At 50.3% G+C, this 142,993-nt stretch overlaps 1 protein-coding gene and 4 long non-coding RNA genes across 10 annotated transcripts; 3 read left to right on the top strand and 2 right to left on the bottom strand.

Annotated features, from left to right (window-relative positions):
- Positions 1-15,807: 15,807 nt before the first annotated feature.
- On the top strand, positions 15,808-35,619 carry LOC148138470 (uncharacterized). The gene is made up of 4 exons (XR_015753936.1): positions 15,808-16,092; positions 16,745-16,810; positions 18,682-18,803; positions 35,504-35,619. It is a non-coding gene; the product is annotated as an uncharacterized LOC148138470 (long non-coding RNA).
- A 2,133-nt stretch (positions 35,620-37,752) lies between these two features.
- Positions 37,753-39,994, bottom strand: LOC148138469 (uncharacterized). The gene is made up of 2 exons (XR_015753935.1): positions 39,916-39,994; positions 37,753-39,031 (listed from the first exon to the last, which is right to left on the bottom strand). It is a non-coding gene; the product is annotated as an uncharacterized LOC148138469 (long non-coding RNA).
- A 409-nt stretch (positions 39,995-40,403) lies between these two features.
- LOC122542924 (uncharacterized) lies at positions 40,404-79,817 on the top strand. Its single transcript, XR_015753963.1, has 5 exons — positions 40,404-40,509; positions 51,372-51,595; positions 71,027-71,180; positions 75,275-75,340; positions 79,751-79,817. It is a non-coding gene; the product is annotated as an uncharacterized LOC122542924 (long non-coding RNA).
- Positions 79,818-87,035: 7,218 nt separating this feature from the next.
- On the bottom strand, positions 87,036-100,539 carry LOC148138468 (junctional adhesion molecule A-like). 6 transcript variants are annotated; one of them, XR_015753962.1, is made up of 8 exons: positions 100,296-100,539; positions 98,760-98,825; positions 97,423-97,539; positions 94,744-94,890; positions 93,210-93,272; positions 91,939-92,055; positions 89,116-89,262; positions 87,036-87,455 (listed from the first exon to the last, which is right to left on the bottom strand). XR_015753962.1 is itself a non-coding variant. In XM_087981665.1 (7 exons), the coding sequence occupies exons 1-7, from the start codon at positions 100,405-100,407 to the stop codon at positions 87,442-87,444; spliced, it is 636 nt and encodes a 211-aa protein (XP_087837791.1). In that variant the 5' UTR covers positions 100,408-100,539; the 3' UTR covers positions 87,036-87,441. The 6 variants fall into 6 exon arrangements, 5 of the variants coding, with proteins under 5 accessions (XP_087837791.1, XP_087837790.1, XP_087837794.1 ...); XM_087981665.1 differs by lacking the exon at positions 89,116-89,262; XM_087981664.1 differs by lacking the exon at positions 87,036-87,455 and having other exon boundaries at positions 89,227-89,356.
- Positions 100,540-136,198: 35,659 nt separating this feature from the next.
- On the top strand, positions 136,199-138,944 carry LOC148138467 (uncharacterized). Its single transcript, XR_015753980.1, has 3 exons — positions 136,199-136,281; positions 137,410-137,475; positions 138,829-138,944. It is a non-coding gene; the product is annotated as an uncharacterized LOC148138467 (long non-coding RNA).
- Positions 138,945-142,993: the final 4,049 nt, after the last annotated feature.

Below are 142,993 nucleotides of genomic sequence, written 5' to 3'. Positions count from 1 at the left end.
TCTCTCTCCCCTGTCCTGTCTCTCTCTCTCTCTCCCATGTCCTGTCTCTCTCTCTCCCCCCTCCTGTCTCTCTCCCTCTCCCCCCTCCTCTCTCTCTCTTTCCCCCATCCTCTCTCTCTCTTTGCCCCCTACTCTCTCTCTTTCCCCCCTCCTGTCTCTCTCTCTCCCCCCTCCTCTCTCTCTCCCTCTCCCCCCTCCTCTCTCTCTCCCTCTCCCCCCTCCTCTCTCTCTCCCTCTCCCCCCTCCTCTCTCTCTCCCTCTCCCCCCTCCTCTCTCTCTCCCTCTCCCCCCTCCTCTCTCTCTCTTTCCCCCCTCCTCTCTCTCTCTTTCCCCCCTCCTCTCTCTCTTTCCCCCCTCCTCTCTCTCTCTTTCCCCCCTCCTCTCTCTCTCTTTCCCCCCTCCTCTCTCTCTCTTTCCCCCCTCCTCTCTCTCTCTTTCCCCCCTCCTCTCTCTCTCTCCCCTCCTCTCTCTCTCTCACCCCCTCTCCTGTCTCTATCTCTCACCCCCCCTCCTGTCTCTCTCTCTCCACCGTCCTGTCTCTCTCTCTCCACCGTCCTGTCTCTATCTCCGCCCTCCTGTCTCTCTCTCTCTCTCCCCCCTCCTGTCTCTCTCTCTCTCTCCCCCCTCCTGTCTCTCTCTCTCACCCCCCCTCCTGTCTCTCTCTCCACCGTCCTGTCTCTCTCTCCCCCACCGTCCTGTCTCTCTCTCCCCACCTTCCTGTCTCTCTCTCTCCACCGTCCTGTCTCTCTCTCTCCACCGTCCTGTCTCTCTCTCTCCACCGTCCTGTCTCTCTCTCTCTCCCCCCTCCTGTCTCTCTCTCTCTCCCACCTCTTGTCTCTCTCTCTTCCCTCCTGTCTCTCTCTCTCCCCCGTCCTGTCTCTCTCTCCCCCGTCCTGTCTCTCTCTCCCCCGTCCTGTCTCTCTCTCCCCCGTCCTGTCTCTCTCTCTCCCCCGTCCTGACTCTCTCTCTCCACCGTCCTGTCTCTCTCTCTCCACCGTCCTGTCTCTCTCTCTCCACCGTCCTGTCTCTCTCTCTCCACCGTCCTGTCTCTCTCTCCACCGGCCTGTCTCTCTCTCTCTCCCCCCTCCTGTCTCTCTCTCTCTCCCACCTCCTGTCTCTCTCTCTTCCCTCCTGTCTCTCTAGCTCCCCCGTCCTGTCTCTCTCTCCCCCGTCCTGTCTCTCTCTCCCCCGTCCTGTCTCTCTCTCCCCCGTCCTGTCTCTCTCTCTCTCCCCCCTGTCCTGTCTCTCTCTCTCCCCCCTCCTGTCTCTCTCTCTCCCCCCTGTCCTGTCTCTCTCCCTCCCCCCTGTCCTGTCTCTCTCTCTCCCCCCTGTCCTGTCTCTCTCCCTCCCCCCTGTCCTGTCTCTCTCTCTCCCCCCTGTCCTGTCTCTCTCCCTCCCCCCTGTCCTGTCTCTCTCCCTCTCCCCCCTCCTCTCTCTCTCCCTCTCCCCCCTCCTCTCTCTCTCTTTCCCCCCTCCTCTCTCTTTCCCCCCTCCTCTCTTTCCCCCCACCTCTCTCTCTTTCCCCCCTCCTCTCTCTCTCTTTCCCCTCCTCTCTCTCTCTCTCCCCTCATCTCTCTCTCTCACCCCCCCTCCTGTCTCTCTCTCTCCCCCCCCCTCCTGTCTCTCTCTCTCCCCCCCCCCCCGTCCTGTCTCTCTCTCCACCTTCCTGTCTCTCTCTCTCCACCGTCCTGTCTCTCTCTCTCTCCCCTGTCCTGTCTCTCTCTCTCTCTCCCCCTGTCCTGTCTCTCTCTCTCCCCCCTCCTGTCTCTCTCTCTCTCCACCGTCCTGTCTCTCTCTCTCTCCCCCCTCCTGTCTCTCTCTCTCTCCCACCTCCTGTCTCTCTCTCTTCCCTCCTGTCTCTCTCTCTCCCCCCGTCCTGTCTCTCTCTCCCCCGTCCTGTCTCTCTCTCCCCCGTCCTGTCTCTCTCTCCCCCGTCCTGTCTCTCTCTCTCTCCCCCGTCCTGTCTCTCTCTCCCCCGTCCTGTCTCTCTCTCCCGTCCTGACTCTCTCTCCCCTGTCCTGTCTCTCTCTCTCTCCCCTCCTGTCTCTCTCTCTCTCCCCCCTCCTGTCTCTCTCTCCCCCCTCCTGTCTCTCTCTCCCCCCTCCTGTCTCTCTCTCCCCCCTCCTGTCTCTCTCTCCCCCCTCCTGTCTCTCTCTCTTCCCTCCTGTCTCTCTCTCTTCCCTCCTGTCTCTCTCTCTTCCCTCCTGTCTCTCTCTCTCTTCCCCTCTTGTCTTTCTCTCTCTCTCTCTCTCCCCCCACTCCTGTTTCTCTCACCCTCTCCTGTCTCTCTCTCTCTCCCCCCTCCTGTCTCTCTCTCTCCCCCCTCCTGTCTCTCTCTCTCTCCCCCCTCCTGTCTCTCTCTCTCTCCCCCCTCCTGTCTCTCTCTCTCTCCCCCCTCCTGTCTCTCTCTCTCCCCCCTCCTGTCTCTCTCTCTCCCCCCTCCTGTCTCTCTCTCTCTCTCCCCCGTCCTGTCTCTCTCTCTCCACCGTCCTGACTCTCTCTCTCCCCTGTCCTGACTCTCTCTCTCCCCCCCTCCTGTCTCTCTCTCTCTTCCCCTCTTGTCTTTCTCTCTCTCTCTCTCTCCCCCCACTCCTATTTCTCTCACCCTCCTCCTGTCTCTCTCTCTCCCCCCTCCTGTCTCTCTCTCTCTCCCCGCTCCTGTCTCTCTCTCTCCCCCCTCCTGTCTCTCTCTCTCCCCCCTCCTGTCTCTCTCTCTCTCCCCCCTCCTGTCTCTCTCTCTCTCCCCCGTCCTGTCTCTCTCTCCCCCATCCTGTCTCTCTCTCTTCCCTCCTGTCTCTCTCTCTTCCCTCCTGTCTCTCTCTCTTCCTCCTGTCTCTCTCTCTTCCCTCCTGTCTCTCTCTCTTCCCTCCTGTCTCTCTCTCTCTTCCCCTCTTGTCTTTCTCTCTCTCTCTCTCTCTCCCCCCACTCCTGTTTCTCTCACCCTCTGCTGTCTCTCTCTCTCTCCCCCCTCCTGTCTCTCTCTCTCCCCCCTCCTGTCTCTCTCTCTCTCCCCCCTCCTGTCTCTCTCTCTCCCCCCTCCTGTCTCTCTCTCTCCCCCCTCCTGTCTCTCTCTCTCCCCCCCGTCCTGTCTCTCTCTCCACCGTCCTGACTCTCTCTCTCCCCTGTCCTGACTCTCTCTCTCTTCCCCTCTTGTCTTTCTCTCTCTCTCTCTCTCTCTCCCCTGTCCTGTCTCTCTCTCTCCCACCTCCTGTCTCTCTCTCTCTCCCCCCTCCTGTCTCTCTCTCTCCCCCTCCTGTTTCTCTCTCTCTCCCCCCTCCTGTCTCTCTCTCTCCCCCCTCCTGTCTCTCTCTCTCTCCCCCGTCCTGTCTCTCTCTCCCCCGTCCTGTCTCTCTCTCCCCCGTCCTGTCTCTCTCTCCCCCGTCCTGACTCTCTCTCTCCACCGTCCTGACTCTCTCTCTCCACCGTCCTGACTCTCTCTACCCCCCCCTCCTGTCTCTCTCTCTCCCCCCTCCTGTCTCTCTCTCTCCCCCCTCCTGTCTCTCTCTCTCCCCCCTCCTGTCTCTCTCTCTCCCCCGTCCTGTCTCTCTCTCTCCCCCGTCCTGTCTCTCTCTCTCCCCCGTCCTGTCTCTCTCTCTCCCCCCGTCCTGTCTCTCTCTCTCCCCCGTCCTGTCTCTCTCTCTCCCCCGTCCTGTCTCTCTCTCTCCCCCGTCCTGTCTCTCTCTCTCCCCCGTCCTGTCTCTCTCTCTCCCCCCGTCCTGTCTCTCTCTCTCCCCCGTCCTGTCTCTCTCTCTCCCCCGTCCTGTCTCTCTCTCTCCCCCGTCCTGTCTCTCTCTCTCCCCCGTCCTGTCTCTCTCTCTCCCCCGTCCTGTCTCTCTCTCTCCCCCGTCCTGTCTCTCTCTCTCCCCCGTCCTGTCTCTCTCTCTCCCCCCTCCTGTCTCTCTCTCTCCCCCCTCCTGTCTCTCTCTCTCCCCCCTCCTGTCTCTCTCCCTCTCCCCCCTCCTCTCTCTTTCCCCCCTCCTCTCTCTCTCTTTCCCCTCTCCTCTCTCTCTTTCCCCTCTCCTCTCTCTCTCTTTCCCCCCTCCTCTCTCCCCTCCTCTCTCTCTCTCTCCCCCCTCCTGTCTCTCTCTCTCTCCCCCTCCTGTCTCTCTCTCTCTCCCCCCTCCTGTCTCTCTCTCTTCCCCCCCCGTCTCTCTCTCTTCCCCCCCCGTCTCTCTCTCTCCCCCCCCCCTCCTGTCTCTCCCTCCACCTTCCTGTCTCTCTCTCTCCACCGTCCTGTCTCTCTCTCTTTCCCCCCCCCTCTCTCTTTCCCCCCTCCTCTCTTTCCCCCCCACCTCTCTCTCTTTCCCCCCTCCTCTCTCTCTCTTCCCCTCCTCTCTCTCTCTCTCCCCTCATCTCTCTCTCTCACCCCCCCTCCTGTCTCTCTCTCTCCCCCCCCCTCCTGTCTCTCTCTCTCCCCCCCCCGTCCTGTCTCTCTCTCCACCTTCCTGTCTCTCTCTCTCCACCGTCCTGTCTCTCTCTCTCTCCCCTGTCCTGTCTCTCTCTCTCTCTCCCCTGTCCTGTCTCTCTCTCTCTCTCCCCTGTCCTGTCTCTCTCTCTCCCCCCCTCCTGTCTCTCTCTCTCTCCACCGTCCTGTCTCTCTCTCTCCCCCCTCCTGTCTCTCTCTCTCTCCCACCTCCTGTCTCTCTCTCTCCCCCGTCCTGTCTCTCTCTCCCCCGTCCTGTCTCTCTCTCCCCCGTCCTGTCTCTCTCTCCCCCGTCCTGTCTCTCTCTCTCTCCCCCGTCCTGTCTCTCTCTCCCCCGTCCTGTCTCTCTCTCCCCCGTCCTGTCTCTCTCCCCCGTCCTGACTCTCTCTCCCCTGCCCTGTCTCTCTCTCTCTCCCCTCCTGTCTCTCTCTCTCTCTCCCCCTCCTGTCTCTCTCTCCCCCCCTCCTGTCTCTCTCTCCCCCCCTCCTGTCTCTCTCTCCCCCCTCCTGTCTCTCTCTCTTCCCTCCTGTCTCTCTCTCTTCCCTCCTGTCTCTCTCTCTCTTCCCCTCTTGTCTTTCTCTCTCTCTCTCTCTCCCCCCACTCCTGTTTCTCTCACCCTCTCCTGTCTCTCTCTCTCTCCCCCCTCCTGTCTCTCTCTCTCCCCCCTCCTGTCTCTCTCTCTCTCCCCCCTCCTGTCTCTCTCTCTCTCCCCCCCTCCTGTCTCTCTCTCTCCCCCCTCCTGTCTCTCTCTCTCCCCCCTCCTGTCTCTCTCTCTCTCTCCCCCGTCCTGTCTCTCTCTCTCCACCGTCCTGACTCTCTCTCTCCCCTGTCCTGACTCTCTCTCTCCCCCCTCCTGTCTCTCTCTCTCTTCCCCTCTTGTCTTTCTCTCTCTCTCTCTCTCCCCCCACTCCTATTTCTCTCACCCTCTCCTGTCTCTCTCTCTCCCTCCCCCCTCCCGCTCCTGCTCTCTCTCCCTCTCTCCTCTCTCTCTCCCCCTCTCTCCTCCTCTCTCCTCTCTCTCTCTCTCCTCTCCCTCCCTTCCTCTCCCCTCTCCCTCTCCCTCTCTCTCTCCCTCCTCTCTCTCCCCCCGCCGTCCCCCTCGTCTCTCTCTCCTCCCCTCCCCTGTCTCTCCCTCCTCTCCTCTCCCGTCCTCCCTCCCTCTCTCTCCTCCCGTCCTCCCTCTCTCTCTCCCTCTCTCCCTCTCTCTCCTCCTCCTCTCCTCTCTCTGCCCCTCCCTCTCTCTCTCTCCCCCCACTCCTCCCCTCTCTCCCCCTCCTCTCCTCCTCTCTCTCCCCTCCCTCGCTCCTCTCCCCCCTCCCCTCCTGTCTCTCTCTCTCTCCCCGCTCCTGTCTCTCTCTCTCCCCCCCTCCTGTCTCTCTCTCTCTCTCCCCGCTCCTGTCTCTCTCTCTCCCCCCTCCTGTCTCTCTCTCTCCCCCCTCCTGTCTCTCTCTCTCTCTCCCCCCTCCTGTCTCTCTCTCTCTCCCCCCTCCTGTCTCTCTCTCTCCCCCCTCCTGTCTCTCTCTCTCCCCCCTCCTGTCTCTCTCTCTCTCTCCCCCGTCCTGTCTCTCTCTCTCCACCGTCCTGACTCTCTCTCTCCCCTGTCCTGACTCTCTCTCTCCCCCCTCCTGTCTCTCTCTCTCTTCCCCTCTTGTCTTTCTCTCTCTCTCTCTCTCCCCCCACTCCTATTTCTCTCACCCTCTCCTGTCTCTCTCTCTCCCCCCCTCTCTGTCTCTCTCTCTCCACCGTCCTGTCTCTCTCTCTCTCCCCCCTCCTGTCTCTCTCTCTCTCCCACCTCCTGTCTCTCTCTCTTCCCTCCTGTCTCTCTCTCTCCCCCGTCCTGTCTCTCTCTCCCCCGTCCTGTCTCTCTCTCTCCCCCGTCCTGTCTCTCTCTCTCTCCCCCGTCCTGTCTCTCTCTCTCTCCCCCGTCCTGTCTCTCTCTCTCTCCCCCGTCCTGTCTCTCTCTCCCCCGTCCTGTCTCTCTCTCCCCCGTCCTGTCTCTCTCTCCCCCGTCCTGACTCTCTCTCCCCTGTCCTGTCTCTCTCTCTCTCCCCTCCTGTCTCTCTCTCTCTCCCCCCTCCTGTCTCTCTCTCCCCCCTCCTGTCTCTCTCTCCCCCCTCCTGTCTCTCTCTCCCCCCTCCTGTCTCTCTCTCCCCCCTCCTGTCTCTCTCTCCCCCCTCCTGTCTCTCTCTCTTCCCTCCTGTCTCTCTCTCTTCCCTCCTGTCTCTCTCTCTTCCCTCCTGTCTCTCTCTCTCTTCCCCTCTTGTCTTTCTCTCTCTCTCTCTCTCTCTCTCTCCCCCCACTCCTGTTTCTCTCACCCTCTCCTGTCTCTCTCTCTCTCCCCCCTCCTGTCTCTCTCTCTCCCCCCTCCTGTCTCTCTCTCTCCCCCCTCCTGTCTCTCTCTCTCTCCCCCCTCCTGTCTCTCTCTCTCTCCCCCCTCCTGTCTCTCTCTCTCCCTCCTCCTGTCTCTCTCTCTCCCCCCTCCTGTCTCTCTCTCTCTCTCCCCCGTCCTGTCTCTCTCTCTCCACCGTCCTGACTCTCTCTCTCCCCTGTCCTGACTCTCTCTCTCCCCCCCTCCTGTCTCTCTCTCTCTTCCCCTCTTGTCTTTCTCTCTCTCTCTCTCTCTCCCCCCACTCCTATTTCTCTCACCCTCTCCTGTCTCTCTCTCTCCCCCCTCCTGTCTCTCTCTCTCTCCCCGCTCCTGTCTCTCTCTCTCCCCCCTCCTGTCTCTCTCTCTCCCCCCTCCTGTCTCTCTCTCTCCCCCCTCCTGTCTCTCTCTCTCTCCCCCGTCCTGTCTCTCTCTCCCCCGTCCTGTCTCTCTCTCTTCCCTCCTGTCTCTCTCTCTTCCCTCCTGTCTCTCTCTCTTCCCTCCTGTCTCTCTCTCTTCCCTCCTGTCTCTCTCTCTTCCCTCCTGTCTCTCTCTCTCTTCCCCTCTTGTCTTTCTCTCTCTCTCTCTCTCCCCCCACTCCTGTTTCTCTCACCCTCTGCTGTCTCTCTCTCTCTCCCCCCTCCTGTCTCTCTCTCTCTCCCCCCTCCTGTCTCTCTCTCTCCCCCCTCCTGTCTCTCTCTCTCTCCCCCCTCCTGTCTCTCTCTCTCCCCCCTCCTGTCTCTCTCTCTCCCCCCTCCTGTCTCTCTCTCTCCCCCCTCCTGTCTCTCTCTCTCTCCCCCGTCCTGTCTCTCTCTCCACCGTCCTGACTCTCTCTCTCCCCTGTCCTGACTCTCTCTCTCTTCCCCTCTTGTCTTTCTCTCTCTCTCTCTCTCTCCCTGTCTGTCCTGTCTCTCTCTCTCCCCCCTCCTGTCTCTCTCTCTCTCCCCCCTCCTGTCTCTCTCTCTCCCCCCTCCTGTCTCTCTCTCTCTCCCCCCTCCTGTCTCTCTCTCTCTCCCCCCTCCTGTCTCTCTCTCTCCCCCCCTCCTGTCTCTCTCTCTCTCCCCCGTCCTGTCTCTCTCTCCCCCCGTCCTGTCTCTCTCTCCCCCCGTCCTGTCTCTCTCTCCCCCCGTCCTGTCTCTCTCTCCCCCGTCCTGACTCTCTCTCTCCACCGTCCTGACTCTCTCTCTCCACCGTCCTGACTCTCTCTCTCCACCGTCCTGACTCTCTCTCTCCACCGTCCTGACTCTCTCTACCCCCCCTCCTGTCTCTCTCTCTCCCCCGTCCTGTCTCTCTCTCTCCCCCGTCCTGTCTCTCTCTCTCCCCCGTCCTGTCTCTCTCTCTCCCCCGTCCTGTCTCTCTCTCTCCCCCGTCCTGTCTCTCTCTCTTCCCCCGTCCTGTCTCTCTCTCTCCCCCGTCCTGTCTCTCTCTCTCCCCCGTCCTGTCTCTCTCTCTCCCCCGTCCTGTCTCTCTCTCTCCCCCGTCCTGTCTCTCTCTCTCCCCCGTCCCTGTCTCTCTCTCTCCCCCGTCCTGTCTCTCTCTCTCCCCCCGTCCTGTCTCTCTCTCTCCCCCGTCCTGTCTCTCTCTCTCCCCCGTCCTGTCTCTCTCTCTCCCCCGTCCTGTCTCTCTCTCTCCCCCGTCCTGTCTCTCTCTCTCCCCCCTCCTGTCTCTCTCCCTCTCCCCCCTCCTCTCTCTTTCCCCCCTCCTCTCTCTCTCTTTCCCCTCTCCTCTCTCTCTTTCCCCTCTCCTCTCTTTCCCCCCTCCTCTCTCCCCTCCTCTCTCTCTCTCTCCCCCCTCCTGTCTCTCTCTCTCCCCCCTCCTGTCTCTCTCTCTCCCCCTCCTGTCTCTCTCTCTCCCCCCTCCTGTCTCTCTCTCTTCCCCCCCCGTCTCTCTCTCTCCCCCCCCCCTCCTGTCTCTCCCTCCACCTTCCTGTCTCTCTCTCTCCACCGTCCTGTCTCTCTCTCTCCACCGTCCTGTCTCTCTCTCTCCACCGTCCTGTCTCTCTCTCTCCACCGTCCTGTCTCTCTCTCTCCACCGTCCTGTCTCTCTCTCTCCACCGTCCTGTCTCTCTCTCTCCACCGTCCTGTCTCTCTCTCTCCACCGTCCTGTCTCTCTCCCTTTCCCCCCTCCTCTCTCTCTTTCCCCCCTCCTCTCTCTCTCTTTCCCCCCTCCTCTCTCTCTCTTCCCCCCTCCTCTCTCTCTCTTTCCCCCCTCCTCTCTCTCTCTTTCCCCCCTCCTCTCTCTCTCTCTCCCCCCTCCTCTCTCTCTCTCTCCCCTCCTCTCTCTCTCTCTCTCCCCTCCTCTCTCTCTCTCTCCCCTCCTCTCTCTCTCTCTCCCCTCCTGTCTCTCTCTCTCCCCTCCTGTCCCACTCTCTCTCTCCCCTCCTCCCTCCTGTCCCTCTCTCTCTCTCCCCTCCTCCCTCCTGTCCCTCTCTATCTCCCCTCCTGTCTCTCTCTCTCTCCCCCACTCCTGTCTCTCTCTCTCTCTCTCCCCCACTCCTGTCTCTCTCCCCCACTCCTGTCCCTTTCCCCCTCCTGTCTTTCTCTCTCTCCCCCCTCCTCTCTCTCTCTCCCCCCCCCTCCTCTCTCTCTCTCTCCCCCCCTCCTCTCTCTCTCTCTCCCTCTCTCCCCCTCGTGTGTCTCCCTCTCTCCCCCCTCGTGTGTCTCCCTCTCTCCCCCCTCGTGTGTCTCCCTCTCTCCCCCCTCCTGTCCCTCTCTCCCCACTCCTGTCCCTCTCTCCCCCACTCCTGTCCCTTTCCCCCCCTCCTGTCTTTCTCTCTCTCCCCCTCCTCTCTCTCTCTCTCCCCCCCCTCCTCTCTCTCTCTCTCCCCCCCCTCCTCTCTCTCTCTCTCCCTCTCTCCCCCTCGTGTGTCTCCCCTCTCTCCCCCCTCGTGTGTCTCCCTCTCTCCCCCCTCGTGTGTCTCCCTCTCTCCCCCCTCCTGTCCCTCTCTCTCCCCCCTCCTGTCCCTCTCTCCCCCCCTCCTGTCCCTCTCTCCCCCCTCCTGTCCCTCTCTCCCCCACTCCTGTCCCTCTCTCCCCCACTCCTGTCCCTCTCTCCCCCACTCCTGTCCCTCTCTCCCCCACTCCTGTCCCTGTCCCTGTCCCCCACTCCTGTCCCTCTCTCCCCCCCTCCTGTCTTTCTCTGTCTCCCCCTCCTCTCTCTCTCTCTCCCCCCTCGTGTGTCTCCCTCTCTCCCCCCTCCTGTCCCTCTCTCCCCCCTCCTGTGTCGCTCTCCCCCACTCCTGTCGCTCTCCCCCACTCCTGTCGCTCTCCCCCACTCCTGTCGCTCTCCCCCACTCCTGTCCCCTCTCCCCCCCTCCTGTCTTTCTCTCTCTCCCCCTCCTCTCTCTCTCTCTCCCCCTCGTGTCTCCCCCTCTCTCCCCCCTCCTGTCCCTCTCTCCCCCCTCCTGTCCCTCTCTCCCCCCTCCTGTCTCTCTCTCCCCCCCTCCTGTCTCTCTCTCCCCCCTCCTGTCTCTCTCTCTTCCCTCCTGTCTCTCTCTCTTCCCTCCTGTCTCTCTCTCTCTTCCCCTCTTGTCTTTCTCTCTCTCTCTCCCCCCCACTCCTGTTTCTCTCACCCTCTCCTGTCTCTCTCTCTCCCCCCTCCTGTCTCTCTCTCTCCCCCCTCCTGTCTCTCTCTCCCCCCTCCTGTCTCTCTCTCTCCCCCCTCCTGTCTCTCTCTCTCCCCCCTCCTGTCTCTCTCTCTCCCCCCTCCTGTCTCTCTCTCTCCCCCCTCCTGTCTCTCTCTCTCTCCCCCGTCCTGTCCTCTCTCTCTCCCCCCGTCCTGTCTCTCTCTCTCCCCCGTCCTGTCTCTCTCTCTCCCCCGTCCTGTCTCTCTCTCTCCCCCGTCCTGTCTCTCTCTCTCCCCCGTCCTGTCTCTCTCTCTCCCCCGTCCTGTCTCACTCTCTCCCCCGTCCTGTCTCTCTCTCTCCCCGTCCTGTCCTCTCTCTCTCTCCCCCGTCCTGTCTCTCTCTCTCCCCCGTCCTGTCTCTCTCTCCCCCGTCCTGTCTCTCTCTCTCCCCCGTCCTGTCTCTCTCTCTCCCCCGTCCTGTCTCTCTCTCTCCCCCGTCCTGTCTCTCTCTCTCCCCCGTCCTGTCTCTCTCTCTCCCCCGTCCTGTCTCTCTCTCTCCCCCGTCCTGTCTCTCTCTCTCCCCCGTCCTGTCTCTCTCTCTCCCCCCTCCTGTCTCTCTCTCTCCCCCCTCCTGTCTCTCTCCCTCTCCCCCCTCCTCTCTCTTTCCCCCCTCCTCTCTCTCTCTTTCCCCCCTCCTCTCTCTCTTTCCCCTCTCCTCTCTCTCTCTTTCCCCCCCTCCTCTCTCTCTCTTTCCCCCCTCCTCTCTCTCTCTTTCCCCCTCCTCTCTCTCTCTTTCCCCCCCTCCTCTCTCTCTCTCCCCTCCTCTCTCTCTCTCTCCCCCCTCCTGTCTCTCTCTCTCCCCCCTCCTGTCTCTCTCTCTCCCCCTCCTCTCTCTCTCCCCCTCGTGTCTCCCCCTCTCTCCCCCCTCCTGTCCCTCTCTCCCCCCTCCTGTCCCTCTCTCCCCCCTCCTGTCTCTCTCTCCCCCCTCCTGTCTCTCTCCACCGTCCTGTCTCTCTCTCTCCACCGTCCTGTCTCTCTCTCTCCACCGTCCTGTCTCTCTCTCTCCACCGTCCTGTCTCTCTCTCTCCACCGTCCTGTCTCTCTCTCTCCACCGTCCTGTCTCTCTCTCTCCACCGTCCTGTCTCTCTCTCTCTCCCCTGTCCTGTCTCTCTCTCTCCTCCCTCCTGTCTCTCTCTCTCTCCCCTGTCCTGTCTCTCTCTCTCCTCCCTCCTGTCTCTCTCCCTCTCCCCCTCCTCTCTCTCTCTCTTTCCCCCCTCCTCTCTCTCTCTTTCCCCCCTCCTCTCTCTCTCTTTCCCCCTCCTCTCTCTCTCTCTCCCCTCCTCTCTCTCTCTCTCCCCTCCTCTCTCTCTCTCTCACCCCTCCTGTCTCTCTCTCTCACCCCTCCTGTCTCCCTCTCTCCCCCCTCCTGTCCCTCTCTCCCCCCTCCTGTCCCTCTCTCCCCCACTCCTGTCCCTCTCTCCCCCACTCCTGTCCCTCTCTCCCCCACTCCTGTCCCTCTCTCCCCCACTCCTGTCCCTCTTTCCCCCACTCCTGTCCCTGTCCCCCACTCCTGTCCCTCTCTCCCCCCCCTCCTGTCTTTCTCTGTCTCCCCCTCCTCTCTCTCTCTCTCCCCCTCGTGTGTCTCCCTCTCTCCCCCCTCCTGTCCCCTCTCTCCCCCCTCCTGTGTCGCTCTCCCCCACTCCTGTCGCTCTCCCCCCACTCCTGTCGCTCTCCCCCCACTCCTGTCGCTCTCCCCCACTCCTGTCCCTCTCCCCCCCTCCTGTCTTTCTCTCTCTCCCCCTCCTCTCTCTCTCCCCCTCGTGTCTCCCCCTCTCTCCCCCCTCCTGTCCCTCTCTCCCCCCTCCTGTCCCTCTCTCCCCCCTCCTGTCTCTCTCTCCCCCCTCCTGTCTCTCTCTCCCCCCTCCTGTCTCTCTCTCCCCCCTCCTGTCTCTCTCTCCCCCCTCCTGTCTCTCTCTCTTCCCTCCTGTCTCTCTCTCTCTTCCCCTCTTGTCTTTCTCTCTCTCTCTCTCTCTCCCCCCACTCCTGTTTCTCTCACCCTCTCCTGTCTCTCTCTCCCCCCTCCTGTCTCTCTCTCTCCCCCCTCCTGTCTCTCTCTCTCCCCCCTCCTGTCTCTCTCTCTCCCCCCTCCTGTCTCTCTCTCTCTCCCCCGTCCTGTCTCTCTCTCCCCCGTCCTGTCTCTCTCTCCCCCCGTCCTGTCTCTCTCTCTCCCCCCTCCTGTCTCTCTCCCTCTCCCCCCTCCTGTCTCTCTCCCTCTCCCCCCCTCCTCTCTCTTTCCCCCCTCCTCTCTCTTCTCTTTCCCCCCTCCTCTCTCTCTCTTTCCCCCTCCTCTCTCTCTTTCCCCTCTCATCTCTCTCTCTTTCCCCCCTCCTCTCTCTCTCTTTCCCCCCTCCTCTCTCTCTCTTTCCCCCATCCTCTCTCTCTCTCTCCCCTCCTCTCTCTCTCTCTCCCCCCTCCTGTCTCTCTCTCTCCCCCCTCCTGTCTCTCTCTCTCCCCCCCCTCCTGTCTCTCTCTCTCCCCCCTCCTGTCTCTCTCTCTCTCCCCCCCCCTCCTGTCTCTCTCTCCACCTTCCTGTCTCTCTCTCTCCACCGTCCTGTCTCTCTCTCTCTCCACCGTCCTGTCTCTCTCTCTCCACCGTCCTGTCTCTCTCTCTCCACCGTCCTGTCTCTCTCTCTCCACCGTCCTGTCTCTCTCTCTCCACCGTCCTGTCTCTCTCTCTCCACCGTCCTGTCTCTCTCTCTCCATCTCTCCACCGTCCTGTCTCTCTCTCTCCACCGTCCTGTCTCTCTCTCTCTCCCCTGTCCTGTCTCTCTCTCTCCCCCCTCCTGTCTCTCTCCCTCTCCCCCCTCCTCTCTCTCTCTCTTTCCCCCCTCCTCTCTCTCTCTTTCCCCCCTCCTCTCTCTCTCTTTCCCCCCTCCTCTCTCTCTCTCTCCCCTCCTCTCTCTCTCTCTCTCCCCTCCTCTCTCTCTCTCTCACCCCTCCTGTCCCTCTCTCCCCCCTCCTGTCCCACTCTCCCCCACTCCTGTCCCCCTCTCCCCCACTCCTGTCCCCCTCTCCCCCACTCCTGTCCCTCTCTCCCCCACTCCAGTCCCTCTCTCCCCCACTCCTGTCCCTCTCTCCCCCACTCCTGTCCCTCTCTCCCCCCTCCTGTCTCTCTCTCCCCCCTCCTGTCTCTCTCTCCCCCCTCCTGTCCCTCTCTCCCCCCTCCTGTCCCCCTCTCCCCCACTCCTGTCCCCCTCTCCCCCACTCCTGTCCCCCTCTCCCCCACTCCTGTCCCTCTCTCCCCCACTCCAGTCCCTCTCTCCCCCACTCCAGTCCCTCTCTCCCCCACTCCAGTCCCTCTCTCCCCCACTCCTGTCCCTCTCTCCCCCACTCCTGTCCCTCTCTCCCCCACTCCTGTCCCTCTCTCCCCCACTCCTGTCCCTCTCTCCCCCACTCCTGTCCCTCTCTCCCCCACTCCTGTCCCTCTCTCCCCCACTCCTGTCTCTCTCCCCCACTCCTGTCCCTCTCCCCCCCTCCTGTCTTTCTCTGTCTCCCCCTCCTCTCTCTCTCTCTCCCCCTCGTGTGTCTCCCTCTCTCCCCCCTCCTGTCCCGCTCTCCCCCACTCCTGTCGCTCTCCCCCACTCCTGTCGCTCTCCCCCCACTCCTGTCGCTCTCCCCCACTCCTGTCGCTCTCCCCCACTCCTGTCGCTCTCCCCCACTCCTGTCCCTGTCCCCCACTCCTGTCCCTCTCCCCCCCTCCTGTCTTTCTCTGTCTCCCCCTCCTCTCTCTCTCTCTCCCCCTCGTGTGTCTCCCTCTCTCCCCCCTCCTGTCCCTCTCTCCCCCCTCCTGTGTCCCTCTCCCCCACTCCTGTCCCTCTCCCCCACTCCTGTCCCTCTCCCCCACTCCTGTCCCTCTCCCCCACTCCTGTCCCTCTCCCCCCCTCCTGTCTTTCTCTGTCTCCCCCTCCTCTCTCTCTCTCTCCCCCTCGTGTGTCTCCCTCTCTCCCCCCTCCTGTCCCTCTCTCCCCCCTCCTGTCCCTCTCTCCCCCCCTCCTGTCTCCCTCCCCACTCCTGTCGCTCTCCCCCACTCCTGTCGCTCTCCCCCCCCCTGTCTTTCTCTCTCTCCCCCTCCTCTCTCTCTCTCTCCCCCTCCTGTGTCTCCCTCTCTCCCCCCTCCTGTCCCTCTCTTCCCCCTCCTGTCCCTCTCTCCCCCCTCCTGTCTCTCTCTCTCTCCCCCCTCCTGTCTCTCTCTCTCTCCCCCCTCCTGTCTCTCTCTCTCCCCCTCGTGTGTCTCCCTCTCTCCCCCCTCCTGTCCCGCTCTCCCCCACTCCTGTCGCTCTCCCCCACTCCTGTCGCTCTCCCCCACTCCTGTCGCTCTCCCCCACTCCTGTCGCTCTCCCCCACTCCTGTCGCTCTCCCCCCCTCCTGTCTTTCTCTGTCTCCCCCTCCTCTCTCTCTCTCTCCCCCTCGTGTGTCTCCCTCTCTCCCCCCTCCTGTCCCTCTCTCCCCCCTCCTGTGTCGCTCTCCCCCACTCCTGTCCCTCTCCCCCACTCCTGTCCCTCTCCCCCACTCCTGTCCCTCTCCCCCACTCCTGTCCCTCTCCCCCACTCCTGTCCCTCTCCCCCACTCCTGTCCCTCTCCCCCACTCCTGTCCCTCTCCCCCACTCCTGTCCCTCTCCCCCCCTCCTGTCTTTCTCTCTCTCCCCCTCCTCTCTCTCTCTCTCCCCCTCGTGTGTCTCCCTCTCTCCCCCCTCCTGTCCCTCTCTCCCCCCTCCTGTCCCTCTCTCCCCCCCTCCTGTCTCCCTCCCCACTCCTGTCGCTCTCCCCCACTCCTGTCGCTCTCCCCCACTCCTGTCGCTCTCCCCCCCTGTCTTTCTCTCTCTCCCCCTCCTCTCTCTCTCTCCCCCTCCTGTGTCTCCCTCTCTTCCCCCTCCTGTCTCTCCCTCTCTTCCCCCTCCTGTCTCTCCCTCTCTCCCCCCTCCTGTCTCTCTCTCTCTCCCCCCTCCTGTCTCTCTCTCTCTCCCCCCTCCTGTCTCTCTCTCTCTCCCCCCTCCTGTCTCTCTCTCTCTCCCCCCTCCTGTCTCTCTCTCTCTCCCCCCTCCTGTCTCTCTCTCTCTCCCCCCTCCTGTCTCTCTCTCTCTCCCCCCTCCTGTCTCTCTCTCTCTCCCCCCTCCTGTCTCTCTCTCTCTCCCCCCTCCTGTCTCTCTCTCTCTCCCCCCTCCTGTCTCTCTCTCTCTCCCCCCTCCTGTCTCTCTCTCTCTCCCCCCTCCTGTCTCTCTCTCTCTCCCCCCTCCTGTCTCTCTCTCTCTCCCCCCTCCTGTCTCTCTCTCTCTCCCCCCTCCTGTCTCTCTCTCTCTCCCCCCTCCTGTCTCTCTCTCTCTCCCCCCTCCTGTCTCTCTCTCTCTCCCCCCTCTTGTCTCTCTCTCTCTCTACCCCCTCTTGTCTCTCTCTCCCCTCCTGTCTCTCTCTCTCTCTCTTTTAGACACGTGATGACTGTTCCTCTCTCACAGGGCCCTATCACGATCGGATTGACGCTGTGACAAATGGTCTCTACATGAGGAAGGTGTTTCCTTATGACAGTTGGACATACATGTGTGAGGTGACCTCCCAGTATGGGAAATGCTCTGGCCAGGTTGCGATCCAGCTCCATGTGAAGGGTATGTGACGGGGGAGAGGGACAGGCTGCTCTAAGGGTGAGGAGCTCTCGGCCACAGGACAGTTTGGGACACTGTGAAATTGGGTAAGTTTCCAGTCCCATGCCAACAATTTCGGAGGTGGGGCTGAATTAAGTTTGGTTTAAGGCACCCTTAGGTTAGACATGGGATTGTGGGTCAGCAGGTCCCACTGTGGGAACACACCCTGGTGTCTGACAGACCAAGAGTAATGGGGAGGTCCCTCACAGTCAGGAACTACCATAGAGTCTCACCGGGACAGGCACTGAGTACAACCAACATCCTCTTTATGGTACAGTTCGGACCAAGCACCAGGTCAGTCAGAGTTAGTCACTGCAACCAGGAGGGAGATAGACGGGGACATCTCACCCTCTCAACAGCTCACAACACGTCAGTAATGCAATAATAAAGAGAGAAGCTCCCTCTACACTGTCCAGTCTCCCAGGACAGGGACAGCACGGGGTTAGATACAGCGTAAAGCTCCCCATACACTGTCCCCATCAAACACTCCCAGAACAGCAACAGCACGGGATTAGATACAGAAAAGCTCCCTCTACACTGCCCCCCCATCAAACACTCCCAGGACAAGAAGAGCACGGGGTTAGATACAGAGTAAAGCTCTCTCTACACAGTCCCCATCACTCACTCCCAGGACAGGGACAGCACAGGGTTGAAGTGTCTGTTACTTTCTGGTGATATCAGTCCTCTGTTTCTTGACAGCACCTTCGAGTGAACCTTTCTCTGTGATCGCTGATAATCCCACGATCACCAGCAAGCGTGGAACACGTAAGTGAGACATTGGTGTGAGAATTATTGCAGGATTCGGGTGGTGGTGGGTGGAGGGAGAGGGAGAGGGAGTGCTGGTAGAGATGCACATTTGTGAGGATCACAGCACACAGCCCCATCTCTGTAACCTCAGCCAACCCCTCAACCTCTGCATCCCTCCCTATCTCTGTAACCTCCTCCAGCCCCTACAACCTTCCCTATCTCCTTAAACCTCCTCCAGCATGTACACACCTCCCTATCTCTGTAACCCCCTCGAGCCCCTACACCCCCTCCCTATCTCTGTAACCTCCTCCAGCCCATACACCCCTCCCTATCTCTGTAACCTCCTGCAGCCCCTACACTCCCTCCCTATCTCTGTAACCTCCTCCTGCCCATACACCCCCCCCATCTCTGTAACCTCCTCCTGCCTATACACCCCTCCCTATCTCTGTAACCTCCTCCTGCCCATACACCCCCTCCCTATCTCTGTAACCTCCTGCAGCCCCTACACCCCCCCTATCTCTGTAACCTCCTCCAGCCCCTACACCCCTCCCTATCTCTGTAACCTCTTCCAGCCCCTACACCCCCTCCCTATCTCTGTAACCTCCTCCAGCCCCTACACCCCTCCCTATCTCTGTAACCTCCTCCAGCCCCTACACCCCTCCCTATCTCTGTAACGTCCTCCAGCCCCTACACCCTCTCCCTATCTCTATAACCCCCTCCTTCCCCTACACCCACTCCCTATCTCTGTAACCCCCTCCAGCCCCTACACCCCTCCCTATCTCTGTAACCTCTTCCAGCCCCTACACCCCCTCCCTATCTCTGTAACCTCCTCCAGCCCCTACACCCTCTCCCTATCTCTGTAACTTCTTCCAGCCCCTACACCCCCTCCCTATCTCTGTAACTTCCTCCATCCCCTACACCCCTCCCTATCTCTGTAACCCCCTCCAGCCCCTACACCCTCTCCCTATCTCTGTAACCCCCTCCAGCCCCTACACACCCTCCCTATCTCTGTAGCCACCTCCAGCCCCTACACCCTCTCCCTATCTCTGTAACTTCCTCCATCCCCTACACCCCCTCCCTATCTCTGTAACCTCCTCCAGCCCCTACACCCCTCACTGTCCCTGTAGCCTCCTCCAGCTCCTATATCCCTCCCTATCTCTGTAACCCCCTCCAGTCCCTACACCCCTCCCTATGTCTGTAACCTCCTCCAGTCCCTACACCCCTCCCGATCTCTGTAACCCTCTCCAGCCCCATACCCCTCCCTATGTCTGTAACGTCATCCATCCTCTACACCCCTCCCTGTCTCTGTAAACTCCTCCACTCCCATTCCCCTCCCTATCTCTGTAACCCCCTCCAGCCCCTACACCCCTCCCTATCTCTGTAACCCCCTTCAGCACCTACACCCCTCCCTATCTCTGTAACCCCCTCCAGCCCCTACACCCCTCCCTATCTCTGTAACCCCCTCCAGCCCCTACACACCTCCCTATCTCTGTCACCCCCTCCAGCCCCATGTCCCTCCATATCTCTGTAACCTCCTCCAGCCCCTAAACCCCTCACTATCCCAGTAGCCTCCTCCAGATCCTACATCCCTCCCTATCTGTGTAACCTCCTCCAGTCCCTACATTTCTCCGGATCACTGTAACCCCCTCCAGCCCCATTCCCGTCCCTACCTCTGTCATTTCCTCTTCATCACATCTTGCCACCACCCGCTTCAATTGTTGTGTCTACCCTGAGGAATTGTGGGGGGAATATGTTGCCTGAGATGGTTTGTTGATTCCCTGTGACTCACTGGCATCGCACCCCCTGCCTACCGTTGTGTTGGGTGCCAGTGCGGCATTGTCTCTGGAGAGCCTTTGGGTGATTTTAATTCCTCTCTCTCCTTCCTCCAGCCGCTGACGTTCTATGCCGTCAATCACCTGGCTTTGGGCCTCATCCTGATGTGACGTGACGTGGGTATTCAAAAAGCAGGATGTTTCCGGAGAACTGCTGGCCTTCAAAGGCCAAGTCTCTGGTAGGTCTTTCCCCTTCATGACTCCCGTCCCCATGCCACTCCCATAACCCCCTCCATGTTGGTCTCCCTGAACCCACTGTGAGATGTTTAACAGGGAGAGTGTGAGACACGCTCTGTACATTCTCCCTCTCTCATAAAAAGCAAGGGCCCTGTGGGAGTTTCCAACAACATAGAATCCCCACAGTGTGGAAACAGGCCATTCAGCCCAACAACTCCACAGTGAACCTCGAAAACGCATCCCAACCATCCCCATCCCTGTATTCCCCATGGTCAATCCACCCTAACCTCCACATCCCTGAACACTATGGATAATTAAGCATGGTCAATCCACCCTAACCTGCATTTCCCTGAACACTAAGGGTAATTTAGCATGGGGAGAAAGTGAGGTCTGCAGATGCTGGAGATCAGAGCTGAAAATGTGTTGCTGGAAAAGCGCAGCAGGTCAGGCAGCATCCAGGGAACAGGAGAATCGACGTTTCGGGCATAAGCCCTTCTTCAGGAATCATCCACCCTAACCTACACATCCCTGAACACTATGGGTTATTTAGTACTGGCCAGACCACCCAAACCTGCACATTCCTGGGCACTTTGTGTTTGTACCACTGGGCGAAAATGAGGACTGCAGATGCTGGAGATCAGATCAAGATTAGAGTGGTGCTGGAAAAGCACAGCAGGTCAGGCAGTATCTAATCTTGCCCCAGTATTTCCACTGGCCAATCCACCTTAACCTGCACGACCCTGCACACTATTGGGAAACTTAGCATGGCCAATCCACCCTAAAATGCAAATGTTTGGACTGTGGGAGAAAATTGGAGCATCTGGTGGAAACCCATGCAGACACGGGGAAAATGTGCAAACTCCACAGACAGGAGCTAGAGGATGGGATCAAACCCAGTTCCCTGGCGCCGTGAGGCAGCGGTGCTAACCACTGAGCCATTATGACAACCACGTTATATTCCAAAATGTGGCACCATTTATATTGTCCCTGGCAACCTTAAAACAAACTGGAGCCTGGGTATCGTAGATACAGCTTCACAGCTGCCTGTAACCTCTAAAACATTACATTTCTCAGGTATATAAGCGTCTGGGGTGACAAGTTTCTTTAAGTAGAGTGCCATGCTTCAGGTGACCTCGGCTGTGATGGAGTATGGGAACTTTATTCCATCAGTGACGATAACCATGAGTGTATCTGTGAGACTGCACTGTGAGACTGGAGAAAACATCCCCCTTTCTCTCAAAGGCTACAATCCATCCCAACTAATGGCTGTCCTTCAGCACATCTTGTTCATTCATTCATTGCTCAGCAAGTTTCATTCTTTTACTCACTCGTGGGATGGTACATCGCTGGTGTTTATCACATCCCTTGTTGCCCGAGTTACAAGTTAACATGGGATTTCAAAGTCCAACATAGGGTCATAGAGCTGCACAGCACGTCCATGCCGACCAGATATCCTAAATTAATCTCGTCCCATTTGCCAAAACTTGGCCCATATCTCTCTACATCCTGCCTGTTCTTGTACCCATGCCTTTTAAATGCTGGCGTTGTACCAGCCTTCCTCTGGCAGCTTATTCCATACATGCATTACCCTCTGCGTGAAAAAGATGCCCCTTAGGTCCAGTTCAAATCTCGCCCCCACCCTCACCATAAACCTCTGCACCTTGTCTATTTACTCCAGCCATATCCTTCATGATTTTATAAACCTCTATAAGGTCACCCCTCAGCCTCCGACGCTCCAGGGAAAACAGCCCCAGCCTGTTCAGCCTCTCCCTGTAGCTCAAACCCTCTAACCCTGGCAACATCCTTGTAAATCGTTTCTGAACCCTTCCAAGTTTCACAACATCCTTTTGATACACTCACAGATACACTCATGGTTATAGTCACTGATGGAATAAAGTTCCCGTACTCCATCACAGCCAAGGTCACCTGAAGCATGGCACTCTACTTAAAGAAACTTGTCACCCCAGAATTGCACGCAATATTCCAACAGTGGCCCAACCAATGTCCTGTACAGCCGCAATATGATCTCCCAACACCTGTCCTCAATACTCTGACCAGTCAAACGTCTCCTTCACTATCCTATCTCGCTGTGACTCCACTTTCAAGGAGCTCTGAACCTGCACTCCAAGGTCTCTTTGGTCAGTAACACTCCCTAGGACCTTACCATTAAGTGTATAAGTCCTGCTAAGATTTACTTTTCCAAAATGCAGCACCTCGCATTTATCTAAATTGAACTTCATCTGCCACTTCTCAGCCCATTGGCCCATCGGGTCAAGATCCCGTTGTCATCTGAGGTAACTGTCCACTACACCTCCAATTTTGGTGTCATCGCAAACTTATTGACCATACCTCCTATGTTCATATCCAAATCATTTATATAAATGACGCAAAGCACTGGACCCAGCACCAATTGTTGAGGCACAGCATTGGTCACAGGCCTCCATTGTCTCCTACCTTGGAGCCAGTTTGTATCCAAATGGCTCGATGTCCCTGTATTCTGGATTAGTGGTGCTGGAAGAGCACAGCAGTTCAGGCAGCATCCAAGGAGCAGCGAAATCAACGTTTTGGGCAAAAAGCACTTGTTGTGTGATCTACAACAAGACAGAGCCTCTGCATCTGTCACAGACCTTGTTGCTTTCCCAACCCTGGCAGTGATAGTGACAGTACATCATTGTGGCTTCAGTTGTTGCTGTCTCCGTTCTTAAGGATAATGGCCTTTCACTTCCCCAGGATCTCTCTGCTGAAGGTTTGAACAGGTTCAGAGGCAATGATGAACTCAATCACTCTCTGCAAGAGTGGAACGTAATCTGCTGCTGGCCCTGTTTGAGATCTCCTGCCACCGTTAACAGTGGATTCCTCCTTCTTGTTCTCTCTCCATCCTTTTCAGAGAAGTACAGAAAGCGGATCAAAAGCTTTCCCTGGGGTCTCCGTATCAGCGAGACCAGGGTAAGGGACAGTGGGATTTACGAATGCTTGGTGTGGTCCCAGAACAGGGTTCACTTTGGTGAGACTGAAATCACTCTCAATGTGACACGTAAGTGATGGAGTTATGGGGGGGGGTTCGAGGTGGGGAAGGTGCAGGAAATGGGGAATTGTAGATGCTCCATTTTGTGACATCGATGTCAAGAAGTGAGCTCTGGAGCCATAGAGATGTACAGCATGGAAACAGATCCTTCAGTCTAACTTCAGCCGACCAGATACCCCAAGCTAATCTAGTCCCATTTGCCAGCACTTGGCCCATATCCCTCCAAACCCTTCCTATTCATATACTCCATCCAGATGCCTTTCAAATGTTATAATTGTACCAGCCTCCACCACTTTCTCTGGCAGCTCATTCCATACACGTACCACCCTCTGCGTGAAAAAGCTGTCCCTCAGGTCCTTTATATATCTTTCCCTCTTCACCTTTGACCTCCAGTTCTGAACTCCCTCACCCCAGGGAAAAGACCTTGTCTATTTACCCTAGTCATCCCGTCATCATTTTATAAATCTTTATAGGGTCACCTTTCAGCCTCCGACACTCCAGAGAAAACAGTCAAAGTCTCTCCGTGTAGCTCAAACCCTTCAACCCTGGCAACATCCTTGTAAATCATTCCTGAACTCTTTCAAGTTTCACAACATCCCTCCAAAGCAGGGAGACCAGAACAATATTCCAAAAGTGGCCTAACCAATGTCCTGTACAGACACAACATGACTTCCCAATTCCAAAAGCCAGTGCACTGATCATTATGGGAAAGTATGTACAATGCCGTCTTCACTATCCTGTCTACCTACGAAAAAGGGCTTATGCCCGAAACATCGATTTTCCTGCTCCTTGGATGCTGCCTGACCTGCTGTGCTTTTCCAGCCACACATTTTTTAGTATCTACCTACGATTCCAACCCCCCCCCCCGGTCTCTTTGTTCAGCAACACTCCCCTGATTGGAGATGAACATTGTGTGTGATACGTTTTGGTGAAGTTACAGTCTCAGCACATGTTCAGCATCTTCACACACAATTCATATGATGATGTCACTGCTCGCTGGAGCCCCATTGGCTGCAAAATATTTGCCATCTCCTCATGGTCAGGGACAGCAATTAGTGGATGCACTTCATTGAAACAACCTGCTCTTTATTATACAGCTTTAGCTCTAACTACATCCCTGTAAGGCAGAACGCACTGCAGACAGGCAGGAGAGACTTGGGCACGTCTCCTTCTCCCCCATCATGTCCCAGCATTTAAAATAAAGCATTCCACAGCAATGCATTAGATACAGAGGAAAGCTCCCTCTACACTGTCCATCAAACACTGACAGGATATGGACAGCACTGGGTTGGAGTAAACTTTCCTGTACCCTAATTTCTCTGATTTTTTCCAGGATTCAGATGCTAAATGCTGAATTGTTGAGTGGATTCACCAGGAATGAAGATGAGGAATCTCTGAACACAGATGGTGTCTGAACAGAGAACATCCCAGTCCACCCTCTGAACCATGACCCAAAACTGAAACTTGACCCCAGACCCCTTTCCCAAACCCTAATGTGTCCCTGGCTCACACCATCTCCCAGGCTGTCTCCCAACAGGAATCTAAATCCTGATGCTGCGTATCCAAAGGAGATTACACCCCCATCTCCCGAATCGCAAGAGGATAACATCAAATTGATCCTATTGAGATTACAAACCCCCCTCCCGCTTCCCACTTGTTGAGATTCCCAGAATAATTCCCAATGCGAGGCTAAACTCGTTACTGTATTTATCGTCTGTTACAGGATATTCTCTCAATAAAGTTCTACAAGACACATGACTGGAGTGGGAAAGTGTGACTGAATGTGTAATACCTCACCTGGGTCTCCACCCTGGAAATGAAGACCTTGCTGTTCGCTGTGTTATCACAAATGTTAAAGATATGATAGGAATGGGCAGAATTCCCCAAATTCCTGTCTTTCAGATCCTGGATGACAGAAAGCCCAGAGGTACTTTCTGTATTTATAAGGAATCACTGTTTATTCCAAGCGAATAGACTCCAGCTACAGAGAAACAAACACAAATATTATCAAGCTAAAATTCTCACCACTTTATACATGTACACATTCACAGGCACAGACACACTCACAGGGACACACACACATTCTCTCATGGACACACACATACTCTGGCTACAGAGAAACAAACACAAAAGCCATCGACTAGCTAAAACTGTAACCCCTTTATAAAAACACACACAGACACATGCACTCTCCTACACTCTTCCCCCCCACACACACTGTCACATTCTCCCACACACAAACTTTGTCAGAGACACAGAAATACAGACACACTCACTTGCATGCACTCACTTTCACACACAGATGCACTCGCTCTCACAAGTACAAACACACACACACATCCTCGAACACGTAGACAGTCTCACACACTTTTTCACACATACTCTTTTGCGTACACACATATATACTCACACTCACACACACAAACACAAATACACAGCCATCAATCGAGAAAGAAACCTGGGTGCTATGAATGAAGGGGAACCTGAGAGAGCAGTTTCCTGGTCTCTGATCACAGGATTTGATGAGATTGTTGATCAGAATGCTGCTTGCCAACCTTCTTCCCTGGGATACTTTCAATGGTTTACACGATACACTGGGTAGCTGCCTGACAATTTGAAAGAAAGGTCTCTGATTTATTAAATTAAAAGCCACTGCTTATAGCAACTGCTGAAAGCAAACTCGCTTTCTCCAGCCCTAACATGGCTTCAGCTGCAGAGTCATGAAGTGTCTCATACTGTCTCTAACCCACAAGCTTGTCTGACATGTGACTAAGAGCAAACTCCTCTGCTGTAACCTCATCTCACCCTGGACACTCATATACCTGAGAATGGACTTCTTGTGTCCATTGGTTACCTGTAATGCAGGTCTGTTGTATCTTTCAATACCTCCATGTCCACACACGGTTTCTTAAGTTGCGGGAACTGATGTAAATGTTACCGCCTTGGATATATCATCCTGTTGGAGGTTCACATGCACCATAATAACAGCAGCCTGTCTCCAACAGCATCTTTGATGGTAGCTATTTGGATTACTAATTGAAGGACAACAGCTTTGGACAACAAAGTTTTCTTGAGCAGCATCATTTTCTGTGAGTGACAATATCTGTAGAGAGTTGGAGAAAAGGCACTGAGCCGCCAGGAAACAAAGCTAATTTCTTGTTGATTTGAATGTAAATGTTTTGAAGGTAAAAGATTAATTTGGGATATCTGGTCAGCATGGATGAGTTAGACTGAACGGTCTGTTTCCGTGCTGTACATCTCTATGGCTCTGGAACTCACTTGTAGATATCCATGTCATAAAATGGAACAGCTTCAATTTCCCATTTCCTACACATTCTCATCCCCACTCAACCACCACCCCATCACTTACATCTCTTGTTGAGAATGATTTCAGCCTCATCAAGGTGACACCCGTCCTGGGACCACACCATGCATTTGTAAATCCCCCTGTCCCTTACCCTGGCCGCGTTGATACGGAGACCCCAGGGAAAGCTTTAGATCCGCTTTTGGTACTTCTCTGAAGAGAATGGAGAGAGAAGAAGGAGGAGGAATCTGCTGTTAACGGTGGCAGGAGACCTCAAACAGGTCCAGCAGCAGATTATGTTCCACTCCTGCAGAGAGTGATTGATTCATTATTGCCTCTGAACCTGTTCAAGCCTTCAGCAGAGAGTTGCTGGGGAAGTGAAAGGCCATTATCCATAAACACTGAGACAGTAACAATTGAAGCCACAATGATGTGCTGTCACTATCGCTACCAGGGTCGGGAAAGCAACAAGGTCTGTAACAGATACAGAGGCTCTGCCTTGTTGTAGATCACACAACATACAGGGACAACTAGCCATTTGGATACAAACTGGCTCCAAGGTAGGAGACAATGGAGGCCTGTGACCAGTGGTATGCCACAAGGATTGGTGCTGGGTCCAGTGCTTTTCATCATTTATGTAAATGATTTGGATATGAACATAGGAGGTATGGTCAGTAAGTTTGCAGATGACAACAAAACTGGAGCATAGTGGACAGGGAAAAACATTACTTCAGATTACAAAGGGATCTTGATCAGATAGGCTGATGGGCCAAGGAGTGGCAGATGGAGTTTAATTTAGATAAATGTGAGGTGCTGCATTTTGGAAAAGCAAATCTTAACAGGACTTATACACTTAATGCTAAAGTCCTGGGGAGTATTGTCAAACAAGGAGACCTTAGAGTGCAGGTACATAGTTCCCTGAAAGTGGAGTCACAGGTAGATAGGATAGTGAAGAAGGGGTTTGGTATGCTTTCCTTTATCGGTCAGAGTATTAAGTACAGGAGTTGTGAGGTCATGTTGCGGCTGTACAGGACATTGGTTAGGCCACTGTTGGAATAATGTGTGCAATTCTGGTCTCCTTCCTATCGGAAAGATGTTGTGAAACTTGAAAGGGTTCAGAAAAGATTTACAAGGATGTTGCCAGGGTTGGAGGATCTGAGCTACAGGGAGAGGCTGAACAGGCTGGGGCTGTTTTCCCTGGAGCGCCGGAGGCTGAGGGGTGACCTTATAGAGGTTTATAAAATCATGAGGGGCATGAAGAGGATAAATAGACAAGGTCTTTTCTCCTGGGGTGGGGGAGTCCAGAACTAGAGGGCATAGGTTTAGGGTGAGAGGGGAAAGATATAAAAGAGACCTAAGGGGCATCTTTTTCACACAGAGGGTGGTACATGTGTGGAATGAACTGCCAGAGGAAGTGGTGGAGGCTGGTACAATTAAACATTTAAAAGGCATCTGGATGGGCACATGAATAGGAAGGGTTTAGAGGGATATGGGCCAAGTGCTGGCAAATGGGACTAGATTAGTTTAGGATATCTGATCAACATGGAATAGTTGGACCAAAGCGTCTGTTTCTGTGCTGGAACTCTCTATGACTCTCCAACAGACCTTTTAAATTTAGCCAATCAACAGAAAAGAGGCCCTTAGATACCAAATAAAAAACAATTAACTGCAAATCTGAAAATATTGGTAGGTCATTACTGGTGTAAACGATGAGGGCATTTGGAGATTCGGTAGACAGCTAACTGTGACCTGGTAAGAGAGAATAGCTCCCAGCTCTGAGAGAAAGTACCATCTATTTGCTGTGGTTATCTCTCAGCAGATAGCAATTGGCTCTCAGCTTATTTTCCAAATGCCCTCACTTTTTATACCGGGATGACTTTTCATATTTAATTGATTTTTTTGGTATCTAAGGGCCTGCTTTTTATTGATTCGCTAAATTTGAAAAGATTGTTGTCTTGATTAAAAACTACTACTTGCCTCCCTGACACAAAATGTTTCAATTTGGGCTCTCTCTCTGCTCCTGGGTATCCGTTTTAACTGTGAGCACTAAGAAAGAAAAACACACACTTTAAAGGGACCACGCGATGCTCTGCCCCATTTTACATACCCAAACCTCGCAACAGTATTTATGCTACATCTGTGTTACGTTCAGCCCAGGAAAGAATCTACATTGAAGTTCAGCACATTGACCCGAACACTGAAAACTACTCCTTCAACACTTGTTCACTCTTCCCAGCTTTAATTTGTTGTCGCTCAATTGCTTTGTGTTTCTAGAGCACTCACAGTAACATTGTCATGTTAATTAAATCCTTGGCAATGTTTTGTTGATGTTTTGATCCTGTTCTGGTACAGGCAGAGTACAAACAATGATGTACTCATTGGACTTGCAGCACAATGTTAGAGTTGGAACTCAGATTGAGATTTGAAGAGCTTTAAAAGAAGCATAGCTACTAAACAAAGAACACAGAAATGTTGACAGCAGCTTGGTAGTTGCTGAAGTTGACACTGCTGAAAAGATGAGGCAAACAGAGAAGCTGGTGAGTCACTGGGTAGGTCAGAGAACACGGTAAAATTCCCTCTCCCTGCAGCAGGTGAAGGCCACCAGATGAAGAAGCAGCGCTTAGAAAGCTCGTGCTTCCAAATAAACCTGTTGGACGCCAACCTGGTGATGTGTGGTTTTTAACAATATGAAACAGAACTGGCTGGAAGATCACTGCCTCATGGCAGATGCCACGGGTCGATGATCAGAGAGAGTGACAGACAGAGATAGAAAGGCACAGAGAGACTAACAGAGAGAGAAAAAGGGAGATTCAGGCACAGAGAGAGAGACAGAGACACACACGGGGCCACTTTCCTGGCCTGGCCTTTAGCATTTCTGAAATTCTGACCAGAAAATGACAAAGCAAAAGGTGGGCAATGACCCATAATTGCCACATAAACACATTGTTAGTTAGTTATAATGTTCCTGAATACACACTGAGGGCAGGTACAACAAAGGAAAGCACCCACTACACTATCACCCATCAAACACTCCCAGGGCAGGTACAGCACTAGGTTAGATACAGAGGAAAGCATCCGCTACACTGTCCCCCATCAAACACTCCCAGGACAGGGACAGCACGGGGTTAGATACAGAGTAAAGCTCCCTCTACACTGTCCCCCATCAAACACTCCAAAGGCAGGGACAGCATGGGGTTAGATACAGAGTAAAGCTCCCTCTACACTATTGCCGATCAAACACTCCCAGGTCAGGTACAGTACAGGGTTAGATACTGAAGAAAGCATCCACTGCACCGTCCCCCATCAAACATTCCCAAGGCAGGGACAGCACTGGGTTAGATATAGAGTAAAGCTACCTCTACAGTGGCCCCATCAAACACTCCCAGAACAGGGACAATATATTGGTTACACACACAGTAAAGCTCCCACTACACTGCCCGAGTGGAAAAGGTGAATACAGTGTCCTGTTGTGGCCCTGCTCAGTGTAATCCTGTGGAGAGTGAATTTGTTGTTATTGCTGACATTCGTTGAAGCTTTCAGTTATGACCTGATGATCATTGATATTTTGAGCAATAAAACATAATGGAAACAGTGTCTTGATGGACAGAGTGTGATAGTGAAACATCGACTACAGAGAGGACAGCAAGACACGAAGATAACGTGGGAGAGAGCAAGAGGAAAGGAGGACAAACCAGGAGAGAGGGACACAGAGACAGACAGACACACACACAGACAGAGAGGTAAAGAGAGAGGGTGAGAAAGAGGCAGTGGGAGAGAGTCAAACACAACAACATAGTTTCACACTGAGACAGAGGTGTTAGAGAGAGAGAGACACACAAACAGGTAAAGACAGAGAGTGAGAGAGAGGCAGGGGGACAGAGTCAAACATAGACACACAGAGACAGCGGTGTAAGTTGCCCATTATTGAAAGCAATCTTTCAAACAGCCAAAACATCAAGGTCACAGGTTCAGTTCACTCTCACACTTTCAGAGGGTCAATACTGAAGGAGCGCAGTACTGTCAGAGGGTTAGTACTGAAGGAGTGCCGCACAGTCTGAGAATCAGTACTGAAGGGGTGCAGCACTGTCAGAGGGTTAGTACTGAAGGAGTGCCGCACAGTCTGAGAATCAGTACTGAAGGGGTGCAGCACTGTCAGAGGGTTAGTACTGAAGGAGTGCCGCACAGTCTGAGAATCAGTACTGAAGGAGCGCAGCACTGTCAGAGGGTTAGTACTGAAGGAGTGCCGCACTGTCTGAGAATCAGTACTGAAGGGGTGCAGCACTGTCAGAGGGTTAGTACTGAAGGAGTGCCGCACAGTCTGAGAATCAGTACTGAAGGGGTGCAGCACTGTCAGAGGGTTAGTACTGAAGGAGTGCCGCAAAGTCTGAGAATCAGTACTGAAGGAGCGCAGCACTGTCAGAGGGTTAGTACTGAAGGAGTGCCGCACTGTCTGAGAATCAGTACTGAAGGGGTGCAGCACTGTCAGAATGTCAGTACTGAGGGAGTCCGCACTGTCCGAGGGTCAATGCTGAGGGAGTGCCGCATTGACGGAGGGTCAGTTCTGAGGGAGTGCTGGACTGTCAGAGGGACAGTGCTGAGGGAGTGCCTCACTGTCCGAGGGTCAATGCTGAGGGAGTGCCGCATTGAGGGAGGGTCAGTTCTGAGGGAGTGCTGCACTGTTGGGAGGGTCAGTTCTGAGGGAGCACTGCACTGAGAGGGTCAGTACTGAGGGACAGTCACACTGTCGGAGGGTGAGTACATCAGGAATTATATCTTCCCTCTGAACCCTTCCTCTCATCTCAATCTCCCTTTCAAACCTCTCCCCACCGATCTCTCTTTTCACCTCCATCTGCTCTTTCAGTCTTTTCCGTCTTGTCTTGTACCCTTGCTTTCTCCATCCCTATCTCTCTGTCTACCTGCCCCCTCCCCCTGTCTCTCTGCCCTAACTCCATCTCCCTCCCTTCAGCGTTGGGCTCCCTCCAGCAGTCTGACTCCAGTCTGACCGGTACTCACCTTGCTGTAACAGTAACAACAGCACCAGAAGCTGAAGGACACTGTGATTCTGACAGGGTCTGACCACAGCCATATCTTTCCCTGCACTGAGCCACCTCACCTCCTCCCAGGTAGCCCTCCTGCCATTGGCTGCACCAGCTCCAAATCCTGCCCGCCTCTCATTGTCCATCCTGTTCACCTGGGCCCTCCTTCCCACCTTTCCCGTGTCCTTCCTCCATTGGCCGACAGCACAGCCCGTGAGTTGGCACTGGCTCATTGATGGAATGATTGAGCCACATTGCGAAGGGGAGAGGTGATGACGTGCCAAGAACGAGGCTTTAGATTGCCCAAGGCTGTCTCAGCCATGGCGGACAGTCTAAGGGGATGGGTTCACAATTTCTTGGTCAGCTGAACGGGCCACTTTAATTGGCTGCTGATCTGCAGGCCCTGTAATGGAGCCAATGGAAGTTTCTGGATTGTTCCTCAATGAAGATGCCTTTTCAAATTTTACTTTGAATGTTATTCTGTTTACTAATTTCATGCCTCCCCGAGAGAGTTTCTCTCTTTGTTAGTATCACAAAAGGTTCCAGTGAGGATATGTACCCTGATTGACCCTTCGGACCCCAACATGGGGCTGTTCCAGCATTTCATCATTGAGTACAGGAGTTGGTTCGTCTTTGTACGAGATGTTGATGAGGCCACATTTGGAATACTGCGTGCAGTTCTGGTCATCTGACTATAGAAAGGATATTAGTAAACTAGAAAGAGTGCAGAAAAGATTTACTCGGATGCTGCCTGGATTGGAGGTTTTGAGTTATGAGGCTAGGTAGGCCAGGGCTTTTATCCTTGGAGCAGAGACGGAGTGGGTGACCTTACAGTGGTCTATAAAACCATGAGAGGCAGAGGTAAGGCGGTTAGCTTTCCCCCATTGCAGGCAAGTCTAAATCTAAAGGGCACAGGTTTAAGGGGAAAGATACAAAAGTGTCCAGAGGGGACAAATGTTTTCACACAGAGGGTGGTGAGGGTCTGGAACTGTCGTGGTGGAAACGAATACAATCTCATCATTGAAGAAACATTGAGACAGGGACATGGATGGGATCAGGAGGGAGGGGTAGGGACCAAATGCTGGCAAATGGGTCTAGGTTAATTATGAACACGGGGCAGCATGGACAGGTTGTGCTGATGGGCCTGTTCCCATGCTGTAGACTCTGGATTACGTCTGTCCTGGCTTTTCAGATACTCACTGACCTATACCTGTCCACTTTGGTCATAGAGAGTACAGCACGGAAACAGAGCCCAACTCATCCATGCCAACCTGATATTCTCATTTAATCTAGTCCCATTTGCCAGCACTTGGCCCTCTAAACTGTTCCTATTCATATACCAATCTAGGTGCCTTTTAAATACTATATTGTGGGCATCACTGACCAATCCATATTTATTGCCTCGTCCCTGGTTGCACCCTTGAGAAGGTGGGGGTGAACTGCCTGTTGACCCGCTGCAGTCCACGCAATGTGGGTAGACCCACAATGCCCTGAGGGAGGGAATCCAAGGGATTCTGACCCAGCCACACTAAAGGGATGGCGATATATTTCCGAGTCAGGATGGTGAGGGGGTCGGAGGGGAACTTGCAGGGGGGTGGTGTTCCCATGTATCTGCTGCCCGTTGTCCTTCTGGATGAAAGTGGCCGTGGATTTGGAAGGTACTGCCTGAGGATCTTTGTTGAATTTCTGCAGTGTATTGTGTAGATGGTACACACGTCTGCTACTGAGCGTCGGTGGAGGAGGGAGGGGATGTTTGTGGATGTGGGGCCAATCAAGTAGGGGCTGCTTTGTTCTGGATGATGTCAAGTTTCCTGAGTGTTGTTGGAACTGTCCCCATCCAGGGTTTTGGTCAATGGTAACCCCCAGGATGTTGATAATGGGGGATTCAGTGATGGTCGTGGTATTGATGGTTAGATTGTCACTTTTTAGATTAGATGAGATTAGATTATTTACAGTGTGGAAACAGGCCCTTCGGCCCAACAAGTCCACACCGACCCGCCGAAGCACAACCGACCCAGACCCCCTACATTTATTGGAGATGGTCACAGCCTGGTATTTGTGTGGCTCAGATGTTACTTGCCACTTGTCAGCCCAAGCCTGGATATTGTCCAGATCCTGTTACATTTGAACACGGGCTGCTTCAGTATCTGAGGAATCGCTGAACACTGCGCAAAGCACGTGGCACAGCGGTTAGCACTGCTGCCTCACAGCGCCAGACACCCGGGTTCAATTCCCACCTCCGGCGACTGACTGTGTGGAGTTTGCACATTCTCCCCGTGTCTGCGTGGGTTTCCTCCGGGTGCTCCGGTTTCCTCCCACAGTCCAAAAATGTGCAGGTCAGGTGAATTGGCCATGCTAAATTGCCCATAGTGTTAGGTGAAGGGATAAATGTACGGGAATGGGTCTGGATGGGTTGCGCTTCGGCGGGTCGGTGTGGACTTGTTGGGCCGAAGGGCCTGTTTCCACACTGTAAGTAATCTAATCTAATCTAATCTAAATATCAGTGAACATTCCCACTTTGGACCTTATGAGGGAGGAAGGTCATCGACGAAACAGCTGAAGAGGGTTGGGGCCTAGGACACTATCCTGAGGAACTCCTTAGATGATACCCTGGAGCAGAGACGACTGACCCTCCAACAACCACAACCATCTTCCCTTGTGCCAGGTCTGACCCCAACCAGTGGGGAGTTTGCCCCGATACCTATTGATTTCAGTTTTGCCAGGGCTCCATGATGCCACACTCAGTCAAATCATGTCAAGGGCTGTCACTCTCACCTCACCATCTCTACCATCATGGCTTCCAACACCCCATCAAATCTCTTTAGAACCTTCTCCTCTCCAAGGAAGACATTCCCAAGCTCTCCAGTTGATCCACGTCATTGAAGATCCTCATGTCTAAAATTATTCTTGAGATCGTGTTGGATGTTCCTGGTCATTGGTTCTGAATCTCTAATGGCGTTGGAGTTCTGTCCAATCTGACAACGTCCACGGTATTTGGCAGGATATGTCAACGCAGTCTCCTGTCTGAGACCTCGGCGTCTTCTCTCACTCCTGCCACTATTCATTAATAGACTCGTTGGACCCTGTAGAAATCCCCTGTCTAAACAACAGCACCTTGTACATAATGTTCCCTGGAAACTGAACACGTGTGACCATGTAGCAGCTGTCAAAAATCCTGTGTTGTCTCCAACATGCTCAATGCACCCCATGAAGTTAAACACAGACATCACACACCCAGCGTCTGACTGAGTCTGGATCTTTAATGTCAGAGAGCAACCTTTAGACTCTCCCTTCTTGGAGCTGTTCCTGGCCTGGCACTCGTGTGGCGTTGATTTACTTGTAACTTGCCAGCTCCAACCTGAATATCGTCCAGCTGTTGCTGTATTTCTACACAGTTTCAGTACAGATTAAACAAACAAAATTCTGCAACTGAGGAATGCCTATAACTGTGCAGTTAAAACCACCATGAGGGGTACAGATAGGGTTAATGGTAGTTGCCTTTTCCAGAGGATGGTGGGGATTTCAAGACGATGGGGCACATTTTTTAAGGTGAGATTTGAAAAACACACGAGGGGCAAATTATTTACACAGAGGGCAGATGGCGTGTGGAATGAGGAAGTGGTGGATGTGGACAAAGCGACAACGTTTAAAAGACATTTGGAGAAGGACGTGAATAGGAAAGGTTTGGGAGGGATATGGGCCAGGAGCAGGCAGGCAGGAATAGTTTAGTTTGGGTTATGGTCAGCACGGACTGGTTGAGCCAAAGAGTCGGTTTCTGTGCTGTATGACTCTGACTCTCGTTGAACTATCCTGCTTAGATTACTCAGAGGTCTGCACGGACAGGACAAAGATTACAGAGGGCACCACGTACACAGCAACTGAGCTGTTCCTGATCCCATGAACCTGGCAACACCAGGGGGTCTGTTGTTTTGTTTCTGGTCTGTCCTCCACCTCAGTTACCAAACAGGCCCAACAGCCGAGATCAGGGACAGTACGATGCTGCATGCTCTCAATGGGGATAGGGCACTTAACATCAGAAATCAGGGACGGGGGTGATATGGATAATGTAGGAGATGGTCAAAGCACACAGAGGGATATAGATCAGTTCAGGTTATGGGCAGAGAAATGGGAGGTGGAGTTTAATCTGGGCAAGTGTGAGATGCTGCACTTTGGGAGGTCAAATGTTCAGGAAAATATCCAGTTAATGGCAGGACCCTGAACAGCATTAATGCACAGAAGGATCTTGGGGTTCAAGTCCGTAACTCCATGAAAGTAGCCCTCACAAGCAGATATGTTGGTAAAGGAGGCCTATGGCATGCTTGCCTGAATTGGTTGGGGAACTGAGTACAAGAGTCGAGCTGTCACGTTGCAGCTTTCTAAGACTTTGGCTAGTATTATGTTCAATTCTGGTCACCACATTACAGGAAGGTGGAGCCTGTCCTTGGCCCATAATCCTCCATCCCTTGTGTATTCGTGTGTCTAACTAAAAGCCCCTTAATTTCCATTATCATATCTGTCCCCACCACCACCCCTGGCAGAGCGTTCCACACTCCGACCACTCTCTCTGTGAACACACTTGCCCCTCACATCTCCTTTGAACTTTCCCCCTCTCACCTTAAATACATGATCCCTAGTTTTAGACATTTCAACTCTGGGGAAGATTCTGACCGTCGACCCTATCCGTGCCTTTCATAATTTTATAGACTTCTACCAAGTCTCCCCTCAGCCTCCACTGAAAACAGGCCCAGTTTCTCTAACCTCTGCTGAAAGCTCATACCTTAGAGTTCTTTCATTAATCAATGCAAATTTCTGAATTTTAATCACTACATTTGAGGAACTGAAACCTGAATATAGGCTGAGGTAAGTCATTGTCATAAACGACCACTCAACAGATGCCCTTAATAACTTAGGAGGCAATAAAATGTCTTCTCAATGCAAATATTATGACAAAATGGCTTCGAGGCTGCAAATTGACAATTCTGCTAAAAGCTGGATAAAATGGCTTTTAATTCTGCTCTAGCTGCATAATTAACCACAGTCTTCTTCAATAGAGATTAGCAGACAATGCTCCCTTTACAGCATGGAAATAACTAGACTAGATAAGACATTACTGGCCATCCTAACTGACCTTCACATGCCAGGTGCACTGGCTCAGTTAGTGAGATAAGGGTGGCCTGAGTGTTGGAAAAACAAAGTTGGTTCCCAGGAAATATCAGTGGACCAAGTAACTGTCAAAAAAAAGCAATATCATGTATTGATTGTTAGTTGTCTGAATGTACTATGTGATCACACTTGTACCCTTCTTTAAGAAAAGTATAACAATGTCTTTGTTTTAAGCCATGTGTGCAGCTCCTCGGAGGAAAAAAAGTAAAAGCAAATTACTGCAGATGCTGGAATCTGAAACCAAAAGGGAAAATGTTGGAAAATCTCAGCAGGTCTGGCAGCATCTGTAAGGAGAGAAAAGAGCTGACGTTTCGAGTCTAACTGATCCTTTGTCAAAGCTGAGGAATATTGATGGATGCAACCTCTGTGTTTCTGGATGTTCTGTACCTGGCCTTATGAAGAAAATAGAGTCTTAAAGAACCAGACTGAGTGTGAGTACTTGTTGAGCGATCATGGATCAGAGAGACTGGGGTCCAGATCTTCACCTGGTGCCATGACTCAGACTCGGCATGGACGGATTGTGGACAGCGGTGTAAAAGCCTTGAGTCCTGCACTATTGAGTGCAGAGGAATCGGCCGGCCAGACCGGAGTATTTCCTCTGTTTGGTTTTCCTCTCATTCAGGTGCTCGCTGCTTATCATCTCAGTCAGCCTGAGAAGGGTCGGACTTGGGAAGAATTCATTCAGGAAAGACTGAAAAGTACTCGGGGTCTCCAGGGAGCCGGGTACTCCCACGAACAGGTCGGGGACCTGCATAAGGAAGGACTTCAAATGAGTCGGGAACTCAAATTTGGTCAAATTGGTGTTGTCTAAATGGATTTTCAAATTATTCTGTGAAAGACGAAACAAAGTCTTTCGCGATATATTATAATGAGACTGTCCGGGTTTTACAATGTCGAGAATGTTTTGCAGAAATCATTAGTCTTCTTGTTCGTTGTCGGGTTATTGATTAGTGAAAGTTTTAGTTTGAGATTACCTTCTCTGTTTTATCTCTTCGGCTTGGCTTGTCTTGTCTTGCTGTACTACCTTGTCGTGTTTGTCTGCTCTGGTTTTGTTTGGTTTGTTTTGGGGCTTGTTCTTTGTTATGAAATATAGCGCAACCCCCGCCCACCATTACAAACCTTTCCTCCTTTTGAAAGTGAAGCATCCAGTCTTCATAGCCGATATCATAGGGATGGGCGGCCAGCGCCTTCCTGAACTAGAGCCCACCCCCGGGAATCACAGTAATGTTAGTGAAGCATGTCCTGCTCTCAAGATCAAACCAGCCCAATTTGCTTAAAATGTCCAAGGGTGATATGGATGTAAACGCAGCAAAATCTGGGAGTAGCCTGAATATGAATGGTTTCTGTTACAAGACTGAAATACGTGGCTGTCTGACGGAAGTGATACACAATTGGAAACAAAAATCAAGAAGCTCAATCACCTTTGTTTAATCCTATGCTTTTGCTTTTCCAGACTGAACCATGAAGCAAGGTACAGGTAAAACCGATTATATCCAGCGCCCTCACGATCCCGAATGCTGGCTACCAGCCCTGACAGGGTTGATTAGGACCAGGATACCCACTGGGGGCAGAACCTACCTCAGATGCCCACCCAGTGACCACTGCTCAGCAACCTTTTCCCGAAGGGACCCTGGAAATGGGAACAGGCAGGCCCCAGTAATACACCAAAGTGGGGAGATGAGGAGCTGAAACCTGAATACAGACTTAGGTAACTCGTTGTTGTCAGGAACAACCGCTTAACAGATGCTCTTACTAACTTCAATGCCAGTAAGATGGCTGCCCGATGCAAATAACATGACAAAATGGCTTCTTGGCTGCAAACTGACAATTCTGCTCGAGCTGCAGAATTCACTAATCGCAGTCTGCTTCAATAGAGATTAGCCAACAATGCTCCTTTTACAGCATGGAAATAACTAGACTAGATCTTCAATAGAACACATAATATTATGAAGGGAATAGGTCAGATGGAAGCAGGGAGATTGTTGCCACTGGCAGGTGCAACAACAGCTAGATGGCAGTGCCTCAAAATAAAGGGGAGCAAATTTAGGACTGAGCTGAGGAAGAACCCAAAGGGCTCTGAATCTGTGGACTTCCCTGCCCAGTAAAGCAGTTGAAAGTACTTCACTGAATGTTTTAAAGGCAAAGATAGATAGACTTTTCAAAAGGAAAGGAATTAAGGGTTGTGGTGAGCAGACGAGTAAGTGGAGCTGAGTCCACGAATGGATTGACCGTGATCTTATTGAATGGTGGAGCAGGCTGAGCGGGTCAGATGGTCTACTACTGCTCCGATGTGTGTTTCTTATGCTGCGAGTGGCATATCCTTATACTTCATAACCGCCCATCGTTTTAATCTTCATAGTATTTCAGGGCGAGTAACATTATGAAACCATATTAACTGCTGCTGTAAAATACACTGCGCTGAATGTTATGCAAGGATGAAATTTATTCTCTGTCATTGCGTTGTTGAAATATTGCTGTTCACTTGGTTTGTAGGGGGGGGGGGGGGGGGGGTTCCACTTTACTGACCATATTAACTGCTGGGGGTTGCAACTGTTGCCGTATCGCAAGGGAATTTCTAGGAGTCTCCAACTCCCAGCAAATGCTTGCGTATGGGAGTGGACTGTCAGAAAATTCTGTTGTATAACATTTATCGGATTTCTGGTAAAATTCTCAGTGTGAGAAAGAATTAGTAATTTGAAATTTTTAAAACAGCAGGTTTCTTCTTTTATTGAACGGTGATCCATACAAATAGTCATCTTACGTAATTATCTCAATTGAAATATATTTCCCAATCCTTGTCAGGAACCAGTATATTATTTTTCTTTACCCTTTGGTTGTCTTCCATCATGATCTACGCAGCTTAAAATTGAAGTTTGAAATTATTAGTTTTTACATTACATAGAACATAGAAGAATACAGCGCAGTACAGGCCCTTCGGCCCTCGATGTTGCGCCGATCCAAGCCCACCTAACCTACACTAGCCCACTATCCTCCATATGCCTATCCAATGCCTGCTTAAATGCCCATAAGGAGGGAGAGTCCACCACTGCTACTGGCAGGGCATTCCATGAACTCACGACTCGCTGAGTAAAGAACCTACCCCTAACATCTGTCCTATACCTACCCCCCCTTAATTTAAAGCTATGCCCCCTTGTAACAGCTGACTCCATACGTGGAAAAAGATTCTCACTGTCGACCCTATCTAAACCCCTAATCATCTTGTACACCTTGTACGATTGGTGTTTAAAAGCATCGGTGTTTAAAATACTAAGAATACCTATATTCTGGATGTAGGTTTGCTCGCTGAGCTGGAAGGTTCATTTCCAGACGTTTCGTCACCCTACTAGGTAACATCTTCAGTGAGCTTCCGGTGAAGCGCTGGCATTATGTCCCACTTTCTATTGATGTGTTTAGCTTTCCTTGGGTTGGTGATGCCATTTCCTGTGGTGATATCATTTCGTTTTTTTTCCCCCGGTGGTTGGTAGATGGGATCCAAGTCAATGTGTTTGTTGATAGAGTTCCGGTTGGAATGCCATGCTTCTCGTGCCTGTCTCTGTTTGGCTTGTCCTCGGATCGATGTGTTGTCCCAGCTGAAGTGGTGTCCTTCCTCATCTGTATGTAAGGATACTAGCGAGAGAGGGTAGTGTCTTTTTGTGGCTAGTTGCTGTCCATGTATCCTGGTGGCTAGTGGCATAAAATTCACTAAAGGGGAGGAAAATACCAACAACTATCATTCCGAGATGTCACAGGAAAGCGAACAGTCAATGGGGAACTTCAGACCAGCGTCTACAGAAAGACAACAGATACGGACCAAATACCGAACGACAGAAGCAATCATCCCAACACCCACAAACAAAGCTGCACCAGAGCGTTATTTCAAGGAGCCACCACACGCTGCAGCACAAACGGACGAGGAAGACCAGAGGCAAACCACCTGGTCCGGCGTATTCAAAAAGGAAAGGGTACCCAATGGACACGGTCCACTGATGTCTCGGCAAGAAACGCAAACGAGCAGACCAAACGCGTCCAGAAACCCTCGCCACTGGCCACTCTCCCCGACGTCAAAGGCATCGTGGAACTGACTGCCAGACTAGTCAGACACCTTGGCATCGTCGTCGTCGTCGTCCCCAAACCCACCAACGCACTGAAACAGCAGCTCATGAGCTTAAAGGACCCCTGGACAGACAACAAGCAGAACGAACATCATTCACAAAACACCTTGCCAGGGCTGTAAGGAACACCACGTTGGACCAACAGGCGGAAAACTAACCACCAGGACACGTGAGCAGCCGCAAACGGACCATGTTGCTTTCAGTTCTTTAGTGCCTAAAAGATGAGGGATGTGACAAACCGCCCAGGTCTTTTTGTCAACAAATAATTTCAGTTGCATCACACAGTAAACGTTTGCTATAAAACCCACACTCTCCGCGCTGCGTGACTTCCTTCTGAGGCATTTTCACCTCAGTGTCTCCATCCCCCCCCCCGGGGGACGGACACACACACCTCCTCCTCCTCCTCCTGCTCAGTATATACCTGCACATTAACAGTTTGTGGATAAATATCAAAGTTAAGTTTCTCAGCCTCACCAGAAAGATGGAAAGTCAACTCATTCCCCCTCCCCGTCCCCGAAGGAAGGGGCCACCGCGCGCGCCCACCAGGGCCCAGCGCGCGTGCGCACTACCAGGATCCTCCCCCTCCCCCCCCACACGGCGAACTCGCGCAGAGTCGGTTAAACGGCCGCGCCTCGAGCACCCAGTGTGGTGGTGGGGGGGGAGGATGGGCCTTAACCCGCCGTCACCTCCGATTGGTTGGGACCTCCGTCAATCTAACCGCATCGGCCAATAGGGGGGGGGGGTGGCGTAGGTTCCCGCCCAGAGCGCGTCGCCTGGAGGTGGATGAGGCGGAAAGGAGAAAGCGCCCGGCGCCTTCGGGCCGTTTCATGATGGAGCTGAAGCAAAAGAGATAATAACGTCTCCCGGGGGTGGGGTGGTGGGGGAGGATCCAGTGAGCTTCCGTTCAGAACTGATAGTAATTAGTGGGGGGGGAGAAAGGGAAGGGTGATCGTGGGGAGGGAGAGCTGTCTGTGCCTGAAGCGGCCCGTGTCAGTGACAAGGGTCTGGGCTGTGGCTCAAGGAGGTGTCGAGCCTCGAAGATTCGTTGCTGTTGAGGCTGCGGGGAAAGTGAGTTTTGTTCAGTTTCTCCCGGCTTGGGCCGACCCTGCTGCTGCTGCTGCTGCTGCTGCTGGGAAAGTCCTTTAAACATGTCCTTTAAAACACTCAGACTAAGGTGTGAAGGAAAGGACACGTTTGGTGCTCACCAGTAACACAGGCAGACAGGGAAGGGTAAGGCAATTAGATTATATTAGAGTAGAATGGATTCCCTACAGTGTGGAAACAGGCCCTTCTGTACAAACCTATGCCCCTCTACTTCTGGACTCCCCCACCCACCCCAGGGAATATAACTCCTCTCCATGTCCCTCATAATTTTATAAACCTCTACAAGGTCACCCCCCTCATCCTCCGATGCTCCAGGGAAAACAGAGAGAGACACGCAGGGTAAAGAGAGGGGGACGGTGGAGAGAGAGAGAGACACGCAGGGTAAAGAGAGGGGGATGGGGGGAGAGAGAGAGACAAGCAGGGTAAAGAGAGGGGGATGGGGGGAGAGAGAGAGAGACACGCAGGGTAAAGAGAGGGGGATGGGGGGAGAGAGAGAGACAAGCAGGGTAAAGAGAGGGGGATGGGGGGAGAGAGAGAGACACGCAGGGTAAAGAGAGGGGGACGGGGGAGAGAGAGAGACACGCAGGGTAAAGAGAGGGGGATGGGGGGAGAGAGAGAGAGAGACACGCAGGGTAAAGAGAGGGGGATGGGGGGAGAGAGAGAGACACGCAGGGTAAAGAGAGGGGGACGGGGGAGAGAGAGAGACACGCAGGGTAAAGAGAGGGGGATGGGGGGAGAGAGAGAGAGAGACACGCAGGGTAAAGAGAGGGGGATGGGGGGAGAGAGAGAGAGAGACACGCAGGGTAAAGAGAGGGGGATGGGGGGAGAGAGAGAGACACGCAGGGTAAAGAGAGGGGGACGGGGGAGAGAGAGAGAGACACGCAGGGTAAAGAGAGGGGGATGGGGGGAGAGAGACACACAGGGTAAAGAGAGGGGGACGGGGGAGAGAGAGAGACACGCAGGGTAAAGAGAGGGGGATGGGAGAGAGAGAGACACGCAGGGTAAAGAGAGGGGGATGGGGAGAGAGAGGGAGAGAGACACGCAGGGTAAAGAGAGGGGGATGGGGAGAGAGAGAGAGACACGCAGGGTAAAGAGAGGGGGATAGGGAGAGAGAGAGACACGCAGGGTAAAGAGAGGGGGATGGGGAGAGAGAGAGAGAGAGACACGCAGGGTAAAGAGAGGGGGATGGGGGAGAGAGAGAGAGACGCAGGGTAAAGAGAGGGGGATGGAGAGAGAGAGAGAGACGCAGGGTAAAGAGAGGGGGATGGAGAGAGAGAGAGAGACACGCAGGGTAAAGAGAGGGGGATGGAGAGAGAGAGAGAGAGACACGCAGGGTAAAGAGAGGGGGATGGGGGAGAGAGAGAGAGAGACACGCAGGGTAAAGAGAGGGGGATGGGGAGAGAGAGAGACACGCAGGGTAAAGAGAGGGGGATGGGGAGAGAGAGAGACACGCAGGGTAAAGAGAGGGGGATGGGGAGAGAGAGAGACACGCAGGGTGGGGAGAGAGAGAGACACGCAGGGTGGGGAGAGAGAGAGACACGCAGGGTAAAGAGAGGGGGACGGAGAGAGAGAGAGAGACACGCAGGGTAAAGAGAGGGGGAGGGAGAGAGAGAGAGAGAGACACGCAGGGTAAAGAGAGGGGGAGGGAGAGAGAGAGAGACACACAGGGTAAAGAGAGGGGGATGGGGAGAGAGAGAGAGAGACACGCAGGGTAAAGAGAGGGGTACGGGGAGAGACACGCAGGGTAAAGAGAGGGGGATGGGGAGAGAGAGAGACACAGGGTAAAGAGGGGGGGATGGAGAGAGAGAGAGAGACACGCAGGGTAAAGAGAGGGGGTGGGGAGAGAGAGAGACACGCAGGGTAAAGAGAGGGGGATGGAGAGAGAGAGAGACACGCAGGGTAAAGAGAGGGGGATGGAGAGAGAGAGAGACACGCAGGGTAAAGAGAGGGGGATGGGGGAGAGAGAGAGAGACACGCAGGGTAAAGAGAGGGGGGTGGGGAGAGAGAGAGACACGCAGGGTAAAGAGAGGGGGGTGGGGAGAGAGAGAGACACGCAGGGTAAAGAGAGGGGGATGGGGAGAGAGAGACACGCAGGGTAAAGAGAGGGGGATGGGGAGAGAGAGAGACACGCAGGGTAAAGAGAGGGGGATGGGGAGAGAGAGAGACACGCAGGGTAAAGAGAGGGGGATGGGGAGAGAGAGAGACACGCAGGGTAAAGAGAGGGGGATGGGGAGAGAGAGAGACACGCAGGGTAAAGAGAGGGGGACGGAGAGAGAGAGAGAGACACGCAGGGTAAAGAGAGGGGGATGGGAGAGAGAGAGAGACGCAGGGTAAAGAGACGGGGATGGGGAGAGAGAGAGACACGCAGGGTAAAGAGAGGGGGACGGGGAGAGAGAGAGACACGCAGGGTAAAGAGAGGGGGACGGGGAGAGAGAGAGACACGCAGGGTAAAGAGAGGGGGATGGGGAGAGAGAGAGACACGCAGGGTACAGCACGGAAACAGATCCTTTGGTCCAACCCGTCCATGCCGACCAAATATCCCAACCCAGTCTAGTCCCACCTGCCAGCACCTGGCCCATATCCCTCCAAACCCTTCCTATTCATAAACCCATCTAAATGCTTTTAAAATGTTGCAGTTGTACCAGCCTCCACATGAATCCATCTTAGATTCTGTAAATCCGATGTTAAGACTGACCGTTGTGGCATGGACAGGCTCACAACGGGAAGCTCACTCCTTCAATACATTAATGATTGGTGTTGTGTTGGCCCAGATAATAATAATAATAATTCTGCCAAATAACTTGTGTAATCTGCTTAGGAAACAACCTGAGAGGATCCACCTGCTCCTTTTCCAGCAGTATCTCTAGGACGCTGTGTGTTGACTATTTCCAGATGGAATTATGGTCAAAGATGTTTTTCTTTGCTGATATGGAACATTCAAACTACTTTGAATATTCTGTGGCAATGAGACCTTCCTTTGCAACACCGGGTATATGTGGAACGTTAGTATGTAGTGCCACTTGATGTTTACGTCTATGCACAGCTTGATGCAGCCACACACTAAGATGACCACCAGGATTAAGGCTGTGTTGGGTACATTCTTCCCCCCCTTTTATCCAGAGATTTGTACATGGTGTCCCTGCGGGCCCAGTCCATCTGAAACCTCCAGATGAAGTGAAAGATGGATCGGGTGATTGCAATGGCACAGATTCTGCGAATGTGCCAGTTCTGTGCCACTTATAAAAACAGAAAGAGTGCCTCCCATCTGATGGCTCAGTTTTTACCTGCAATGGAGAGGGTGCGGTGCTCCCAAACCCCAGTTTATGACTCACCTTAGCGATGCGATCCTCCCAAGATTTTGCGCACACCCCCAGTTCCTCCTAACCATTTTGCCAGCACATTTAGGTAATCTGTCCTGACAGCGAAGGGATTAAAGGATCAGTCGGCCCAGTTCCCAAAGAACGTGGCCTTGCTCTTGCCTTGATTCATGTTGGCTCCTGAGGCTAGTTAAAACTGGTCGCAGATACTCATGAGTCTGCGCACTGACTGTGGGTCAGAGTTGAAAATGACAGAGTCATCCATGTGCAGGGAGGCTTTGACCTGCAGCCTTCTGCTGCACAGAATAGTCACCCCTCTCAGGCTTACACCCTTCCTAATAGACTCAGCAAAAGGCTCCATCCAGCACACAAATAAGGTAGGAGAGTGTGGACAGCCCTGTCTAACTCCAGATCTGATTGGGAAGCTTTCTGATTCCCACCTATTGATTGAGACTACACTAACAATTTTGATGTAGAGCAGTCAGACCCAATTGCAGATTTCCTCCCCAAAGCCCATTTTGGAGAGCACGTCCCACGTGTCTGTGTGTGTGCAATATCCTGTCAAGGGCCTTCGCCTTGTCCCGGTCCATATGACACACATCCATCCCCTTGTCTTTCACGTAGGTGATCGTATTCCTGAGGAGTGGAGGGTCTCACAGATCGTCCTGCCCGATACAGCACAGGTTTGATCAGGGTGGATCACTGATCCCAGAACAGATCTAACCTGTTTGGTGATTACCTTTGACAGGATTTTGTGATCTGTATTCAGCAGTGAAATTTTCAAAGAACTCGAGGGCCTTGGTCTCCTCATCCAGACATAACAGTGCTCTAGCCTCTCCCACACACCGTCATCTAAGATCTCCGTGACCGAGGACAGGAATGACCAGGAGGTCACGCTGTCTGTGGGCTTATTGTCACACAGTCCAGCGTAAAGGATTTGCTGATCCTCAGGATATCAGACTGAGATGACATTACTGAGCTGTCTTCCTCCTTCAGGCTGCTGAGCTCAGAGCTCTCCTTGTGCACCTTCTGGAAGAAGAAACATGAGCACGTCTCATCCTGCTCCACAGTATGGACCCTTGAGCAGATTCTCTTGGAGGTCTCCGAGGCAAACAGCGACGCTTGCTGGCTTTTCAGAAGGCCAGTTAGTCTCTGCATCATGGGTCTGAGAGTCTGCGAGGGGAGGCAGAGAGTAACCAGGCACCTGAGTTCCTGAGGGGGAGAATTGACAACAGTGAGGGAGTTGAAGAGAGGGGAGGTGTTTGTTGGTTTTTGTTGGGAGTTTGTTGCAAGAGAGAGAGAGATGAGGGGAGAGCATGAGAGGCAAAGGGTGGGGTTTCGTGGAGGAGCTGTCTCCACAGGAATGGGATTCAATGAAGCCATTTGGGGCTAATCCTGAGGAGCAGACAGGACCAGGATCTTTTAGTTGGATACAGGCATGATGGGCCAAAACAACTCCCTCTGTGATGTAAAACCAGTGTAATTCTTGCACATGGATCTTGCTGTGTGGTAAAGCAGTAAGTCACAGGCCAGTCAGTTCACTCAGACTCATTTACATCTGCACCAGGGACTGGGGCTCAGTGTAATATTGGGGGCAGCAAAATATTTTTGGGGGACCATTTAGTGATGCAAATATTTGGGAGTGCAAAATCTTTACAGGGAAAGGACATAAATTTGGGACGTGAACAAAAATGGGGGGCAAAATATTTTTGAGGGCTCAAAATTGGGTGGGCACGTTTTCAGGTCTGAAGGAGAAAAAAGAAAGGAAAGGTGAGCAAGAAAGAGGGGGGAGCTCAGTGACAGAGAGTGGTTGGAGAAAGAGGGAGAGAGAAAGTTAGAGAAAGACAGACAGACTGAGAAGGGGAGAGAGAAGGACAGAGAGTGAGAGGGAAAGAGAACAGAGAGAAAAAAGGAAAGGTCTGGCAGAGACAAACACGAGCTGAAAACGTGTTGTTGGAAAAGCGCAGCAGGTCAGACAGCATCCAAGGAGCAGGAGAATCGACGTTTCAGGCATGAGCTTTCTTCAGGATCTCCAGCATCTGCAGTCCTCACTTTCTCCTCAAAGAGACAAACATGAGTCAAGATGTGGGCAGACTGAAGGGGTGACACTCACTATCCCAGTTAGTCCTAGCTCTCTTGATGGTTTCTCATTCTCCCTGTCTCCCATGACGGACAGACAGTGATGCTGGAGTTTGCTGGAGTGTATCAATCAGTGTATTTGTATGTTTATGTGTATCTCTGTGTCTCTGTCCAATGGGGTCTCTGTGTTTTGGGTGTGAATCCTCTCTCACTCTCTCCCTCTCCATGTGTTTACAATGCCACCCCCTGCTGGATTCCCCACGACACTGCACGAGCAGCAGATTTGTTTTTGAAGAAAACATCGCAGTCTGTGAATTTGTGCAAATTAGTTTCGTTCTTCTTTGGAGGCACAGAGGCATTTTACCCAATGCTTTGCAACGTTCTCCCTCAGATATGCGCCCCCTCCACCACTGAATCCTTTCTTATTAGAATTTGTGAGAGTGCATCAGAAAACATTGTTAGTTGCAGAAAGTGCAGTCGGAGGTGTCTGGATACAATTGCAGTGGAAATACTCTATTTAATGTGTATAATGTCAGGAATACCGCTCAGAGACAAATCATTTCCACATTGCAGAGGGAGCACAACATTTCTCTACATATGCAAGTTCCACACCAAGGAGCCCAGTCTAAGTGCAGCCCTCTCCACACTGCGCTTGTATGCGTATCTGTGTGTGAATGAGAAAGAGAGAGTGCGGGTGCATGTGCAGCTATGTATTAATGGTGCTGCAAGCTGCTACCCTCCCTCTCTCCCTCTCTGACTGAATTATTGAGGGTTTTAACCCTGTACCACCCCATGTGTGGGGAGGCAGGCAGAGGGAGGCATTGCATCACTTTCAGTGCAAGGGAGCTTGGTTGCACGATTTTGACTCTTCGACTCATGACAGGAAACATCCGATTAGACTGAATTGGAGTAGCAGCTCATTGAATTTAGGCATCTTGATGCTGAAAAATAGGGAGCCCAGCCATTTGTTATCATACATATGTTTTATATGTTTCATAATGCAAAAAATGCATGCAAAAAGATATTTTGCTGTGTTACTGAACTTTGCTCTGAATCCCAAAAATGTTCCTGTACAAATAAATGTTTGGTGAGTAGGGTCTGATAGTTAAATTAGATTAGATTGGATTCCCTACAGTGTGGAAACAGGCCCTTAGGCCCAATCAGTCCACACCGCCAACACTTATACTCACTACCCGTGCAATGAAGGCAAGCATACTATATGCCTTCTTGACCACTCTATCCACCTATACAGCAACCTTCAGGGTACAATGGACCTGCACTCCCAGATCTCATTGTCCATCAACTGTTCCCAAGGCTCTTGCAATCATTGTATTATTCGCTCTGGAATTAGACTTGCTTAAATGTATCACCTCACATTTGTCTGGATTGAAAGCCATCTGCCAACTCTCCAGTCAATGTATATCCTCGTATTCTCTGACAATCCCTTATGCTTTCTGCCACTCTACCAATCTTTGTGTCATCACTTACTGATCATACCAACAGTGCCCTATCATTTATGTATATTACAAACAACAGTGGCCCCAATACTGACCCCCGTGGAACACCACTGGTCACCTTTCTCCATTTCGAGAAACTCCTTTCAATTACTACTCTCTGTCTCTTGTTGCTCAACCAGTTCTTTATCCACCTAGCTAGAACACCGTGCATACCATGTGACTTCACTTTCTCTGTTCATCTACCTTATCAAATGCCTTCCTAAAGTCCATGTATATGACATCAACAGCCCTTCCTTCATCTAACAACTTGGTCAAAAGCAAATTACTGCAGATGCTGGAATCTGAAACCAAAAGAGAAAATGCTGGAAAATCTCAGCTGGTCTAGCAGCATCTGTAAGGTGAGAAAAGTGTGGACGTTTTGAGTCTAACTGACCCTTTGACAAAGGGTCAGTTAGACACGAAATGTCAGCTCTTTTCTCTCCTTAGAGATGCTGCCAGACTTGCTGAGATTTTCCAGCATTTTCTCTTTTGGTAACAATTTGGTCACTTCCTCAAAGAACTGTACCAAGTTCGTAAGGCACGATCTCCCCCGCACAAAACCATGTTGCCCATCACCGATAAGCTCATTCCTTTCCAAATATAAATAGATCCTATCTCTCAGTATCCGCTCCAGCAACTTCCCCACCACCGACGTCAGGCTCACTGGTCTGTAGTTAACCGGAATATCCCTATGACCCTTGTACAGGGGGACAACATGAGGAACCTTCCAGTCCTCCAGCACCTCACCTTACTTAAGGATGCCACAAAGATATCTGTCAGGGCCCCAGCTATTTCCCCTCTCGCCTCCCTCAGCAACCTGGGAGAGATCCCATCTGGTCCTGGGGATTTGTCCACCTTAATAACCTCTAGCATACCCAACAATCTTCCCTACTTATGCCAACATCATCCAGACTAATCAAACTTCTATCTCTAATCTCAAGATTCATCATGTTCCTCTCCTCAGTGAACACTGATGCAAAGTAATCGTTCAGAATCTCACCCATTCTCTCAGGTTCAGCACACAGCCTTCCTTCATTATCTTTTAGTGGACCAATCCTTTCTCTAGTTATCCGCTTGCTTCTTATATAAGAATAAAATTCTTTGGGATTTTCCTTAATTCTGCTTGCTAAAGCTATTTCATGACCCCTTTTAGCCCGCTTGATTCCTACTCTTCCGATATTCCTCCAGGGCCCGTTCTGTTCTCAGCTGCTTAGACCTTATGTACACTTCCCTTTTCCTCTTGGCTAGTCGTACAATTTCTCCTGTCGTCCACAGTTCACGAATCTTGCCCTTCCTATCCTTTGCCTTCAACGGGACATGCCTATCCTACACTGCCGTTAACCTATCTTTGAAAGCCTCCCACATCTCAAATGTGGCCTTCCTTTCAAATAGCTGTGTCCAATCAATATTTCCCAGCTCCTGCCTAATTCTGATATAATTGGCCATGGCCCAGTTTAGTACTCTTCCCTGAGGACCACTATCTTCTTTATCTACAAGTATTATAAAACTTACAGAATTGTGGTCACTGTTCCCAAAGAAATCTCCTCCCGCAACTTCTACCACTTGTCCTGGCTCGTTTCCCAGTACCAGGTCCAATAAGGCCCCTTCCCTCGTCAGACTATCGACATACTACTCTAGAAAACTCTCCTGGACGCTTCGTATAAATTGTACCCCATCCAGATCTCTGACGCAAAGTGTATCCCAGTCAATATTGGGAAAATTAAAATCTCCCATCGCCACTACCCTATTGCGTAATCATAATCTATTCATAATCTGTTTACCTATTTGTTCTTCTACTTCACGCTCACTGTTGAGAGGCCTGTAATACTAGCAATGTAACCGCACCCTTCTTATTTCTCAGCTCCACCCATAATGCCTCACTACCCAAGACCGCCACAGTGTCCTCCTTTAGCACAGCCATGATATCATCCCTGATCAGCAATGGAACTCCACCCCCTCTTTTACTTCCCTCCCTGTCCTGTCTGAAACGTCTATATCCTGGAGCATTCAGTTGCCAATCATCATGCCTTTCCTTCAACCAAGTCTCTTTGATGGCAATAATATCATACTCTCAGGCACCAATCCAAGCCCTAGGTTCATCTGTCTTACACACTATACTCCTTGCATTAAAGTAGATGCATTTCAGGCCACCAGTTTTTTTTTGCGCTCACCTGCTCTTTGCCTATTCTTCCCTTTATTAGTGCTATCTTCATAATTCTTAGTCTGCGGTCTCCACCTCGCTGCCTACTTGTTTTCTCTTCTGGTTCCCAGTGCCCTGCCACGTTAGTTTAAAACTTCCCCAACAGCAGTAGCAAAAACTCCCCCAGGGACATTGGTTCCAGTCTGGTTCAGATGTAGACCGTCCCTTTTGTAATAGTCCCACCTTCCCCACAATTGGTCCCAATGTCCAACAAATCTGAACCCCTCCCTCCTACACCATCTCTCAAGCCACGTATTCATCCTGCCTTTTTTTTTCTCATTTCTACAGTGGCTAGCACGTGGCACTGGTAATAATCCTGCGATCACTACCTTTTGAGGTCCTCCTCTTTAACTTCTCTCCTAGCTCCCTGAATTCTTCTTTCAGGACCTCATCTCACTTTCTACTTATATCATTGGTGTCTATATGCACCAAGACAACTGGCTGTTCATTCTCCCCTTTTAGCATGCTCTGCAGCCGATCGGTGACATCCCTGACCCGAGCACCTGGGAGGCAACATACCAATCGTTTTCGGCCACAGAACCACCTATCTACTTCCCTCACAATAAAATCCCCTATGACTATGGCCATACTAGTCTTTTTCCCGCTCTTCTGAACAGCAGTGTCCGCCACGGTGCCATGATCTTGACAACTGCTGCCCTTCCCTGGTGAGCCATCTCCCTCAACAGTATCCAAAACGGTATACCTGTTTTGGAGGGAGATGACCGCAGGGGACACCTGCATGGCCTTCCTACTCTTTTTCTGTCTTTTGGTCACCCGTTCACTGTCTCCCTCAGCAATCCTAACCTGCGGTATGAACAGTTCACTAAACGTGCTATCCACGATCTCCTCAGCATGGCGGATGCTCCACAGTGAGTCCATCCTCTGCTCCAGAGCCGTCGTGCAGTCAAACAACAGCTGCAGCTGGAGACACTTCTTGCAAGTGTAAGAGTCAGGAACATCACATACATTCCTAAGCTCCCACATCAAGCAAGAGTCACATGCCATGGGTCTGAGGTCCCCTCCCATTGTAAGCTTAGCTTTATATGAACTAACTAAAACCAAACAATGCACTTAAATAAATTAAAAAGAAAGATAAGAAACAAAAGCCTTACCTTACAGGGTATTTTTCTTCCAGTTAGAGGAGGGGAGCAGGAGGGAGATACTACATGTGTAGTATCTCAGGTTTAGCCACTGCCCAAGTATAAATTAAGCCCTTACCTTCCTGGCAGCTCCACTACTCCTTCTCTCCTGGCCCCTCCATGACCAGGAAAGACTACGGATAATAGTAGGGGAACCTCCATCGTATAATATCAAGGATAATAACCATCAGATCAGCTAGGTAATATGTACTGCAAGGGGAAACACCGCACGTTCCCTGGGAAAGGATAACAATTGCCAGCAAATTAACTGTGGAAGACAAATGGGAAAAGGAGCTGTGAATTATTGATCAGAAATCGTTACTTCCTGTTCCACAGAGCAACAGTAAGATTTTACCCCCAAACACCAGCGCATAGAATGAGTAGAAGTGGTTGGGGTTGAGCGAGTTTGAATTTTAAGACTTTTGCACCTACCTCAGATTGTCCTCCAACCCAACCACTCCAGAGATTATGAAATTTGGAAAGAGACTGAGCTCACGGCCCATCCTAGGAAAGTAGAAGGAAGTCTGTGATTTTGTTTGGTTGCAATTTAACTATTTGAATGAGTGTAATACATTGTTACATTTCTCACCTCCAGCTCTGGCAGAACCCCATGAGAAACCTCGCTCCTACCTCACTCATAGAACTGGTGACTGGACTGTTGATAAACCAAACATTCTCCATCTCCTTGGATCAGGTCAAATTGTAATTGGAGCCACAACAGGACCAGGAAACAGGTCATCAGAACCTATGAAAAGTTTTGAACAAGACTTTTACAAATGCAGTATAACAGACTGTGCGTGGCTCCCTTGGTGACAATATGTGAGTATCAGGACTGTTGTGATATTTACACTGTAAATCTACACATCTCGACATGCAGGGATCAGGAGGGCAATCTGTCAAGATTTGAATCTTATGGTCAGAGACGGTGAAGAGGACAGGATTTCCAGAAGGGATGGTAGTTAAATGGAGCTTTATAAACCAAAACAGGGTGCATATGCCTAAATTCCTTTTGCTTTTAAAAAAGGACTATCTCCTTTAAACTACTCAACTGATCCAGTATCCACTGCATCAAGGTGGATATATCCCCGGAACCTGATTAGGCGTAGCCTAAAGTGTATGAGAAGCTAGGGAAGTGATAGCTGTGCCCCTTGCTGAGCTATTTGTGTCATCGATAGTCACAGGTGAGGTGCCAGAAGACAGGAGATTGGCTAGCGTGGTGTCAATATTTTAAGAAAGGTGGTCAGGAAAGCCCAGGAAACAATAGACCGGTGAACCTGACATCGGTGGTGGGCGAGTTTAGATTAGATTACATTACAGTTGTGGGAGGGAATACTGAGGGACAAGATATACATGTATTTGGAAAGCAAGAATTGATTAGAGACAGTCAACATGGCTTTGTGCATGAGAAGGCATGTCTCATGAACTTGATTAAGTTTTTTGAAGTAGTAACAAAGAGGATTGATGAGGGCAGAGAGGTGGACATGATCTGTAAGGACTTCAGTGAAGCATTCAGCAAGGTTTATCATGGTAGATGGTTTGGCATGGTTAACTGGCATGGAATAGAGGAAAGACTAGCCATTTGGATACAGAACTGGGTTGAAAGTAGAAGATACAGGGTGGTGGTAGAGGATTGCTTTTCAGATTGGAGGCCTGTGACCAGTGGTGTGTCAGAAGGATTGCTGCTGGGTCCTCTACTTTACATCATTTATGTAAATGATTTGGGTATGAACATAGGAGGTATAGTTGGAAAGTTTGCAGATGACACCAAAATGGGAGGTATAGTGGACAGCGAAGAAGATGACCTCAGAGTAAAATGAGATCTTGATCAGATGGGCCAATGGGCCGAGGATGGCAGAAGGAGTTTAATTTAGATAAAGGTGAAGTGGTGCATTTTGGAAAGGCAAATCAGGGCAGGACATAGACACTTAATGGTAAGGTCCTGGGAGTGTTGCTGAACGAAGAGACCTCGGAGTCCAGCTTCGTAGTTACTTGAAATTGGAGCTGCAGGTAAATAGCATAGTGAAGAAGATCTTTGGTATGCTTTCCTTTATTGATTAATGGATAAGAGTTAGGAGGTCTTGTTGCAGCTGTACAGGGGAAGCTGAATAGTCTGGAGCTGTTTTCCCTGGAGCATTGGAGGCTGAGGGGTGACCTCATAGAGGTTTATAAAATGATGAGGGGCATGGTTAGCAAAAATAGAGAAGGTTTTTTCCCCGGGGTGTGGTTTTCCAAAACTAGCGGGCATAGATTTAAGGTGAGAGGGGAAAGATTTAAAAGGAACCTAAGGGGCAACATTTTTACGCAGAGGGCAATGCTTATATGGAATGCCAGAGGCAGTCATGGAGGCTGGTACAATTACAACAAGTAAAAGGCATCTTGATGGATATTTGAATAGGAAGGGTTGAGAGGGATATGGGCCAAATGCTCACAAATGGCACGAAATTTATTTAGGATATCTGGTCGGCATGGATGAGTTGGACCGAAGGGTCTGCTTCCTTGATGTACATCTCCATGGACCTGTCGTTGATTAGTCAAATAAAAGAAAACTTATAGAGGTCTTACAGTGTTGAAAGACTGAGAGAATAACAAGGGAAAGTGTCAGACTCATTCGGGAGAACTGTGGTAATTTGCTAGTGGATGTGAAAAGACGTGGACACTATCCTCAATGAATAATTTGCGTTTGTCTTCACAATGGATAACGATGACAAAGGGATGGACATCCGATCGGAAAGACTGAAGGATCAGATAAAATTACCTCAGAGAGAGAGTGGAAGCACTAGTTGGTTTAGCAGCCCTAACACTGGACTAATCTGAAGGCATGGATGAGTTGCAGCCAATGCTTTTAAAATGGTTAAGAAAGGATAGATCAAAGGCTCTGGCAATAATTTTCAAATCCTCTCTGCCCACAGGTGAAGTGCAAAATACCTAGAGAATTGCTAACATTATCCAAGTGTAGTCAGGGTATGGAATGCTTTGCCTGCAATGGTAGTAGATTCGCCAAGTTTAAGTGCATTTAAGTCGTCATTGGACAGGCATATGGACGTACATGGAATAGTGTAGGTGGGATGGGCTTCAGATTAGTATGACAGGGCGGCGCAACATCGAGGGCCGAAGGGCCTGTCCTGCGCTGTAATGTTCTATAATGGAGAAAGTGGTAGACCAGGAAATTAGAGCTATGTCAGTGTCACCTCAGTGGTGGGCAAATGATTATCAATAATTCCTAACAATACAGATGTTTAATCAAAGATAGTCAGCAAGAATTTATTAAGGGAAGGTTGTGTTTGACAAACTTCTTTTTTATTGAGGAGGAAACCGAGATTGTTGATGAGAGAAATGCATTTGGTTTAAAATCTGCATGGGTTTTAACAAGTGTTTGATAAATTCCTTCATTGAAGACTGGTAAGTAAAGGTCCATAGGATGCAAGGCAATGTGGCACATTGGATACAAAATTCATTGAGAGGCAGAAATCAGAGAGAGGTAATAGAGGGATGTTTCTGTGTCTTTGAGTCAAATAGCATGGAGACAGACCGGTTGGTCAAACTCATCCATGCCAACCAGATATGCTGAACTGATCTAGTCCTGTTTGCCAGCATTTGGCCTGTATCCCTTTAAATTCATTTACCCATTCAGATGCCTTTTAAAGTGTTGTAATTGTAGCTGCCTCCACCACTTCCTCTGACAGCTTGTTACTTGAGGTCCATTTCCAGTGGGGTTGTTTGGGGCTTGATGCTATTTATGGTGTATTTTTGGGATTTGGAGATAAATGCAGGTTATATGACCAAGAAGTTTGCATATGACATGGGGTGGTTAATAGTGAGAACAAGGGTGTATACTGGAGGAGGATATCAAGAGATTGGTGAGCTCTGCAGAGTAATGGCAAATGGAATTCAACTTCAAAATAGTGAGTGTTATACAGTGAGATGTTGGGAAAGCTAACAGGCATGAACAGTAGGACCATGGAGAACTGTGAAGATCAGTGCGGATTTGGGTTAGACATCCACAGATCCCTGAGGTTACAGGGCAGGTAGATAGAGAAAGTTGGTCAGAAGGCAGATGGGATATTTGCATTTATAGCTAAGGTATAGAATAAAAGAGCAAGGGGAATATGCTGGAGAACAGGCCACAACTGGTACAGTCTAATGCCACACTGTAGGAAGAACACCTCGGCTTCCTCAGAAGGCTAAGAAAATTTGGCATGTCCGCATTTGTATGGATGCACTATGGAAAGTTTCATATCCAGATGCATTACAGCGTGGAATAGCAACTGCTCTGCCAAAGATTGCATGAAATGACAGTGTCGTGAACGCAGACCAGTCCATCACACAAACAATTTTCCATCTGTCTATATTTCCCACTGCACCAATCTCTTCCACCCTCTTCCATTAAGCAGCATATACAACAAATTCAGGAACAGCTTTTTCCCCGCTGTTGCCAGACTTCTAAATGGACCTCTCATATTTTAGAGTTGATCTTCCTCTGTACCTTTTCTGAAGCTGTAGTACTACATTATCCTGATGTATTCAATACAGCTGCCGCACCATCATGGATTAGGATTCGATTTCAGCATCAGGAGACTGTGCAAACTCCACGCAGGCAGTCTCCCTGTGTCTGGGTGGGTTTCCTCCGGGGCTTGATGCTATTTATGGTGTATTTTTGGGATTTGGAGATAAATGCAGGTTATATGACCAAGAAGTTTGCATATGACATGGGGTGGTTAATAGTGAGAACAAGGGTGTATACTGGAGGAGGATATCAAGAGATTGGTGAGCTCTGCAGAGTAATGTGTGGTTTCCCCCCACAATCCAAAGATGTGCAGGTTAGGTGAATTGAGCATGAAAAATTGCCAATAGTGTTCAGGTATGTGTAGGTTCGGTGCATGAGCTAGGGATAAATGTAGAGTAATTAGATAGGGAAATGTGTTTGGCTGGGGTGGTTAACAATGGAGGGTCAGTGTGGACTTGTTGGGCCAAAGGGCCTGTTTCCACACTGTAGGGATTCTATGAAGTACAGTATGATTTGTACTGGACAGCATGCAAAACAGTACTTTTTACAGTTTCCCAGAGCATGTGACAATAATAAATCAAATCGAATCTCCTTACCATAAATCGGAGGAGTCTGATCTGGTCCATAACACCTTAAACCTCCATTCTCTCATGACTGACATTTCCATGGGAGGCAGATTTTGGAAAGGTGCTGAAGTAACAGGGTTATTGTCATGGGTGACCTCAACATCCCATAATATCGATTGGAACCTCCTTAATGCAAATAGTTTGGATGGAGCAGATTTTGTCAGGTGTGTCCAGGGAGGATTCCTGACTCAATGTGTGAATAGGCTGACTAGAAGGGGGGCCATATTGGTTTAGGTGCTTGGCAATGAACCAGGTCAGGTGTCAGATCTCTCGATGGGAGACCATTTCGGTGATAGTGATCACAACTTCCTGACCTTTGCTATAGTCATGGAGAGGGATAGGAGCAGACAATATGGGAAAGTATTTAATTGAGGGATGGGGAATTACAATGCTATTAGGCAGGAACTATGGAGCATAAATTGGGAGCAGATAATTTCAGGGAAATGCACAACCGAAAACTGAGCTTGTTTGGGGAGCACTTGTGAGTGCTTGATAGATTTATCCCAATGAGGCAAGGAAGGGATAGTAGGGTGAAGGAACCTTGAATGACAAGAGATTTATAACATCTAGTCAAGAGGAAGAAGGAAACTTAAGGTTGTGGAAGCAAGGACCAGACAGGGCTCCAGAGAGTGACAAGGTAGCCAGGAAAGACTTAGGAGAGCTAGAAAGGGGCCATGAAAAAGCCTTAGCAGGTTGGATTAAGAAAAACCCAAAGGCATTCTACACTTATGTGAGGAACAAGAGGATGGCCAGAATGACAGTATGGCTGATCAGGCATAGTGGAGGAAACTTGTGCCTGGAGTTGGAGGAGGTGAGGAGGTCCTTTAATGAACACTTTGCTTCAGTATTCACTACTGAGAGGGACCTTGACGTTTGTGAGGACAGCGTGAAACAGGCTGATATGCTCAAACAGGTTGATGTTAAGAAGGAGGATGTGTGGGAAATTTTGAAAAACATGGGGATAGATAAGTCCCCTGTGCCAGAAAAATATACCCAAGGTTTATATGGGAAGCTGCACCTTTGGCTATGATTTTTGTGTCCTCATTGTCCACTGGAGTAGTACAAGATGATTGGAGGGTGGCAAATGTTATTCCCTTGGTCAAAAAAAGGAATAGATTTAATCGTGGGAATTACAGACCAGCCAGTCTTATGGCGGTGGAGGGTGAATTATTGGAGGGGATTCTGAGGGGCAGGATTTATGATTATTTGGAAAAGCATACCTTGCTTAGAAATAATCAGCATGACTTTGTGAGGGGCAGGTCATCCCTCACAAGCCTTATTGAATTCTTTGTAGATATGACAAAACACATTGATGTAGGTTGAGCAGTGGATGTGGTGTACATGGATTTTAGCAAGGCATTTTATAAGGTTCCCCATGATAGGCTGATTCAGAAAGTAAAGAGGCATGGGATACAGGGTAATTGGCTGTCTGGATGCAGAATTGTCTGGCCCGTAGAAGACAAAGAGTGTGGTAGATGGAAAGTATTCAGCCTTGAGCTCCGTGACCAGTGATGTTCCACAGGGATCTGTTCTGGGAACTCTGTTCTTTGTGATGTTTATAAATGACTTGTATGAGGAAGCAGAAGGGTGGGTTCGTAAGTTTGCCGATGACTCGGAGGTTAGTGAAGTTGTGGATAGTGTGGAGGGCTGTCGTAATTTGCAACAGGACATTGACAGGATGCAGAGCTGGTCTGAGAAGTGGCAGATGGCGTTCAGCCTGGAAAAGGATGAAGTGATTAATATTGGAAGGTCAAATTTGAATTCAGATTACAGGGTTAAAGGCAGGACTCTTGGTAGTATGAAAGAACAGAGGGATCTTGGGGTCCATATCCATAGATCCCTCGAAGTTGCCACCCAAGTTGATAGGGTTGTTAAGAAGGTGTATGGCGTGTTGGCTTTCATTAGCAGGGACATTGGGTTTAAGAGCCGCAAGGTTATGCTACAGCTCTATAAACCACACTTGGACTATTGTGTTCGATTCTGGTTGCCTCATTATAGGAAGGATGTGGAAGCTGTAGAGAGGGTGCAGAAAAGATTTATCAGGATGTGAGGGCATGTCTTATAGGGATGAGTGGTGACTTGATAAAGGTGTACAAGATGATGGGAGGCATAGAGTGGATAGCCAGGGACTTTTTGCCAGGGCAGTAATGGCTGTCACGGGAGGGCATAATTTTAAGGTGATTGGAGGGAGGTTTAGGGGAGATGTCAGAGGTAGGTTCCTTACACAGAGAGTGGTGGATGCATGGAATGCACTGCCAGCAGTGGTCGTACAGTCAGCTACATTAAGGACATTTAAGTGACTCTTGGATGGACACATGGATGACAGTAAAATGTAGGGTATGTGGGTTGGCTTGATCTTAGAGTTAGAAGAAAGTTCGGCACAACATGAAGAGCCAGAGGGCCTGTGCTGTGCTGTATTGTTCTTTGTCCTATCCTTGGGAAAAAAAGACTCTGACTGTCCATTTTCTCTACCCCTTCATAACGTTGTAGACTTCTATCAGGTCTCCCTTCAGCATAAGCATTCATGTCTGAGAGTCATAGAGATGTACAGCACAGAAACAGACCCTTCGGCCCAACCCATCCATGCCGACAAGATATCTCAATCCAATCTAGTCCCACCTGCCAGCACCCGGCCCATATCCCTCCAAACCCTTCCTATTCATATACCCATCCAAATGCATCTTAAATTTACAATTGTACCAGCCTCCACCACATCCTCTGGCAGCTCATTCCATACACGTACCACCCTCTGGGTGAAAATGTTGCCCCTTAGGTCTCTTTTATATCTTTCCCCTCTCACCCTAAACCTATGCCCCTCTAGTTCTGGACTCCCCCACCCAGGGAATAGACTTTGCCTATTTACCCTATCCATGCCCCTCATGGTTTTATCGTGCCCCTCCGACCCTAAACCTATGCCCTCTAGTTCTGGACTCTGCGACCCCAGGGAATAGACTTTGTCTATTTATCCTATCCATGCCCCTTACATGATCTTATCAACCTTGATAAGGTCACCCCTCAGCGTCTGACGCTCCAAGGAGAACATCTCCAGTCTATTCAACTTCTCCCTGTAGCTCAAATCCTCCCAGCCTGGCAACATGCTTGTAAATTTAGGGTGTAGGTTTGCTCACTGAGCTGTAGGTTTGATATCCTGACGTTTCATTACCTGGCTAGGTAACATCATCAGTGGCGACCTCCAGGTTACTTGGTTACTTAAGTGAATAAGTCCTGCTAAGATTTGCTTCCCAAAATGCAGCACATTGCATTTATCTAAATTAAACTCCATCTGCCACCTCTCAGCCCATTGACCCATCAGATAAAGATCCCGTTGTCATCTGAGGTAACCTTCTTCGTGGTCCACCACATCTCCTATTTTGGTGTCATCAGCAAACTTGCTAACTATACCTCTTATGCTCGCATCCAAATCATTTATATAAATGATGAAAAGTAGAGGACCCAGCACCGATCCTTGTGGCACTCCACTGGTCATAGGCCTCCACCACCACCCTCTATCTTCTACCTGTGAGCTGGTTCTGTATTCAAATATGGAGTTCTCCCTGTATTCCATGAGATCTAACCTTGCTCACCATGCTCCCATGGGGAACCTTGTCGAACGCCTTACTGAAGTCCACAAAGATCACATCTACCGCTATGCCCTTGTCAATTCTCTTTGTTACTTCTTCAAAAAACTCAAACAAGTTTGTGAGACATGATTTCCCATGCACAAAGCCAAGTTGACTATCCCTAATCAGTCCTTGCCTTTCCAAATACATGTACATCCTGTCCCTCAGGATTCCCTCCAACAACTTGCCCACCACTGAGGTCAGGCTCACCAGTCTATAGTTCCCTGGCCTGTCTTTACCGCCCTTCTTAAACAGTGGCACCACGTTAGCCAACCTCCAGTCTTCCGGCACCTCACCTGTGACTGTTGATGATCTAAATATCTCAATAAGAGGCCCAGCAATCACTTCCCTAGCTTCCCACAGAGTTCTAGGGTACACCTGATCAGGTCCTGGGGTTTTATCCACTTTTATATGTTTCAAGACATCCAGCACTTCCTCCTCTGTAATATGGACATTTTTCAAGATGTCACCATCTATTTCCTGACATTTTTATCTTCCCTGTCCTTTTCCACAGTAAATACTGATGCAAAATACTCGTTTACTTTCTGCGCCATCTCCTGCGGTTCCACACAAAGGCTGCCTTACTGATCTTTGAGGGGCCATAATTCTCTCCCTAGTCACCCTTTTGTCCTTAATGTATTTGTGTTGTTCAAGTTAAATCCTGCACTGTCACCAGCAACACTCTCAGGACAGGAACTATATGGGGTTAGATACACGGTAAAGCTCCTTTTACTGTATCCTCATCAAACATGTCCAGGGAAGGGAAGAACGGATTTAGGTACTGAATAATTCTCCCATTCCCTCACTGGTCAGGTAAAGCATTGAGTTTGATACAGAGTAAAGCTTCTCGATGATATTGCAATCAAAAAATTTAACAGCCGGTATAATCTGATGAGAGATGTTGATATAAGTTACTCCTTACTCTCCCCACCTTATACACACACACACACACACACAAACAGACTCTCATGCACTCTCTCTCTCTCACACACACACACACTCGCACACATACACTGACAAAGACACACATGCGCACACACAGAGACAGACACATAACAAAAATGGAAGAACTCCACAAATTCAACACCAAGGCTTTTGTTTGATTCTGTCTGTTCTGTTCTGATTCCCCGTGAGATTGCTGGTTTTGAACATCCACATGGACAGTCGTCCTCAACCCATGTGCCATGTCCTGCTCCCAAACACAACGTCTGAGGGCAATCCGTAGTGTGAAACAGGAGCCTCTCCGTGTCGGAGGGAGGTGAGTCTTGAGCCTGCCTAGGTGTGTGAATGTCCTGTGTTCATCTGACATCCAAGGGTTCTTTAATGGAGCTTTAATATTTGAAAATGCTCATATATTTGGTTATTCCGTGTGTGTGTGTGTGTGTGTATACATGCATACTACCAGGGTCTTGCATTATTGCGTCAAATATGACTTTACTCCATGCTGATTTAAATATTCAATATATCCCAGATCCTTGTTCACAAATCACAGAAAGTAAGTGTGATGGTGTCACCAAATTTGGAAAGTGCTTTTGAGACATCTTCCCCTCTCCTGTGCTGACAGAATTCCAGATCCATAACGGAAGACTTCTTAGTTCCTGCGCCCACCCCCTCCCCCATGTTAATATTGTACCATTTTGTCTGTATTGTTCCTCCTCAGTCTAACATCCAAACACCATGGCTTCCCATCTCACTGTATTCCATTTGCAGGAGGTTGAGGGATGATCCTGTTCAAACTGCAAGGGTCTGTTTTAATCTGCAAAGCTCCAACAAATGATTCCGAAGGTGTCAGCCAAATTAGATATGTTCATGGCAGCCATTTCACATTAGCCTAGCACTGATATTGACTTAACAAATAGGGAGAGATCAGAAAGAGTAGGAAATTGGGGAGTGCATGTATATCTGAGTGTAGTATAGATTCACCAGAATGATAGCTGGACAGCAATGGGTCACTGGGGAGGGAGGGAAATGACCCAAACCCACGGTTGTGTCCCTAGGATTTAGAAGGGTCAGAGGGAATGAAAGTTTTTGAGACAATAATGAAAACTGCTGGGATAGATAGAGAGAAAGGTTTCTTGCTGCTTTTGGGTCTCGGATTAGAATCATTGTTTAAAACTCGAACAAAACTCTGAAACCGTTTCAAGATTGAAACGAAGGAACAAGCCTCCCATTTATCTGTGTGATATTGCACAGACTATGGGAAAGAGAGGACTGCAGATGCTGGAGATCAGAGTTAAGAGTGTGGTGCTGGAAAAGCACAGCAGGTCATGTAACATCCGAGGAGCAGGAGAATCGATGGTTCAGGCAATAGCCCTTCGTCAGGAATGCACAGACTATGTTTTACTCGCTTACTCACTGAACCTGTTCAAACCCCTTCCCAGCCTTTCTGTGTCCTCCTTGCATTTTACTCTCCCACATCACTTTGTGTTATCAGCAAACGGAACACAGGAGCCCATCATCTCAGTTATTCCACGAGACTGTGTCTAGTGCTGTATTGGTAACAGAGAATGATTCACTCCCATCTGCTGCTGTACAGCTCGTGTCTATCTCAGAATCAGCTCTGAAACATTTCCAGGACCCTCCGATCCTGTCTCTGAGTGTCTCTGGCTCTGTATCTGAGTCTGTAACTCTCTCGCTCTGTCTCTGAAATTAGCTTCCCCATTCCCTCAATCACACTGAGGATATTACAAAACTGCTCCATTCCCTGTAACCCAGTTTGAGATTAGATTGAAGACATGGACTGTGTTTTATAAATGTCCATCCCTCAGTTACCTTGTGGGTTTGCAGTGTCAGGCTATGATTTGAGTTAAATCCAAGCCAGGCCTCTTCCTCCAAGGACTTTGGGTGACCGTTTTGCTCTTTATGACAAACAGAAATCCCTCACCCCTCACATGCCTATTTCCCTGGAATTCTGTGTTTCATATTAATTGGCCAACAGCAGGAAGGAAGTTTCTCTGTGAGTGCTTCACTGAAATGACATCAGCATCTCAGCAAAAGTGGACCACTTTTGTACTCAGACATCTTCCCAACGACAGTAAACAGCATCTGTCTATATCCCCCTAAGGTCTACAACTCCTTCCCTGTTTACTGCATTGCCAATTTGTGCATCAGCTGCACATTCCGATGATATGTCCTGTTTAATGGAGAGAGATACAGAATAAAGCTCCCTGTACAGTGTCTGCATTAATGACTCCCATGACTGTTAGTTCACGGGGAGAGCTCTCGATGAAGTCGCAGTCAAATATTTGAAGGACAGACATTCCCCAAGCAGAGACACAGAGTTACACTCACTTTAAACTGTCTCCATCACATACCTCCACACACAGGCACACACATATACACACACAATGAGACAGTCCCGAACTCTCGCCCGTGATACAATGGGGTCAATATATCACTGGCTCCATGTTCTTAAAAGTTACAGAACTCTTTCTCAAATTCAACACCAAGTTCTTTGTTTGATTCTGTCTGTTCTGTTGTCGTTCTGTGCGAGATTCCTGGTTCTGAACATCCACATGAACCGACTTCCTGATTCCATGGGCCATGTTCTGCTCCCAAACACGGTGTTGGATATCATTCTGGTGTGTGACACAGGAGTTCCTCAGTGTCACGGGGAAGGTGAATCTCTCTCAAGTACAAACTCTCTCTGTCTCATGCACAATCTCACTGTTTTTCTCCTGCTCTCTCATTTAAAATCTCACAACTTGTTTCTCCATCCCATGTACAATCTCACTATCTCCCTCTCATACATAATGTCAGTATCTCTTCTCTCATTCAAATCTATCTCTCTCTCTCTTTCCATTCCCTCTCCCCATCCCCCAATCCCCCTCCCTTCCCCATTCTCATTCCCACTCCCCAATTCCCACTCCACATCCCCATTTCTCATTCCCACTCCCCCTCCCCATTCCCAATGCCCCTCCTGCATTTCCCCCTCCCCCATTCCCACTCCCCTTCTCCCATTCCCACTCTCCCTCCCCCTCCCCCATTCCCATTTCCACTCTCCCTCCCCCATTCCCCCAGCATGACCTCGTGTTTCTGAAACACAAAAAAGCTAACACACTGTCTGTCTTCTTAACAACCACATCAACAGTCTCCAGTTAACCTGGAGAAACATTCAAAGTGATCAACTACTCAGTCACTCTTTGTCTGTTCTCTCAAGACTGTCCCTGGAGCCAATCTAGAAACTAAGCTTCTTCTGGAAAGAGGACATCAAATAGACTCTTGGCCAGCTCTGAGCAGTTCCTATAGAAATTAAATCTTAAAAAAAAAGAAACTAATTGGGAGTTATAAGGTTTCAATCTTGCAACCTCTAGCAGTGAGAACAGAGAAACCACCTTTATGAGACACACGTGTGTGCAATAAGGTGGGGTGGCACGGTGGCTCAGTGGTTAGCGCTGCACCTCACAGCACCATGGATCCGGGTTCAATTCCCGTCTCGGGCGACTGTGTGGAGTTTGCACATTCTCCCAGTGTCTGTATGGGGTTCCTCAGGGTGCTCTGGTTTCCTCCCACAGTCCAACGATGTGCAGGTTAGGGTGGATTGACCATGCTAAATTACCCATAGTATTAGGTGCATTAGTAAATGTATGGTAGGGGAATGGGTCTGGATGGGTTACTCTTCGGAGAGTCAGTGTGGACTCGTTGGGCCGAATCTAATCTAACCTAATCTAATTATTGTCCAAGGGGTTTGGCTGACCTTGTACATAAATGTCAGAAAATTAACATGATGGTAGTGCCAGCAGATAATGTGTTCCCAGATTTTACACGTTGGACTGTTGTGTGAATTTTAGTTTTGTCCACCCCAGTCCAACACCAGCACCTCCAAGTCATTTATGTTTAATCCTGTTTAAAGACACTGAAACCAACAGACACACAAAGTTCCATGAAGAGCTTTGTTGAATTGCAGATGAGCTATTTCCTTTTCTTTGTAGGCAACACACTGTTTGAACCCACAGCGGGTCAGTGTGGGATTTGAGAAACACTTGATTTTGGGATGGGGCCGAGCCACACACAATTCTCACTGCAACAGATTCTGATCCAAGGCTGCATACCTACAACTCAGTGGCTGAGCTATTTCAGGTTTTGTATATTTGAATCTCTCAGATATTTGGAGTTTGGAAAGTAAGGCATTGTCTCAGGCATTCACTGGAAACAGGTTCTGGCATTTGCATTTGAATCACCTGCACAGAGCTATCTCCATTTCCTACCTCAGCAAGGATCTATAAATGGAAATAGCTTTTGACACATTGCCCCCTCTCCCTTACTGACAAATGAATCAAATCAGACATCTTAGCTTTGTTCACAGCCACCATTTTATATTAGCACAGCAGTGACATTAACTTTATAAATAGGGAAAAGCAAGGCAGGCTGGCAACATCCATATGGTTTGAAAATATTAAACCTTGGTCCCACATTAACATCTAAATTCTCTGACCCTAAACCTCTGGAAGTGAGGTTCTGTCTTGGAATTTTCTTGCTCTAAATGTGATTCCTGGAAAAACTCTCTCTCTGACGTAAATTTCGATATTTCCATCGTGCGTGTTTGTGGTTCTGAGTATGAGTGAGCATATCTGTGTGAGCGAGAGACTATTCCTGGTGTGTCCAACTTGAGTGTCAATGATTCCACTCATGTACACACACACACACACACACACACACACACACACACACACACACACACACACACACACACACACACACACACACACACACACACACACACACACACACACACACACACACACACACACACACACACACACACACACACACACACACACACACACACACACACACCTTAAAGACTGTCTCCATTTCCTATCTCTGCAAGGGAATTCACATTTTAATGATGCATTCATGCAGGACGGAAAACCGCTTTTGAGACATTCCCCATTATGACAATAATTCAGCCCCAATCTGAAACTTGGAAATATGTAACAGAACAGAAACGTACCAGCAGCTTTTTGTATTCCTGCTCCCAATTTAACATTTGACCATTTAGTTGATCTTGTCTTCAGTCTAACATTCAACATGCATCTCTTCACATCTCACATTATTTCAGTTCTCCTACAATTTCACCAGATTCCCCATGTTTACACTATCCCTATTGAAAACTGCAGGGCAGGTAGAGAATGGTGTTAGATACAGAGTAAAGCTCTAAACTTCAGCATTTTACATTTCCCAGCCGTGTTCAATGTGGGATTGGGTATTGATTAAATCCGCCACCAGGACAGAACCCCACTGGTCCTCACCTACCACCCCACCAATCTCCATGTACAGCGCATCATCCGCCGTCACTTCCGCCACCTCCAAACAGACCCCAGCACCAAGGATATATTTCCCTCCCCTCCCCTATCAGCTTTCCGTAGAGACCACTCCCTCCGCGACTCCCTTGTCAGATCCACACCCCCCACCGACCCAACCACCACTCCCGGCACCTTCCCTTGCAACCGCAGGAGGTGCAAGACTTGCGCCCACACCTCCCCCCTCATTTCTCTCCAAGGCCCCAAGGGAAACTTCCATATCCGCCACAGATTCACCTGCACCTCCACCCACATCATCTACTGCATCCGCTGCAGCCGGTGTGGCCTCCTCTATATTGGGGAGACAGGCCGCCTACTTGCGGAGCGATTCAGAGAGCACCTCTGGGCCACCCGGACGAACCAACCCAACCAACCTGTGGCACAGCATTTCAACTCCCCCTCCCACTCCACCGAGGATATGCAGGTCATTGGACTCATCCACCGCCAAACCACAACAACCCGACGGTCGGAGGAGGAGCGTCTTATCTTCCGACTGGGAACCCTCCAACCGCAGGGGATGAACTTGGACTTCACCAGTTTCTTCATCCCCCCTCCCCCCACCTTGTCTCAGCCGGATCCCTCCAGCCCGGCACCGCCTTCCTGACCTGCAGTCTTCTTCTTGACCTCTACGCCTCCACCCTACTCCGACCTATCACCCTCACCTTGACCTCTTTCTACCTATCACATTTCCAACTCCCCTCCTCCAAGTCCCTCCTCCCTACCTTTTATCTTCTCCTGCTGAACACTCTCTGCTCATTCCTGAAGAAGGGCCTGTGCCCGAAACGTCGAATCTCCTGTTCCCTGGATGCTGCCTGACCTGCTGTGCTGTTCCAGCAATAAAGTTTCAACTATTGATTAAATCACCCACTTCCCCATCCTGTCCCCATCAAACATACTCAAGACAGCTCCAACACTGGGTTAGAGAGAAAGTATGTGTCCCTTTACACTTTCCCATCTGAATCTCCCCGAGTCTGGGGAGAATGGGTTTAGATACAGAGTAAAGCTCCCTCTATATTGTGCCCCCATCCAACACTCCCAGGACAGGGCCATCACAGGGTTAGATACAGAGTGAAATTTATCTATTATTTTAAGTGAAATTAATACTCCCACTCCCCTATCCCCATTAAAAACATTCCCCAAGGGCCTTGGAGTACTCCAGAAGGAGTTGGCATAGCACATTACCAGGTGTAGAAACATCTGTGTTGACTCTTGTAGCATTAAAACAACAACTGGGAATCGTACTATGTCAGATTCTACGGATGTTCCTTAATGGCGATCAGTTAGGTTTGAGCATCGCACACTCTCGGGTACACAAGTGTCTGGGTTTATATTGAGCTCCGGTTACAACAGAGAAGTGTGCTTCTACAGTGTCATACTTGAAGGGGTCTGAGCTGTGATGGAGTAGGAGAGCTGTATTCCCTCAGCTGTGAAGCTGTGGCAACACCACGAGACGCAACAGTCTTGTAATTCCTCCCCTCAACTTGTTAAGTTAACCGTCGCCCAGCCAGTGCACACGCTAAACCTGCCTTGTGTAAACTGAATAGCCATGTGTCTCCCTGCAGTAATATCTCAGTGTTTCCTATGGGATATTGTTTGCCCCTCAAGTGTCTCTTGTGCTGACGTCCCGTGCCCATCTCTGTAACGCTGTCTCCTCGTGTCAGTAACGTTCTGGATCATCTCCAGCAGTGACCGATTATAGAACATAGAATCCCTACAGTGTGGAAGCAGGCCATTCGGCCCAACAAGTCCACACTGACTGTCTAAAGAGTAAGTCACCCACACCCACCACTCTCCATTTACCTCTGACTAAAGCACCTAACCTACACATCACTGAACACTACGAGTAGTTTAGCATGGTCAATCCACCCTAACCTGCACATCCCTGAACACTATGGGGTAATTTAGCATGGGGAGAAAGTGAGGTCTGCAGATGCTGGAGATCAGAGCTGAAAATGTGTTGCTGGAAAAGCGCAGCAGGTCAGGCAGCATCCAGGGAACAGGAGAATCGACATTTCGGGCATAAGCCCTTCTTCAGGAAGGCCAATCCACCCTAACCTGCAATCCCTCAACACGAAGGGTAATGCAGCATGGCTAATTCACCCTAACCTGCACATCCCTGGACATCATGGGGTAATTTAGCATGGCCAATCCACCCTAACCTGCACATCCCTGGGCACTATGGGTAATTTAGTATTGTCCATCCACCCTAACCTGCACATCTTTGGATTGTGGGAGGAAACAGGAGCACTCGGAGGAAACCCACTCGCCAGAGGGAGAATGTGCAAACTCCACACAGACAGTCGCCCGAGACTGGAATCGAACCCGGGTTCCTGGCGCCGTGAGACAGCAGTGCTAACCATTGAGTTACTGTGCCATCTTAGTGGAGCTCTTCACCCTGGCTCTGGCCAACATGGAGCAAACCCACTTTGAGAGTGGCTTCACTGGGTCCCACAGCACCAATGTGTTTGGATCACTGTACCCGCATCCACCACTTCATCATTCCACACGCAATCCGCCCTCTGTGTAAATAATTTGTCCCTCGTGTCTTTTTCAAATCTCAACTTAAAACTGTGCCCCCTTGTCTGGAAACACCCCAACCTCGGGAAAAGGCAATTACCATTAATTACCATAAAATGGTGGTTTTAACTGCGTAGTTATAAGTATTCCTCAGTGGCAGAATTTTGTGTTTATTTAATCTGTACTGAAACTGTGTGGAAATACAGCAACAGCTGGACAATATGCAGGTTGGGGCTAGCAAGGGGCAAGTTTGATGCCACACGAGTGCCAGGCCAGGACCAGCTCCTAAAAGGGAGAGTCTAATGGTTGCTGTCTGACAATAAAGATTCAGACTCAGTCAGATGCTGGGGACGTGATGTCTGTGGTCATGTGGTGCATTGACCATGTTGGATACAACATGGGGTTGTTGACAGCTGCTACATGGTCACATGTGCTCAGTTTCCAGGGAACGTTAGGTACAAGATGCCATTGTTCAGACAGGGATGGTCTACAGGCTACAGGTACCATCGAGTCTATTAATGAATACTGGCAGGAGGGAGAGAAGACACAGAGGTCTCAGACAGGAGACTGCATTGAAATATCCTGCCAAATAATGTGGACTTGATCAGATTGGGCAGAACCCCAATGCCATTAAAGATTCAGAACCAATGACCAGGAACATCAACAGGATGTCAGAAATAATTCCAGACATGAAGATCTTCAGTGATGTGGATCAACTGTAGAGCTTGGGAATGTCTTCCTTGGAGGAAAAGGTTCCAAAGAGATTTGACCGGGGTGTTGGAAACCATGAGGGTAGAGACAGTGAGGTGAGAGTGATATCCCTTGACATGATTCGACCGAGTGTGGCATCATGAAGCTCTGGCAAGACTGGAATCAATGGGTATGGGGGGGAGGGGCAAACTCTCCACTGGTTGAGGTCAGACCTGGCACAGGGCAAGATGGTCATGGTTGGTGGAGGGTCAGTCATCTCAGCTCCAGGACATCTCTGCAGGAGTCCCTCAGGGTAGCGTCCTAGGCCCCAACCATCTTCATCTGCTTCATCAATGACCTTCCCTCCATCAAAAGGTCTGAAGTGGGGATGTTCACTGATAATTGCAGTCTTCAGCGATTCCTCAGATACTGAATCAGTCCGTGTTCAAATGTAACAATACCTGGACAATATCCAGGCTTGTGCTGACAAGTGGCAGGTAACACCTGTGCCACACAAATGCCAGGCTATGACCATCTCTAATAAGAGACATTCCAACCATTAATACCACGACCATCACTGAATCCCCCACGATCAACATCCTGGGGTTACCATTGACCAAAAACACACTGGATTTGAGAGATATATCAGTGCAGAGGCCACAAGAGCAGGCCAGAGGCTGGGAATACTGTAGCCAGTAATTCACCTCCTGACTCCCCAAAACCTGTCCACCATCTACAAGGCACAGGTCAGGAGTATGATGGAATACTCCCCACTTACCCTGGATGGGGGCAGTTCCAGCAACACTCCAGAAGATCGACACCATCTAGGACAAAGCAGCCCCTACTTGATTGGTACCATATCCACAAACATCCCCACCCTCCCCCACCGATGCTCAGTAGCAGCAGTGTGTACCATCTGCAGAAATTCCCCAAAGATCCTCAGGCAGCACCTTCCAAATCTACACCCACTTCCATCCTGAAGGATGAGGGGCAGCAGATACATGGGAACACCCCCCCCCCTGCACCCACTTCCATCCAGAAGGATGAGGGGCAGCAGATACATGGGAACACCCCCCCCGCCCCCCCCCCCCCCTGCAAGTTCCCCTCCGAGCCACTCCCCATCCTGACTCGGAAATATACCACCGTTCCTTCAGTGTGGCTTGGTCAGAATCTTGGAATCCCCTCCCTCAGGGCATTGTGGGTCTACCCACAACACATGGATTGTAGCGGATCAAGAAGGCAACTCACTCCCACCTTCTCAAGGGGGCAACTAGGGACGGGGCTATAAATGTGGATCGGCTAGTGATGCCCACCATACAGCAGTTAAAAGGCATCTGGATGGGTATGTGAATAGGAAGTGTTCAGAAGGATATGAGCCAAGTGCTGGCAAATGGGACTAGATTAATTGAAGATATTGGGTCGGCATGGACGAGTTGGGCCGAAGGGCCTGTTTCCTTGCTGTATGTCTCTATGACTACAGGGGACAGGTATAGGTTAGTGAGTGTCTGAAAGAGCCAGCACAGACATAATCCAGAGTCTATAGCATGGGAACAGGCCCATCAGCACAAGCTGTCCATACTGTCCCGTGTTCACAATTAATCTCAACCCCTCTCCCAGCGTTTGGTCCATATCCCTCCCCCCTGATCCCATCCATGTCCCTGTCTCAATGTTTCTTCAATGATGAAATTGTACTCGCTTCCACCGTGACAGTTCCAGACCCTCACCACCCTCTGTGTGAAAACATTGTCCCCTCTGGACCCTTTTGTATCTCTCCCCTTAAACTTGTCCCCTCTAGATTAGACACTCTCCTACAATGGGGAAAGCTAACTGCCTTATCAATGCCTCTGATGGTTTAATAGACCTCTGTAAGGTCACCCCCTCAGTCTCTGACGCCCCAGGGATAAAAGCCCCAGCGTAAACAGCCTCTACCTTTAACTTAAATCCTCCAATCCAGGCAGTATCTTAGTAAATTTTTTCTGCATTCTTTCTAGTTTAATAATATCCTTTCTCTAGTCGGGTGACCAGAACTGCATGCAGTATTCCAAATGTGGTCTTATGAAGGTCTAGTACAAAGATGAACCAACTCCTGTACTCGATGATGAAACGCTGGAACAGTCCCATGTTGGAGTCCAAAGGCTGAATCAGGTGACAATTCCTCACTGGAACCTTATGTGATATTAAGAAAGAGAGAAATTGTCTCGGGGAGACATGAAATTAGGAAACAGAATGACTTTCAGGAGTGAAATTCAGAAAGGTGTCGTCTAGTGAGGAACAATGCAGAAACTTCTATTGGCTGCATTACAGGGCTTGCAGATCAGCAGCCAATTAAAGTGGCCCGTTGAGTTGACCAATCCCCTCAGACTGTCCGCCATGGCTGAGACAGTCTTGGCACGTCACCCACTCTCCCCTTCACCATGTGACTCAGCCATTTCAACAATGAGCAAACGCCAACTCATGGGCTATACTGTTGGTCAATGGTGGAAGGACATAGGGGTGGTGGGAAGGAGGGCCCAGGTGAACAGGAAGGCCAATGAGAAGTGGGCAGGATTTGGGGCTGGTGCAGCTAATGGCAGGAGGGTTACCTGGATGGAGGTGAGGTGGCTCAGTGCAGGGAGAGGCAAGGCTGTGGTCAGACCCTGTCAGAATCACAGTGTCCTTCAGCTTCTGGTGCTGTTGTTACTGTTGCAGCAAGGTGAGTACCGGTCAGACTGGAGTCAAACTGCTGGAGGGAGCCCAACGCTGAAGGGATGGAGATGGAGGGAGGGTGGAGAGACGGGGAGGGGGCAGGGAGACCGAGAGATGGGGATGGAGAAAGCAAGGGTACAGGACAAGACGGAAAAGACTGAAAGAGCACATGGAGATGAAAAGAGAGATTGATGGGGAGAGGTTTGAGAGGGAAATTGAGATGGGAGGAAGGATTGAAAGGGAAAGAGCTAATTCCTGATGTACTGATCCTGCGACAATGCAGCACTCCCTCAGTACTGACCCTCCGACAGTGCGGCACTCCCTCAGTACTGACCCTCCGACAGTGCGGCACTCCCTCAGTACTGACCCTCCGACAGTGCGGCACTCCCTCAGTGCTGACCCTCCGACAGTGCGGCACTCCCTCAGTACTGACCCTCCGACAGTGCGGCACTCCCTCAGTACTGACCCTCCGACAGTGCAGCACTCCCTCAGTACTGACCCTCCGACAGTGCGGCACGCCCTCAGTACTGACCCTCCGACAGTGCGGCACTCACTCAGTACTGACCCTCCGACAGTGCGGCATTCCCTCAGTACTGACCCTCTGACAGTGTGGCACTCCCTCAGTATTCACCCTCCGACAGTGCGGCACTCCCTCAGTACTGACCCTCCGACAGTGCGGCACTCCCTCAGTACTGACCCTCGGAGAGTGCGGCGCTCCCTCAGTACTGACCCTCCGACAGTGCGGCACTCCCTCAGTACTGACCCTCGGACAGTGCGGCACTCCCTCAGTACTGACCCTCGGACAGTGCGGCACTCCCTCAGTACTGACCCTCGGACAGTGCGGCGCTCCCTCAGTACTGACCCTCGGACAGGTTGAGAGTGAATTGAACCCGTGACCTTGACGTTTTGGATGTTTGAAAGATTGCTTCCAATCGGGGCAACTTACACTGCTCTGCCTCTCTCCCCCTCCCTTTCTCACACTCTCTTTACCTCTCTCCCTTATACAGCTGTTTCTGTGTGTAACTGTGTTGCTGTGTTGACTCACTCCCCTACCTCTTTCTCATCCTCTCTCTCCCTCTCTCTCTCCCATCGCTGGTTCTGTATGTGACTGTTGCTGTGTTCATTTTCTCCCTCTGCCTCTTTCTCTCTCTCTTTACCTCTCTCTCTCTCTCTCTGTGTCTCTCTCTCTCTGTGTCTCTCTCCTGATTTCTCCTCCTATCCCCTTGCTCTCCCACTCTGCCACATTATCTTCCTGTCCTCCCTGTAGTTGATGTTTCACCATGACACTCTGTTCACCAAGACACTGTTTCCATTATGTTTCATTTCTCAAACTATCAATGATCAACAGGTCATAACTGAAAGCTGCAAGGACTGTAAGCAGTAACAACAAATTCACTCCCCACAAGATTTCACTGAGCAGGGACACAGTGTCCACCTTATTCACTCGAGCAGTGTAGAAGAAGTTCTACTCTGTATGGAACCCTGTACGGTCCTTGTCCTGGGAGTGTTTGATGGGGGACAGTGTAGGGGGAGCTTTACTCTGTATCTAACCCTGTGCTGTCCCTGTCCTGGGATGTTTGATGAGGGACAGTACAGAGGGAGCTTTACTCTGTATCTAACCCCATGCTAACCCTGCCCTGGGAGTGTTTGATGGGGACAGTGCAGAGGGAGCTTTTCACGATGTATTTGTGTGAACGGGATGGTCTATTTCTCTCTCGCTGGTTTATTTTCAGATCTGAAATGCAGAAAGCAGTGCGGACAAGCCAGGATTGTCACCACGTTTGTATCTGTGAAGATTTGTAGCTCGGGTGCTCGTTGTTGTGGTTCTGTTCGCCGAGCTGGAAGTTTTTGTTGCAAACGTTTCATCCCCTGGCTAGGTGACATCATCAGTGCTTGGGAGCCTCCTGCGAAGCGCTTCTTTGATGTTTCCTCCGGTGTTTATAGTGGTCTGTCCCTGCCGCTTCCGGTTGTCAGTTTCAGCTGTCCGCTGTAGTGGTTGGTATATTGGGTCCAGGTCGATGTGTTTGTTGATGGAGTTTGTGGATGAATGCCATGCCTCTAGGAATTCCCTGGCAGTTCTCTGTCTGGCTTGCCCTATAATGGTAGTGTTGTCCCAGTTGAATTCATGTTGCTTGTTGTCTGCATGTGTGGCTACTAAGGATAGCTGGTCGTGTCGTTTCGTGGCTAGTTGATGTTCATGTATGCGGATTGTTAGCTGTCTTCCTGTTTGTCCTATATAGTGTTTTGTGCAGTCCTTGCATGGTATTTTGTACACTACATTAGTTTTGCTCATGTTGGGTATCGGGTCCTTCGTTCTGGTGAGTTGTTGTCTGAGCGTGGCTGTTGGTTTGTGCGCCGTTATGAGTCCTAGGAGTCGCAGTAGTCTGGCTGTCAGTTCTGAGATGCTCCTGCGACTCTGCGACTCCTAGGACTCATAACGGCACACAAACCAACAGCCACGCTCAGACAACAACTCACCAGAACGAAGGACCCGATACCCAACATGAGCAAAACTAATGTAGTGTACAAAATACCATGCAAGGACTGCACAAAACACTATATAGGACAAACAGGAAGACAGCTAACAATCCGCATACATGAACATCAACTGGCCACGAAACGACACGACCAGCTATCCTTAGTAGCCAGCCACGCAGACAACAAGCAACATGAATTCGACTGGGACAACACTACCATTATAGGGCAAGCCAGACAGAGAACAGCCAGGGAATTCCTAGAGGCATGGCATTCATCCACAAACTCCATCAACAAACACATCGACCTGGACCCAATATACCAACCACTACAGCGGACAGCTGAAACTGACAACCGGAAGCGGCAGGGACAGACCACTATAAACACCGGAGGAAACATCAAAGAAGCACTTCGCAGGAGGCTCCCAAGCACTGATGATGTCGCCTAGCCAGGGGACGAAACGTTTGCAACAAAAACTTCCAGCTCGGCAAACAGAACCACAACAACTTTTGTATCTGTTCGTCTGTAACAGTCTCTCTATCTGAGTCTTTCCTTTTCTCTCTCTGTCGGTCCCTGTCTCTCTGTCTCTCTCATTGGTTGGAAATGTAATCTGGTCCTCATATTCTGCGTGACCTGTGACCTCAGGCAGTCTGTCTCACAGCCATCCTACACCCAGTTCCCTTTGATATCTCCTTTCCCTTCCACTGGAGTTGGGCGAGGATCGGTTATGTCTGGGTCACTCAGTGATCTAACTGCAGCCCGCTGCCCTGTTCCCTGCTCTGGCCCTGGTGCAGCATTCCAACATCACCCCGTGTTAGGGTGGGATGGAGACACATGTCGCCAGAACATTAGCTTCAGGCTCTGGATTACCAGCCTGTCCCATTCCCACTGCTCCTCTGTGTCTCTTCCTCTCTGAGTGAAACTGCCTTCAGCGTGGTCTAAAAACTAATATGCACATGGGTGGAGCTGGAGTGCCAGCTCACAGATTAACTCTTCCCTCGCTGTAGCCTTTTGCATTGATATGACCAAGAATCCGGTTGTGTCCAGTCCATCTAACAGTGTCCTGTCTCTGTTCACAGTACCTCAGCGTACACGCGCCCATGTGACCACCAACACTCAGAGGGTGGAAGTTCATAGTGAGGGGTGTAAGTATCACATCATTGTGTTGGCTATTGTGGGATCGGGAGGTGGGGAGGAGAACAGCCTGCTTTGGGGATTGAGAGCAGCAATTGCTGCAAAAACTTTGGGAGGGTGGGAGTGATTAGTGAAAGGGAACCGGAATACTACAGGTTCACACCCCATCACAGTCTCAGTTATCCGTTCCGGCATTTATACCCCTCCGTATTCCTGAATCCCCCTCTGTCTCTTCAACACTCGCTATCTCTGTAACCACCTCCAGCCCCTAAATTCCTCCCATCTCCGTAACTCCCTCCAGCCCCAAAACACTCCCTATCTCTGTAAACTCCTCCAGCCTCTTCACCCCTCCCTATCTCTGTAACCTATTCCAGCCCCGACACCCCTCATTATCTCTGTAACCTCCTCCAGCCTCTACATCCCTCCCTATCTCTGTAACCCCACCAGGCCTGACACCCCCCCCATCTCTGTAACCCCCTCCAGCCCCTACACCCCTCCTTATCTCTGTAACCTCCTCCAACCCCTATACCCTTCCCTACCTCTGTTTCCCCCTCCAACCCCTACAACCCTCCCTATCTCTGTAACCTCCTCCAGCCCTGACACCCCCTCCCTATCTCTGTAACCTCCTCCAGCCCCTATAGCCCCTACCTATCTCTGTTCCCCCCTCCAGCCCCTACACCCCCTCCCTATCTCTGTAACCTCCTCCAGCCCCTATAGCCCTTACCTATCTCTGTTCCCCCCTCCAGCCCCTACACCCCCTCCCTATCTCTGTAACTACCTCCAGCCCCTATAGCCCCTACCTATCTCTGTAACCTCCTCCAGCCCCTACGCCACTCCCTGTCTCTGTAACCTCCTCCTGCGAAAGCCTACTGAGTCCGAACTATTGGAGGATTGAAGTTCTGAATCATTGAATCCCTGCAGTGTGGAAACAGGCCCTTCGACCGAACAAGTCCACACTGACCCTCTGAAGAGTAACTCACCCAGACTCATTCCCCTCCCATATTACTCTACATTTACCCCTGACTGATGCACCTAACCTATACATCTCTGGGCAATATGGTAATTTAACATGGCCAATCCACCCTAACCTGCACATCCCTGAACACTATGGGGTAATTTAGCATGGCCAATCCACCCTAACCTGCACACTCCTGAGCACTATGGGGTAATTTAGCATGGACAATCCACCCTAAACTGCACACTCCTGAACACTATGGGGTAATTTAGCATGGCCAATCCACCCTAACCTACACATCCCTGAACACTATGGCTAATTTAACATGGCCTATCCACCCTAACCTGCACATCCCTGAACACTATGGGGTAATTTAGCATGGCCAAATCACCCTAACCTACACATTCCTGGGCACAATGGATAATTTAGTGTGGCCAATCCACCCTAACCTGCACATTCCTGAGCACTATGGGTAATTTATGGGTAATCTTCAGACTGTGGGAGTAAACTGGAGCACCTGCAGGAAACCCACACAGACACTGGGATAATGTGCAAACTTCACGCAGGCAGTCACCTGTGGATGTGATCAATCCCGGGTCCCTGGTGCTGAGAGGCAGCAGTGCTTGCCACTGAGTCACTGTGCCACCCTCAATGGGACATCAATGTGAGCTGCATGTCTGCAGATGCGACCTTATCTGTGCTCCCCCCACTCACTCACTCCCCCTCTAGCTGCTGTCCTGACACGCCTGTACTCGCCTGAGTATGGAATGATCCCTCAGATCGATTGGAAGTTGGTCCAAATGTCTGGTTCTGTGCATGTAATGGCCTTGGACAGCCATCCAACATGTGAGTCTGTCTCTGTCACAATCCTTTCACAATCCGTGGAGCATCTGGTCAGGACAAGCTGTTATCTCCAGCTCTGTCTGTGGGCAATCGCTGTCCTTCTGTCTGTCACTGCCCCTTGTCACATCTTTCTCTCTCTCTCTCATTCTCTGTCTCACCCTCTTTGTCTCTCTCCCTCCCTCTCCCTCCCCCATCTCTCCTCCCCCCTCTCTGTCTCTTTCTCTCGGTCCCTCACACCCCTCTCTCTCGTTTTCCCAAACACTCTCTCTCTCTCTCTCTCTCTCTCTCTATACCTCCCTTCGATTTTTTTCCATTTCGGTCTCTTTTCCCTTCCCCACCCCACTTCCCTTTTCTCTCTCTGTCGACCAGTGAGCCTGACATCGGTGGTGGGCAAGTTGTTGGAGGGAATCCTGAGGGACAGGATGTACATGTATTTGGAAAGGCAAGGACCGATCGGGGATAGTCAACATGACTTTGTGGAAAATCATGTCTCCCAAACTTGATTGAGTTTTTTGAAGAAGTTACAAAGAGGATTGATGAGGGCAGAGTGTTAGTTGTGATCCATATGGACTTCAGTAAGGCGTTCGACAAGGTTCCCCATGGGAGACTAGTAAGCAAGGTTAGATCTCACGGAATACAGGGGGAACTAACCATTTGGATACAGAACTGGCTCAAAGGTAGAAGACAGAGGGTGGCGGTGGAGGGTTGTTTTTCAGACTGGAGGCCTGTGACCAGTGGAGTGCCACAAGGATCGGTGCTGGGCCCTCCACGTTTTGTCATTTACATAAATTATTTGGATGTGAACATAAGAGGTACAGTTAGCAAGTTTGCAGATGACATCAAAATTGGAGGTGTAGTGGACAGCGAAGAGGGTTACCTCAGATTACAACAGGATCTTGACCAGATGCACCAATGGGCTGAGAAGTGGCAGATGGAGTTTAATTCAGATAAATGCGAGGTGCTGCATTTTGGGAAATCAAATCTTAGCAGGACTTATACACTTAATGGTAAGGTCCCAGGGAGTGTTGCTGAACAAAGAGACCTTGGAGACAGGTTCATAGCTCCTTGAAAGTGGAGTCACAGGTAGATAGGATAGTGAAGAAGACATTTGGTATACTTCCTTTTATTGGTCAGAGAATTGAATACAGGAGTTGGGAGGTCATGTTGTGACATTGGTTAGACCACTGTTGGAATATTGCGTGCAATTCTGGCCTCCTTCCTCTTGGAAAGATGTTATGAAACTTGAAAGGGTTCAGAAAAGATTTACAAGGATGTTGCCAGGGTTGGAGGGTTTGAGTTATCGGGAGAGGCTGAACAGGCTGGGGCTGTTTTCCCTGGAGTGTCGGAGGCTGAGGGGTGACCTTATAGAGGCATCCAAAATCATGAGGGGTATGGATAGGATAAATAGACTTTTCCCTGGGGTCGGTGAGTCCAGACTAGAGAGGCATAGATTTAGGGTGGGAGGAGAAAGATATAAAAGAGACCTAAGAGGCATTTGCACACAGAGGGTGGTATGTGTGTGGAATGAGCTGTTAGAGGAAGTGGTGGAGGCTGGTACAATTACAGCATTTAAAAGGCATTTGGGTGGGTATATGAATAGGAAGGGTTTGGAGGGATGTGGGTTGGGTACTGGCAGGTGGGACTAGATTGGGTTGGAATATCTGGTCGGCATGGACGGATTGGACCAAAGGCTCTGTTTCCATGTTGTACATCTCTATGACTCTACGGCTCCTGCCCTGTGTCTGTCTGTCTCTCTCTCTCTCTCTCTCTCTCTCTCTTTCAGACATGTGATAACTGTTCCTCTCTCACAGGGCCTTATAAAGATCAGATTGACGTTGTGATAAATGGTTTCTACATGAGGAAGTTGTTTCCTTATGACAGTGGGACATAAATGTGTGAGGTTACCTCACATTATAGGAAATGCACTGACCGGGAGGAGATCCAGCTCCATGTGAAGGGTATGTGACGGTGGAGAGGGACAGGCTGCTCCAAGGGTGAGGAACTCTCGGCACAGGATAGTTTGGGACACTGTGGAATTGGGGAAGTTTCCAGACCCGTGTCAACAATTTCGGAGGTGGAGCTGAATTAAGTTTGCTTTAAGGCACCCTTGGATTAGACAGGGGGTTGTGGGTCAGCAGGTCCCACTGTGGGAACACACCCTGGTGTCTGACTGACCGAGAGTAATGGGGAGGTCCCTCACAGTCAGGAACTACCACAGAGTCTCACCGGGGCAGGCACTGAGTACAACCAACATCCTCTTTATCGTACAGTTCGGACCAAGCACCAGGTCAGTCAGAGTTAGTCACTGCAGCCAGGAGGGAGATAGACGGGGACATCTCACCCTCTCAACAGCTCACAACACTTCATTAATGCAATAATAAAGAGAGAAGCCTCCTCTACACTGTCTAGTCTCCCAGGACAAGGTTAGCAGGGGTTTAGATACAGATTAAAACTCCCCCTACACTGTCCCCTTCAAACACTCCCAGGACAGGGAGAGCACGGAGTTAGATTCAGAGTAAAGCTCCCTCTACACAGTCCCCATCACTCACTCCCAGGACAGGTTCAGTACAGGGTTGAAGTGTCTGCTACATTCTGGTGAGATCAGTCCTCTGTTTCTTGACAGCACCTCCAAGTGAACCTTTCTCTGTGATCACTGATAATCCCACGATCACCAGCAAGCGTGGAAGATGTAAGTGAGACATTGGTGTGAGAACTACTGCAGGGGGGGTGGGGGGGAGGGAGAGGGAGTGCTGGTAGAGAGCCATATTTGTGAGGATCACAGCACACAGCCCCATCTCTGTAACCTCCGCCAACCCCTCAACCTCTGCATCCCTCCATATCTCTGTAACCTCCTCCAGCCTCTTATCCATCCCCACCCCTCCCTATCTCTGTAACGCCATCCAGCCCCATACCCCTCCCTATCCAGTCCCTAAACACCTCACTGTCCCTGTAGCCTCCTCCAGCTCCTACATCCCTCTCTATCTCTGTAACCTCCTCCAGTCCCTGTAGCCCTCCGTATCTCTGTAACCCCCCTCCAGCCCCATTCCCCTCCCTACCTTTGTCATTTCCTCTTCATCACATCTTGCCACCACCCACTTCAATTGTTGAGCCCACACTGAGGGATTGTGGGGGGAATGTATTGCCTGAGATGGTTTGTTGATTCCCTGTGACTCACTGGCATCCCACCCCTGCCTACCGTTGTGTTGGGTGCCAGTGCGGCGTTGTCTCTGGAGAGCCTTTGGGTCATTTAAATTCCTCTCTCTCCTTCCTCCAGCCGCTGACCTTCTGTGCCGTCAATCGCCTGACTTTGGGCCTAATCCTGACGTGGCGTGGGTATTCAAAAAGCAGGATTGATCCGGAAAACTGCTATCCTTTAAAGGCCAGGTCATTGTTTAGTCTTTTTCCTTTGTGACTCCCGTCCACATGCCGCTCCCACAACCCCCTCCGTGTTGGTCTCCCTGAAACCATAGTGAATTGTTTAACAGGAAGAGAGTGAAACATGGTCTGTACACTCTCCCTCTCTCAAAAAACCCAAAGGCCCTTTCCAACAACATAAAATCCCTACAGTGTGGAAACAGGCCATTCAGCCCAACAACTCCACACCGAACCTCCAAAAAGCATCCCAACCATCCCCATCCCTGTATTCCCCATGGTCAATCCACCCTAACCTGCACATCGCTGGACGCTATGGGTAATTTAGTATGGTCAATCCACTCTAACCTGCACATCCCTCAACACGAAGGGTAATGCAGCATGGCTAATTCACCCTAACCTGCACATCCCTGAACACTATGGGTAATTTAGCATGGCCAATCCAACCTAACCCACACATCTCTGAACACTATGGGGTAATTTAGCATGGCCAATCCACCCTGACCTGCACATCCCTGAGCACTATGGGAAAATTTAGCATGGCCAATCCACCCTAAAGTGCACACCTTTGGACTGTGGGAGGAAATTGGAGCACCCTGTGGAAACCCACGCAGACACGGGGAAAATGGGCAAACTCCACACAGACAGGTGCCAGAGGGTAGAATCAAACCCAGGTCCCTGGTGTCGTGAGGCAGCGGTGCTAACCACTGAGCCACTGTGCCGACCACATTATACTCCAAAATGTGGCACCATTTATATTGTCTCTTGCAACCTTAAAACAAACTGGAGCTGGGTATCGTAGATACAGCTTCACAGCTGCCTGTAACCTCTAAAACATGACATTGCTCAGGTATATAAGTGTCTAGGGTGACCAGTTTGTTTAAGTAGAGTGCCATGCTTCAGGTGACCTCAGCTGTGATGGAGTACGGAACTTTATTCCATCAATGACCATAACCATGAGTGTATCTGTGAGACTAGAGAAAACATCCCCCTTTCTCTCAAAGGCTACAATCCATCCTAACTAATGGCTGCCCTTCAGCACATCTTGTTCATTCATTCATTGCTCAGCAAGTTTCATTCTTTTACTCACTCGTGGGATGGTACATCGCTGGTGTTTATCACAACCCTCATTGACCTAGTTACAAGATAATATAGAATTTCAAAGTTCAACATGGCCTCTCCCTGTAGCTCACATCCTCCAACCCTGGCAACATCCTTGTAAACCTTTTCTGAACCCTTCCAAGTTTCACAACATCCTTCCGATAGGGAGACGACCAGAATTGCATGCAATATTCCAACAGTAGCCTGACCAATGTCCTCTAAGCTGCAACATGACCTCCCAACTCCGGTCCTCAATACTCTGACCAATAAAGGAAAGCATACCAAACGCCTTCTTCACTATCCTATCTACCTGTGACTCCACTTTCAAGGAGCTCTGAACCTGCACTCCAAGGTCTCTTTGTTCAGCAACACACCCAGGACCTTACCATTAAGTGTATAAGTCCTGCTAAGATTTGCTTTTCCAAAATGCAGCACCTCACATTGATTTAAATTAAACTGCATCTGCCACTTCTGAGCCCATTGGCCCATCTGGTCAAGATCCCGTTGTAATCTGAGGTAACCTTCTTCACTGTCCAGTACACCTCCAATTTTGGTGTCATCCGCAAACTTACTAACTATACCTCCGATGTTCACATTCAATTCATTTATATAAATGACGCAAAGCACTGGACCCAGCACCAATCCTTGTGGCACACCATTGGTCACAGGCCTCTGTTGTCCCCTACCTTGGAGCCAGTTTGTATCCAAATGGCTAGTTGTCCCTGTATGATGTGTGATCTACAACAAGGCAGAGACTCTGTATCTGTTACAGACCTTGTTGCTTTCCCGACCCTGGTAGCGATAGTGACAGCACATCATTGTGGCTTCAACTGTTACTGTCTCAGTGTTTATGGATAATGGCCTTTCACTTCCCCAGCAACTCTCTGCTGAAGGCTTGAACAGGTTCAGAGGCAAGAATGAATCAATCAGTCTCTGCAGGAGTGGAACGTAATCTGCTGCTGGACCTGTTTGCGATCTCCTGCCACCGTTAACAGCAGATTCCTCCTTCTTGTTCTCTCTCCACTCTTTTCAGTTAAGTACAGAAAGCGGATCAAAAGATTTCCCTGGGGTCTCCGTATCAACGTGACCAGGGTAAGGGACAGTGGGATTTACAAATGCATGGTGTGGTCCCAGGACAGGAATAACTTTGGTGAGACTGAAATCACTCTCAATGTGACACGTAAGTGATGGAGTTATTGGGGGGGGGGGGGCGGCGATTGAGGTGGGGAAGGTGCAGGAAATGGGTAATTGTAGATGCTCCATTTTGTGACATCAATATCAAGAAGTGAGCTCTGGAGCCATAGAGATGTACAGTATGGAAACAGATCCTTCAGTCTAACTTCAGCCGACCAGATACCCAAGCTAATCTAGTCCCATTTGCCAGCACTTGGCCCATATCCCTCCAAACCCTTCCTATTCATATACCCCATCCAGATGCCTTTTAAATGTTGTAATTGTACCAGCCTCCACCACTTCCTCAGGCAGCTCATTCCGTACACGCACCACCCTCTGCATGAAAAAGCTGTCCCTCAAATCCTTTATTTATCTTTCCCTCTTCACCTTTGACCTCCAATTCTGAACTCCCTCACCCCAGGGAAAAGTCCTTGTCTATTTACCCTAGTCATGCTCCTCATCATTTTATAAACCTTTATCAGGTCACCCTTTAGCCTCTGACTGTCCAGGGAAAACAGCCTCTCCCTGTAGCTCAAACCCTTCAACCCTGGCAACATCCTAGTAAATCATTTCTGAACTCTTTCAAGTTTCACAACATCCCTCCAAAGCAGGGAGACCGGAATTGCACACAATATTCCAAAAGTGGCCTAACCAATGTCCTGTACAGGCACAACATGACATCCCAATTCCTCGAGCCAGTGCACTTGACCAATATAGGAAAGTATGTAAAATGCCACCTTCACTATCCTATCTACCTGTGATTCCAGTTTCAGGGAACAATGGCCCTGCACCCCATGGACTCTTTGTTCAGCAACACTCCCCTGATTGGAATGAAGATTGTGTTTGATACGTTTTGGTGATGTTACAGGGTCAGCACATGTTCAGCATCTTCACACACAATTCATTCGATGATGGAACCGCTGGCTGGAGCCCCATTGAATGCGAAACATTTGCAAACCCCTCATGGTCAGGGACAGCAATTAGTGGATGCACTTCATTGAAACAACCTGCTCTTTATTATACAGCTTTCGCTCTAACTACATCCCTGTGATGATTCGGAGATGCCGGTGTTGGACTGGGGTGTACAAAGTGTACAAAGTTAAAAATCACCTGATGAAGGAGCGTCGCTCCGAAAGCTAGTGTGCTTCCAATTAAACCTGTTGGACTATAGCCTGGTGTTGTGTGATTTTTAACTTTGTACATCCCTGTGAGGCAGACTGCACTGCAGACAGGCAGGGGATACCTGGGTACATGTCTCCTTCTCCCCCATGAAGTCCCAGCATTTAAAATAAATCATTGTAAGGCAATGGTTAGATACAGAGTAAAGCTCCTTCTACATTGTTCCCCCATCAACCCTCACGGGACAGCATATGGTTAGATACAGGGTAAATCCACCTCTGCGTTGTCTGCCATCAAACACTCACAGGACAGGGACAGCACAGGGTTAGATACAGAGTAAAGCTCCCTCCACACTGTCCCCATCAAACACTGACAGGATATGGACAGCACTGGGTTGGAGTAAAGCTTCCTATACACTGATGTCTGTGATTTTTTTCCAGGATCCAGACGCTAAATGCTGAATTGTTGAGTGGATTCACCAGGAATGAAGATGAGGAATCTCTGAACACAGATGGTGTCTGAACAGACAACATCTATGCTTGTTGTCGGTATTGGGTCTTTCAAGTTCATTAGCTGCTGTTTTACTGAGTTGGTGGGTTTGTGGGCTACCGTGATGCCAAGGGGTCTGAGTAGTCTGGCAGTCATTTCCGAGATGTCTTTAATGTAGGGAACAGTGGCAGGTGGACTTGAGGAATGTCGGATCAACTGTGGTCTTACTGAATGACGGAGCAGGGGCCGAACGGCCTACTTCTGTCCCTATTTTGTAAGGTCTTACGGACAGCTTTAAACCTTCCACTGAATATTTAGGGCTGTGCCATTGATGCTAAGGGAGCGGACAGGAACCTACCAAAGTCAAAGCCAGGAGTGAGACACCAGCAGCTAAAATCAGACACCAACTACAATCACACAGGGCACTGCAAACAAAACCAGCGAGTAATTCTCCTGACAGCCCGTGGAGTGGCGGCTTTTTCTGTCATTAGGAGCCTGACATTTTCAGACGCACCAGACACTTAAACCTTCCAAGATTTGACTGACATGGTTAAAGGGATATTATGGCCCCAAGCCTCCTCTGATTCTGAGACGCTGTCGCTTTTGTTCAGCAATTCCAGAACCGGGGAATCCACGATCTAGATTTTAGACAAGGTTAAGATGCCTGGTAGAGGTATGTAACTTTGGTTTAACCGTTAAAGAGATGCTGAGAGATCATTTGGTATGTGGGATTAATGATGTAACCATGCAATAGCACCTACTAGCTGCAGCCCAACTGGACTTTAACCAGACGCTACAACTGGCTTTGTCATTGGAAAATGCAGCAAGTGGAGGATATGATTGGCAGGGTATTCCGATTGAAGTGCTGTCACTATCTATACTAAATAATTTAGCGCCTGTGAAATTAGGAATGATTCTTACCCTGCGCTGATATTAAATAACTTTCCAGTCATTCTGGATTTTTCTGACAGAGCATGAAAAGACCAGTTTATTTTAAAATCACGCAAATACCCTCTTTGCTGATGGCAAGGGCTACATTGGAGCTCCTTTCCTGGGTTCATCCATCGTTTGGTAAATAAACTAGACTGGTGTAGACTGCTTGAACGATTGTTATTCAGTAAGGGGCATCACTAGATGCCCAGCCCATGTTGAGGTTTCTTCTGTCCATTATTCTGTCTTAAAAATGTCCAATTGGAACACTGGAGGCACGCTGTCAGAAATTGGTGAGGATTAAAATTCTATAAGGACACAGACTTTGCGTCTACAGCACTGAGAGTTAGTTATTACCTCCCAACTATCAGGAAGAGAGTGTTCTAACTTCTCTACTTCTCTCAGCACCATTTCACGTTGCATCTCAGATGTGCCCGACAGCTGCTTTTTTTCCCTGAGTAAAGCAAACTTAGAGAGATTTCTTTCACCTTCAAAACAATTACATTCTAATCAACAAGAAATTAGCTGTTTTCCTGGCGGCTTAGTGCCTTATCTTCAACTCCTCACAGATATTGGCACTCAGAAAATGATGCTGCTCAAGAAACCATTGTTGTCCAAAGCTGTTGTCCAGTTGGCCTTCAATTAGTTTCCAAATATCTACCGTCAAATTTGTTATTGGAGACAGGCTGCTGTTCCCATGGTGCGAGTGGACCTCCAACAAGATGCTCTATCCAAAACGGTCAGCTCCCGTAACTTAAGAAACCGAGTGTGGACATGGAGGTATTGAAGGAACCAATAGACATGCATTACAGGTGACTACTGGACACAAAAGTCTATTCTCAGCTACATGAGTGTCCAGGGTTAGATTAGGTTACAATAGAGGAGTTTGCTCTAAGTCACATGTCATACAGCTTGAGGGTTAGAGACAATATGAGACCCTTCATGACTGCAGCTGACGCCTGTCAGCGTTGGAGACAGCGAGTTTGCCTTCAACAGTTGCTATAAGCAATGGCTTTAAGTTAGTAATCAGAGACTTTTCTTTCAAATTGGCAGACAGCTACCAGGTGTCATGTGTAAACCAGTGTAAGTATCCCAGGGAAAGAAGGTAGGGAAGCAGCATTTCAATCAACAATCTCAACAAATCCTGTGATCAGAGACCAGGAAAATGCTCTCTCAGTTTCCCCTCCATTCATGGGACCCAGGTTTCTTTCCCTATTGATGCCTGTGTTTGTGTGTGTGTGCTCTTCTACATGCGCACATGTGTGTCTGAGTGCATATGTGTTTGCATGTGTGCTCTTCTACATGTGCACATGTGTGTCTGAGTGCATATGTGTTTGTGCATGTGTGTGTGTGCGCATGAGAGAGTGTGTGCATGGAAGAATATATGTGTGTGTGTGCGCGTGTGTGGGAGAGAGAGTCTGTGTGGGCCTGTGAGTGTGAATGTGTGTACATTTATAAATGGGTGACAGTTTTAGCTAGATGATATTTGTGTTTGTTTCTCTGTAGCTGGAGTCTATTCACTTGGAATAAATAGGGAATCCTTATAAATACAGAGACCAGCTCTGGGTTTTCTCAACCAGGGTTTGAAAGACAGGGAATTTGGGGAATTCTGCCCATTCCTACCACATCTTTAATGTTTGTGATAACACAGAGAACAGCAGGGTCTTCATTTCCAGGGTACGTACCTAGTGAGGTATTACACATTCAGTCACACTTTCCCACGCCAGTCGTGTGCCTTGTGGAACTTTATTGAGAGAATATCCTGTAACAGACGGTAAACACAGGAACGCAGTGGGAGTTATTCTGGAAATCTCGACAAGTGGGAAGCAGGAGGAGGGTTTGGAAATCTCGATAGGATCAATTTGATGTTATCCTCTCGGGATTTGGGAGATGGGGGTGTAATCTCCTCTGGATACATAAAATCGGGATTTGGATTCCTGTTGGGAGATGGCCTGGGAGATGATGTAATCCCAGGGAAAACATTAGGGTTTAGGAAAGTGGGACTGGGGTCAAGTTTCAGTTTTGGGTCATGGTTCAGAGGGTGGTCTGGGATGTTGTCTGTTCGGACACCGTCTGTGTTCAGAGATTCCTCATCTTCATTCCTGGTGAATCCACTCAACAATTCAACATTTAGGGTTCAGATCCTGGAAAAAAAATCACAGACATCAGGGTACAAGCTTTACTCTAACCCAGTGCTGTCCATATCCTGACAGTGTTTGATGGGGGACAGTGTGGGGTGACGTTTCCTCTGCATGTAATGACATGCTGTCCATGACCTGGTAGGGTGTGACAGTGTAGAGGAAGCTTTACTCTGCATCAGACTCTGTGCTATCCCTAACCTGAGAGTGTTTGATGAGGCAGTGCAGAGTGAGCATTACTTTGTATCTTAGCTCATGCTGTCCCTGTCCTGGGAGAGTTTCATGGGGGAATGGTGGAGAGGGAGCTTTACACAGTATCTCACCGTGTGCTGTGCCTTCGCTGGGAGTGTTTGATGGGGGCAGTGTAGAGGGAGCATTACTCAGTATCTAACCCTGTACTATCCCTGTTGTGGGAGTGATTGAAGGGGGACAGTGTGGGGGGAGCTTTACTCCATATCTAGCCCCGTGCTGTCCCTGTACTGCGAGTGGTCAGTGAAGAGAGAGTATTACTCAGTATCTAACCCTGTACTATCTCTGTCATGGGAGTGGTTGAAGGGGGATGGTATAGAGGGAGTTTTACTCTGGGGGAGAAGGAAACATGTGCCCAGGTATGCCCTGCCTGTCTGCAGTGCGGTCTGCCTCACAGGGATGTAGTTAGAGCTAAAGCTGTATAATAAAGAGCAGGTTGTTTTCATGAAGTGCCTCCACTAATTGCTGTCCTTGACCATAAAGAGTTTGCAAATGTTTTGCAGCCAATGGGGCTCCAGCCAGCGGTGACATCATCGTATGAATTGTGTGTGAAGATGCTGATCATTTGCTGAGACTGTAACTTCACCAAAACGTATCACGCACAATGTTTATCTCCAATCAGGGGAGTGTTGCTGAACAAATAGCCCTAGGAGTGCAGGGTCATAATTCCCTGAAACTGGAATCACAGGTAGATAGGATAGTGAAGGTGGCATTTTACATACTTTCCCATATTGGTCAGTGCACTGGCTATAGGAATTGGGAAGTCATGTTGCGCCGGTACAGGACATTGATAAGGCCACTTTTGGAATATTGCCTGCCATCAGAACGATGTTGTGAAATTTGAAAGTGTTTCAAAAAGATTTACGAGGATGTTGCCAGGGTTGGAGGGTTTGAGTTGTCGGAATAAGCTGGGCCCGTTTTCCCTGGAGCACCGGAGGCTGAAGGGTGACCTGATAGAGGTTCATAAAATGGTTAGGGGCATGAATAGGGTAAATAGACAAAGTCTTTTCCCTGGGTTGGGGGAGTTCAGAACTGGAGGGCAAAGGCGAGACAGGAAAAATTTATAAAGGACCTGAGGAACAAATTTTTCACACAGAGAGTGGTGTGTGTATGGAATGAGCTGCCATAGGAAGTGGAGGAGTCTGGTATAATTAGAGCATTTAAAAAGACATCTAGATGGGTATATGAATAGGAAGAGTTTAGAGGGATATGGGACAAGTGCTGGCAAATGGGACAACATTAGTTGGGGATATCTGGTCGGCATGGACGAGTTGGATCGAGGTGTCTGTTTCCGTGCTGTACATCTCTTTGACTCTCAAGCTCACTTCTTGATATCGATGTCAGAAAACGAGCATCTTCAATCACCTCAGTTCCTGCACCTTCCCATGCCCACCCACACACCACCCCCATCACTTACGTCTCACGTTGAGAGTGATTTCAACCTCGTCAAGGTGACTCCCGTCCTGGGACCACACCATGCACCTGTAGGTCCCACTGTCCTCTACCCTGGTCGTGTTGATATGGAGACCCTAGGGAAAGCTTTTGATCCGCTTTTGGTACTTCTCTGAAAAGAGTGGAGAGAGAACAAGAAGGAGGGATCCGCTGTTAACGGTGACAGGAGATCTCAAACAGGTCCAGCAGCAGATTACCTTCCACTCCTGCAGAGAGTGATTGAGTTAGTCATTGCCTCTGAACCTGTCCAAACCTTCAGCAGAGAGTTGCTGGGGAAGTGAAAGGCCATTATCCTTCAGAATGGAGACAGCAACAATTGAAGCCACAATGATGTGCTGTCACTATCACTGCCAGGGTCAGGAAAGCAACAAGGTCTGTAACAGATACAGAGTCTCTGCCTTGTTGTAGATCACACAACATACAGGGACAACTAGCCACTTGGCTACAAACTGGTTCCAAGGTAGGAGACAGAGGGCATTGGTGGAGGGTTGCCTTTGAGACTGGAGTACTGTGACCAGTGGTGTGCCACAAGGATCTTTGCTGGGTCCACTGCTTTTTGTCATTGATATAAATGATTTGGATGTGAGCATAAGAGGTATGATCTGTAAATTTGCAGGTGACACCAAAATTGGAAGCGTACTGGACAGCAAAAATGGTTACCTCAGATTACAACAAGATCTTGATCAGATAGGCCAGTGGGCTGAGAAGTAGCAGATGGATTTTAATTTAGATAAATGTGAGGTTCTGCATTTTGGAAAAGCAAATCTGAGCCGGACTTATACACTTAATGGTAAATTCCTGGGGAGTATTGCCAAACAAGGAGATCTTGGAGTGCAGGTTCATAGTTCCCTGAAAGTGGGTTTGCAGGTAGAGAGGATACTGAAGATGGCATTTGGCATGCTTTCCCATTATTAATCAAAGCATTGAGTATTGGTGTTGTGAGGTCCTGCTGCAGCTGATCAGGACATTGATTAGGCCACTTTTGGAATGCTGAATGTAATTCTGGTCTCCTTCTTATCGGAAGGATGTTGTGAAATTTCAAAGGGTTCAGAAAAGATTTACAAGGATGTTGCCAGTTTTGGTGAGTCTGAGCTAAAGGGAGAAGCTGGGTCGGCTGGGGTTGTTTTCCCTAGAGCATCGGAGGCTGAGGGGTGACCTTATAGAGGTTTATAAAATCATGAGGGGCATGGATAGGGTAAATAGGTCTTTTGCCTGGGTGGGGGAGTCCAGAACTAGAGAACATAGGTTCAGGTTGAGAGGGGAAAAAATATAATTGGGACTTAAGGGAAAATGTTTTCACACAGAGGGTGGTGTGTGTATGGAATGAGCTGCCAGAGGAAGTGGTGGACGCTGGTACAATTACAACATTTAAAAGGCATTTGGATGGGTATATGAAGGGGAAGGATTTAGAGGGATATGTGCCCAATGGGACGAGATTAATTTAGGATATCTGGTCGGGAAGGACGTGTTGGACTGAAGGGTCTATTTCTGTGCTGTACAGCTCTATGACTCCATGTTGAACTTTGAAATTCCATGTTAATTTGTAACTAGGGCAACAAGGGATGTGATGAACACCAGCGATGGCATCATCCCACGAGTGAGTAAAAGAATGAAACTTGCTGAGCAATGAATGAATGAACAAGATGTGCTGAAGGACAGCCATTAGTTGGGATGGATTGTAGCCTTTGAAAGAAAGGGGGATGTTTTCTCTAGTCTCACAGATACATTCATGGTTATAGTCACAGATGGAATAAAGTTCCCCGTATTCCATCACAGCCGAGGTCACCTGAAGCAAGGCACTCTACTTAAAGAAACCTGTCACCTGGGAGCTAAATGTGACCCCAGACACTTATATACCTGAGCAATGTAATGTTTTAGCGGTTACAGACATCTGTGAAGCTATATCTACAATATCCAGATGACAGTGTGTTTTAAGGTTGCAAGGGACAATATAAATGGTGTCACATTTTGGAATATAACGTGGTAGGCACAGTGGCTCAGTGGTTAGCACTGCTGCCTAACGGTGCCAGGGACCTGGGTTTGATTCCACCTTTGGGTGACTGTCTGTGTGGAGTTTGCACATTCTCCTCATTCCCACCGGGTGCTCCTGTTTCCTCCCAGAATCCAAACATGTGCAGGTTTGGGTGAATTGGCCAGTGCTAAATAAGCCCATAATGTTCAGAGATTTGCATTTTAGGGTGGATTGGCCATGCTAAATTATATATAGTGTTCAGGGATGTACAGGTTCGGGTGGATTGTCCATGCTAAATTACCCCATAGTGTTCAGAGATGTGTAGGTTAGGGTGGATTGGCCATGCTAAATTACCCCATAGTGTTCAGGGATGTGTAGGTTAGGGTGGATAGGCCATGCCAAATTACCCCATAGTGATCAGGGATGTGCAGGTTAGGGTGGATTGGCCATGCTAAATTCCCCATCGTCTCCAGGGATGTGTAGGTTAGGGTGGATTGGTCACTCTAAATTACCCCATAGTCTCCAGGGATGTGCAGGTTGGTGTGGATTGACCATGGGGAATACAGGGATGGGCAAGCTGCCTTTCGGGGGTTCGGTTTGGAGCTGTTGGGCTGAATGGCCTATTTCCCTACTGTAGGGATTCTATGTTGTTGACCAATTCCCACAGGGCCCTAGGGTGTTTTGAGAGAATGACAATGTACAGAACGTGTCTCATCCTCTTCCTGTTAAACAGCTCACTGTGGGTTCAGGGAGTCCAACACACAGGGGGCTATGAGTGCGGCATGTGGACGGGAGTCACGAAGGAGAAAGACCTACCAGTGATATGGCCTTCGAAATACACCATATCTTGACTGCCATCCTGCTTGATGAATTTCCACTCAACTTGAACTTCAGGCCCAAAGTCAGACGAGTGACGGCACAGAAGGTCAGTGGCTGGAGGAAAGAGAGAGGAATTAAAATCACCCAAAGACTCTCCTGAGCCAACACCGCATTGGCACCCAACACAACAGCCTTGGAGGGGGCACCAATGAGTCACCAGGCATCAACAAACCACCTCAGGCAACACATTCACCCCTACAATAGCCCAGGGTGGGCACAGCATTTTGGGGCGTGGTGGTGGCAGGATGTGGCCGAGAGGAAATTACAGAGATAGAGGGGGATGTAAGGGCTGGAGGGGGTTACAGAGATAGGGAAAGTGTGTTGGGGCTGGAGGGGGTTACAGAGATACGGAGAGGTGTAGGAGCTGGAGGGGGTTACAGAGATAGGGAGGGGTGTAGGGGCTGGAGGGGGTTACAGAGGTAGGGAGGGGTGTAGGGGCTGGAGGAGGTTACAGAGGTAGGGAGAGGGTGCAGGGGCCGGGAGTTTGCAGAGATAGGGAGGGGTGTAGGGGCTGGAGGGGGTTACAGAGATAGGGAGGGGGTGTATGGGCTGGAGGGGGTTACAGAGATAGGGAGGGGGTGTAGAGGCTGGAGGGGGTTACTGAGATAGGGAGGGGGTGTCGGGGCCAGAGGGGGTTACAGAGATAGAGAGAGAGATGTCGGACAACCCCACTGACAGTGAATCAGTGACCAGTGAGGTTTTGTGATCATCTCCCTCCCAGGACAGGATATCAATTTGTGTCCTGTGCCCAGCTCCGCTCCAGGGACAGGTTACCTGCCTCTGTCCTGTGACCAGCTCCATCCCAGGGACAGAATACATGCCTCCGTCTTATGACCAGCTCTGCCCCAGGGACAAGATACCTGCCTCCATCCTGTGACCAGCTCCGCCCCCAGGGACAGGCAACCTGTCTTCATCCTGTGACCAGCTGCACCGCGGGGATAGGATCCCTGCCTCCGTCCTGTGACCCGCTCCACCCCAGGGACAGGAGACCTGCCTCCGTCCTGTGACCAGCTCCATCCTGCAACCATAGTTTATCACACGTCCTTCCCAGATATTCATCAGGTTTCTGTGGACTGTGCACTCGGATTCTCCAACATTTCCCCATTCCCACCTCAGTCCAGGCTTTACTGAGTGTTTTCCACAATTACACCTCCCTCTCCCTACTCCCCTGACGCCCAAACCCTATAAACATTCACATGAAAACTTACACATTCCACTCCACACGTTGACTTTGGGATTATCAGCTATCGCTGAGAAAGGTCTATTCAGCCCTGTCAGAAAACAGAGGACTGTTTAGACAGACTGATCTCACCAGGATGTACCGTAGGCTTCAGTGGGATGAGCGTGGAGAGAGCTTTACTCTGGATCTAACCCTGTGCTGTCCCTGTCCTGGGAGTGTTTAATGTGGTACAGTGTAGAGGAAGCTTTACTCTGTATCTAACCCCATCATACAGTCAAAAACCCTACAGTGTGGAAACACGTCCTTCAGCCCAACAAGTTCACACTGACCCTCCGAAGAGTAACTCACCCAGACACATTCCCCCTTACCCTATTACTCTACATTTCTCTGTCACTAATGCACCTCACCTGCATATGCCTGAACACTATGGGGCAATTTAGCATCACTCAACCAACCAAACCTACACACTTTGGACTGTGGAAGGAAACCGGAGCAAACCCAGACAGACACAGGGAGAATGTGCAAACTCCACACAGACAGTCGCCCGATGGTGGAATCTAACTCGGGACCCTGGCGCTGTGAGGCAGCAGTACTAACCACTGAGCCACTCTGTCTATCCTAGGGGTGCTGGATGGGGGACAGTATACAAGGAGTTTTTACTCTGTATCTAACCCCATGCTCTCCCTGTCCTAGGAGTGTTTGATGGGGGATAGTATACAGGGAGCTTTACTCTGTATCTAACCCCATGCTGTCCCTCTCCTGGGAGTGTTTGATGGGGACAGTGTAGAGGGAGCTTTACTCTGTATCTAACCCCGTGCTCTCCCGTTTCAAGGAGTGTTTGATGGGGACAGTGTAAAGGAAGCTTTACCCTGTATCTAACCCCGTGCTGTCCCTCTCCGGGGAATGTTTGATGGGAGACAGTGTAGAGAGAGCTTTACTCTGTATCTAACTTCATGCTGTCCCTGTGCTGGGAGTGTTTGACAGGGGACAGTGAAGAGAGAGCTTTACTCCATACACTTCTACCCATGAATGAAGTGTCTGGGGGTGGCTGAGAGGGAGCCCCCTGCTGGTCTATCTCCTGTCACTCTGCAGTGATGAAGGGCTTATTCTTGAAATGTCGATTCTCCTGCACCTCGGATGCTTCCTGACCGGCTGTGCTTTTCCAGCACCATCCTCTCGACTCTGATCTCCAGCATCTGCAGTGCTCGCTTTCTCCTTCAGTGATGTCTGACTAACATGTCCATCATTACATGTACAATAAAGACCATCCCGTTTGTGAGGAATCACTGTCCTGGTGAGGCCCTGGGATTCCGTATTCCCAACCACGAGGAGGCTATGCATTGTTTGTGGTCAGTCTGGCAGGAGGGGCAGTGAGTGCGATGCAAGTCCGGTCCTGAACCAGGGTACTGCTGATCCAGAAACCCACCTCTACTGCAAGTGGGACTTATCCCAAAGGGAACAAACTCCCATCTTGGAAATTCCACAATTTCAAATTTTCTCAATTGTGCCGCGCCTAAGATGGCCCTGATCCCTCTGATTCCTGTCTCCCTCCCCTCATGTACCTTGGACATCGAGATCCACCGTAACCTCTCCGTGGTGTTTGCCGTCCTGAGATCTCACTGTACACCTGTAGGTCCCACTGTCATAGGGAAACGCCCGAAAGAAACGCAGTCCTTTTTTATGCTGAACCACCCGTCCTTCGTAATATCCTGTGGGAATCGAAGGACATTGGAATATCAGAGAGAGAAAAAGGGACAGAGAATGGGAGCGTAAGATGTATGGAGAATACGAGAGAGAGAGAATGGGACAGAGAGGAGGAGAGTGAGATATATGGAGAGTATGAGAGAAAGAGAGAGAGAAAGGGGCAAAGAGGACGAGAGTGAGATATATGGAGAGTATGAGAGAAAAAGGGATAGAGAGGAGGAGAGTGAGATATATGGAGAGTATGAGAGAGAAAGGGTCAGAGAGGAGGAGAGTGAGATATATGGAGAGTAGAGAGAGAGAGAAAGGGACAGAGAGGAGGAGAGTGAGATATATGGAGAATATGAGAGAGAAAGGGTAGAGAGAGATGAGAAGGTGAGAGAGATGGAGGGAGAAAGGATACAGAAAGAAAATTTGAGAGCAAGAGGGAAGACGAGAGAGAAGTCGAGAGACACAGAAGAACATCGGGAGTGACACAGAAAGGCAGAGGTAGGGAGGGGAAGAGACAGACCGAGGGAGAGACACAGAAATGCAAAGGAAGTAGGGAAGAGAAAGAGAGAGGAAGCGACAGAAATATAGTGTGGGAGGAAGATGGAGTGACAAAATGTGTTGAGAGACAGGGAGCGTGGGATGGGGGGAGGGAGAGAGGGAGCTGGTCATGGAGTGAGAGATAAACACAGAGTGAAAGGGAGGGAAGAGGAAGGAAGAGTGTGGGAGTGAGAAGCATGGTGGGCAGAGAGGGGGAGAGAGCGGGAAAAGAGGGAGGTATGAGAGAGAGTGAAGGTGTGAGTGAGGGAGGAGAGACAGGATAGGAAAGACAGAGAAAGAGCAGGAGAATAGAGGGGAAAACAAGTGGGAGAAAGTTAGAAGAGAGGGAGAATAAGATAGGAAAGGACAGGGTGAAGGAGAGAGGAGGGGAAACAGAAAGTGGGAGAAAGAGCAGGAGGATGGGAGGAAGGGGGAGAGGGGGAAGAGAGAGGGAATGGGGTAGTGGGAGTGAGGGATTGAGAGTGTGATGGGAAGTGGGAGTGGGGGAAACGGAAGTGAAGGGGAAACGGGAGTGAGGGGAGAGGGAGTGAGGGGAAACGGGAGTGAGGGGAGAGGGGGTGAGGGGAGAGGGGGTGAGGGGAGAGGGGGTGAGGGGAGAGGGGGTGAGGGGAGAGGGGGAGAGGGGGTGAGGGGAGAGGGGGTGAGGGGAGAGGGGGTGAGGGGAGAGGGGGTGAGGGGAGGGGGAGTGAGGGGAGGGGGAGTGAGGGGAGGGGGAGTGAGGGGAGGGAGTGAGGGGTAAGAGGGAGAAAGGGAGTGAGGGGTAAGAGTGAGCGAGGGGGAGAGGGCAATTGGGGAGAAGGAAGTGAGGCGTAAGATGGAGTGAGGGGTAAGATGGAGTGAGGGGAGAAGGGCGAATGCGAAGAGGGAGAAGGGGAGAGGGAGTGGGGTTGAGCGGGGATAGGGAGAGGGAAGGTGAGAGCACATGGAAGGGAGGGTGGGGTAGAGTGAGGTGGCAAGTGAGGGGGAAAGGCGTCAGGTAAGGCGGAGAGGGGGAGGAGGATGGGCGAGGGAAGAGGAGGGGGAGAGGGAGGGAAGAGGAGGGGAGAGGGAGGGAAGAGGATGGGGAGGGAGGAGGAGAGGGAGGGAGGGGAAGGGACAGGGAGAAGATGTAGAGGGGAAGAGTGAGGAGAGGGAGGAGGTAGGGAGGGGGAGGAAAGTGGGATGGGGGTAGAGGGTGTTGGGATTGGGGAGGGGCAAGAGGGGCGGAGGGGAGAGGGCAATAGGGCAGGGAAGAGGGTGGGGAGAGAGGGACAGCTGAGCGGGAGGGGAGAGGAGGGAGGGGGAGACAGGGAGGGAAGAGAGAGACAGGGAGGGGAGAGAGAGGGGAGAGGATAGAGAGGGTGGAGTAGGGGGAGGGGAGAGTAGAGAGGGGGACGTGGGTGGGGAGTGAGAGGGGAGGGGTAGGGCGGGGGGGGAAGTGGAGAGAGAGGGGGAGGGGAGGGGAAAGAGGTTGGAAGAGAGGTGTGGAGAGACGGGGAGGGGAGAGAGGCAGAGTGGGGAGAAAGGGGGAGGGGGTAGTGAGGGGAATGGTAGAGAGAGAGGGATTGGGGGAGTGGAAAGGGAGAGAGGCGAAGGGTAGAGATGGGGAGGGGGAGAGGGATGGGGAAGGAGAGAGGGGAGAGAGATGGGGAAGAGGAGAGAGGGGGGAAGGGGAGAGAGGGATGGGGAAGGGGCAAGAAGAGGGGAGGGGGTGGAGGTGCTGAGGGTGTTGATTGGGGAGAGGGTGAGGGGAGTGGGGATGCGAAGGGGAGGGGGAGGGGTGGGGTGAGGAGAGAGCAGAGGGGTGAGGAGGGGGTGGAGGTGCTGAGGGGGGTGAGTGGGGAGAGGGTGAGGGGAGTGGGGATGCGAAGGGGAGAGGGCGGGTGAAGTGGAGGTGGAGGGGGAGAGGCAGTGTAAGGGGGAGATGGAGTGGGAGTGTGAACATAGTGCGAATGGAGAGCAGCACAGAGATGTTGGTGTTTTTGACGGGGTCGTTGAGGTGATGGACTCACGTGACAACTGTCCCTGGCGAATCACTGGATTCACACCAAAATTCCGATCAATGAATGTCCACTCCACTGAGGGGGACGCTCCAAATATCGGGTCATAAAGGCAGGTCAGATCAGCATCTGCACCAAATTGGAAAAGAGACAGAACAGATCGAATCAGGCAAGTTCCCCAGTCACCCATTGCACATTCCAACTACTGGAGTTGACAGATTTAGTTTACTCCCTAATGGGCATCTGTCCCAAGTTGTCCCCCTTGAGAAGGTGGGGGTGAGCTGCCTCCTTCACCCGCTGCAGTCCATGTGCTGTAGGTAGACCCACAATGCCCTGAGGGAGGGAATTCCAAGATTCTGACCCAGCCACACTGAAGGGATGGCGATATCTTTCCGAATCAGGATGGTGAGGGGCTGGCATTCCCATGTATCTGCTGCCCCTCGTCCTTCTGGATGGAAGTGGCCGTGGGATTGGAAGGTGCTGCCTGAGGATCTTTGGTGAATTTCTGCAGGGCATCTTGTAGATGGTCCACACTGCTGCTACTGAGCATCGGTGGGGGGAGGGAGGGAGGGCATGTTGTGGGTGTGGGGCCAATCAAGCGGGGGCTGCTTTGTCCCTGGATGGGATCGAGCTTCTTGAGTGTTGGAGCCGAAACCATCCAGGGACAAGTAGGGAATATTCCATTATACTCCTATCTTGTGCCTTGTAGATAGTGGAGAGGTTTTGGGGAGTCAGGAGGGGAGTTACTCCCTAGTGTATTCCTGTTGGTGCTGGAGATGGTTACGGAGGGAGGGAGGGTGTAGAGGTTGGAGGAGGTTACAGAGATAGCGAGAGGTGTAGGGGCTGGAGGAGGTTACAGAGATAGGGAGGGGGTGTAGGGGCTGGCGGAGGTTACCGAGATAGGGAGGGGGTGTACGGTCTATGGGGGGATTCACAAATGCAGTGTGATGTAAATACCAATGGCAGGCGGTTACAGATTTGGAGATGGCGAGTGGGACTGGAGCTGAATTTGAGAGATGCTTGGGCCATGACACTGGCACAGAGCGAGGTCTTTCACAGCCAATGAGCTACGGAAGGGCTGATATTCAGGACAAAGCAACAGGGACCTATGTCCTCACTCAGCTCTATGCAGATCCTGAGGGCCCCTCTGTCAAACCTTCCAGACTGAGCAGGGAGTTCGGCTGATTCAGATTGGTGTTCCAGAGCCTGCACCTCCAATTTTCCTAGAGTTCCCACATTCCTAGCTCCGGTTTGTTTGTTTTGAACATTCCCAGGAATGACTGCTCTATGTCATTCTGTCCTTCGACCCTGAGTCTCTCTAACCTTCGACCATTTCCACGTCTACTTACAGCTCCCACTGGGCACCTTCACCTGGTTCGTGGGCGTCATCACTTGGGCTGATCGTGTGGTAGGCACTGGATGGACACACAAGACAGTGTTAGCTGTAACACTTGCTCTGTACTGCCTTTGGATATTGAAAATGGTGCTGAAAGGGTTAACCAGTGAACTGAGCTGCAGCTCCACCCACATGCACATCAGAGTGTATTTGCTGCAATGATTTTATTTTTGCCTGTTCTTCCCTCCAAGCCCTTGAAATCCCCAAATGTCTGTTTGTCTTCAGGTGATGAGATGCAGAAACAGGCCATTGGACATTGTGAGACTTGAAAGGGGTCAAAAGAGATTTACAAGGATTTTCCAGGGTTGGAGGGTTTGAGCTACAGGGAGAAGTTGAATAGGCTGGGCCGTTTTTCCTGGAGTGTCGGAGGCTGAGGGATGACCTTCCAGTGGTTTATAAAGTCATGAGAGGCATGGATAGGATCAATAGACAAGGTCTTTTTTTCCCCTGGGTCGGGAGTCCAGAACTCGAGGGCATAGGTTTAGGGTGAGAGGGGAAAGATTTAAAAGGGATCTAGGGGGCAATGTTTTCACACAGAAGGTGGTCAGTGGAACGCCTGCGCTGCCAGAGGAAGTGGTGGGGGCTGGTACAATTGCAACATTTAAAAGGTATCTACATGGGTATATACATGGGAAGGGTTTAGAGAGATATGGGGCATGTACTGGCAAATGGGACTAGATTAGGTTCGGATATCTGGTGGATATGGACGTGTGGGACTGAAAGGTCTGTTTCCGTGCTGTGCACCTCTCTGACTCTCTAATAGACTTTCTAAATTTAGCCAATCAACTTAAATGAGGCCCTTAGATCCCAAATAAAAACCAATTAAATACAAATATTGATAGTAATCACTGGTGTAAAAGATTAGGCCGTTTGGAGATTCGGTAGACAGCTAACTGTAACCTGGTAAGAGAGAATAGCTCCCAGCTCTGAGAGAAAGTACCATCTATTTGCCGTGGTTATCTCTCAGCAGATAGCAATTGGCTCTCAGCTTATTTTCCAAATGCCCTCATTTTTTACACTCGTGATGACCCTTTATATTTTCAGATGTATTTGATATTTTTGGAATCTAAGGGCCTGCTTTCTATCAATTGACTGAATTCGAAAAGACTGTTGTCTTGATTAAAAATTACTGATTGCCTCCCTGACACAAAATGTTTCAATTTGGGCTCGCTCTCTGCTCCCGTAAATGTTAAAGCAGCTCATGGCTGTCCATTTTAACTCTGAGCACTGAGAAAGAAAAGCACACACACGTTTAATGGGACCACGCGATACATTGACCCATTTTACACACCCAGCCCTCACAATGATATTTATGCTACATCTGTGTTACAGTCAGCCCAGGAAAGAATCAAAACTGATATTTACCACATTGACCCGAACACTGAAAACCAATTCTTCAACACTTGTTCACTCTTCCCAGCTGTAATTTGTTGTTGCTTAATTGCTTTGTGTGCCAATTATCTCTTGAATGAGTTTCTAGAACACTTACAGTCACACTGTCTTGTTACTAAAATCCATGGCAATTTTTCATTGATGTTTCGATCCTGTTCTGGCACACACAGAGTACAAACAATGCTGTACTTATTGGACTTGCAGCACATTGTTAAAGTTAGCACGGTGGCTCAGGGGTTAGCACTGCTGCCTCACAATACCAAGGTCTCAGGTTCGATTCCAGCCTCGGGTGACTGTCTGTGTGTTGTTTGCACATTCTCCCCGTGTCTGCGTGGGTTTCCTCCGGGTGTTCTGGCCTCCTCCCATGGTTATAAAGATGTGAAGGTCAGGTGAACTGGCCATGCTAAATTACCCCATAATCAGAGGGAAATGGGACTGGGTGGGTTACTCTTTGGAAGGTCGGTGTGGACTTGTTGGCCTGAAGGGCCTGTTTCCACATTGTAGGGAATCGAATCTAGACACAGAGTAAAGCTCTCTCTACACTCTCCCCCAGTTAAACACTCCACGGTGTTAGATACAGAGTAAAGCTCAGTTTACACTGCCCGAGTGTAAAAGCTGAACATGTGTCTCTGCTCAGTGTAATCTTGTGGGGAATGAATTTGTTGTTACTGGTGCACAGTCCTTGCAGCTTTCAGTTATGACCTGTTGATCATTGATAGTTTGAGCAATGAAACATAAGGGAAACAGCATCTTGTTGGACACAGTGTGATGGTGAAACATCAACTACAGGGAGGACAGGAAGATAACGTGGCAGAGTGGGAGAGCAAGGGGATAGGAGGAGGAACCAGGAGAGAGTGACAGAGAGAAAGAAAGAGAGAGAGGGTGAGAAAGAGGCAGCGGGAGAAAATGAACACAGCAACACAGTTACACACAGAAACAATGATATGAGAGAGAGAGAGGATGAGAAAGAGGTAGGGGAGTGAGTCAACACAGCAACACAGTTACGCACAGAAACAGCTGTATAAGAGAGAGAGGTAAACAGAGAGTGAGAAAGAGGGAGGGGGAGAGAGACAGAGCAGTGTAAGTTTCCCCTGATTGGAAGCAATCTTTCAAACATCCAAAACATCAAGGTCACGGGTTCAATTCACTCTCACCCTGTCCGAGGGTCAGTACTGAGGGAGCGCCGCACTGTCGGAGGCTGAATACTAAGGCAGTGCCGCACTGTTGAAGGGTCAGTCCATCAGGAATTACCTAATTCCCTCTTGATCCTTCCTACCACCTCAATTTGCCTCTCAAACCTCTCCCCAGCAATCTCACTTTTCACCTCCATCTGCTCTTTCAGCCTTTTCTGTCTTATCCTGTACCCTTGGTTTCTCCATCCCCATCTCTCTGTCTCCCTGCCCCCTCCCCCTGTCTCTCTGCCCTCCCTCCATTTCCATCCCTTCAGCGTTGGGCTCCCTCCAGCAGTCTGACTCCACTCTGACCGGGACTGACCTTGCTGTAACAGTAACAACAGCACCAGAAGCTGAAGAACACTGTGATTCTGACAGGGTCTGACCACAGCCATGTCTTTCCCTGCACTGAGCTACCTCATCTCCACTCACGTAACCATCCAGCTATTGGCTGCACCAGCCCCAAATCCTGCCTGCCTCTCATTGTCCATCCTATTCACCTGGGCCCTCCCTCACACCACCCTCATGTCCTTCCTCCATTGGCCGACAGCACAGCCCGTGAGGTGGCGTTGGCTCATTGATGGAATGGCTGAGACACGTGGTGAAGGGAAGAGTGGGTGACGTGCCAAGAACGAGGTTTTGGATTGGCCAAGGTTGTTTCAGCCATGGCGGACAGTCCGAGGGGATTGGTTCACAATTTCTTGGTCAACTGAACCTGTAATGGAGCCAATGGAAGTTTCTGGATTGTTCCTCATTAGGAGATGCCTTTCTGAATTTCACTTCTGAAAGTTATTCCGTTTCCTAATTTTGTGTCTCCGCGAGACAGTTTCTCTCTTTCTTAAAATCACAAAAGGTTCCAGTGGGGATGTGTAACCTGATTGAGGCTTTAGACTCCAACATGGGACTGTTCCAGCATTTCATCATCAATTACAGGAGTTGGTCCATCTTTGTACTAGACATTGATGAGGCCACATTTGGAATACTGCGTGCAGTTCTGGTCGCCCGACTATGGAAAGGATATTATGAAACTAGAAAGAGTGCGAAAAGATTTACTAGGATGCTGCATGGATTGGAGGGGTTGAGCTAAAAGGAGAGCTAGCTAGGCTGGGGCTTTTATCCCTGGAGCGTTGGAGACTGAGGGAGTGACCTTACAGAGATCTATAAAACCATGAGAGGCGTAGGTAAGGCAGTTAGCTTTCCCCCATTGTAGGGGACTCTAAATTTAAAGGGCACAGGTTTAAGGGGAGAAGTACAAAAGGGTCCAGAGGGGACAATTTATTCACACAGCGGGTGGTGAGGGTCTGGAACTGTCACGGAAGCGAGTACAATTTCATCATTGAAGAATCATTGAGACAGGGACATGGATGGGATCGGGAGGGAGGGATATGAACCAAATGCTGGGGGATGAGTTGAGATTAATTGTGAACATGGGACAGCATGGACAGTTCGTGCTGATGGGCGTGTTCCCATGCTGTTGACTCTGGATTATGTCTGTGCTGCCTTTTTCAGACACTCACTAACCCACACCTGTCCCCTGTAGTCATAGAGTCATAGAGAAGAACAGCAAGGAAACAGGCCCTTCGACCCAACTCGTCCATGCCAACCAGTTATCCCCAATTAACCTAGTCCCATTTGCCAGCACTTGGCCCAAATCCCTCTCAACACTTCCTATTCACATACCCATCCAGATGTCTTAAATGCTGTATGGAAGGTATCAATGGCCGATCCACACTTATAGCCCCATCCCTAGCTGCCTCCTTGAGAAGGTGGGGGTGAGCTGCCTTCTTGACCCGCTGCAGTCCATGTACTGTTGGTAGACCCTCAACGCCTTGAGGGAGGGGATTCCAGGATTCTGACCCAGCGACACTGAAGGAATGGTGACATATTTCCAAGTCAGGATGGGGACTGGCTCAGAGGGGAACTTGTAGGGGGTGGTGTTCCCATGTATCTGCTGCCCTTCGTCCTTTTGGAAGGTGCTGCCTGAGCATCTTTGGAGAATTTTTGCAGTCCACCTTGTAGATAGTACACACTGCTGCTACTGAGCGTCAGTGGGGGTGGGTGGGGATGTTTGTGGGTGCGGGGCCAATCAAGCAGGGGCTGCTTTGTCCTCGATGGTGTCGAGCTTCTTGAGTGTTGTTGGAGCTGCCCCCATCCAGGGGCAAGTGGGGAGTATTCCATCACACTCCTGACCTGTGTCTTGTAGATGGTGGACAGGCTTTGGGGAGTCAGGCGGGGAGTTACTCGCTGCAGGATTCCCAGCCTCTGACCTGCTCTTGTGGCCTCTGCATTTATATATCTATCAAATCCAGTTGTGCTTTTGGTCAATGGTAACCCCCCTGGATGTTGGGGGATTCAGTGATAGTCATGGTATTAATAGTTGGAATGTCTCTTATTAGAGAGGGTCATAGCCTGGCATTTGTGTGGCACAGATGTTACTTGCCACTTGTTAGCGCAAGCCTGGATATTGTCCAGATCTTGTTGCATTTGAACAAGGACTGCTTCTGTATCTGAGGAATTGCTGAACACTGTGTAATTATCAGTGAACATCCCCACTTTGGAAATTGTGACGGAGGGAAGATCATTGATGAAGGTTATTGGGGCTGAGGGCACTACCCTGAGGGACTCCTGTAGAGATGTCCTGGAGCGGAGATGACTGACCCTCCAACAACCACAACTATCTTCCCCTGTGCCAGGTCTGACCTCAACCAGTGGAGAGTTTGCCACCCCCCGCCCTGATACCCATTAATTCCAGTATTGCCAGGGATCCGTGATGCCACACTCAGTCGAATCATGTCAAGGATTGTCACTCTCACCTCACTGTCTCTACCCTCATGGTTTCCAACACCCTATCCAATCCCTTTGGAACCTTCTCCTCCAAGGAAGACATTCCCAAAATCTCCAGTTGATCCACATCACTGAAGATCTTCATGTCTGGAATTATTCCTGACATCCTGTTGGATGTTCCTGGTCATTGGTCCTGAATCTTTAATGGCGTTGGAGTTCTGCCCAATCTGACGGTGTCCACAGTATTTGGCAGGATATTTCAATGCAGTCTCCTGTCTGAGACCTCGGTAACTTCTCTCCCTCCTGCCAGTGTTCATTAATGGACTCGATGGTACCAGTAACCTGTAGACTGTCCCTGTCTGAACAATGACATTGTATGCTGGATGTCTTGAAATGCATAAAAGTGGATAAATCCCCAGGACCTGATCAGGAGTACCCGAAAACTTTGTGGGAAGCTAGGCAAGTGATTGCTGGGCTTTTTCCTGACATAATTGAATCATCGATAGTCACAGGTGAGGTGCCGGAAGACTGGAGGTTGGCTAACGTGGTGCCACTGATTAAGAAGGGTGGTAAGGACAGGCCAGGGAACTATAGAACATTGAGCCTGAAGTTGGTGGTGGGCAAGTTTTTGGAGGGAATCCTGAGGGAGAGGATGTACATGTATTTCAAAAGGCAAGGACTGATGAGGGATAGTCATCATGATTTTATGCGTGGGAAATTATGTCTCACAAACTTGTTTGAGTTTTTGGAAGAAGTCACAAAGAGGATTGATGAGGGCAGAGTGATAGATGTGATCTATATGGACTTCAGTAAGGCGTTCAACAAGGTTCCCCATGGGAGCATGGTGAGCAAGGTTAGATCTCATGGAATACAGGGAGAACTCGCCATTTGGATATAGAACTGGTTCACAGGTAGAAGACAGAGGGTGGTGGTGGAGGGTTGTTTTACAGACTGGAGGCTTGTGACCAGTGGAGTGCCACAAGGATCGGTGCTGGGTCCTCTACTTTTCATCATTTACATAAATGATTTGGATGCGAGCATAAGAGGTACAGTTAGTAAGTTTGCTGATGACACAAAATTGGAGGTGTAGTGGACAGCGAAGAGGGTTACCTCAGATTACATCGGAATCTTGACCAGATGGACCAATGGACTGAGGAGTGGCAGATGGAGTTTAATTCAGATAACTATGAGGTGCTGCATTTTTGGGACAGCAAACCCTAGCAAGACATATACACTTAATGGTAAGGTCATCGGGAGTGTTGCTAAACAAATAGACCTTGGAGTGCAGGTTCATAGCTCCTTGAAAGTGGAGTCGCAGGTAGATAGGATAATGAAGACGGCGTTTGGTATGCTTTCCTTTATTGATCAGAGTATTGAGTACAGGAGTTGGGAGGTCATGTTGTGGCTGTACAGGACATTGGTTAGGCCACTGTTGGAATATTGCATGCAATTCTGGTCTCCTTCCTATCGGAAAGATGTTGTGAAACTTGAAAGGGTTCAGAAAGGATTTACAAGGACGTTGCCAGGGTTGGAGGATCTGAGCTACAGGGAGAGGCTGAACAGGCTGGTGCTGTTTTCCCTGGAGCATTGGAGGCTGAGGGGTGATCTTATAGAGGTTTATAAAATCATGAGGAGCATGGATAGGGTAAATAGATACGTCTTTTCCCTGAGTGGCGAAGTCCAGAACTAGGGGGCATAGGTTTAGCGGAAAGATATAAAAGAGATCTCAGGGGAAACATTTTCATGCAGAGGGTGGTACATGTATGGAATGAGCTGCCAGAGGAAGTTGTGGAGGTTGTACAATTGCTACATATAAAAGGCATCTGGTTGGGTATATGAATAGGAAGGATTTGGAGGGATATAGGCCGGGTGCTGGTAGGTGGGACTAGATTGGGTTGGGATATCTGGGTTGGACTGAAGGACCTGATTCCGTGCTGTACATCTCTATGACTCTATAACTAATCCAGCATCCACTGTTGTTTGTGGAAGAGAGTCCCAAACCTCTCCCTCCCATTGTGAGTCAAAGTGCTTCCTGATATCTCTCCTGAACGCTCCAGGCCCTCATTCTCAGACACTGCTCCCTCTCCTTCTAGAATCTTTCACCAGTGGGAATCGTTGATCTTGATCTACCCTGTCTTGTCCTTTTCTTATCCTGAATAATATCGATCAGATCACCCCTTAAACTTCTCAATTCGAGAGGAAACCGGCCTCATTTGTACAATCTCTTCTCAGAATGTAACCCCTGAGGTCCAGGATCATTCTTGTGCTCCCTCTTTGTTCTCCAAACTCACAGCCACACACTTGCTTGCACTGAATTCCATCTAACACAGTTTTACCCATTCACCCAGTCTATCAATCTCCCTTTGTAATTGATGGTACTCCCTGCACTGTCAACAATGCTGCTTAACGTTGTCATCGAGTCATTGGGTCTGAGTCCAACAGCAGAGAGACAGGCTCTTCAGCCCAAACTACTCCATGCTGACCACAATGTCCATTCACACCAACCCCATTTCCCTGCACTTCACCCATATCCTTCAAATCCTTTCCTATCTACGCATTTGTCCAAATGCCTTTTAAATGTTGTTACATTTCCACTGGCAGCTTATTCCATATCCATACCACCCCCAATGTATAAAAACGTTACCCCTCAGGTTCCCTTTTATTCCTTCCCCTCTGCTCTCTATTCCTCGCTTCCCGAACCCTGGGAAAAAGACTGAGTGCATTCACCCAATCCATGCCTCTCCTGATCTTATAGCTCTATAATGTACCCCCTCAGTCTCCTACGCTCTGAAGAAAGAAATCCAACCTCTCCCAATAATTCAGTCCCTTCAGTCCTGTCCACATCCTTGTAAATTTCTTACGCACTCTTTCCAGTTTAATAACATCCTTCCTATAGCAAGGTGACCCAAACTGAACACAATACTCCAAGTGTGGCCTCACCAACATCCTGTATTACTACAATATAACTTCCCAAATTCTTTATTCAATGCCCTGACTGATGGAGGCCAATGTGCCAAAAGCCTTCTTCACTGCCCTGTCTACCTGGGACTGCACTTTCAGAGAGCCGTGCAGTTGAACTGCAATGTCCCTCTGTTCCACTAAACTCCTCAAAGCTCTACCATTCACCATGAAACTCGTACCTTGACTTGACGTCCCAAACTGCAGCACCTCACACTCATCTACATGAATCTCCATTTGCCATTTCTCGGCCCACGTCCCCACCTGATTAAGGTCCTGCTGCAGTTTCTGACAACCTTCCTCACTGTCCACAATAACGGCTATTTTAGTGTCATCTGCAAACTTACTCATCGTACCTTGTACATTCTCATCCAAATCATTGATGTCAATAACAAACAGCAATGGGTCCAGCAACGACCCCGAGACATCCACTAGTCACAGGCCTCCAGTCCGAGAAGCATCCTTCCACCATTACCCTCTGCTTCCTCCCATCAAGCCAATCGTGTATCCAATTTGCCAGCACCCTATGGATTCCATACGATCTAACCTTCCAGAGCAGCTTACCACGTCGAAGCTTATCAAAGGCCTTACTGAAATCCACGTAGGACACGTTCGCCACCATGCCCTCATCAACCTTCCTGGTCACTTCATCAAAGAACTCTTAACACATTTGTACACAAACCCCTTTGTACCTAAACCCGTGCTGTCCCTGTCTTGGGGGACAGTGTAGAGACAGCTTCATTATTATTCTAAACCTGTGCTGTCTCTGTCCTGGGAATATTTAATTGGGACAGTGTAGAGGGAGATTTACTCTGTATCTAACCCCGTGCTACCACTATCCTGGGAGTATCTGATTGGGTAAAATCAATGACTGCAGATGCTGGAAACCAGATTCAGGATGAAGGGCTTTTGCCCAAAACGTCGATTTTGCTGCTCCTTGGATGCTGCCTGAACTGCTGTGCTCTTCCAGCACCACTAATCCAGTATTTGATTGGGGACAGTGTAGAGGGATCTTTACTCTGTATCCAACCATGTGCTATCCCTGTCCTGGGAGTGTTTGATGGGACAATAGAGAGATATCTTTACTCTCTATCTAAACCCATTCTCCCCAGACTTGGGGAGCTTCAGATGGGAAAGTGTGAAGGGACACATACTCTCTGTCTAACTCAGTGATAGAGCAGTCTTGAGTATGTTTGTTGGTGACAGGATGGGGAAGTGGGTGATTTAATCAGCACCCAATCGCACGCCGAACACGGCCGGGAAATTAAAAATGTTAAAGTTTCGAGGGAGGCTTTACTCTGCATATAACACCATTCTCTACCTGCCCTGCAGTTTTCAATAGGGACTGTTAAGACATGGGGAATCTGGTGAAATTGCAGGAGAACTGAAATAATGTGCGATGTGAAGTGATGCATGTTGGATGTTAGACTGAAGACAAGATCAACTCAGTGTTCAAATGTTAAACTGAGAGCAGTAACACAGAAAGTGTGTGTGCATGTGAGAGATTGTGTGCGTGAACGCAAGAGAGAATATGTTCACAAACATAAGAGTGTGTTTGTGCACGAACGCAAGAGTGTGCATGAACATGAGACCGTGTACATGAACGCAAGAGATTGTGTGTGTAAATGCAAGAGTGTGTGCGCAAATGTGAGACTACGTGTGTGTAAATGCGAGACAGCATGTGCATAAACACGAGACAGCGTGTGCGTAAATGTGAGATGGCATGTGCGTAAACAGGAGCGAGTGTGCGTAAACGCGAGAGAGCGAGTGTGTGCGAACAGGAGACAGACAGTGTGTGCATGAACACGAGAGAGTGTGTGTGTGTCCATGAATGCACGAGAGAGAGTGTGTGTGAATGGGAACGAGAGAGTGTGTGTGTGTGTGAACAGGAGAGCTAATGTACGCGTGAACCCAAGACAGAGGGAGTGAAAGGGACAAAGAGTACGCATGAATGGGAGAGAGAGGTTGTGCGTGTGCGTGAATACGGGAGAGTGAGCATGTGTACGTGAACATGAGTGTGCACGAATGTGAGAATGTGCACGTGAATGCGAGAGTGGATGTGTGCATGAATGAGAATGTGTGTGCATGAACGTGAGAGAGTGAGAGACTGTGCATGAAAGTGAGACTGTGTGTATGTGCTTGAGGCAGAGTGCGTGCATGCGCGAGTGGAAGAGTGTGTGTACATGCGAGAGTATGCATGTGTAAGTGTGTACGCGTGCAAGAGAAAGTGCGTATATGCAAGAGAGAAAGCATGTGTGCATTTGAGGTAGAGCATGAGAGAGAGCATGCAAGAGACAGTGAGTGCGTGTGTGCAACAGAAAGAGAGTGCGTGTATGCAACAGAGAGTGCTTGCATCCAAAAGAGAGTGCAGTTGTGCATGAGTGTGCGAGAGAGAGAAAGACAATATGTGCATGCCCGTGACAGAAAGTCAATGCTTGCATGCAAAAGAGTGTGTGTGTGCATCAGACAGAGCGTGTGCACGTGAAATAGTGTGTGCACCTGTGAGCGAGAGTGAGCACGTGCAAGAAAGAGCGTGCACGAGAGTGGGTGTGAAAGACAGCATGAGCATGCGAGAAAGAGGAAGCGTGTGCATGTATGGGTGAATGCTTGCGAGAGTGTGTGACTGTGAGATTGCATCCATAAGAGAACGAGATTGTGTGTGTGGGTGTGTGTGTGTGTGAGAGAGAGAGACAGAAAGCATGTGCGAAAGAAAGAGTGTGCACATGTGTGAGAGAAAGTGTGCACATGCGGAAGACAGAGAGAATGTGTATGCGTCCGAGAGAGAGAAGGCGTGTATGTGTGTGCTAGAGACTGCATGTACAAGAGAACAAGAGTGTGCTAATCTCTCTACAGTCAGCCCTGCCCCAGCTCAGGGCTACACACTCTGAGAGCTGGAAAGGACCTCTTCTGTTTTACATTCTCAGAACAATTCACAAACTGAACACATGTTTTGTTTCTTCATCATATTTGACGTCAAAAACTGTAAGAACAAAAAAATTCCGCGTACGCACCTCAATATCTGGGATTCCTTGACCATTCCAGAATCACTCGGCCACCATCAGCCACACGGCCGCTCCAGCCACCAGCACCATGGTGAATTATGACACCACTTCCATCCCTGCCACCCGAGAGCCCACAGTCACGGCTGATTATATTGCCTCCGCTATCATCAGCCAGACAACTACCTCTGCGACTGCTAATAGATCCGTTGCCGCCACGACCACTACAAGACACACTGCCACCAAAACAAACACGAGGCCTAACTGGAACGTCACTTCCACCCCCATCGTTGCTGCTTCCGCAGCCACCACCCCCCTCACCCCCGACAACATCACTTCCGCCACACCTTCTGTCACTTCCGGCCTCGTTGTTGCCACAGTCGCAACCATTTCTGCCCCCACTGACGTCACTCAACTGAACACCACTGACAGCATCATCCACATCATGCCACCTCCGACCCCATGGATCCCACAGTCACTAGCAACCGCGACCCCTCCCACGGGGTGCGCGTCACCCTCAGTCTCTCTATTATCACGCTCACTCCACTTGCAGTCTCCGTCCCCCACAACCAGCGTCAGGTCCTAGCTCCCAGCCCTGCCATGTTTTCATCATCCCCCCAGACCTCCCACTCACTGAGGATGAATGATCAGTCCTCAACAAAGGCCTTACCTTCATCCCCCTCCACACCCAGATCCACGAATTCAAGACGCGTTGTGACATCGAACACTTCTTCCTCTGCCTCTGAGGATCTAAAATCTGGAATTAGACCATTGTCAGGAATAATCATTTTTATGCATGCTTTTATTAACCACAAAATGGCTTCTTAAAAGCACAGCAGGTCAGGCAGCATCCGAGAAGCAGGACAATTGACGTTTCGTCCTTCATTCTACTGCCCCCTTTACCATGACCTCACCTCCCATCACCAAACCACCATCTCCCAGACCATACACAACCTCATCACCTCAGGTAATCTCCCACCCACAGCTTCCAACCTCATAGTCCGGGAACCCCGCACCGTCTGGTTCTACCTCAAACACCCCCAAGATTCACAAACCTGACTGCCCCAACCGACGCATCGCCTTGGCCTGTTCATGCCCACCGAACTCATCTCCACCTACCTTGATACTTTCCTATCCCCCTGGTCTACCTACATTCGGGACACCACACATGCCCTCCACCTCCTCCATGACTTTCGTTTGGCTGGCCAACAACACCTCATCCTCACTACGGACATCCAGTCCCTATACACCTCTATCCGCCATGACAAAGGCCTCCAAGCTCTCCGGTTCTTTCTCTCCTGGTAACCCCAACAGTACTCTGCCTCTGACACTCTCATTCGTTTGGCTGAACTGGTCCTCATCCTCGATAATTTCTCCTTTGAATCCTCCCACTTCTTCCAGACCAGGGGCACCCGCATGGGCCCCTGCTATGACTGTCTCTTCGTCGGTTATGTGGAACAGTCTTTCTTCCGCAGTTACACCGGCACCATTCCCACCTTTTCCTCTGCTACATTGATGACTGTATTGGCGCCAGGAGGAGGTTGAGCAGTTCATCAATTTCACCTACACGTTACACCCCGTCCTTAGGTTCACGTGGACCATCTCAGACACCTCCCACCCCTCCATCTCCATTTCCATAATGGTGACTGACTCAACATGGACACCTTCTACAAACCCATCAACTCCCACAACGACTGCCTCCTGAAAAAATGCTATCCCTTATTCCAGATTCCTCCGCCTCCGCTGCATCTGCTCCCAGGAGGACCAGTTCCACAACAGAACACACCAGATGGCCTCCTTCTTCAAAGACAGCAATTTTCCGACAAACCTGGATGGTGATGCCCTCCAGCGTATCTCATTCACTTCATGCACCTCTGCATTGAATTTCGACCTTTCAATATTAATCACTTCACCCTTTTCCAGGCTGAACTCCACCTGCCACTTCTCAGCCCAGCTCTGCATCCTGTCAAAGTCCTGTTGCAAATTACCTCCATCCCCACCTCCATTCACCTATTGTACTCTATACTACTTTCTTCCCACCCCACTCCCCTGTCATTTGAGTCTCCACTCTGCACCCTGCCTCTATTCCTGATGAAGGGCTTTTGCCCAAAACATCGATTTCCCTGCTCCTCGGATGCTGCCTGACCTGCTGTGCTTTTCCAGCATCACTCTAATCTAGACTGTTGCAAATTACGACAGCCCTCCACACGAACCACAACTTCACCAATCTTCGTGTCGTTGGCAAACTTACTAACCTACCCTTCCACTTCCTCATACAAGTCATTTATAAACATCACAAAGAGCAGAGTTCCCAGCACAGATCCCTGTGGAACGTCACTGGTCACGGAGCTCCACGCTGAATACATTCCATCTACCACCACCCTTTGTCTTCTACAGGCCTGACAATTCTGTATCCAGACAGCCAATTACCCTGTATGCCATGCCTCTTTACTGTCTGAATCAGCCTACCATGGAGAACTTTATCAAGTGCCTTGCTAAAATCCATGTACACCACATCCACTGCTCTACCTTCATTGATGTGTTTTGTCATATCCTCAAAGAATTCAATCAGGCTTGTGAGGCATGACCTGCCCCTCACAAAGCCATGCTGACTATTTCTAAGCAAGGTATGCTTTTCCAAATAATCACAAATAATATCCCTCAGAATCCTCTCCAATAATTCACCCTCCACCACTGTAAGACCGGCTGGTCTGTAATTCCCAGGATTATACCTATACCTTTTCTTGACCAAGGGAATGACATTTGCCCCCCTCCAATCATCTGGTACTAATTCAGTGGACAGTGAGGAGACAAGGATCATAGCCAAAGACATAGCAATCACTTCCCTTGCTTCCTGTATAAACCTTGGGTATATTTTGTCTGGCCCAGGAGACTTATCTATCCTCATACTTTTCAAAATTTCCTGCACATCCTACTTCTTAAAATCAACCTGTGTGAGCATATCTGCCTGTTTCACGCTGTCCTCACAAATGTTCAGGTTCCTCTCAGTAGTGAATACTGAAGTGTTCATGATAGGACCTCCTCACCTCCTCTGACTCCAGGCACAAATTTCCTCCACTATCCCTGATCAGCCATACCCTCATTCTGGCCATCCTCTTATTCCTCACACTGGTGTAGAATGCCTTTGGGTTTTCCTTAATCCAACCTGCTAAGGCTTTTTCATGGCCCCTTTCTAGCTCTCCAAAGTCCATTTTTCAGTTCCTACCTGGCTACTTTGTCACCTTCTAGAGCCCTGCCTGGTCATTGCTTCCTCAACCTTAAGTTTCCTTCTTCCTCTTGACTAGATGTTCTAAATCTCTTGTCATTCAAGGTTCCTTCACCCTACTATCCCTTCCTTGCCTCATTGGGATAAATCTATCAAGCACTCACAAGTGCTCCCCAAACAAGCTCAGTTTTCGGTTGTGCATTTTCCTGAAATTATCAGCTCCCAATTTATGCTCCATAGTTCCAGTCTAATAGCATTGTAATTCCCCATCCCCCAATTAAATACTTTCCCATATTGTCTGCTCCTATCCCTCTCCATGACTATAGCAAGGGCCAGGAAGTTGTGATCACTATCACCGAAATGCTCTCCCATCGAGAGATCTGATGCCTGACCTGGTTCATTGCCAAGCACCAAAATCAATATGGCCTCCCTTCTAGTCAGCCTGTCCTTCCTGGACACACCTGACAAAATCTGCTGCACACAAACTATTTGCACTAAGGGATTTCAAATCAGTATTAGGGAAGTTGAGGTCACCCATGACAACAACCCTGTTACTTCAGCACCTTTCCACAATCTTCCTCCGATGGCAATGTCAGTTATGAGAGAATGGAGGTTTAAGGTGTTATGGACCAGACCAGACTCCCCCAATTTATGTTAAGGAAATTTGATTTGATTTATTATTTTCACATGCACTGGGAAACTGTGAAAAGTATTGTTTTGCATGCTGTCCAGACAAATTATACTTTACTTGATAGAATCCCTGCAGTGTGGAAACAGGCCCTTTGGCCCAACAAGTCCACACTGACCCTCCAGTGTTAACCACCCCAGCAAACACATTTCCCTCCCTTATTACTCTACATTTATCCCGAACTTATGCCTCTAATCTACGCATACCTGAACACTATTGGCAATTTTTCATGGTCAATTCACCTAACCTGCACATCTTTGGATTGTGGGAGGAAACCGGAGCACCCGGAGGAAACCCACCCAGACACAGGGAGACTGTTGGTGTGGACTTTGCACAGTCTCCTGATGCTGGAATTGTAACCGCGTTCGTCGAGGTGAAGCAACAGTTGGGAGCCACTGTGCCACCCCAAATGTACTTAATACACTAGGGTAATGTTGTGGGACATCTTCAGAAAAGGTACAAGAGAAAGATCAACTCGAAAATATATAAGTCTGCTAACAGCGGGGAAGAAGGTGTTCTTAAATTTGTTGTATATTTTGCTCAATGAAAGAGGGTGGAAGAGATTATAACTGGGGTGTGAGTGGTCTTTGATTATGTTGGCTGCCTTCTTGGTGCAGTGAGAAATGTAGACGGATGGAAAATTGTTTGTGTGATAGACTGGGCTGTGTTCAAGACTCTGTCATTTCATGCAATCTCTGGCAGAACTGTTGCCATTCTACACTGTGATGCATCTGGATATGAAACTTTCCATAGTGCATCTATACAAATGTGGACATGCCAAATTTTCTTACTCTTCTAAGGAAGCTGAGGTGTTCTTCCTACAGTGTGGCATTAGACTGTACCCGTTGTGGCCTATTCTCCAGCATATTCCCCTTGCTCTTTTATTCTATACCTTAGCTATAAATGCAAATATCCCATCTGCCTTCTGACCAACTTTATCTATCTACCTGCCCTGTACCCTCAGGGATGTCTAACCCAAATCCGCACTGATCTTCACAGTTCTCCATGGTCCTACTGTTCAAGCCTGTTAGCCTTCCCAACATCTCACTGCATAACCTCTCACTATTTTCCAAGTTGAATTCCATTTGCCATTACTCTGCAGAGCTCACCAATCTCTTGATATCCTCCTCCAGTATACACCCTTGTTCTCACTATTAACCACCCCATCAATTTTCATGTCATATGCAAACTTGTTGTTCATAGCACAAGCATTTAACTCCAAATCCCGAAAGTGCACCATAAATAGCATCAAGCCCAGAACAACCCCACTAGATAAGGTCCTCAAGTAACAAGCTCTCAGAGGAAGTGTTGGAGGCAGATGAAATGACAACAATTTAAAAGACATCTGAATAGGTAAATGAATTTAAAAGGACACATGCCATATTCTGGCAAACAGGACTAGATCAGTTCAGCATATCTGGTTGGCATGGATGAGTTCGACCAAACGGTCTGTTTCCATGCTGTTTGACTCAAAAACACAGAAACATCCCTCTACTACCTCTCTCTGCTTTCTGCCTCTCAATCAATTTTGCATCCAATGTGCCACATTGCCTTGCATCCTGTGGACCTTTACATACCAGTCTTCAATGAAGGAATTTATCAAACACTTGTTAAAACCCATGCAGATTTTAAACCAAATGCATTTCTCTCAGCAACAATCTCGGTTTCCTCCTCAATAAAAAAAAATTGTCAAACACAACCTTCCCTTAACAAATTCTTGCTGACCATCTCTGATTCACATCTGTATTGATAAGAATTATTGATAATCACTTGCCCACCACTGAGGTGACACTGACGTAGCTCTAATTTCCTGATCTCTCACTTTCTCCATTATTGTGACACTTGGATAATGTTCGCAGTTCCCTAGTTACCTTGCACTTCACCTGTGGGCAGAGAGGATTTGAACATTACTGGCAGGGCCTTTGATCTATCCTTTCTTAACCACTTTAACAGCATAGGATGCAACTCATCCATGCCTTCAGATTAGTCCAGTGTAAGGGCTGCTAAACCAACGAGGACTTCCACTCTCTCTCTCTGAGGTAATTTTATCACATCATTCAGTCCATCCCTTTGTCACCATTATCCACTGTGAAAACAAATGCAAATTATTCATTGAGGACAGCGTCCACGTCTTTTCACGTCCACTAGTAGATTGCTGCAGTTCTCCCAAATGAGTCTGACACTTTCCCCAGTTATTCTTTCAACACTGTAAGACCTCTATCAGTTTCCCTTTATTCGACTAGCCAACGACAGGGCCAAGGAGATGTACAGCATGGAAACAGGCTCTTCAGTCCAACTCAAACATGCCGACCAGATATCCTAAATAAATCTCATGCCATTTGCCAGCATTCGGCCCATATCCCTCTCAACCCTTCCTGTTCAAATATCCATCAAGATGCCGCTTACTTGTTGTAATTGTACCAGCCTCCATGACTGCCTCTGGCATTCCATATAAGCATTGCCCTCTGTGTAAAAATGTTGCCCCTTAGGTTCCTTTTAAATCCTTCCCCTCTCACCTTAAATATATGCCCTCTCTTTTTGGACTTCCCCATCCCGGGGGAAAAAAAAACCCTTCTCTATTTATGCTAACAATGCCCCTCATCATTTTATAAACCTGTATAAGATCATCCCTCAGCCTGTAATGCTCCAGGGAAAACAGCTCCAGCCTATTCAACCTTTCCCTTAAGCTCAAACCCTCCAACCCTGACATCATATTTGTAAATCTTTTTGGAACCCTTTCAACTTTCATAACGTGCTTCCTACAGGAGTGAGACCAGATTTGCACGCAGTATTCCAATGGGGGCCTAACTAATGTCCTGTACAGCTACAACATGACGTCAAACTCTAATCCATTAATCAATAAAGGAAAGCAGAGCAAAGAGCTTCTTCACTATTCTATTTACCTGCAGCTCTAATTTCAATGAACTATGAACTCAGACTCCAAGGTCTCTTTGTACAGTAACACTCCCAGGACCTTACCATTAAGTGTCTATGTCCTGCCCTGATTTGCCTTTCCAAAATGCAACACCTCACATTTATCTAAATTAAACTCCATCTGCCGCTCCTCGGCCCATTGGCCCATCTGATCAAGATCTCATTTTACTCTGAGGTCACCTTCTTCGCTGTCCACTATACCTCCCATTTTGGTGTCATCTGCAAACTTACTCACAATACCTCTTACGTTCACATCCAAGTCATTTACATAAATGATGTAAAGTAGAGGACCCAGCACCAATCATTGTGGCACACCACTGGTCACAGGCCTCTAGCCCGAAAAGAAATTCTCTGCCACCACCCTGTGTCGTCTACTTTCAACCCAAATTCTGTAACCAAATGGCGAGTCTTTCCTCTATTACAAGCCAGCTAACCATGCCAAACCATCTACCATGAAAAACCTTGCTGAATCTTTGACTGAAGTCCTTACAGATCATGTCCACCACTCTGCCCTCATCAATCCTCTTGTTACTATTTCAAAAAACCTAATCAAGCCCATGAGACATGACTTCCCATGCACAAAGCCATGTTGACTGTCTCTTAATCAGTTCTTGCTTTTCCAAATGCATGTAACTCTTGTCCCTCAGGATTCCCTCCAACAACTTGCCCACCACCGATGCCAGGCTCACCGGTCTATAGTTCCCTGGGCTTTCCTCACCTCCTTTCTTAAATAATGGCACCACGTTAGCAAACCTCCAGTCTTCTGGCACCTCCCCTGTGACTATCGATGACACTAATAGGGGCGCAGCAATCACTTCCCTCCCTTCTCATACACTTCTAGACTACGCCTTATCAGTCTCCGCGGATATATCCACCTTGATGCATTTTAGGATGTCCAGCACCTCCTCCTGTGTAATATGGACTTATTTAAAGACAGCAGCTCCGACAGGACAGCTCTGAGACATATTTTCACACTTGTAATAAATGTGATGCAGCATCAATTGAAATATTTTGTGATCTTGGAATGGAGCTCATGGCGTTTGAATGGACAGCGTTATCGCTGGCAGATTCCAGACTCTGTTTTTGTTATTTCATTACGATGGACTGAGCAGCAATGCTCCTCCATAATTGGGATCAAACTCGTAGTAGTAACTAGTTTATTCATTTTCAGAAATTTGAAAAACAGCAACAAAGCTGAGAAATGCTGTAACCTCGATTTCCCAATGAGCTTCCATTCAGTATAAGGCAGCATCTCTGGAAATGCGTCAGCTCAGAGTTCCATACAAAGAGCTGGTCAGCTGCCTGAAGGCACAGATCACCTCACACGGAACAATGTATGGGCCAATTCAACATGTGGGGTAGGAGTTCGATACCATCCTTGCTTTTATTGGTATCCCTGGTATGACAATTCAAATTGTTTCAATCTGCTCACTGCTCTTAACGTTTGGAGAATAATGTTTCCAGGTAGCTGACTGGTGAACCTTATCCAGACACAGGAACTGGGGTAGCGATTCACTGAGCAGCATTCTCAGTATAATTCTCCACTGACAGAGTCTCCCAACTTCACTGCTGCTGCAGCGTTTTCTGACCTCAGCGTTCTTTCATTTGTTCCGGTTTCACTTGGTTTGAAGATATGACGAGAGATCAGGCAAGTTGGTCTCTGCCTCTGAAACATTAATTCTGTTTTCTCTCCCACAGATGCTGCCAGTCCTGCTGAGCAATTTGTTCTTGTTATAGAAATAGGTCCTGTTTTTGCTAGATTTTGATGGTTTAGGTGTGATATAAGTGAAGCCCTACAAGGTATTGAAAGGAAAAGACATGGAAAGATAAATTATTTCCATTGTTTGGGGATTCTGGGATAAGGGAGCAGAGTCTGAGAATTAGGACCAAAGCGTTCAGGAGAGATGTAACGAAGCACTTTGACACACAAACGGTATGAGAGCTTTGGAACTCTCTTCCACAAACAGCAGTGGATTCTGGATCAGTTGGGAAGTTTAACTGAGGTCGTTCTTTTTTAAAAGCAAAGGAATTGAGGCATAGACACGCTGCTTTGGTTTATACAGCTCCATTTAACTACCATCCCTTCTGGTAATTCTGTCCTCTTCACCATCTCTGGTCATATGTTTCAAATCTTGACAGATTGCCCTCCTGATTCCTGCATGACAAGATGTGTAGATTTACAGTGTAAATATCACAGCAGTCCTGATGCTCACACAATGTCACTAAGGGAGCCATGCACTCTGTTACACTGCATTCATGTAAGTCACACTGGATAGTCTTGTTTGAAATCTTCCACAGGTTCTGATGACCTGTTTCCTGGTCCTGTTGTGGCTCCAATTACAATTTGACCTGATCCAAGGAGATGGAGAATGTTTGGTTTATCAACAGTCCAGTCACCAGTTCTATGAGTGAGCTAGGAGCGAGGTTTCTCATGGGGCTCTGCCAGAGCTGGAGGTGAGAAGTTTAACAATCTATTACACTCATTCAAATAGTTAACTTGCAACCAAACAAAATCACAGATTTCCTTCTGCTTTCCAAGGATGGGCCGTGAGCTCAGTCTCTTTCCAAATTTCATAGTCTCTGGAGTGATTGGGTTGGAGGACAACCTGAGGTGGGTGCACAGGTCTTAAAATTCAACTCACTCAACCCCAACCACTCATTCTATGCGCTGGTGTTTGGTGGTAAAAGCTTATTGTTGCTCTGTGGAACAGGAAGTGACAATTTCCGATCAATAATTCACAGCTCCTTTTCCCATTTGTCTTCTTCAGTTAATCTGCTGGCAATTGTTATCCTTTCCCGGGGAAAGTGTGGTGTTTCGCCGTGAACTACTTGTTACCGAGTGGTTATGGGAACTGCTGATCTGATGGTTATTATCACTGATGTTATACAATGGAGGTTTCCCTATTATTATCTGTAGTCTTTCCTGGTCATCACTCTGTGTGCAGTGTTACTTGGGTCCTGTATTATCTGCCAGGAACTGTTCTGTCTGGTTCACTGTCACTTTCTCCTTTGCACAATTTGTGACCAGTTATTGTCAGAAGCTGAGAATAAAGTATTGCACTGAGAAAACTGCGACTGTGTTTCCAGCAACTACCTGCAGCTATTTTCAATATGAGCCTTGGTGGATCATCAGTAATGTGCCATTCGTCTGTTATACAAAGCCAGGCTACTATACTGAGACTTGGTGATGGCATTACATTGGCATGATATGGTTTTGACCCGTTTACTGCCATTCACTTTAATTCTGTTGTTCAATTATCTGACAGACACGTTTTAGTGACCAGTCAAGTCTGGAAGAGGTGAACAGTGAGAGCAAAGGACAGATTTGCAGAGACCTAGAGATGGAGAGCAGAAGGAAGTCCATGATTTTGCTCTTCACCATCTTTAGGAGCTTCATCCTCCTGTGGTTAATTACTGTTGTAGATTTCTTCTATTATGTCATTCAAGGAATCAATCCTGATGATTACTCACTTTTCAATATCACTTCAGTTCAGTTGGTTACATGCTGCAGAACCCAAGTTGTTGCACAAACACAATTATTATGCAGCACCATTGTCCAGGTTCACAGCAAATGTCAGTATGTGTTATGAAGTTGAAGGTGTGTACTGTCCCTTTAAAAGAGAGTGAAAGCTGTTTTGCACTGAGAGTTTGCAGGAATCTGTCATGTGATTGATGAGCAGTCTCAGATTGTGCTGGAAAATTGAAAATAAGTAACATTCTGTTAAATTCGAACTGATGTAAAAACAGCCAAACAGCTTAAATAATGCCCTTCGATAATAAAACCCAATTGAATTTGAATTCTTGTTTTTGTCAACCTTGAACCAATGACACGATCCGATGTTTCGGGTATAAAGAAGTCGGAGGGGCAATCAGTTTAGCTAAGTTGGCTGTATTGTTGGTTTACAGAGCAGTGTGATGTGCACAGCGTGGGTTCAATTCCCAATACCAGTTTGAGATTACCATGAAGGATTCTCGTTCTCAAATACTTCCTCGCCTGAGGTCTGGGCCCTCCGGTCAAATCACCATGAGTCGCTTCTCTCTGTAATGTTCCTGGGTCTTTTAGGTGGTGTGCCCTGGCGACGTATTTTTTCCGCCAGGTGCGTAGCCTCAACTACGACACGCAGCTCCTGTTCATCGACCGTGACGGTTTGGAGGTCGCCCTCAAGACGCTGCCTGTCTTTTACCAGGACCTGATCACTGTCTGGAACATGGTCGAATCGCGTCGCGCCTCCCCTCCGGCTGGAGTAGCGGCTGTCGTCAGGGAGCCGTTGCTCAGGAACCCGCACCTCCCGTACTCGCGGGTTCGAGTGGCTGTCGGAGGGGAGGGCGGTGGCAGCGAGGGTGACCAGGGTCGGGGACGTGCTGGGTGCCGGGGGCCTGGGCTGGACGCTGCCGCAGGACATAGCGAGCAGGGCAGCGGTAGACGTCCAGTACGTGGCCACCGCCATCTGACGCCTTAAAATGGCGGTGCTCGGACCCGACGTAGTGCACCAGTTGGAGGACGCTCAGGTGTGCGGTGGGATCCCATCCGCGCTCACCCCAGCCCGGACGGAATTTCACATTGGCCCCAAGGTCCCGTACTTCCCGCGGGAGCCTGTGCCCCACAACCTGAGCCGCCTCCGGAATTTTAATTTTGTTCCCTTCCAGGGGGTAAAAAGGAGGGCTCTGTATAGACTGCTGCTGCAGACCGTCCACCTCTTCTCCCTCATCCACCGTCCGGACATGCCTTGGCGTGCCCATTTGCCACCGGGCGGTGGGGGTCCCCAGTGGAGGGCTCTCTACGCGGGAGTCCTCCCCCTTTCTCTCGGGGATCTGGGGTGGAGGGCGCTGCACGCAGCAGTCCCCTGCAACCACAGATTGCAGTGATTCACGGACTCCCAGCCCAACTGCTTGTTCTGTGGTGCTGTGGAGTCCGTGGACCACGTGTATATTGGGTGTGGGTGTTTGCACTCCCTTTTTGACTTTCTTAAAAATCTCCTCCTCTGCTTTTGGCTGCACTTCAGTCCCACGCTCCTGATCTTCGGGCACCCGGTACGGAGGGGGGAGGGCAGGTCTGAAGACCTCCTCGTGGGTCTGCTCCTGGGCCTGGCCAAACTGGCCATTAACAGGTCCAGGCAGCGGGCCGTGGAGGGGGTGGTTAGGGCCGACTGCCTGCCCCTCTTCCGCGGTTACGTTCGGGCCCGGGTGTCCTTGGAGAAGGAGCACGCGGTGTCCACCAACACCCTGGAGTTGTTCAGGGAGAGGTGGGCGCCGCAGGGAGTGGAGTGCAGTATTTCTCCCTCCAATTCTATTTTGATTTAGCCCCTGCCCTCCCCTTCACTGTTTTGATCACACAGCACTGCCTTTTGATGTGAAGGGCAGTGTTTGTCACTGGCCACCCGGATGTTTTCCTGTCTTCCTGGTGGTGGAATTTGAATAAAGATTTGTGCACCTTGTGTCTTTCACTGTGTCTCACACCTGCACACACACACACCATGGGTACTGGGGAAAAAATAAGCACTACCGCACTTAGGTGGTAGTGTGGGGGTAATAAAAAAAATTAGTGTGGAGAAAAAAATTAACAGGGGAAAAGGGCACTGCTTGTAAAACCAAAGAGAAAAAGAAAAAAAAAAAGAAAAAGAAAAAAAAAATATAAAGAAGCCGGTTTGGGAGCCAGAGAGATCAATCAACTGCCGTTGTCAGCTTGACCGCCAGATAAACACTCTCTATCAAAGGTACCTTTCTCATATGAAACGTCTTTGCAGCAAAAGAGATTTACAGCCAGAGGAAGACAGACACCAGGGATGGCAGCTGCTGTCTGTATTTGATGAATTTTTAACAGGGGCTTTTATTGGAACAACATTGTTATTGAGTGGGAGGGAGATAACAAACCTTTAAGAGACAGGAGGCTGAGAGTTGTAAATAGTTGTTGTTTAATGTTCACTTACAGAGTTAGAGAATAAATTGATATTTTTTCATTGAATAGCAGAATTTGGGAGTTCTCTGTCACTCGTACTTTAACAGATTACGAGATGAAGTGAGCTTTCCTGGGGATTTGGTTTAATGAGCAGAAGGGTTTACCACCGTGTCATTACAAATGCAGTAAACAACTGGTTCCATGAATTTTGTGCGTTATGAATAACTGAAACTCCTCAGTAAAATTCAAACGAGGGTCCTACTGTTTCCAGACCATGAAATGATATAAAATTCACTTGTGGGAAGGTGACCATCACTGTCTCGGCCCAGCATTTATCTCCCGCTCGTTGAGATGAGCTATTTCTTGAACTGCTGCAGTCCATGTGCGGTAGACACACCCACAATGTTGTTCAGGAGGGAATTCTAGGATTTTGACAGTGACAGTGAAGGGACTACAATATATTTCCAAGTCAGGATGGTGAGTGCCTCGAATGGGAACTTGCAGGAGTCATGTTCCCGTACATCTGCTGCCATTGGCATTTTGGATAGAAGTGGCCATTGGCTTGGAAGGTGCTGCCCGAGGATCTTTGATGAATTTCTGCAGTGTTTCTTGCAGATGCTACACCCTGCTGCTACCCGGTATCGGTGGTGGACGGAGTGGGTGTGGTGCCAATCAACAGGCTGCTTTGTCCTGGATGGTCGTGATCTACATGAGTGCTGTCGGAGCTGTTTCGATGTGAGAAATTGTGGCAGATGATTACATGACATTAGGGAAATGAATCTGGGTGGGTTACTCTTCGGAGGGTCGGTGTGGACTGGTTGGGCCGAAGGGCCTGTTTCCACCATGTATGGAATCCAATCCAATCTAATCTAATTATCAGAACCTACCCAACAAATACTTATTTATGCAGCAACATTGTTGGGATTCAGAGCGAAGTTCAGTAACACAGCGAAATGTCTTGGTGCATGCATTTCTTGCATTATGAATAAATAAAACATATGTATGATAACAAATGGCTGGGCTCCCTACTTTTCAGCATCAAGGCGGCTAATTTCAATGAGCTGCTACTCCAATGCAGTCTAATTGGATGTTTCCTGTCATGGAACAGAGTCAAAATCGTGCAACCAAACTCCCCTGCACTGAAAGTGATGCAATGCCTCCCTTTCCAGCCTGCCCACACTACTACCCATGGGGTGGGAGAGCGTTAAAATCTTCAATCATTCAGTTTGAGAGGAAGGGAGGGAGGGTAGCAACTCGCAGCACCATTCAAACTGGCAGCACCATCAATACATAGCTGCACATGCACCCACACACTCTCTTCCACTCCGTCTCTCTCTCTCTCACACACACACACACAGAGACACGCATACAAGCGCAGTGTGGAGAGGGCTGCACTTAGACTGGGCTCCCTTGGTGTGGAACTTGCATATGTAGAGAAATGTTGTGCTCCCTCTGCAATGTGCAAATGATTTGTCTCTGAGCAGTATTCCTGACATTATACACGTTAGAGTATTTCCACTGCAACTTTATCCAGACACCTCCGACTGCACTTTCTGCAGCTTACAATGTTTTCTGATGCAATGTTTTCTCACAAATTCTAAGTATAAAAGGATACAAAGGTGGGCACGTTCATCTGCTTCCCCGCATATCTTAGGGAGAACGCTGCAAAGCATTGGCTCTGTCTCCAAAGAAGAACGAAACTAATTTGCACAAATTCACAGACTGCGATGTTTTCTCCAAAAACAAATCTGCTGCTTGTGCAGTGTCGTGGGGAATCCAGCAGGGGGTGGCATTGTATCACTTTAAACACATGGAGAGGGAGAGAGACAGAGAGAGGATTCACACCCAAAACACAGAGACACCATTGGACAGAGACACAGAGATACACATAAACATACAGACACACTGATTGATACACTCCAGCAAACTCCAGCATCACTGTCTGTCCGTCATGGGAGACAGGGAGAATGAGAAACCATCAGGAGAGCTAGGACTAACTGGGATAGTGAGTGTCACCTTCAGTCTGTCCACATCTTAAATTTTTTTTTATTTCAAAAATATACTTTATTCATAAAATACTTTGATGATCTGTACAACTGGACATGCCATACATATGTAAACATCCCATTTGTTTGCATACCGAAAACAGAGTAATCATTCCTATTTACAGGTCGGTATGATTATATTTTGAGCTGAGGCGTCAGCGGAGCCCAAATGACTGGGTGGGCCCCCTGTTCTTCGTTAGGCAGGCAGATGTTACACAGTGGTCTTTCCCCACCGCGCCTTGGCGGCAGCTGCCCCAAGCTTCAGCGCGTCCCTCAACACGTAGTCCTGGACCTTGGAATGTGCCAGTCTGCAACACTCAATCAGGCACTCAATCAGGTTGAGCAATTCATCAACTTCACCAACACATTCCACCTTGACCTTAAATTTACCTGGACCATCTCTGACACCTCCCTCCCCTTCCTGGACCTCTCCATCTCCATCAGTGACAACCGATTTGACACTGACATTTACTACAAACCCACCGACTCCCACAGCTACCTGGATTACACCTCTTCCCACCCTACCTCTTGCAAAAATGCCATCCCGTATTCCCAATTCCTCCGCCTCCGCCGTATCTGCTCCCAGGAGGAGCAGTTCCACCATAGAACACACCAGATGGCCTCCTTCTTTAGAGACCACAATTTCCCTTCCCACGTGGTTAAAGATGCCCTCCAACTCATCTCGTCTACATCCCGCACCTCCGCCCTCAGACCCAACCCCTCCAACCGTAACAAGGACAGGACGCCCCTGGTGCTCACCTTCCACCCTACCAACCTTCGCATAAACCAAATCATCCGCCGACATTTCCGCCACCTCCAAACAGACCCCACCACCAGGGATATATTTCCCTCCCCACCCCTCTCCGCCTTCCGCAAAGACCGTTCCCTCCGTGACTACCTGGTCAGGTCCACGCCCCCCTACGACCCACCCTCCCATCCTGGCACTTTCCCCTGCCACCGCAGGAACTGTAAAACCTGTGCCCACACCTCCTCCCTCACCTCCATCCAAGGCCCGAAAGGAGCCTTCCACATCCATCAAAGTTTTACCTGCACATCCACTAATATCATCTATTGTATCCGTTGCTCCCGATGCGGTCTCCTCTACATTGGGGAGACTGGACGCCTCCCAGCAGAGCGCTTTAGGGAACATCTCCGAGACACCCGCACCAATCAACCAAATCGCCCCGTGGCTCAACATTTCAACTCCCCCTCCCACTCTGCCGAGGATATGGAGGTGCTGGGCCTCCTCCACCGCCGCTCCCTCACCACCAGACGCCTGGAGGAAGAACGCCTCATCTTCCGCCTCGGAACACTTCAACCCCAGGGCATCAATGTGGATTTCAACAGCTTCCTCATTTCCCCTTCCCCCACCTCATCCTAGTTTCTAACCTCCAGCAACTTGATCCCCTGACTTGTCCGGACTTGTCCGACCTGCCCAGCTCCTTTTCCACCTATCCACTCCACCCTCTCCTCCCTGACCTATCACCTTCATCTCCTCCCCCACTGACCTATTGTACTCTATGCTACTCTATCCCCACCCCCACCCTCCTCTAGCTTATCTCTCCACGCTTCAGGGTCTCTGCCTTTATTCCTGATGAAGGGCTTTTGCCCGAAACGTCGATTTTGTCTGTCCTCGGATGCTGCCTGAATTGCTGTGCTCTTCCAGCACCACTGATCCAGGACACTCAATCAGGGTCAACTCCTTCAGCTGGAAGATCAGCAGGTTTCGGACCACCCAGAGAGCGTCCTTCACCGAGTTGATGATCCTCCAGGCACAGTTGATGTTCGTCTCGGTGTGCGTCCCTGGGAACAGGCCGTAGAGCACGGAGTCCCGCGTCACAGCGCTGCTCGGGACGAACCTCGACAAACACCACTGCATTCCTCTCCAGACTTCCTCTGCGTAGGCACATTCCAGAAGGAGGTGTGTGACAGTCTCGTCCCCCCCCCGCAGCCGCTTCGAGGGCAGCGTGCGGTGCGGCTGAGAGTCCGGGCCTGCATAAAGGATCTCACAGGCAGAGCCCTTCTCACCACCAGCCAAGCCATGTCTTGGTGCTTGTTGGAAAGTTCTGGCGATGAGGCATTCTGCCAAATGGCTTTGACAGTCTGCTCAGGGAACCGCTCGACAGGATTCGCCCTCTCCTTTTCCCGAAGGGTCTCAAGGACACTACGTGCTGACCACTTCCTGATGGACTTGTGGTCAAAGGTGTTTTTCTTCATAAACTTCTCCACGAAGGACAGGTGATACGGAGCGGTCCAACTACTATCTTAAATCATGTTTGTCTCGGTCTGACTTCTCCATTTTCTCTCTGTGTTTTCTCTCTCACTGTCACTCTCTGTCCTTCTCTCTCCCCTTCTCAGGCTGTCTGTCTTTCTCTAACTTTCTCTCTCCCTCTGTTTCTGTCCCTCTTTCTCCAACCACTCTCTGTCACTGAGCTCCCCCTATTTCTTGCTCACCCTCCCTTTCTTGTTCTCTTTCAGACCTGAAAGTGGCCCCAAATTTTACCCCCATTTTCGTTCACATCCAAAGTTTATGCCCTTTCGATTAGGATTTTGCTCTCCCAAATATTTGCATCACCAAATGTGTCCCCCAAAAATATTTTGCTGCCCCCAATATTACGCTGAGCCCCAGTCCCTGGTGCAGATGTAAATGAGTCTGAGTGAACTGACTGGCCTGTGACACAGCAAGATCCATGTGCAACAATTACACAGGTTTTACATCGCAGAGGGAGTTGTTTTGGCCCGTCATGCCTGTGCCCTACTAAAAGATCCTGGTCCTGTCTGCTCCTCAGGATTAGCCCCGAATGGCTTCATTGAATCCCGTTCCTGTGGAGACAGCTCCTCCACGAAACCCCACCCTTTGCCTCTCATGCTCTCCCCAACTATCTCGCAAAAGCTCCTCCACCCCACACCACACCCCCCTCCACCACACCCCCCTCCACCATACCACCCCCCCACCAAAAAACCCAATAAACACCTCCCCTCTCTCCGGCTATCTCACTGTTGTCAATTCTCCCCCTCAGGAACTCAGGTGCCTGGTTACTCTCTGCCTCCCCTCGCAGACTCACAGCCCCATGATGCAGAGACTAACTGGCCTTCTGAAAAGCCAGCAAGCGTCGCTCTTTGCCTCGGAGACCTCCAAGAGAATCTGCTCAAGGGTCCACACTGTGGAGCAGGATGAGACATGCTCATGTTTCTTCTTCCAGAAGGTGCACAGGGAGAGCTCTGAGCTCAGCAGCCTGAAGGAGGAAGACAGCTCAGTAATGTCATCTCAGTCTGATATCCTGAGGATCAGCAAATCCTTTACGCTGGACTGTGTGACAATAAGCCCACAGACAGCGTGACCTCCTGGTCATTCCTGTCCTCGGTCACGGAGATCTTAGATGACGGTGTGTGGGAGAGACTGGACCACTGTTATGTCTGGATGAGGAGACCAAGGCCCTCGAGTTCTTAGTAAAGAATAAAACTCCGAGAAGTGACAACTTACCAGCCATTTTGTATTTGGCTCCGTGGGACTTGGTTGGAAGGACCTCTGAGAGTTGTACAACAGTATGACTCTGTCAGGGATCACGTGCGAATCCATGAGGAAAGGTGTCATCACCCTCATCTACAAGTGGAAGGGGGAGTTGGAGAAAATTAGAAATTGGTGCCCAATTTCACTGCTGAATACAGATTACAAAATCCTCTCTAAGGTTAGGTCTGCTCTGGGATCAGTGATCCACCCTGATCAAACCTGGGCAGGACGATCTGTGAGACCCTCACGCTCCTCAGGGATACGATCACCTACGTGAAAGACAAGGGGATGGATGTGTGTCATATGAACCGGGACCAGGCGAAGGCCTTTGACAGGATATCACACACACACGTGGGACGTGCTCTCCAAAATGGGCTTTGGGGAGGAAATCTGCAATTGGGTCTGACTGCTCTACATCAAAATTGTTAGTGTCGTCTCAATCAATAGGTGGGAATCAGAAAGCTTCCCAATCAGATCTGGAGTTAGACAGGGCTGTCCACATTCTCCTACCTTATTTGTGTGCTGGATGGAGCCTTTTGCTGAGTCTATTAGGAAGGGTGTAAGCCTGAGAGGGGTGACTATTCTGTGCAGCAGAAGGCTGCAGGTCAAAGCCTCCCTGCACATGGATGACTCTGTCATTTTCAGCTCTGACCCACAGTCAGTGCGCAGACTCATGAGTATCTGCGACCAGTTTTAACTAGCCTCAGGAGCCAACGTAAATCGAGGCAAGAGCAAGGCCACGTTCTTTGGGAACTGGGCCGACTGATCCTTTAACCCCTTCACTGTCCTGACTCCCCAAAGCCTGTCCACCATCTCCAAGGCACAGGTCAGGAGTGTGATGGAATACTCCCCACTTGCTCTGGATAGGGACAGGTTCACAACACTCAGGAAACGTGGCAACATCCAGGACAAAGCAGCCCCCCCCCCCGCCTTGATTGGCCCTACATCTATAAACATCCCCTCCCTCTCCCACCGACCCTCAGCAGCAGCAGTGTGTGCCATCTACAAGCTGTACTGCAGAAATTCATGAAAGATCCTCAGGCAGCACCTTCCAACCTCACAGCCACTTCCATCTCAGACAAGGGCAGCAGACACATGGGGACACCAACCCCCTGCAAGTTCCCCTCCAATCCCCTCACCATCCTGACTTGGAAATATATCACCATTCCTTCAGTGTGGCTGGGTCAGAATCCTGGAATCCCCTCCCTCAGGACATTGTGGGTCTACCCACAGCACATGGACTGCAGCGGGTCAAGGAGACAGCTCACCCCCACCTTCTCCAGGGGGCAGCTCGGAGCGGGGCTGTCAATGTGGATCGGTCAGGGATGCCCACCATACAGCAGTTAAAAGGCAGCTGGATTGGTCTATGAATAGGAAGGGTTCAGAGGGATATGGGCCAAGTGCTGGCAAAAGGGACTAGATTAATTAGAGGATATCGGGTCGGCATGGAGGAGTTGGGCGGAAGGCTCTGTTTCCGTGCTGTACGTCTCTACGTCTGCAGTGGACAGGTATAGGTCAGTGAGTGTCTGACAGATCCAGCACAGACATAATCCAGGGTCAACAGCACCGGAACAGGCCCATCACCGCAACCTGCCCATGCTGCCCCGTGTTCACAATTAATCTCGACCCATTTGCCAGCGTTTGGTCCATATCCCTCCCTCCTGATCCCATCCATGTCCCTGTCTCAACGTTTCGTCAATGATGAAATTGTACTCGCTTCCATCGTGACAGTTCCAGACCCTCGCCACTCTCTGTTAAAAACATGTCCCCTCTGGACACTTTTGTATCTCGCTCCTTAAACCTGTGCCATCTCGATTTCAACTCCCCTACAATGGGGGGAAGCTTACTGCCTCATCAATGCCTCTCATGGTTGTATAGACCTCTGTAAGGTCACCTCCTCAGTCTTCGACGCTCCAGGGATAAAAACCTCAGCCTATCCAGACTTTCCTTTTAACTCAAACCCTCCAATCCAGGCAGCATCTTAGTAAATCTTTTCTGCACACTTTCTAGTTTAATAATATCCTTTCCATAGTCGGGCGACCAGAACTGCACGCAGTATTCCAAATGTGACCTCATCAACATCTCGTACAAAGATGGACCAACTCCTGTACTCGATGATGAAATGCTGGAACAGTCCCATGTTGGAGTCTAAAGGGTCAATCAGGTTACACATCCCCACTGGAACCTTTTGTGATATTAAGAAAGAGAGAAACCGTCTCGAGGCGACACAAAATTCGCAAACAGAATAACATGACGAACTGAAATTCGGAAAGGCGTCTTTTGATGAGGAACAATCCAGAAACTTCAATTGGCTCCATTACGGGTTCAAATGACCAAGAAATTGTGACCCAGTCCCCTCAGACTGTCCGCCATGGCTGAGACAGCCTCAGCCAATCCAAAGCCTCGTTCTTGGCACGTCACCACCTCTCCCCTTCACCAAGTGTCTCAGTCATTCCATCAATGAGCCAACGCCAACTCACGGGCTGTGCTGTCGGCCAATGGAGGAAGGACACGGGGATGGTGTGAGGGAGGGCCCAGGTGAACAGGATGGACAATGAGAGGTGGGCAGGATTTGGGGCTGGTGCAGCCAATGGCAGGAGGGTTACCTGGGTGGAGGTGAGGTGGCTCAGTGCAGGGAGAGACATGGCTGTGATCAGACCCTGTCAGAATCACAGTGTCCTTCAGCGTCTGGTGCTGTTGTTACTGTCACAGCAAGGTGAGTACCGGTCAGACTGGAGTCAGACTGCTGGAGGGAGCCCAATGCTGAAGGGAGGGAGATGGAGTTAGGGCAGAGAGACAGGGGGATAGGGCAGGGAGACAGAGAGATAGGGATGGAGAAAGTAAGGGTACAGGACAAGACGGAAAAGACTGAAAGAGCAGATGGAGATGAAAAGAGAGATCGGTGGGGAGAGGTTTGAGAGGGAGATTGAGATGGGAGTAAGGATTGAGAGGGAAAGACGTAATTCCTGATGGACTGACCCTCCGACTGTGCGGCACTCCATCAGTACTGACCCTCCGACTGTGTGGCACTCACTCAGTACTGACCCTCCAACAGTGCGGCACTCCCTCAGTACTGACCCTCCGACTGTGCGGCACTCACTCAGTACTGACCCTCCGACAGTGCGGCACTCCCTCAGCACTGACCCTCCGACAGTGCGGCACTCCCTCAGTACTGACCCTCCGACTGTGCGTACTCACTCAGTACTGACCCTCCGACAGTGCGGCACTCCCTCAGTACTGACCCTCCGACTGTGCGGCACTCACTCAGTACTGACCCTCCAACAGTGCGGCTCTCCCTCAGTCCTGACCCTCCGACAGTGCGGCTCTCCCTCAGTACTGACCCTCCGACAGTGCGGCACTCCCTCAGCACTGACCATCCGACAGTGCGGCTCTCCCTCAGTACTGACCCTCCGACAGTGCGGCACTCCATCAGTACTGACCCTCCGACTGTGCGGCACTCACTCAGTACTGACCCTCCAACAGTGCAGCACTCCCTCAGTACTGACCCTCCGACAGTGCAGCGCTCCCTCAGTACTGACCCTCCAACAGTGCGGCACTCACTCAGTACTGACCCTCAAACAGTGCGGCACTCCCTCAGTACTGACCCACCAAAGTGCGGCACTCCCTCAGTCCTGACCCTTAAACAGTGCGGCGCTCCCTCAGTACTGACCCTCCAACAGTGCGGCGCTCCCTCAGTACTGACCCTCCAACAGTGCGGCGCTCCCTCAGTACTGACCCTCCAACAGTGCGGCACTCCCTCAGTACTGACCCTCCGACAGTGCAGTACTCCCTCAGCACTGACCCTCCAACAGTGCGGCGCTCCCTCAGTACTGACCCTCCAACAGTGCGGCACTCCCTCAGTCCTGACCCTTAAACAGTGTGGTGCTCCCTCAGTCCTGACCCTCCAACAGTGCGGCGATCCCTCAGTACTGACCCTCCAACAGTGCGGCACTCCTTCAGTACTGACCCACCAACAGTGCGGCACTCCCTCAGTACTGACCCTCCGACAGTGCAGTGCTCCCTCAGTACTGACCCTCCAACAGTGTGGTGCTCCCTCAGTCCTGACCCTCCAACAGTGCGGCGCTCCCTCAGTACTGACCCTCCAACAGTGTGGTGCTCCCTCAGTACTGACCCTCCGACAGTGCGGCGCTCCCTCAGTACTGACCCTCCGACAATGCGGCGCTCGCTCAGTACTGACCCTCCGACAGTGCGGCCCTCCCTCAGTACTGACCCTCGGACAGTGTGGCACTCCCTCAGTACAGACCCTCCGACAGTGCGGCTCTCCCTCAGTACTGACCCTCGGACAGTGCGGTGCTCCCTCAGTACTGACCCTCAGACAGTGTGGTGCTCCCTCAGTACTGACCCTCCGACATTGCGGCGCTCCCTCAGTACTGACCCTCCAACAGTGCGGTGCTCCCTCAGTCCTGACCCTCCGACAGTGCGGCACTCCCTCAGTACTGACCCTCTGACAGTGCGGCGCTCCCTCAGTACTGACCCTCGAACAGTGCGGCACTCCCTCAGTCCTGACCCTCCGACAGTGCAGTGCTCCCTCAGCACTGACCCTCCAACAGTGCGGCGCTCCCTCAGTACTGACCCTCCAACAGTGCGGCACTCCCTCAGTCCTGACCCTTAAACAGTGTGGTGCTCCCTCAGTCCTGACCCTCCAACAGTGCGGCGATCCCTCAGTACTGACCCTCCAACAGTGCGGCACTCCCTCAGTACTGACCCACCAACAGTGCGGCACTCCCTCAGTACTGACCCTCCGACAGTGCAGTGCTCCCTCAGTACTGACCCTCCAACAGTGCGGCGCTCCCTCAGTACTGACCCTCCGACAGTGTGGTGCTCCCTCAGTCCTGACCCTCCAACAGTGTGGTGCTCCCTCAGTACTGACCCTCCGACAGTGCGGCGCTCCCTCAGTACTGACCCTCCGACAGTGTGGTGCTCCCTCAGTCCTGACCCTCCAACAGTGTGGTGCTCCCTCAGTACTGACCCTCCGACAGTGCGGCGCTCCCTCAGTATTGACCCTCCGACAATGCGGCGCTCCTCAGTACTGACCCTCGGACAGTGCGGCACTCCCTCAGTACAGACCCTCCGACAGTGCGGCTCTCCCTCAGTACTGACCCTCGGACAGTGCGGTGATCCCTCAGTACTGACCCTCCGACAGTGCGGCACTCCCTCAGTACTGACCCTCCAACAGTGTGGTGCTCCCTCAGTACTGACCCTCCGACAGTGCGGCTCTCCCTCAGTACTGACCCTCCAACAGTGTGGTGCTCCCTCAGTCCTGACTCTCCGACGGTGCGGCACTCCCTCAGTACTGACCCTCTGACAGTGTGGTGCTCCCTGAGTACTGACTGTCGGACAGTGTGGTGCTCCCTCAGTACTGACCCTCCGACAGTGCCGCACTCCCTCAGTACTGACCCTCCGACAGTGCGGCACTCCCTCAGTACTGACCCTCCGACAGTGCCGCACACCCTCAGCACTGACCCTCCGACAGTGCGGCACTCCCTCAGTACTGACCCTCCGACAGTGCCGCACTCCCTCAGTACTGACCCTCCGACAGTGTGGTGCTCCCTCAGTACTGACCCTCGGACAGTGCGGTACACCCTCAGTACTGACCCTCCGACAGTGCGGTACTCCCTCAGTACTGACCCTGCAACAGTGCGGCACTCCCTCAGTACTGACCCTCGGACAGTGCGGCGCTCCCTCAGTACTGACCCTCCGACAGTGCGGCCCTCCCTCAGTACTGACCCTCCGACAGTGCGGCTCTCCCTCAGTACTGACCCTCCGACAGTGCGGCACTCACTCAGTACTGACCCTTGGACAGTGCGGCACTCACTCAGTACTGACCCTCGGACAGTGCGGCACTCACTCAGTACTGACCCTCCGACAATGCGGCTCTCCCTCAGTACTGACCGTCCGACAGTGCGGCACTCCCTCAGTACTGACCGTCCGACAGTGCGGCACTCCCTCAATACTGACCCTCGGACAGTGCAGTGCCCCTTCAGTACTGACCCTCCGACAGTGCTGCCCTCCCTCAGTACTGACCCTCGGACAGTGCGGCTCTCCCTCAGTACTGACCCTCCGACAGTGCGGCACTCACTCAGTACTGACCCTCCGACAATGCGGCACTCACTCAACACTGACCCTTGGACAGTGCGGCACTCACTCAGTACTGACCCTCCGACAATGCGGCTCTCCCTCAGTACTGACCCTCCGACAGTGCGGCACTCACTCAGTACTGACCCTCCGACAATGCGGCACTCACTCAGTACTGACCCTTGGACAGTGCGGCACTCACTCAGTACTGACCCTCCGACAATGCGGCTCTCCCTCAGTACTGACACTCCGACAGTGCGGCACTCCCTCAGTACTGACCCTCCGACAGTGCGGCACTCACTCAGTACTGACCCTCCGACAGTGAGGCACTCCCTCAGTACTGACCCTCCGACAGTGCGGCACTCCCTCAGCACTGACCCTCCGACAGTGCGGTACTCCCTCAGTACTGACCCTTCGACAGTGCGGTACTCCCTCAGTACTGACCCTCCAACAGTGCGGCACTCCCTCAGTACTGACCCTCGGACAGTGCGGCACTCCCTCAGTACTGACCCTCCGACAGTGCGGCACTCACTCAGTACTGACCCTTGGACAGTGCGGCACTCACTCACTACTGACCCTCGGACAGTGCGGCACTCACTCAGTACTGAACCTCGGACAGTGCGGCACTCCCTCAGTACTGACCGTCCGACAGTGCGACACTCCCTCAATACTGACCCTCGGACAGTGCAGTGCTCCTTCAGTACTGACCCTCCGACAGTGCTGCCATCCCTCAGTACTGACCCTCGGACAGTGTGGTGCTCCCTCAGTACTGACCCTCGGACAATGCAGAGCTGCCTCAGTACTGACCCTCGGACAGTGCGGCACTCCCTCAGTACTGACTGTCGGACAGTGTGGCACTCCCTCAGTACTGACCCTCGGACAGTGCGGCACTCACTCAGTACTGACCCTCCAACAGTGCGGCACTCCCTCAGTACTGACTGTCGGACAGTGTGGCACTCCCTCAGTACTGACCCTCGGACAGTGCGGCACTCCCTCAGTACTGACCCTCTGACAGTGCGGCACTCCCTCAGTACTGACCCTCGGACAGTGCGGCACTCCCTCAGTACTGACCCTCCGACAGTGCGGTGCTCCCTCAGTACTGACCCTCCGACAGTGCTGCACTCCCTCAGTACTGACTCTCGGACAGTGCGGCACTCCCTCAGTACTGACTGTCGGACAGTGTGGCACTCCCTCAGTACTGACCCTCGGACAGTGCGGCACTCACTCAGTACTGACCCTCCGACAGTGCGGTGCTCCCTCAGTACTGACCCTCGGACAGTGCGGCACTCCCTCAGTACTGACCCTCCGACAGTGCGGTGCTCCCTCAGTACTGACCCTCCGACAGTGCTGCACTTCCTCAGTTCTGACTGTCGGACAGGGTAATAATAAATTGAACCCGTGATCTTGATGTTGAATAATTGCTTCCAATCTGCGGCAACTTCCACCACTGTGTGTCTGTGTTGTTGTGTCGACTCTTTCCTCTGCCTCTTTCTCACCCTCTCTCTTTATCCTCTCTCTCTCCCTCTCTCTCTCTCTCTCCCTCTCTCTCTCTCTCTCCCTCTCTCTGTGTTTCTCTTTCTCTCTGTCCCTCTCTCCTGGTTTCTCCTCCTATCCCCTTGCTCTCCCACACTGCCACGTTATCTTCCTGTCTTGCTGTCCTCCCTGTAGTTGATGTTTCACCATCACACTGTGTCCAACAAGACACTGTTTCCATTATGTTTTACTGTTCAAACTATCAATGATCAACAGGTCATAACTGAAAGCTGCAAGGACTGTAAGCAGTAACAACAAATTCACTCCCCACAAGATTACACTGAGCAGGGCCACAATAGGGCACAGTATCCACCTTTTATACTCGGGCAGTGTAGAAGGAGCGTTACTGTTTCTAACCCCGTGAAACGCCTGTGTTCTGGGAGTGTTTGATGTGGAAAAGTGTAGAAGGAGGTTTACTTTGTATCTAACCCCGTGCTGTCCCTGCCCTGGGAGGGTTTGACGGGGACAGTGCAGAGGGAGCTTTACTCTGTATCTAACCCCATGCTAACCCTGCCCTGGGAGTGTTTGATGGGGGACAGTGCAGAGGGAGCTTTACTCTGTATCTAACCCCATGCTAACCCTGCCCTGGGAGTGTTTGATGGGGGACAGTGCAGAGGGAGCTTTACTCTGTATCTAACCCCATGCTAACCCTGCCCTGGGAGTGTTTGATGGGGACAGAGAAGAGGGAGCTTTTCACGATGTGTTTCTGTGAACAGGATGGTCTATTTCTCTCTAGCTGGTTTATTTTCGGATCTGAAATGCAGAAAGCAGTGAGGACAAGCCAGGATTGTCACCACGTCTATATCTGTTTGTCTGTAACAGTCTCTCTATCTGAGTCTTTCCTTTTCTCTCTCTGTCGGTCCCTGTCTCTCTGTCTCTCTCATTGGTTGGAAATATAATCTGGTCCTCATGTTCTGCGTGACCTGTGACCTCAGGCAGTCCCTCTCACAGCCATCCTACACCCAGTTCCCTTTGATATCTCCTTTCCCTTCCACTGGAGTTGGGCGAGGATCGGTTATGTCTGGGTCACTCAGTGATCTAACTGCAGCCCGCTGCCCTGTTCCCTGCTCTGGCCCTGGTGCAGCATTCCAACGTCACCCCGTGTTAGGGTGGGATGGAGACACATGTCGCCAGAACATTAGCTTCAGGCTCTGGATTACCAACCTGTCCCATTCCCACTGCTCCTCTGTGTCTCTTCCTCTCTGAGTGAAACTGCCTTCAGCGTGGTCTAAAAGCTAATATGCATGTGGGTGGAGCTGGAGCGCCAGCTCGCAGATTAACTCTTCCCTCGCTGGAGCATTTTACATCGATATGACCAAGAATCTGGTTGTGTCCAGTCCATCTAACAGTGTCCTGTCTCTGTTCACAGTGCCTCAGTACACACGCGCCCATGTGACCACCAACACTCAGAGGGTGGAAGTTCCCAGTGGGGGGTGTAAGTATCACATCATTGTGTTGGCTATTGTGGGATCGGGAGGTGGGGAGCAGCACAGGCTGCTTTGGGGATTGAGAGCAGCAATTGCTGCAAACACATGGGGGGGGGGGGGGCAGTGATTAGTGAAAGGGAACCGGAATACTACAGGTCCACACCCCATCACGGTCTCAGTTACCCCCCTCTGGCATTTATACCCCTCCGTATCCCTGAATCCCCCTCTGTCTCTCCAAACCTCACTATCTCTGTAATCCCCTCCAGCCCCGACACCCCCTCCCTATCTCTGTAACCCCTTCCAGACCCTACGCCCCCTCCCTATCTCTGTAATCCCCTCCAGCCCCTACACCCCTCCCTATCTCTGTAACCTCCTCCTGCCCATACACCCCTCCCTATCTCTGTAACCTCCTCCAGTCCCTACACCCCTCCCTATCTCTGTAACCTCCTCCAGACCCTACACCCCCTCCCTATCTCTGTAACCCCTTCCAGACCCAACGCCCCCTCCCTATCTCTGTAACCCCTTCCAGACCCTACGCCCCCTCCCTATCTCTGTAACCCCTTCAAGACCCTACACCCCCTCCCTATCTCTGTAACCCCTTCCAGACCCTACGCCCCCTCCCTATCTCTGTAACCCCTTCCAGACCCTACACCCCCTCCCTATCTCTGTAACCCCTTCCAGACCCTACACCCCTCCCTATCTCTGTAACCTCCTCCTGCCCCGAAAACCTACTGAGTCCGAACTATTGGAGGATTGAAGTTCTGAATCATTGAAGCCCTAGATTGTGGAAACATGCCCTTTGGCCCAACAAGTCCACACCGAGCCTCTGAAGAGGAACTCACCCACATCCATTCCCCTCCCATATTTCTCTACATTTACTCCTAACTGATGCACCTAACCTACACATCCCTGAACACTATGGGTAATTTAGCATGGCCAATCCACCCTAACCTGCACATCCCTGAGCACTATGGGTAATTTAGCATGGCCAATCCACCCTAACCTGCACATCCCTGAAAACTATGGTTAATTTAGCATGGCCAATCCACCCTCACCGGCAGATCCCAGGGCACTATGGGGTAATTTCCCATGGCCAATCCATCCTAACTTTCACATTCCTGGGCACTATGGGTAATATATGGGTAATCTTCGGACTGTGGGAGGAAACTGGAGCACCTGGAAGAAACCCACGCACACTGGGAGAATGTGCAAACTCCCACACAGACAGTCACCTGAGGATGGCATCAAACCCGGGTCCCTGGTGCTGAGACCACTGTCACCACTGCTCACCACTGTGCCACTCTTAATGGGACATCACTTCTGCAGATGTGACCTTATCTCTGTCTCCACCCCCCCTCCAGCTGCTGTCCTTACATGCCTGTACTCGCCTGAGTATGGACTGAACCCTCAGATCGATTGGAAGTTGGTTCGAACGGATAGTTCTATGGATGTAATGGCCTCGGACAGCCGTTCAACACGTGAGTCTGTCTCTGTCGCAACCCTTACACAATCTGTAGGGCACCTGGTCAGGGCAAGCTGTTACCTTCAGCTCTGTCTGTGGGCAATCGCTCTCCTTCTGTCTGTCACTGCCCCTTGTCACGTCTTTCTCTCTCTCTCTCTCTCAATCTCTCTCTCACCCTCTCTCCCTCTCTCCCTCTTTCTCTCTCCCCCTATCTCCCTTTCTCCCTTTCTCTCTCTCTCAATCCCTCACACTCCCCCTCTCTTGTTTTCCCGCACTCACTCTCTCTCTGCCTCCCTTCGTTTTTTTTCTATTTCGGTCTCTTTTCACCTTCTCCCTTCCCTTTTCTCTTTCTAACGACCAGTGAGCCTGACGTCGGTGATGGGCACGTTGTAGGAGGGAATCCTGAGGGACAGGATGTACATGTATTTGGAAAGGCAAGAACTGATTATGGATAGTCAACATGGCTTTGTGCGTGGGAAATCATGTCTCACAAACTTGATTAAGTTTTTTTGAAGAAGTAACAAAGAGGTTGATGAGGGCAGAGAGGTAGATGTGATCTATATGGACTTCAGTAAGGCGTTCGACAAGGTTCCACATGAGAGACTGGTTAGCAAGGTTAGATCTCACGGAATAAAGGGAGAACTCATCATTTGGTTACAGAACTGACTCAAAAGTAGAAGACGGAGGGTGGTGGTGGAGGGTAGTTTTTCAGAGTGGAGACCTTGATCCAGTGGAGTGCAACAAGGATCGGTGCTGGGTCCTCTACTTTTTGTGATTTACATAAATGATTTGGATGTGAGCAGAAGAGGTACAGTTAGTATGTTTGCAGATGACACCAAAATTGGAGGTGTAGTGGACAGCGAAGAAGGTTACCTCAGATCACAACAGGATCTGGACCAGATGGGCCAATGGGCTGAGAAGTGGCAGATGGAGTTTAATTCAGATAAATGCGAGGTGCAGCATTTTGGGAAAGCAAACCTAAGCAGGACTTATACACTTAATGGTAAGGTCCGAGGGTGTGTTGCTGAACAAAGAGACCTTGGAGTGCAAGTTCATAGCTCCTTGAAAGTGGAGTCCCAGGTAGATAGGATAGTGAAGGCGACGTTTGGTATGCTTTCCTTTATCGATCAGAGTATTGAGTACAGGAGTTGGGAGGTCATGTTGTGGCTGTACAGGACATTGGTTAGGCCACTGTTGGAATATTGCGTGCAATTCTGGTCTCCTTCCTATCGGAAAGATGTTGTGAAACTTGAAAGGGTTCAGAAAAGATTTACAAGGATGTTGCCAGGGTTGGAGGGTCTGAGCTACAGGGAGAGGCTGAACAGGCTGGGGCTGTTTTCCCTGGAGCGTCGGAGGCTGAGGGGTGACCTTATAGAGGTATACAAAACCATGAGGGGCATGGATAGGATCAATAGACAAAGCCTTTTCCCTGTGGTCAGCGAGTCCAGAACTAGAGGATCATAGGTTTAGGGTGAGAGGGGAAAGATATAAAAGAGACCTAAGGGGCAACCTTTTCACCCAGAGGGTGGTACGTGTGTGGAATGAGCTGCCAGAGGATGTGGTGGGGGCTGGTACAATTACAACATTTAAGAGGCATTTGGATGGGTAGATGAATAGGAAGCGTTTGGAGAGATATGGGCCGGGTGCTGGCAGGTGGGACAAGGTTGGGTTGGGATATCTGTTTCTATGCTGTACATCTCTGATTCTCTGATTCCTGCTCTCTCTCTCTCTCTCTCTTCTTACACCCCCCACACACACTCCCCACTCCCGACACCTCATTCTCTTGTCTCTCTCTTCTCTCATTTGTTCCTTCTTGGCTTTCTCTCAACTTTTTCCCTTTTGCTATCCTTTCTCTCTCTCGCTTTTGCATTCCATCCATCCCTCTTCCTCTCTCTCTCACCATCTCTCCTTCTCACTCCCTTCTCCATGTCAGGCTCCAGTTTCTCGCCCCCTCTGACTTTCGCACCCTCTCCCTCTCTCTCTCGCTTTCGCTCTCTTTTCTTTGTCCCACCCCACCTCTCTCCCCTCCCATCTCTCTCTCGCCAGTGCCTCTCTCTCTCCCCTGCACCTCACCTGCGTCTTTCTCTCCACTGACTCTCTCTCCACTCCTGTCTCTCTCTCCCCTCCTGTCTCTCACTCTCCCTTCCTGATTCTCTCTCTCACCTGGTCTCTCTCTCCCCTCCTGTCTCTCACTCTCCCTTCCTGATTCTCTCTCTCTCCTGGTCTCTCTCTCCCCTCCTGTCTCTCACTCTCCCTTCCTGATTCTCTCTCCCTCCTGTCTCTCTCTCTCCTCCTGTCTTTCTCTCACGGCCCCCGTCCCTCTCTCCCATCCTGTCTCTCTCCCATCCTGTCTCTCTCCCCCACCGTCTTTCTCTCCCCTCCTATCTCTCTCTCTCTCTCTCTTTCAGACACATGACGACTTCCTCTCTCACAGGACCCTTTAAAGATCGGATTGACGCTGTGACAAATGGTCTCTACATGAGGAAGGTGTTTCCTTACGACAGTGGGACATACACGTGTGAGGTGACCTCCCAGGATGGGAAACTCACTGACCGGGTGGCGATCCAGCTCCATGTGAAGGGTATGTGACGGGGGAGAGGGACAGGCTGCTCTCGGCCACAGGACAGTTTGGGACACTGTGGAATTGGGGAAGTTTCCAGACCCGTGCCAACAATTTCGGAGGTGGGGCTGAATTAAGTTTGGTTTAAGGCACCCTTAGGTTAGACATGGGGTTGTGGGTCAGCAGGTCCCACTGTGGGAACACACCCTGGTGTCTGACTGACCAAGAGTAATGGGGAGGTCCCTCACAGTCAGGAACTACCACAGAGTCTCACCGGGACAGGCACTGAGTACAACCAACATCCTCTTTATGGTACAGTTCGGACCAAGCACCAGGTCAGTCAGAGTTAGTCACTGCAACCAGGAGGGAGATAGACGGGGACATCTCACCCTCTCAACAGCTCACAACACTTCATTAATGCAATAATAAAGAGGGAAGCTCCCTCGACACTGTCCAGTCTCCCAAGACAGGGACAGATGGGCATTAGATACAGATTAGAGCTCACCCTACACTGTCCCCCCATCAAACGTTCCTAGGACAGCAACAGCACGGGGTTAGATACAGAGTAAAGCTCCCTAAACACTGACCCCATCAAAACACTCCCAGGACAGGGACAGTACAGGGTTGAAGTGTCTGCTACTTTCTGGTGAGATCAGTCCTCTGTTACTTGACAGCACCTCCGAGTGAACCTTTCTCTGTGATCGCCGATAATCCCATGATCATCAGAAGGCGTGGAACACGTAAGTGAGACATTGGTGTGAGAGGGTTCGGGAGGTGGGGGGGGGAGGGGGGGGGAGGGTTCGGGAGGTGGGGGGAGGGTTCGAGAGGTGGTCGGGGGGAGAGTTCGGGAGGTGTGGGGGATGGAGAGAGAGTGCAGGTAGAGAGCCATATTTGTGAGGATCACAGCACACATTCCCATCTCTGTATTCTCCGCCAACCCCATAACCTCTGCATCCCTCCCTATCTCTGTAACCTCCTCCAGCCCCTACATCCCCTCCCTATCTCTGTAACCCCCTCCAGCCCCTACACCCCCTCCCTATCTCTGTAACATCCTCCAGCCCCTACACCCCTCCCTATCTCTGTAACCCCCTCCAGCCCCTACAACCCTCCCTACCTCTGTAACATCCTCCAGCCCCTACACCCCTCCCTATCTCTGTAACCCCCTCCAGCCCCTACACCCCCTCCCTATCTCTGTAACCCCCTCCAGCCCCGACACCACTCCCTATCTCTGTAACCCCTACACCCCTCCCTACCTCTGTGACCTCCTCCAGCCTCTACAACCCTCCCTATCTCTGTAACCTCCTCCAGCCCCTACACCCCTCCCTATCTCTGTAACCCCTACACTCCTCCCTACCTCTGTGACCTCCTCCAGCCTCTACAACCCTCCCTATCTCTGTAACCTCCTCCAGCCCCTACAACCCTCCCTATCTCTGTAACCCCCTCCAGCCCCTACACCCCCTCCCTATCTCTGTAACCGCCTCCAGCTCCATTCCCCTCCCTACCT

This window comes from Chiloscyllium plagiosum, unplaced genomic scaffold (genome assembly GCF_037043375.1).
Source record: "Chiloscyllium plagiosum isolate Xiang-an unplaced genomic scaffold, Cpla_swu_hap1 HiC_scaffold_40, whole genome shotgun sequence".
Classification (NCBI taxonomy): Eukaryota; Metazoa; Chordata; class Chondrichthyes; order Orectolobiformes; family Hemiscylliidae; genus Chiloscyllium; species Chiloscyllium plagiosum.
This window is presented reverse-complemented; position numbering and strand designations above follow the sequence as displayed.

What these genes read in the sequence shown, in the direction of transcription:
- LOC148138468 (XM_087981664.1), bottom strand. Translation starts at nt 100,407, where the DNA reads ATGTGCTGCAAGTCCAATAAGTACAGCATTGTTTGTACTCTGTGTGTG. An exon ending in AGTAACAAGACAGTGTGACT is followed by an intron (nt 98,826 to 100,295) that starts GTAAGTGTTCTA and finishes GTGTCCATCCAG; the next exon opens with TGCCTACCACACGATCAGCC. An exon ending in TCGCCAGGGACAGTTGTCAC is followed by an intron (nt 94,891 to 97,422) that starts GTGAGTCCATCA and finishes CGATTCCCACAG; the next exon opens with GATATTACGAAGGACGGGTG.